General features: G+C 37.0%; 2 protein-coding genes across 2 annotated transcripts; both read left to right on the forward strand.

Moving 5' to 3' along the window:
• Positions 1–2,754: 2,754 nt before the first annotated feature.
• On the forward strand, positions 2,755–61,263 carry LOC129292337 (uncharacterized). Its single transcript, XM_054929907.1, has 2 exons — positions 2,755–3,142; positions 61,049–61,263. Exons 1-2 carry the CDS (start codon positions 2,755–2,757, stop codon positions 61,171–61,173), a joined length of 513 nt encoding a protein of 170 aa, XP_054785882.1. The 3' UTR covers positions 61,174–61,263.
• LOC129292776 (uncharacterized) lies at positions 6,071–10,314 on the forward strand. The gene is made up of 2 exons (XM_054930421.1): positions 6,071–6,981; positions 9,010–10,314. The coding sequence occupies exon 1, from the start codon at positions 6,105–6,107 to the stop codon at positions 6,969–6,971; it is 867 nt and encodes a 288-aa protein (XP_054786396.1). The 5' UTR covers positions 6,071–6,104; the 3' UTR covers positions 6,972–6,981; positions 9,010–10,314.
• Positions 61,264–144,179: the final 82,916 nt, after the last annotated feature.

The raw sequence follows: 144,179 nt of genomic DNA on the forward strand, positions 1-144,179 counted from the left end.
TGGACAGGTATAATTTTCGCTAGACATATCATTTTGAGCTGATTCTTGTTTCATTGTGTTCCTGGTTATCTTAAAAAACATTTTTTCTGTTGAACACAATTCTAATTCGGCCATTAAGTTGGTTGAATTTTTGCTTGACTGAAACCGGGTTCACTGGAATTTCCAGTGCTGCTGACCCTAATCGAAAAAAAACTGGGAAGAATTAACTGCGAATTTTTGCTTGAAAATTGGACTGTATAACCTTCTTGTTTTGAAAGTTTCAGGTAAAATTTAAGCTCAATTTATTCAGGACCAGAGAGTTGTGCACTGAACAAGCACATAAGGTCCACTGCTGACTTCCAGTGACACTCCAGGCAGACAGGGCTAACTTTGGATGAGCATATCTCTTTCCCTGTTTGGAAATTTTGTTTATAAAAATTCCTGCATTTAATTCAGTGTTTTAGCTTTAAATTTTTAGTTTTGAGTTTTTGCTAATTTTGTCTTTTTCACGTTCGAAAAAGTTTTACAAAAATACTGCCTCAGTGTGTTTCAATTCTGCCAGTTTTCAGAATTTTTGCCTACTTTCGAATTTTTGATTTTTCTTTGGTCCAGTGCTATTTCTGTGGTGTTGAGCTTTATATGTCTTGTAGAACTTGCAAAGAACTTGGTGAAAATTATATTGAATTTAGAGATCAATACTTAGAGTTCTTAGCATCTTCTTCTCTTCCAAACACCATAGTTGATAATTCTGTGATTTTGGACAGTATGGGCTGATAGATTGCATGGTAATGAACATGAAATGCCTGCTAGGAGGAGTATTAGAGAGATGGTAGCACCCACTGACACATTTAGACCTAGTGGCTTGTTTTTTGAATTTACAAGAAAAAATGAATATGAAATCAAACCTTCATTGATTAATGCTTTGCCCAAATTCCATGGCCTTGCAGGTGAGGATCCTAATAGGCATCTTCAAATACTTGAGAGGGTTTGTTCAACCATGAAGCCTCCCACAGCAAACTTGGAGAATTTGATGCTCAAGGTCTTCTATTTTACTCTTGAGGACAAAGCAATCACATGGTTCAATACTCTTGCCACAAGGACCATCAATTCTTGGGTGGAGATGCGAAATTGCTTCCTTGAGAAATATTTTCCAGCAACCAAGTATTCTCAACTAAGGAAGCAAATCATGGGGATTCAACAACAACCCTCAAGAATCTCTTTATGAGTATTGGATGAGGTTTCTTGAGTTGCTTGCAAAATGTCCATACCTAAATGTGGGCAAGGAGTTCCTCATTGATTATTTCCATGTGGGGTTGCAAATTCATGATAGAGAGACCATAGATGCTGCTGCAATGGATCTCTTATTAGATTTTCCACCGGATGATGCATGGACCTTGTTGGAAAAGCTTGCAAATAATAACCAACAATATAGCTCAAGAGATGCAAGGGGTGTGTCACCAAGTGGGCCAATCTTCTATTGCTAATTCCCAATTGGGAGGATATCTACTCTCAATTGGATTTTCTCAAGATGTCTATCTCCAATCCTCCACAAGCTCAGATTGCTTCTATTCCAATGCTCTAGTGGCTCCTATTTGTGGTATATGCAATTCAACAAAGCATATCACCTCTAATTGCATGCATGCTCAAGATGTTGGGGCTGTGTATCAACAACAAAGGCCCTACAATTATCAACATAATCAAGGGGCAAGGAACAATTTTGAGGCTAACTATGGGAGCACATATAACCCAAGTTGGAGGCAGCACCCTAACTTCAGCTACAAGGGTAATCAAGAGGTTGTGCAAGCCAAGAATTCTCAAGTGATCCCTATTCAAGATGGTGGAGGTGATAAACAAATGTATTCCTACCTTGAGAGGATGGGTGATGCTATGTTTTCTATGGGCCAAAAGTTTGATTCTCATGTGTCTAGGGCAGAATCGAAAATGGACATGATGCTTAAGAGGCTAGACAATCTTGAATCAAAGCAACAAAGCACTGATTTGGTGGTACAACAATTTGGGAATTCAAATAGCATTAGCCAAGCTCAAGGAAGTGGAAAGCTCCCAACTCAACCTGTCATCAATCCAAAGAGCCTTAGTGCAATTGAGTTGAGGAGTGGAAGAGTTCTTGAAGCCATTCCAAGTGCCTCAAACCATGGTGGCAGCAAGCCTAATGAGGTTATTTCAAGGAATTCTCAAATTTGTGAAGGAAGTCCACTTTCTCTTGCTGATTTCACGTGATTCCACTTGCTGTGAAGCAAGCTAAATGTGCATCCAAGTGCCTCACATAGCCTCAACAACACGACTCCTATTTCTCTAAGTCCTCAAGTGATGATGATGAGGATGACTCTATTGAAGAGATTGTAGTTGAGGATGCAAAGGGGCAAGATCAGCCCTGAATGCTCAAGAAAAAGAGGTGAAATTGAGCTCAAATCAAGGCCAAGATAGTGCTGGAACAGCCACGGTTCATCCATCTTCTAAGGCAAATGAGAATGATTCAAGCAAGCCTAAGGAGAAAAGAGGTGTTGGGAAGAAGAGAGCCTCAAAAGAATATCAAATTGGGGACCCTATTCCAAGGGATATGCCATTCCCTAAGGCCTTGACTAGATTTGCTAAGAAAGGGCAAGAAGAAGATAGGCATGATGTGTTTGATATGTTGAAGAAGGTGGAAGTGAACATACCACTTCTTGAGATGATAAAAAGCATGCCTAAGTGTGCAAAGTTTTTGAAGGAGTTGTGCACTAATAAAAGGGGATTCAAACCATTGGCTACAGTTCAATGAGTCCTAATATTAGTGCTGTCTTCAAGCCACAACTCCCTCTAAAGTGTAGAGATCCGGGGGCATGTACCATTCCTTGTCAAATAGGGAATGTGTTTGTTCAAGAAGCCTTGATTGACCTAGGGGCAGCTATCAATGTGATGCCCACTCACATTTATTCTTCCCTTAATCTTGGTGGTCTTCAAGATTGTAGTGTCATCTTGCAACTAGCCGACCGGAGCACTAGGAAGCCTAAGGGATTCTTGGAAGACATCTTAGTGAAGGTCAAGGACTTGGTTTTTCCAGCAGATTTTTATGTGTTGGACATGCAAGAAGGAGGTCAAGGCACACTCATCCTTGGGAGACCTTTTATGATGACATCAAGTACTATATTGAACATGAAGGAAGGTAAACTTACCATGGAGTTTTTGGACAGCAAGATTGAATTTAACATATTTGATAGCTTGAAAACTCTTATGTTGATTATAGCCTTCATTTTGTGGATTGCATTGATGATACACTTGATGGAATCATTGATGAATTTCTATGCATCCTAGCTTGGATGATGTTGCATCTTTGCCTAGCTTCACTTGTTCATGCACTCATGACTCTATTTGTGTGAATTGCAATAACATAGTGTTAATTTTGTCTAATTTGAAATCTCAAGATGAATGCATTCACTTGAGCATGAGCATTTGAATGGCAGCACACTTGACATGCATCACTCATCTACTTGCACTCCATTTGAAGCACTTGTGTTGTCTAGTTCCTCACATGACCAAACATATGCTTCCTTGAGTGATTTGCTTGCATTAGATGAGTTTGATTTGAGTATCAATTCTGAAATTCTGTTGATTTAGTGATTGAATCAAGTGATGAGAGTGAAATTGCATCTAATGATGGCCCTAGTTCATCTTCCACATGTCATTTTGCATCACATCATTTGATTTCTTCTAGTGAATTTAATTCTGGAATTTTGACAGCTTTGATCCTTTTGTGCCTAATCATTCTCCAAGGTTGGAGGAGTGTTCTACTTGTGATGTTTCAGGTTTAGGGACACTTGAAAGGCATGAACAAAGTGATTTTGGGGCTGTTAATGATCCAAGGGGCGTGCAAATTGGTGCTGAAAGTCCAGAATCAGATCTGCCGAACCTGGAATTAATTCTGGAGCAAGCCAATCAGATCTGGACGTGAGGCACAAGGTTGGAACCAAGCAAGTCATTTGGACGAAATTTTTCACACAGCAGCTGTGAGAAGCTTGGACATGCCACTTGAAGAGGAAGACATGGATCTAGCAAGGCAAATTCAAGTGCAAAAGATCCCTCCAAGCATCATTGAGCCACCCAATCTGGAGTTGAAGCCACTTCCTTCACATCTTAAGTATTCTTACTTAAGAAATGGTAATCAACTTCCTATTATTGTTTCTTCTTCACTAACCCCTATGGAAGAGTCTTTGTTGTGTGACGTAGTGAGGAAGAACATTGAGGCTATTGGGTGGACACTTGGAGACATTCCTGGAATTAGCCCTCAAACTTGCACACATAGGATCATGTTGGAGGAAAATGCCAAGGCAATAAGGCAGCCACAAAGGAGGTTGAATCCTCTCATACTTGATGTGGTAAAGAAGGAGGTCACCAAACTTGAGTGCAGGTATAATCTACCCTATTAGTGATAGTGAATGGGTGTCTCCGGTGCAAGTTGTGCCCAAGAAGAGTGGAATTACTGTGGTAAAGAATGAACATGATGAATTGATTCCTACTAGGGTACAAAATAGTTGGAGGGTATGCATTGATTATAGGAGGTTGAATGAGGCAACCAAGAAAGACCATTTCCCTCTCCCATTTATTGATCAAATGTTAGAAAGATTAGGGGGGAAATCTCATTATTGCTTTCTTGATGGATATAGTGGTTATTTTCAGATTTGCATTGATTCCAGTTGATCACAAAAACCACTTTCACTTGCCCATTTGGTACCTTTGCATATAAAAGAATGCCTTTTGGATTGTGTAATGCTCCAGGGACCTTCCAAAGATGCATGTTTGGTATTTTTAGTGATTTTATTGAAAATTGCATGGAAGTGTTCATGGATGATTTCACAATTCATGGGGATTCTTATTCTTCTTGCTTGAGAAATCTTGATAAAGTCCTTGCTAGATGTGTGGAGAAGAACTTGGTTTTGAACTTTGAGAAGTGCCATTTTATGGTTGAGCAAGGGATTGTCTTGGGCCACTTGGTTTCAAGCCGTGGCATTGAGGTGGATAGGGCCAAAATTGAAGTGATTTCATCTCTTCCCTATCCAACTAATGTCAAGGACTTGAGATCTTTCCTTGGCCATGTGGGTTTTTATAGAAGATTTATTAAAGATTTTTCAAAGATTGCACATCCCTTGTCTCAATTACTTCAAAAAGATGTCAAATTTGAGTTCTCTCCAAGTTGTAGAGATGCATTTGATGCTTTGAAGGCTAAGCTTGTTTCCCCTCCTATTTTGAGGAGTCCTAATTGGTTGAACCCATTTGAGATTTCATGTGATGCCTCTAATTTTGCTGTTGGGGCTATGTTGGGACAAAGGGAAAACAAGCTACCTTATGTCATTGCATATGCATCTAGGACTTTAGACAAAGCACAATGCAATTACACTACAACTGAAAAAAAATTGTATGCATTAGTGTTTGCTCTTGACAAGTTTAGATCTTACTTGTTGCATTCCAAGGTTGTTTGTTTTACAGATCATGCGGCCTTGAAGTACCTTTTAAAGAAGAAGGACACCAAGCCACGTTTGCTTAGATGGATGCTTCTACTTCAAGAGTTCAATTTGAGATCATTGATAGGAGTGGAGCAACAAATCATGTGGCGGATCACTTGAGTCGATTGCATTATGACTCCATTATGGTGAATTCCTCTTTTGATTTCCCTTGTGATGAGTTTAGGGACGAGTCATTATGTGCTATTTCTTTCCCATGATGTTGTTTGGTATTCTGATTTGGTCAATTTGTTGGTGCATAATGTGTTTCCAAATGGGATTACTAGACATGCTAGGGAGAAGCTTGCTAGGGAAAGTAGATACTATGTTTGGGATTCACCTACTCTTTGGAGATTGTGTAGTGATGGTGTCATTAGGAGATGTGTTCCTGATGTTGAGATTGATGATGTGTTGAGGATGTGTCATACTTATGCATGTGGTGGTCATTTTGGGGTTAGGAGGACCGGACAGAAGGTCTTAGATTGTGGTTTATATTGGCCATCTCTTTTTAAAGATGCACATCAATTTTGCAAAGCATGTCATGCATGTCAACATTTTGGGAGTTTGGGAAAGAGACATGAAATGCCACAGGTGCCCATTATATTTTGTGAGATCTTTGATGTTTGGGGTATGGATTTCATGGGTCCTTTTCCCTCTTCCAATGGTTGTGAATATATATTGCTCTGTGTTGATTTTGTTTCTAGGTGGGTTGAGGCTATCCCCACTAGAACTAATGATGTCAAAGTTGTGGCAAAGTTTCTTTTGTCTCATGTGTTTTACAGGTTTGGCATCCCAAGAGCAATCATCACAGACCAAGGGACACACTTTTGCAACAAGACTATCTCCTCTTTGCTTCAGAAATATGGTGTTCTACACAAGGTGGCAACCCCATATCATCCTCAAACAAATGGGTTGGCTGAGTGTTCGAACAAGGAGATCAAGTCTATCCTCCAAAAGATTGTGAGACCGAATAGGAAGGATTGGAGCTCAAGACTTGAGGAGGCTCTTTGGGCACACCTATTGGGATGTCTCCATTTAGGTTGGTCTATGGTAAGCAATGTCAACCTCCCGGTAGAGATTGAGCACAAAGCCTATTGGGCTGTGAAGGCTTGTGCATTTGGTGAGGAGGGTGTAGCTGCCTCTAGGAAGCTCCAACTTCAAGAATTGGAGGAGTTGAGATTGAAAGCATATGAGAGCTCTAAATTGTACAAGGAAAAAGCAAAATTCATTCATGATAAATGTATTTTGAGGAAGCATTTTCAAGTGGGAGATAAAGTGCTTAAGTTCAAGACAAGGCTCAAGCTCATTGGTGGCAAACTTCAATCCAAATGGGAGGGCCCTTACATTGTGGAGGAAATTTTTGACTATGGCACTCTCACCCTCAAAGATCCTCAAAGTGGCTTAACATTCAAGGCAAATGGCCACTTGTGCAAGAAATTTCATGAGGGAGAATCTTCCACATTGCTTGCTGAAATGAGATTCAAAGATCCTCCATGAGTCTTCAAAGGTTGTATCTCTCCTTATTTCTTTTTGATTGATTTGATTGATTCACAAAGCACACAAGTGGAGCACTACTTGGGATATGCTTGCTGTCACATATGCACACATGTGGTACACCATTCTTTGCTTGTGTTTGTGTTTGTGAATATCATTTTGAGTTCAAGTGTGGGGGGAGATGCAACCTGATTCATTAGGTTTAGAAAAACAAAAAAAAAACAAAAAACGAAATTCCTTTTGCATTGTTATGTTAGTTTTTGTTGTTTCTTTGTTTTCCTTTGTTTCCCTTTGCTGTTTAGTTTAGGGTTTTCGAAAGAAAAAAAATTTTTTTGATTTTTTTTCCACACTTGTACATGCTGTACAAATTTGATTTAATTTTTCCCATTATGTGTTTTGCATGCATTAGGGACAATGCATTGTTTAAGTGTGGGGGAAAGTGTGTTTTTGAAAAAAAAAAAACTTTTGTTTTGCGAGCAATCTTGAGTATTGAAGATGATCTTAGTTTTTGCATTTGAAGTTTGAACTTTTGAGATGTTGCTTTCTTTAGCTTAAATCTGTTTTGAAGCAAGAAACCATTTGGTTTAGTGTAATTGATTAAGAGAGGCAATAATAGACTATATGGAAGGGGCCTTCAACCATTGAGAGATCTATGTTCCTTGGTTTTGTTAATCCTCTAGAACTTGTTTTCTCTCTTACTTGAGGCTACATTTGTGCATTGGTTGTAGGGAAAGTGATTATGGCCATCATTAAAGTGCCCAAGGCCTTTTAGCTAATCCTTGATTACTTGATTATCCCTTGCTTAGCCAAATTGAGCCTTCTATTGTTTTGTCATTTTTAAACACTTGACCTATTTTGGATAGATTGCATGTATTTTCATTTGGTATGTTTCAATGTACATTGACTATTTTTAATTTAACTAGTAGATAACATCTATTGGGATCTATTTCATTCATTCATATTGGCCATGCCATTTTATTTTTATGATTAGGAACATTTCTTGAGCTGTACCCAAATGTTAGAAGCTATGCTTGAAAAAAAAAGAAAAAAAAAACGAAATTAAGAAGAAACAGAAAGAGAAAAAAACAAAACAAAGAAAGAAGAAAAAAAAGATTGTAGAAAAAGAAAATATATTTGAGAAAAAAAAGAGATCCAAAGTGGATCAAAGAAAAGCAAAAGAAAGAGTTTGGATAAGCAAGTTTCCTTGGGTTTGCTATTTGATTTAGTTGTTCCTATTTGTAGATTCTCATTTCATCTCATTCTTGGCCAATTATTCATTCCATCCATGATCCCTATTATGTTATATATTGGGTTTAGTTTTAAGTAGTCTTGTATATTGTGCATACCTGCATTGTGGCCAAGACAAGTTTCTTGAGCCAAACCCTACCCCTTTCACATGCAAGTCTAAGTGTACCATTCATTGAGCACATTACATCCTTTGAAAGTCCATATGATTCTTGAGAACCCTTGCATCTTAGTAGTTGAGAGATAGAGGGATTACAAGCCTATGGTAGGATGACTTGTCAAGGAACTTGAGTGATATTTGTACCCTTATACATCGAGTGCTAGAGTGAAACACTAATCAGGTGAGGTTTCTCTTTGAGATTACATTCTTGCAAATGGTTACTTGTGATGTATTCAGGTTTTCTCTAAAGATTGCAACATTGATTTAGTTCTTATTTGAGTGCATTCACTTTGAGATTTAGATTTACTCTTGAGAGTTTGCATCTTTGTGTGGTTTTCTTTTCTAGGTTTTAGAGAGTTTTGCCCAGAGAGCAAAATTCAAGTGTGGGAGAATTGATCTATATCATATTTTACATGTTATACACTTGGTTTTTGACATCAAATTGTGCATAATAGGGTTTAATTTCTAGTTTTGAGTTGTCATTTCTATATTAACTCTATGAACCCTAATAATGCTATTTGATGATTGTTTTGACACTTTCATACCCTAATTGTGATCTTGGGCCTTAATTCTCTTTTCTTTCCCTTTTTAATTGTCTTTTCAGGATTTATTTAGTTTTGTATCTTTTATTTTCAGACTCTTGAGGAAGCAAATTTGGAATCAAGGAGCAATGACTAAAGTCAACCTCATTGGAGAATTCAAGAGCAAGAGAGAGAGGGCTTATTTGGAATTTTAATTCTAGAATTGAAGAGGCTGTGATATTGGCACCTAATTTCAGAAATTAATTGGAGGAATTAATTAAATAAAATATTAGGAGCATGTGCGTGACTTTGTGCGTGACTCAAATCTGATTTCAAGAAGCATTGCATGACATCATCAAGGGAAAACAAGGAAGCATTTGGTGCGTGATATAATGCTGATTCAAAGAAGGCATTGGGTGACATCATCATGAGGATTAACCAAGAATATAAGATGCGTGACTTCATAACTGAATCCCTGAAGAGTTACGTGGCAGCTGGCTGAAGCTTAATTGAAGTCACATGGTCTACACTTCATTCACAATTTCCATGCTTCCTTGTCCAGATCAGATTGGCGCCATTCTTCCTCTGATTTTCCAGAATTATTTGCTCAATTTTTAATTCATTTTCCAGCTCATAATTAGCCACATTCAGATCTGGAACTTTGGTTTCATCACCATTTAGCTTTGGAATTATCAACCATTCACATTATTCACACATACATAAGCCTAGATTTCAGACTAGAGTCTCATTCTACACATTGATCTTCTCTCTCTAGGTCTGATATCTTCCATCTCCAGCCTCCACAATTCACGCCATTCCTCAAGTATTGGGAGTTCCAGATCTGGTTCTCCTCCATTTCCAGCTCCAAGTTCGTTTTTCCAGCATCAATTCCTCATCCAATTTCGTTTTTCTTCCATCCTTAATCCAGATTGTTCATCAAGTGTTCATTATCAATTCCATCATTCCAGATTTGTTCCTTCATTTCCTTCATCATTTTTTCCTTCAATTTTCGTTCATGTTCTTCCATTGCCCAGACTTGTTTCTTATCTTTCCTCTTTGATTCTTCCACCTTGTGTCATTCTCTTCCCCATTCTTCATCAATTTCGTTCCTCATCTTTCCAATTCCAGCATTAATTTCGTCCATATTCAGTCACATATTTTCCAGATTCAAGATGTCTTCTCAAGCTCAAGGTCTGATTCAAGCAAAGAGGAAGAGCATGAGAGGCTGATCATTTAGAGCTCCAAGAAAGATGACTTGACATTATGAGATTTCCAGATTTGTAATTGTTGTTCATTTTCTTGTATACATGTTCTTGTCTTGATTCTTTGAGGATTTCGAATTTTGAACCTGTTTTGGTTGAAGACTTTGTGATTCTAATTCAGATTTGATGAGAATATGAATGTTGAATTTAGATTTTCATGCTATTTTTAGTTCTGGAATTTATGATTTACCTTGATGTTCTAGGGTTATTTCATAAGTTCTTGCTGATTCTTGTTCAAGTTCTTGTGTAGACTTGAGTTAGATCCATATTGGTTATATGAATTTGACTTAAGCTGTTTTTCTTCCACTAGTTTTGGTCTGAAACTTGTGTAGAACAAGGCTGAATATAGTGTTAATTTCTAAGTTCACTTGACCTAGATTCATTAGTGTCCATTGAGTCTAATGGTGCACCACACTTAGAGGTTTCTAAGTGTCTCATTTTAGGTTAATCAAGAAGGTTTATGATGTTATAATTCTGAAAATCAATGATTAATGTTAGGAAATCTGACTTGGGCTCACCATAATCATCATTCATTTTATTCCAACTAAAACAGAATTTTGCAAACATTTATTGTTGCATTATAGAGTTAGTTTAGTCACTTGAAAATTCAGATTAATTTGTAAGCATTTGAACAATGATTTGTATGCTTTGCTCTCTAGGGAAATGACCTAGAATACTCACTTCTACATTCTAGTAAAATTTGATAACCCAAGGTGACTAAAGGGTTCATCACTGATTCACATTATTAATTTACTTTAATTGGCTTAAATTCTTTAATGATTATAGGATTCAATGATTCACAACACTTTGAAAGTTTTAGAGTGTTCTTCATTAAGCTAATTGTTTTTATATGTGTGGTTGCAAATCTGGAATTCAAGGACACAAGGGATTCTAACTTAAGCTTATCATCTCATTCATTTATCTCATCACTTTAAAATCAGAAATTACAAACATCTAATTTTTTTCATTTTAGACTTAGCTGAATCATATCTTCATTCTTTTAATTTATTGGCATTTGAATTAGAAATTTTTATGCATTGCTCTCTTGGGAGATGACCTGGAATGTTCCCAATTGATGGTCTGAAAGTGACTAAGGGTTTCATCAATTGGTGCCGTTGCCAAGGAGAACTAGCCATACAAATTGTTGTTTCAATTGCTATTTTAATTTTTGTTCATTTCTGTTAAGTTTGGAATTTGTGACTGTGGTGGCTAGCATGTGTAATTGAGCATTTGATCTCTTTGTTGATCTTGTTTGCTATTGGATTTAGCCATTAAGTCATTGTTTCTAGATGTGGGTTCTAAATCTGCCAAGTAAGCTCATTGGTTTGCGAGACAGTGAAAGTTACTCTGCCAGCATTTTTGCACGAATTTTGGACAAGTATAATTTTTGCTACACATATCATTTTGAGCTAATTCTTTATTAATTTTATTCTTGGTTATCTTGGAAACATTTTTTCTATTGAACATAGTTGCTAATTCGGCCATTAAGTTGGTTGAATTCTTGCATGACTGAGACAAGGTTCATTAGAATTTTCAGTGCTGTAGACTCTAAAGTGAAAAAATACTAGGAAGAATTGACTGTGAATTTTTGCTTGAAATTTAGGCTGTATAACTGTCTGTGTGTTGACAGTTTCAGGTAAATATTTCAGCTCAATTTGATTTGGGACCAGAGAGTTGTACACTGAACAAGCACACAAGGTCCTCTGCTGACTCCCAGTGATATTCCAATTAGATGGGGCTAAATTTGGATGAGCATATCTCTTTCCCTATTTAGAAATTTTGTTTATAAAAATTCCTACATTTAATTCAGTGGTTTAGCTTCATTTTCTTAGTTTTTAGATTTTTCTAATTTTGTAATTTTCAGCTTCGAAAAATTTCCACAGAAATATTGTTTCAGTGTGTTTCATTTTTTTTGCCAGTTTTTCAGAATTTTGCATATTTTCGCATTTTTTATTTTTCTTCAATCTAGTGCTATTTCTGTGGTGTTTTGAGCTTTATATATGTCTTGTGGGACTTGCAAAGAAGTAAGACAATCTGTGATCTTCAATATTGTAGTGTTATTTTGCAACTAGCCGATCGGAGCACTAGGAAGCCTAAGGGATTCTTAGAAGACATCTTAGTGTCCACTTGACATTGTGGGAATTGTTGGAAGTTTTGAGCAAGCTTGTGGCAAGTGTTGACAACCTAGGACAAGCTCGTGGCAAGTGTTGGTATAGCACGAACGAACATTGACAACTTATGGCAAGATGGTAGTAAGTGTTGACAATTCCCATGGAAGTGTTGGCAGCCTCGAGCAAACTTGTGGCAAGTGTTGGCAAGGCCCATTCAAGCAATGGCAACCTTGAGCAAGCTTTTAGAAAGTATTGCCAAGGCCGATGGAAGCATTCACCACCTCGAGTAAGCTTATGGCAAGTGTTGGCAAGGCTTATGGAAGCATTGGCAATCTTGAGCAAGCTTATGTCAAGAGCCAGCAACCTAGGGCAAGCTTGTGGCAAGTATTCGCATAGCATGAACCAGTATTGATAACCCATGGCAAGCTTGTGAGAAGTGTTTGAAAGGCTCATGGAAGCATTGGTAGCCTCGAGCAAGCTTGTGAAAAGTATTGGCATACCACCAACGAGAATTGGCAACCCATGGTAGGCTTGTAGCAAATGTTGGTACAAAAAAAATTCCAGAATTATCATCCAAATCAAACAATTCATCCAAAGAAATTAAATCACACAAAGAAGCAATAGTATGATAATGAATGGACGTAGAATTGTCATGTGCTTTAATGTAGTCAATATCAGATGAATTGTGCATATCAATTGAGTTTTCATGCTCATGTGAATGTAAACTATCATGCTCTTTCAAATTAGACAGAATTGAAACCATGTTATTGCAATTCACATAAGTAAACTTATGGGTGCAAGAACATGTAGAATCAAGCATGGAATCATTAATCTCACAAATAGGAAGCACGGAGGCCTCATCAACAAGTACATCCTCAATAATCTCAATGAAATGAAGGCTATAAGTCATAAAACAGTTTTTCATGCTATCAAAAATGTTAAATTCAATTTTCTTATCTAAAAACTCCATGGTGAGTTTACCTTCTGTCATATTCAACATAGTACTTGAAGTCATCATGAATGGTCCCCCTAGAATAAGTGTGCTTGCCCTCCCTCTTGCATATCTAACACATAAAAAATCACCGAAAACACTACATCTTTCACTTTTACTAATATGTCCTCATGAATGCCCTTAGATCTCCTTGTGCTTCGATCAGCAAGTTGAAGTATGACTCCACACTCTTTGAGGCCTCCCACATTGAGAGAAGAGTAGATGTGAGTAGGCATGACATTAATGGCTAACCCAAGATCAATGAGAGCTTCTTGCACAACCATACTCCCAATTTGACAAGAAATGGTGTAAGCTCCTGGATCTCTACACTTGATAGGAAGTTGTGGCTTGAAAATGGCACTTACACCATGACTCATTTGCACAGTGGCTAAGGGCTTGAATCCCTTCTTATTTGTGCACAACTCCTTTAAAAATTTGGCACATTTGGGCATGCTTTTGATCATGTCAAGCAATGGTATGTTCACTTCAACTTTCTTCAACATGTCAAATATGTCTTACCTATCATCTTCTTGGCTTTCCTTCTTGACAAATCTTGTCAATGGCTTAGGAAATGGCATGTCCCTAGGGATAGGATCCCCAAGTTGATACTCTTTTGGAGGCTCTCTTCTTTCCAACTCTTCTTTCTCCTTACGCTTACTTGAATCAAGATCATTAGCCTTGGAAGGATGGGAAACTGTGGCTGTTCCATTAATGTTTTTATCTTGTTTTGAGCTCATTTCTTCTTCTTTTGCTTGAGCATTCAGATCTATTCTTGCTTTATTTTCATCATCATCATCAATCGCTTGCGAATTATTAGAGACAAGAGGCTTACTATCACAAGGCAAAAGGAGAGGCATGCTTTCATCAATAGCTTGAGGATTTCTTTAAGAATCAACAAGAGGCATGCCGTTACAGAAGTTAGAAGCACTTGGACTAGCATTTAGAACTTTTTCACTCCTCAATTCAATAGCACAAATATTCTTTAGATTGATAACCGGTTGAGTTGCGAGCTTTCCACTTCCTTGAGATTGACTAATGCTATTTGAATTTCCAAATTGTTGCACCACAAAATCAGTGCTTTGTTGTTTTGATTCAAGATTCTCCAACCTCTTGATCAACATATCCAACTTAGAATCACCATTGAAAATATAAGAATTCATCTTTTGGCTAAAGTTGCTCATGGTGTTCTCAAACTCCTCAAGGTAAGAGTGCATTTGGTTATCACCCCCGCCATCTTGAATAGAAAAGCATTGGATATCCTCTAAGCTGCCTCCATAACTAAAAATAAGGTATTGCATCCAACTTGGATTGTACTTGCCCCCATAATTATCCTCAAATAAATTTCTATCCCATTGATTGTTTTGGAAGCTATAGGGCCTTTGTTGTTGATAAGCAGCCCTAACATTGTGATTTCCATAGGAATGCATGCAAGTAGAAGTGGTATGCATAGTAGAGTTACAAATCCCCCAACTAGGAGCCTCAAAAGCCTTGAACATGAAGGAGCCTTGAGGATGAGATGGGCTAGCAATGGACCTTTGCAGAAAATTAAGTTGAGCATAAATGTCCTCAAGTTGAGCATTAGGCCTGTCAAAATTATTAGCATGAAAGTACCCAACCATGTTATCCAAAAATCAATAAATTTTCAACCAAAATGTTTAAAGAAGAAGAATATTCCCTTGCAAGTTCTACAAGACTTATACAGCTGAGAACACCCAAGAAATGATACTGGAATTAAGAAAAACTAAGACAATGAAATTAAGCAAAAATCTGAAAAACTGGTAGAAATGAAACACACCAAAGCAGTATTTTGTAAATTTCTTTCAAAAGTGAAAAAGACAAAATTAGCAAAAACTAAAAACTTACAAATTAAAGCTAAAACACTGAATTAAATGAAGGAATTTTTCTAAGAAAAATTTCCAACCAAGGAAAGACATGCTTATCCAAAGTTAGCCCTATCTGCCTAGAGTGTCATTGGGAGTTAGCAGTGGACCTTTGGTACTTGTTTAGTACACAACTATATGGTCTTGAATCAAATTGAGCTAAACTTTTTACCTAAAACTATTAACACATAAAAGGTTATGCAACAATTTTAAGCAAAAATTCATATTCAATTCTTCCCAGTATTTTTCAAATTAGGGTCTACAGCACTGGAAATTCCAGTGCACCTTGTTTCAGTCAAGCAAAAATTCAACCAACTTAATGGCTGAATTTGCATTTGTGCTCAACAGAAAAACTGTTTCTAAGATAACTAGGAACATAATGAAAGAAGAATCAGCTCAAAATGATATGTCTATCAAAAATTATACTTGTCCAAATTTCATGCAAAATTTTCGGGCAGAGTAAATTCTCATAGCTTGTTGGCACTTGAGCTCACCTTGAGCTAATAGACCAAACAAGTGATCAAATGCTCAAAAAAACATAATTTAGCCACAACACAAGTTCTAAAATTAAGCCAAAATGTAAAGCAAATTAAAACAGCAATTGAAACCACAATTTGTATGGCTAGTTGCTCCCCGACAATGGCACCAATTGATGAAACCCTAAGTTGCTTCAGGCCATCAATGAAAACTAGAATATAGTTGGGAGCATTCTAGGTCATCTCCCAAGAGAGCAATGCATACAAATTTTTGGTTCAAATGCTACAAATTAAAAGGATTCAAGTAATCAAAACAGAATCTAAGTGCAAAAATTAATGTTTGTGAATTTTCTGTTTAAAATGTGATTAAGTGAATGAATGAGATAATGAGCTCAAATTAGAATTCCTTGTGATAATCCTTGAATTGCATATTTAACATCTACACATGTAAAAATAATTAGCTTAATGAAGAACACTCTAAAACTTCCAAAGTATTGTGAATCATTGAATCCAATGATCACTAAAAAATTTAAGCCGAGTGAAGTAAAATTAATAATGTGATTCAGCCTTGTTCATAGCCACTAAATTCAGACCAAATTAAGTGGTAGAAAAACCTCTCTAACCAAATTCTCATAAACCTATATGGATCTAGCTTGAGATATAAAGAAAATCTGAACAAGAACACCAAGAACATTTAAATGAATTCATAAATTTTAGAACTGAAACACAATCATAAATCTCAATTCAACATCCACAACTTCAATCTAATAAGGAAAACGAAATCAAAAATCACTAACATAACAGCTATTGAAATTTGAATCTATAAAAAGAGTAGAAGAAATTGTAGAATTAAAAATACAAGTGAAAGAAACAAATCTAAAAATCTCAAATCACAAGTTCATCTTCCTTAAAGCTCAATGAAGAATTAGCCACTCCTCTCCATCGATTGATTGAGTTCTTGAGCTTGAGAGGCTTCCATGGATGAATGAAGATGAAGAATAGAATCTGGAAATAATAACGCTGGAACGTGATTCTTGATGCTGGACAGATGAAGAATATGGATGAAAATCTGAATGGAGAATCTGGACAGAATGGACGTGAATTGGAAGGTTATGTGATGCTGGATGTGTGATTCAATGCTGGAGATGAAAGATTAAATGTGAAAAAATGAAGGAATGATGAGGAACGTGAGGTGTGGATGAAGAAGATGAGAGAAATGGATCTGGAAAAATAGAGGGGAAAAAATGGACCAAAATTAAGAGAAAATGTGGCTGAAGAGAGAGAGTGGAATGTGAAGAATAAAGCTGAAATGAAAAATGAAGGATTAAGTATGTGTGGAAAATGTGAAGGTGATCAAAATAATGTGGAAGGTGATAATACCAAAGCAAATCCAGATCTGAAATGGCTAACTTCTAGTTGGAAAATGAGATTAATTTGACTGAATAATAAGCTAAAAGTGGCACCTAAACATCTGAAGAGGGGAGCTGGAATTAGTAGCATGGAACATGTGACTAAGCATGGACAATGTGACTTCATTTGAGTCTCGCTTCAGCTGCCATGTAAATTTTTCATGGATTCAAATATGATTCATGCATATCATGCTCTTGGTTTGCCTCATCATTATGTCATCTTAATGTTTCATTTGGATTAGCTTCCAATTCACGCACAAAATTGCTCTTCATTTCTCATGATGAGTCATGATGATGTCATGCAATGAATTCTTGGATCAAGTTTCAATTGACGCACAGAAATGCTCCTTGCCTTCCTTGCCAATTATTTAGTTAATTCCCTCAATTAATTTCTTCAATTAGGCTTGCTAACTCAGCCAATGTAAATCTGAAATTGTAATGCCACTTAAGCTCCCTTCTTGCTCTTGACTTCTCCAATAATGTTGACTTAAGCAAGCTTTTGGCAAGTGTTGGCAAGGCCCATGAAAAATTTTGCCGCCTCGAGCAAGCTTGTCACAAGTGTTGACAAGGCCCAAGAAAGCGTTGGCATCCTCGAGCAAGCTTGTGACAAGTGTTGGTAAGGCTCATGAAAGTATGGGTAGCCTCAAACAAGCTTATGGCAAGAGTTGGCAACCTAGGATGAGCTTGTGCTAAGTGATGGCATAGCATCAACGACCATTGGCAACCCATGGTAAGCTTGTGGCAAGTATTGGCAAGGCCTACAGAAGGGATTGCCGCCTCAAGCAAGGTTGTGGCAAGCATTGGCAAGGCCCATGGAAGTACTGGCAGCATAAAGCAAGCTTGTGGCAAGAGTTAGCCACTTCGGACAAGTACGTGCCAAGTGATGGAATAGCACCAATGAGCATTGGCAAGCTATGCAAGCTTATGGCAAGGGTTTACAAGGCCTACAGAAGCATTCGCCATCTCAAAAAAGCTTGTGGCAAGTCTTAATAAGGCCCATTGAAGCGTTGATAGCCTTGAACATGCTTGAGGCAAGAGTTAGCAACCTAAGACGAGCTCGTGCCAAGTGATGAAATAGCATCAATAAGCTTGGGCAACCCATGGCAAGCTTATGCAAGGGTTGGCAAGGCCCACAGAAAAGTTCGCCGCCTCGAGCAAGCTTAAGGCAAGTGTTGACAACCTAGGATGAGCTCGTGCCAAGTAGTGACATAGCACCAACAAGCATCGACAAGCTTGTGGCAAGTGTTAGCAAGTCTCATGGAGGCATTCACTACCTTGAGCAAGCTAGGGGCAAGTGTTGGCAAGGCCCATGGAAGCATTAGTAGCCTCTAGTAAGCTTGTGACAAGTGTTGCAAACCTAGGATGAGCTTGTGCCAAGTGATGGCATAGCACTACCGAGCTTTAGAAACCCATGGCAAGCTTATGGCAAGTGTTGGCAAGGCCTGCAGAAGTGTTCATCACATCAAGCAAGCTTATGGCAAGTGTTGGCAAGGACCACGGAAGCGTTGGTAGCCTCGATGAAGCTTATAGCAACTGTTGGCAACTTTAGATGAGCTCATGCCAAGTGATGGCATAGCACCAACGGGTATTGAAAACCCGTGGCAAGCTTGTGGCAAGTATTGGCAAGGCCTACAGAGGCATTCGCAGCCTCAAGCAAGCTTGTGGCAAGTGTTGGCAAGGCCCATGAAAGTACTGGCAGCCCTAAGCAAGCTTGTGGCAAGAGTTGGCAACCTAAGACGAGCTCATATAAAGTGATGGCATAACCAACAAGCATTGACAACCCACAGCAATCATGTGGCAAGTGTTGGCAAGGCTCACGGAAGCATTGGTCGTCTCGAGTAAGCTTGTGGCAAGTATTGGCAAGGCCCTTGGAAGCATTGGTAGCCTCGAGCAAGGTTGAGGCAAGAGTTGGCAACCTAGGATGAGCTTGTGCCAAGTGATGGAATAGTACTAACAAGGATGGATAAGCTGCAGCAAGCTTGTGAAAAGTGTTGGCAAGGCTTATGGAAGCATTTGCTACATCAAGCAAGTGGTGGCAAGTGTTGGCAAGGCCGATGGACGCATTAGCAGCCTCGAGCAAGCCGGTGGCAAGTGTTGGCAAGGCCAGTGGAGGGGTTAGCGGCCTCGATCAAGCTCGTGGTAGGTGTTGGCAAGGTTGCTGGACCCGTTGGTAGCCTCGAGCAAGCTAGTAGCAAGTGTTGGCAAGACTGATGGAAGCGTTGGTAGCCTCGAGCAATTTTCTGGCAAGTGTTGCTAAGGCAGATGGAGGCATTGGGAGCCTCCAGCAAGTTGTGGCAACTATTGGCAAGGCTAATAGACGTATTGGCAGCCTTTAGCAAGCAGGTGGCAAGTATTGCCAAGGCTGATGGACGTGTTGGCAGCCTCGAGCAAGCTGGTGGCAAGTGTTCGCAAGGCCAATAGAAGCATTGGCAACCTTGAGCAATTTTTTAGTGAGTGCTGCTGAGGCAGATGAAGGCGTTGGGAGCCTCCAACAAGTTATGGTAACTATTAGCAAAGCCAATGGATGCATTGGTAGCCTCAAACAAGCTGGTAGCAAGTGTTGGTAAGGCCGATAGAAGCATTAACAGCCTCGAGCAACCTAGTGGCAAGTGTTAGTAAAGCTGATGGATGCGTTGGCAGCCTCGATCAAGCTTGTGGCAAGTGTTGGTAAGGCCAATGAAGGCGTTGGCAGCCTCAAGCAAGCTTATGGCAAGTGGTGCCAAGGCTAATGGAAGGGTTTGCAGACTGGACCATGATTGTGGCAAGTGTTAGCAAGGCTGATGGACGCATTGGCAGCTTCGAGCAAGCTCGTGGCAGGTGTTGGCAAGGCCGATGGACCCGTTGGCAGCCTCGAGCAAGCTGGTAGAAAGTGTTGGCAAGGCCGATGGATGCGTTGGCAGCCTTGACCAAGCTTGTGGCAAGTATTGGCAAGGCCAATGGACGCGTTTTCAGCCTCAAGCAAGCTTGTGGTAGATGTTGGCATGGCTGATGGATGCATTGGTAACCTCGAGCAAGCTCGTGGCAAGGTCGATGGACGTGTTGGCAGCCTCGAGCAAGCTCATGGAAAGTCATGGCAAGGCCGATGGAGGTGTTGGCTGCCTCTAGCAAGCTCTTGGCAAGTGTTGGCAAGGCTGATAGAGGCGTTGGTAGCGTCAAGCAAGCTCGTGGCAAGTGTTGGCAAGGCTGATGGAGGCATTGGCAGCGTCGAGCAAGCTCGTGGCAAGTGTTGGCAAGGCTGATGGAGGCATTGGCAGCATCGAGCAAGTTCGTGGCAAGTGTTGGCAAGGCTGATGGAGGCCTTGGCAACCTTGAGCAAGCTCGTGGAAAGTATCGACAAGGCCATTGAAGGCATTAGCAACCTCGAACAAGCTCGTGGAAAGTGTCAGCAAGGCCGTTAGAGGCATTGGCAGCCTTAAGCAAGCTAGTGGCAACTATTGGCAAGGCCGATAGATGCGTTGGCAACCTCGAGCAAGGTCATTACAAGTGTTGGCAAGGCCGAGGGACGCGTTGGCAACCTCAAGCAAGTAGGTGGCACGAGGTGGCATGGCCCATGGACGTGTTGGCAGCCTCGACCAAGCTTGTGGCAAGGGTTGGCAGGGCTGATAGACGCGTCGACAGCGTCGACCAAGCTCGTGGCAATTGTTGGCAAGGTCATTGGAGGTGTTGGCAGGGTCGACAAAGCTCGTGGTAAGTGTTGGCAAGGCCGATGGACACATTGGCAGCCTTGACCAAGCTTGTGGCAGGTGTTGGCAAGGCTGATGGAGGTATTGGCAGTGTCGAGAAAGCTTGTGGCAAGCGGTGGCATGGCCAATAAAGGCATTGGCAGCATTGAGCAAGCTCGTGGCACGTGTTGGCAAGGCTGATGGATGTGTTGGCAGCCTCGAGCAAGCTCGTGAAAAGTCATGGCAAGGTCGATGGAGGCGTTGGCTGCCTCTAGCAAGCTTTTGGCAAGTGTTGGCAAGGATGATGGAGGCGTTGGTAGCATCGAGCAAGCTCGTGGCAAGTGTTGGCAAGGTTGATGGAGGCATTGGCAGCCTCGAGCAAGCTCGTGGAAAGCATTAGCAAAGACGATGGATGGGTTAGCAGCCTCCACCAAGTAGGTAGCACGGGTTGGCATGGCCAATAGACACATTGGCAGTGTCGACTAAGCTCGTGGCAGGTATTGGCAAGGCTGATGGACACGTTGGCAACCTCAAGCAACCTTGTGGCAAGTGTTGGAAAGGCCGATGGATACGTTGGCAGCTTCGACCAAGCTCGTAGAAAGTATTGGCAAGGTCGATAGACACGTTGGTAGTCTCAAGCAATCTTTTGGGAAGTGTTGGTAAGGCTGGTGGAAGGGTTAGCAACCTCGAGCAAGCTCGTGGTTAGTGTTGACAAGGCCGATGGAGGCGGTGGCAGCCTTGAGCAAGCTTGTGGCAGGTGTTGGCAAGGCCGATGGACGCGTAGGCAAGCTCGAGCAAGCTAGTGGCAAGGGTTGGCAAGGCTGATGGACGCGTAGGCAGGCTCGAGCAAGCTGGTGGCAAGGGTTGGCAGGGTCGACAAAGCTCGTGGTAAGTATTGTCAAGGCTGATAGACACGTTGGCAGCCTCGACCAAGCTTGTGGTAGGTGTTGGCAAGGTCGATGGAGGCGTTGGTAGCATCGAGAAAGCTCATGGCAAGTGGTAGCATGGCCGATGGACTGTTGGCAGCGTCGAGCAAGCTCGTGGGAAGTGTTGACAAGGCCAATGGACGTGTTGGCAACCTCGAGCAAGCTCATGGAAAGTCTTGGCAAGGCCAATGTAGGCATTGGCAGCCTCGAGCAAGCTCGTGACAAGTGTTGGCAAGGCGGATGTAGGCGTTGGCAGCCTCGAGCAAGCTTGTGGCAAGTGTTGGCAAGGCAGATGGAGGTGTTGGCAGCATCGAGCAAGCTCGTGGCAAGTGTTGGCAAGGCAGATGGAGGTGTTGGCAGTATCGAGCAAGCTCGTGGCAAGTGTTGGCAAGGCGGATGGAGGTGTTGGCAGCATCGAGCAAGCTCGTGGCAAGTGTTGGCAAGGTGGATGGAGGTGTTGGCAGCATCGAGCAAGCTCGTGGCAAGTATTGGCAAGGCCGATAGAGGCATTGGCAGCCTCCAGCAAGCTCGTGAAAAGTATTGGCAAGGACGATGGATGGGTTAGCAGCCTCGACTAAGCAAGTAGCTCAGGTTGGCATGGCCAATGGACGCGTTGGCAGCATCGACCAAGCTCGTGGCAGTTATTGGCAAGGCCGATGGACGCGTAGGCAGGCTTGAGCAAGCTTGTGGCACGTCTTGGCAAGTTCGATGGACACGTTGGCAGCCTCGAGCAAGCTCGTGGCAAGTGTTGGAAAGGCCGATGGATGTGTTGGCAGCTTCGAGCAAGCTTGTCGCAAGTGTTAGTAAGGTCGATGGACGCGCTGGCAGTCTCATGCAATCTTTTGGGAAGTGTTACCAAGGCTGATACATAGGTTGGCAACCTCGAACAAGCTCGTGGCTAGTGTTGGCAAGGCCGATAGAGGCGGTGGTAGCCTTGAGCAAGCTCGTCGTAGGTGTTGGCAAGGCCGATGGATGCTTGGCCAGGCTCGAGCAAGCTGGTGGCAAGGGTTGTCAAGGCCGATGGACGTGTTGGCAACCTCGACCAAGCTCGTGGCACATCTTGGCAAGGGCGATGGATATGTTTTCAGCTTTGAGAATGTTGGTTACAAGTGTTGGTAAGGCTAATGGAAATGTGGGCAGGCTTGAGCAATCTGGTGGGAAGTGTTAGGAAGGCTGATGGAGAAGTTGCCAGCATCGAGCAAGCTCATAGCAAGTGTTGGCAAGGCCGATGGAGGCATTGGCAGCATCGAGCAAGCTCATGGCAAGTGTTGGCAAGGCCGATGGAGGCATTGGCAGCGTCAAGCAAGCTCATGGCAAGTGTTGGCAAGGCCGATGGAGGCATTGGCAGCGTCGAGCAAGCTCATGGCAAGTGTTGGCAAGGCCAATAAAGGCGTTGGCAGTGCCGAGTAACCTGGTAGCAAGTGTTGGAAGGCTGATGGATGGGTTGGCAGCCTCAAGCAAGCTCATAACAAGTTTTTACAAGTCTAGTGGGCACATTGGCAGCCTCGAGCAAGCTCGTGGCAAGTGTTGGCAAAGTCGATGGAGGCATTGGCAGCCTCGAGTATGCTAGTGGCACATGTTAGCAAGGCCAATAGGCACATTGGTGGCCTCGAGCTAGCTCATGACAGGTGTTGGCAAGGCCCATGGAGGCATTAGCAGCCTCGAGCAAGGTCGTGGCAGGTGTTGGCAAGGCCGATAGACGCGTTGGTAGCTTCGAACAAGCTCATGGAAAGTGTTGCCAAGGCTGATGGAGGCATTGGCAGCCTCGAGCAAGGTCGTGCCATGTGTTGGCAGTGCCGATGGACGTGTTGGCAGCCTTGAGCAAGGTTATTGCAGGTGTTGGGAAGGCCAATAGACGTGTTGGCAGTGTTGAGCAAGCTTGTGGTAGGTGTTGGTAAGGCCAATAGAAGCGTTAGTAGCGTCGAGAAAGCTCGTGGCAAGTGATGGCATTGTTGATACACGTGTTGGCAAACTTGAGCAAGCTTGTGGCAAGTGTTGGCAAGGCCGATGGATGCATTGGCAGCCTTGAGCAAGCTTGTGGTAGGTATTGGCATGGCCGATGGACACATTGGCAACATCAAGTAAGCTAGCGAAAAGTGTTGGCAAGGCCGATGGAGGGGTTGGTGGCCTTGAGCAAGCTCGTGGTAGGTGTTGGCAAGGCCCATGGACGCGGTTGCAGCCTGAAGCAAGTTTGTGGAACGTCTTGGCAAGGCCAATGGAGGCATTGGCAGCCTTGAGCAAGCTCGTGGCAAGTGTTGGCAAGGCCGATGGAGGGGTTGGCAGCCTCCATCAAGCTCGTGGCAAGTGTTGGCAAGGCCGATGGAGGGGCTGGCATCCTCCATCAAACTTGTGGCAAGTGTTAGTAAGGCCGATGGAGGGGCGGGCAGCCTCCATCAAGCTCATGGCAACTGTTGGCAAGGTTGATGGAGGGGCTGGCAGCCTCCATCAAGCTCCTAGTAAGTATTGGCAAGGCCGATGGAGGGGCTGGCAGCCTCCATCAAGCTCCTAGTAAGTATTGGCAAGGCCGATGGAGGGGCTGGCAGCCTCCATCAAGCTCGTGGCAAGTGTTGGCATGGTCGATGGAGGGGTTGGTTGCCTCAATCAAGGTCGTGGTAGATGTTGGCGGGGCTGATGGACATGATAGCAGCCTCAAGCAATCTGGTGGGAGGTGTTGGCAAGGCCGATGGATGCATTGGCGGCTTCGAGCAAGCTCGTGGAAAGTATTGGCAAGGCCGATGGAGGTATTGGTAGTGTCGAGCAGGCTCGTGGCAATTGTTGGCAAGGCCAATAGATGGGTTGGCAACCTCGAGCAGGCTCATGGCAAGTGTTGGCAAGGTCGATGGAGGCAATTGTAGCCTCGAGCAATCTGGTAGGAGGTGTTGGCAAGGCCGATGGACACGCTGGCTACCTCGAAAAAGCTTATGGCAATTGTTGTCAAGGCGGATGGAAGCGTTGGCACTCGCTTGAAAGTTTTTACCAAGTGTTGGCAAGGCCGATGGAACTGTTGGCAACCTCTTGCAAGCTAATGGCAACTGTTGGCAAGGCCGATTGCAGTGTTGGCAGCCTCTCGCAAGCTTGTGGCAAGTTTTGGAAAGGCCCATGGAAGCAATGGCAGCCTCTTGCAAGCTTGTGGCAAGTGTTGGCAAGGTCGATGGAACCGTTGGTAGCCTCACGCAAGCTTGCTGTAAATGTTCGCATGTCCGATGGCAGCCTTGGTAGCCGCCCGTAAGCTTATGGCAAGTGTAGGCAAGGCCAATGGAAGCATTGATAGCCTCTCCTAAACTTGTGGCAAGTGTTGGAAGGCTGGTTGCAGTGTTGGCAGCCTCTAGCAAGCTTGTCACAAATGTTTGAAAGGCCGATGGAAGCATTGGCAGCCTCTCGCAAGCTTTTGGCAAATGTTACCAAGGCTGATGGAACTGTTGCCAACATCTTGCAAGCTTGTAGCAAATGTTGTCAAGGCGATGGAAGCTTTAGCAACCTCAACCAAGTTTGTGGGAAGTGTTAGCAAGGCTGATGGAATCGTTGGCATCCTCAAACAAGCTTATGATAAGTGTTAGTAAGGCCGATGGAAGTATTTGCACCCTCTCGCAAGCTTGTGGCGAGTGTTGGCAAGGCTGATGGAAGCGTTGCCAGCCTCTCGCAAGCTTTTGGCACGTGTTGGCAAGGCCGCTGGAAGCATTTATAGCCTCTCGCATGCTTATGGCAACTTTTATCAAGGTCGATGGAAGCGATGGTAGCCTCTCATAAGCTTTTGGCAAGTGTTGGCAAGGCCAATGGAATTGTTGGCAGCCTCTCGTAAGTTTGTGGCCTGTGTTGGCAAGGCTGATGGCAGCGTTGGCAGCCTCTTGCAAGCTTGTGGCAAGTATTGGCAAGGCCAATGGCAGCGTTAGTAACCTCTCGCATGCTCGTGGCAAGTGTTGGCATGGTCAACGAAAGCTTGGTCGGCCTCTCGCAAGCTTGTGGCAAGTGTTGGCAAGGCTGATGACAGCGTTGGCAGCCTCTCCCAAGCTTATGGCAAGTGTTGGAAAGGCCAAGGGCAGCGTTAGCAGCCTATCACAAGATTGTGGTAAGTGTTGGCAAGGTTGATGGGAGTATTGGCTGCATCTCGCAAGCTTGTGGTGAGTGTTTGCAAGGCCAATGGCAGCATTGGCAACCTCTCACAAGCTTATGGCAAGTATTGGCAAGGCTGATGGTAGCGTTGGTAGCCTCTCGAAAGCTTGTGGCAAGTGTTGGCAAGGCTGATAGCAGCCTTGGAAACCTTCCGCAAGCTTGTGGCAATTTTTGACAAGACTGATGGAAGAGTTGACAGCCTATCACAGGATTGTGGCAAGTGTTAGCAAGGCCGATAGGAGCATTGGTAGTATCTCGCAAGCATATGGCGAGTGTTTGCAAGGCCGATGGAAGCGTTGGCAGCCTCTCGCAAGCTTGTGGCAAGTGTTTGCATGGCTGATAGAGCTGTTGACAACCTCTTGCAAGCTCGTGGCAAGTATTGGCAAGGCCGATAGCAGCGTTGGCAGCCTCTTGCAAGCTTGTTGTAAGTGTTGGGAAGGCCAACGGAAGAGTTGGTAGCCTCTCGCAAGCTTGTGGCAAGTGTTGGCAAGGCCGATGGCAGCCTTGGAAACCTCCCGCAAGCTTGTGGCAACTTTTTGCAAGATCGATGGAAGCATTGGCAGCTTATCACAAGATTGTGGCAAGTGTTGACAAGGCCGATAGGAGCATTGGCAGCATCTCACAAGCTTGTGGTGAGTGTTTGCAAGCACGATGGAAGCGTTGGCACCTCCTCACAAGCTTGTGGCAAGTGTTGGCAAGGCTGATGGAAGCTTTGGCAGCCTCTCACAAGCTTGTGGCAAGTGTTGGCAAGGCCGATGGAAGCGTTGGCAGCCTCTTACAAGCTTGTGGCAAGTGTTGGCAAGGCCGATGGAAGCATTGGTAGTCTTAAGCATGCTTGTGGCAAGTATTAGCAAGGCCGATGGAAGCATTGATAGCCTCGAACAAGCTTGTGGCAGGTAGTGGAAAGGCTCGTGGAAGCTTTGGTAATATCTCGCAAGCTTGTGGCAAGTGTTGGCAAGGTCGATGGAAGCATTGGCAACCTCAAGCAAAATTTTGGCAAGTGTTGGAAAGGTGATAGAAGCATTGGCAGGCTAGAGCAAGCTTGTGGCAATTGTTGGCAAGGCCTATAGAATTGTTGGCAGCTTCAAGCAAGCTTGTAACAAGAGTTGGCAAGGCCAATGGAGGCATTCACAACATCTCAAAAGGTTGTGACAAGTGCTGGCAAGGTCGATGGCAGCATTGGCAGCCTTAAGCAAACTTGTGGCAAGTGTTGACAAGGCCGATGGAAGCGTTGGCAGCCTCTCGCAAGCTTGTCATATGTGATTGCAAGGCTGATGGAAGCATTAGCAACCTCGAGCAAGCTTGTGACAATTGTTGGAAAGGGTGATGGAAGCATTGGTAGCCTCAAGCAAGATTTTGGCAAGTATTAGAAAGGCCAATGAAAGCAATTGCAGCCTCTCGCAAGCTTTTGCAAAGTGTTGGGAAGGCCAATGGCAGTGTGGGCAACCTCAAGCAAGCTTGTGGGAAGCATTGGTAAGGCTGATGGAAACCTTATGGCAAGTGTTGGCAAGGCCCATGGATGCTTTGGCAGCCTTGAGCAAGCTTGTGACAAGTATTGTAAAGGCTGATAGAAGCATTGGTAGCCTCGAGCAAGGTTTTAACAAGGGTTGGCAAGACCAATGGAGGCGCTGGCAACCTCTCACAAGCTTGTGGCAAGTGTTGGCAAAGCCTATGAAAGTATTGGCAACCTTTTGCAAGCTTGTGGTATCTGTTAGTAAGGCTGATAGAAGCGTTGGCAGCTTCTCACAAGCTTGTGGTTTGTGTTAGTAAGGCTGATGGAAGCATTGGCAGCCTCTCGCAAGCTTTTGGCAAGTGTTGGCATGGCCTATGAAAGTGTTGGCAGCCTCTTGCAAGCTTTTGGCAAGTGTTGGCATGGCCTATGAAAGTGTTGGCAGCCTCTCGCAAGTTTGTGGCAAGTGTTGCAATGGCCTATGGAAGAGTTAGCAGCCTCTCGCAAGCTTAAGCAAGCTTTTGGCAAGTGCTGGGAAGGCTGATGGCATCGTTGGTAGCCTCGAGCTAGGCCGATGGAAGCGCTGGCAGCCTCGAGCAACCTTGTTGTAAGTGTTGGCAAGGCTGATGGAAGCATTGGTAGCCTCAAGCAAGGTTGTGCCAAGTGTTGGCAACACCGATGGAAGCATTGGCAGCATCTCTAAAGCTTGTGACAAGTGTTGGCAAGGCCCATGAAAGCGCCGGCAGCCTCTCCAAGCTTGAGGAAGCTTTTGGCAAGTGTTAAGAAGGTCAATGGCAGCGTTGGCAACCTCAAGCAAATTTGTGGTAAGTATTGGCAAGGATGATGGAAGCCTTGGCAGCTTCGAGAGACCTTGTAGCCAGTGTTGGCAAGGACAATAAAAGTGTTGGCAACCTTGAGCAAGCTTGTGCCATGTTTTGGCAATGCCGATGGAAGCTTTGGCAACCTCTGGCAAGCTTGTGGCAAGTGTTGGCAAGGCTAATGGAAGCTTTAGCAGCCTCTCGCAAGCTTGTGCCAAGCATTGGAAAGGCCGATGGAAGCATTGGCAGCCTCAAGCAAGGTTTTGAAAAGGGTTGGCAAGGCTTTGGAGGCACTGGCAACCTCTCGTAAATTTGTGGCAAGTGTTGGCAAGGCCGAGGCAGCTTTAGCAAGCTCTCACAAGCTTGTGGCAAGTGTTGGCAAGGCTGATGGAAGCATTGGCACCCTTTCGCAGGCTTGTGGCAATTGTTGGAAAGGCCAATAGAAGCATTGATAGCCTTGAGCAAGCTTGTGGCCAGTGTTTGCAAGGCCGATGGTAGTGATCTATCTCATATTTTACATGTTAAAACACTTGGTTTTTGGCATCAAATTGTGCATAATAGGGTTTAATTTTTGGTTTTGAGTTGTCATTTCTATATTGACTTTATGAACCCTAATAATGCTATTTGATGATTGTTTTGACACTTTCATACCCTAATTGTGATCTTGGGCTTTAATTCTCATTTTATTCCTTTTTAATGTCTTTTTAAGATTTATTTAGTTTTGTATCTTTTATTTTTAGATTTTTGAAGAAGCAAATTTGGAACTAAGGGATAAAGACTAAGTCAACTTCATTGAAAAAATTCAAGAGTAAGAAAAGACTTGTTTGGCATTTTAATTTCAGAATTAAAGAGCTGAGTTGGTGCCATTCAGAAATTTATTTGAGGAAGGAATAAAAGTTTTAAAGGAGCATGTTGGGTATGAAATTAGGATCAGACTTGAGGAATCGTAAGATGACACCATCATATGTGAAGTAAGAACCATATATGTGTGAATTAAATCTGATGCAAGAAGGAGCTTAGAATGACATCATCATAAGGCATAAGGAAGCATTTGGTGTGTGATTCAATGCTGATTCAAAGAAGGCATCGGGTGACATCATCATGAGGATTAACAGAGCATTTGCGCGTGAATTTAGATCTAAATCCATGTAGAATTCACGTGGCAGCTGGCTGAAGCTCAATGAAGTCACACTTTTGACACTTTAATCACATGTTCCTTGGTCCATGATCAGCATTTTTGTGCGCCATTCTTCCTCTGATTTTTCAGATTTATTTGCTCAATTTTAATTCATTTTTCCATCTCATAATTAGCCACATTTAGATCTGGAACTTTGGTTTCATCACCATTTAGCTTTAGAATTATCACCACTCACATTTTCCACAATACTTAATCCTTCATTTTTCATTTCAGCATCATTATTTACTTCTCTTCAAATTTTCCAGATTCCCTCTCTTCATTTTCTCTCAATTTTCGTCCATTTTCTTCTCTCATTTTTCCAGATTTGGTTCATCATCTTCCATCCAGCTTTATCACACGTCCAGACTTCTCTTCTCCAGTCCAATTTCGTCCACTTCAAGCTTCATTCCAGCACATAATTTCATCCAGCACACACCAATTCCAGATCTGATCTTCATCTTCATACATTCATGGAGGCTTCTCAAGGTTTGATTCAAGTGAAGAGGAAGAGTATGAGAGGCTGATCATTTAGATCTCCAAGAAAGATGACTTGATATTATGAGATTTTCAGATTTGTAATTGTTGTTTATTTTCTTGATTTCATGTTCTTATTTTGATTCTTTGAGGATTCAATTCTGAACCTATGTTTAGTTAAGGAATTTGTGATTCTAATTCAAATTTGATGAGAATATGAATGTTGAATTTAGATTTTTATGCTATTTTCAGTTATGGAATTCATGATTTACCTTGATGTTCTAGGGTTATTTCATAAGTTCTTGCTGATTCTTATTCAAGTTCTTGTGTAGACTTGAGTTAGATCCATATTGATTATATGAATTTGACTTAAGCTGTTTTTCTTCCACTAGTTTTAGTCTGAAACTTGTGTAGAACAAGGCTGAATATAGTATTAATTTCTAAGTACACTTGACCTAGATTCATTAGTGTCCATTGAGTCTAATGGTGCACCACACTTAGAGAGGTTTCTAAGTGTCTCATTTTAGGTTAATCAAGAAGGTTTATGATGTTATAATTCTAGAAATCAATGATTAATGTTAGAAAATCTGACTTGGGCTCACCATAATCATCATTCATTTCATTACAGCTAAAACAAAATTTTACAAACATTTATTGTTGCAGTATAGAGTTAGTTTAGTCACTTGAAAATTCAGATTAATTTATGGCATTTGAACAATGATTTGTGTGCTTTGCTCTCTAGGAAAATCACATAGAATACTCACTTCTACATTCTAGTAAAATTTGATAACCCAAGGTGATTAAAGGGTTCATCAGGCAGCATTGGCAACCTCGCACAAGCTTGTGCAAGTGTTGGAAAGGCTAATGGAAGCGTTGGCAGCCTTGAGCAGGCTTGTGACAAGTGTTGGCAAGGTTGATGGACACATTGGCAGCCTCTCGTGAGCTTTGAGCAAGTGTTTGCAAGGCCGATGACAGTATTGGCTGCCTTAAGGAAGCTTGTAGGAAGTGTTCGCAAGGCTAATGGAAGCGTTGGCAACCTTTCACAAGCATGTGGCAAGTGTTGGCAAGGCTAACGGAAGCATTGGCAGCGTCTCACAAGCTTGTGGTTTGTGTTAGCAATGCTGATGGAAGCATTGGCAGCCTCTTGTAAGCTTTTGGCAAGTGTTGGCATGGCCCATGAAAGCATTGGCAGCCTCTTGCAAATTTATAGCAAGTGTTAGCATGGCCTATAGAAGCGTTCGCAGCCTCTCACAAGCTTGAGCAAGCTTTTGGCAAGTTCTGGGAAGGCCGATGGCATCGTTAGCAGCCTCAGCTAGGTTATGCCAAGTGTTTCATAAGGCCGATGGAAGCGCTGGTAGCCTCGAGCAACCTTGTTGCAAGTGTTGGCGAGGCTAATAGAAGCGTTGGCAGCCTCGAGCAAGGTTTTGACAAGGGTTCGCAAGGCTGATAGATGTGCTGGCAACCTCTTGTAAACTTGTGGCAATTATTGGTGATGGAAGCTTCGGCAGCCTCTCGCAAGCTTGTGGCAAGTGTCAAAAAGGCCAATGGAAGCGTTGAAAGCCTCGAGCAAGCTTGTGGCTAGTGTTGGCAAGGCCGATAGTAGTGTTTGCAGCCTCTCGCAAGCTTGTGCAAGTGTTAAAAAGGCCAATAGAAACGTTGGCAACCTTAAGCCAACCTGTGACAAGTATTGGCAAGGCCAAGGGAGGCGTAGGCTGCCTCTCGCAAGCTTGTGACAAGTGTCTGCAAGGCTGATGTAAGAATTGGCAGCCTCTCACAAGCTTGTAGTATGTATTAGTGAGGCTGATAGAAGAGTTGGCAGCCTCTTAGAAGCTTGTGGCAAGTATTGGCATGGCCCATGGGAGCGTTGGTAGCCTCTCGCAAGCTTGAGCAAGTTGATAAGTACTGGGAAGGTTAATGGCATCGTTGGCAGCCTCGAGCTAGGTTGTGGCAAGTATTTTGCAAGGCTGATGGAAGTACTGGCAGCCTTTAGCAACTTTATTGCAAGTGTTGGCAAGGCTGAGGGAAGCGTTGGCAGCCTTGAGCAAGGTTTTGACAAGGTTTGGCAAGGTTGATGGAGGTACTATCAACCTCTCGCAAACTTGTAGCAATTGTTGGCAAGGCCAATGAGGCAATATTGATTGAAGCTCATTGTAGTAAGTATACAATCCATCGAAGAACTATGAAGATGTATTAGGATATGAGGCAATATTGGTGGTGGCTTAGTATGAAGATAAAAGTGACTATCTTCATGACTCAGTGTTTGACCTACTAGAAGGTTGAGATAAAACATTAGGGCCAGTAGGAATGTTGCAACCATTGGATATCCCTAAGTAGAAATAGGGCAGTATTTAAATGGATTTCATATCTAGGTTGCCTAAGACTCAATAAGGGCATGATGCCATTTGGGTGATAGTCGATAAGCTTACAAAATTGGCCTACTTTCTAGCAATTTGGATCAGTGATTCTCTAGAAAAACTAGCAGAGATCTATATCCAAGAAGTTATGAGGCTTCATGGAGAGCTGAAGAACATAGTGTCAGATCGAGATCCACAGTTTACCTCAAAGTTTTAGGGAGCTTTACAACGAGCCATAAGTACTGAGTTGAGATTCAATATAGCATATCATCCATAGACAGATGGCAACGAAGCAAACTATATAGAATCTGGAAGACATATTGAGAGCCTGTGTAATAGAGTTAATAGCTAGGATAGCCATCTTTCTTTGGCTAAGTTTTCTTACAACAACAAATACCATTCTAGTATTTCAATGTCACCCAATGAGGTGTTATAAGGAGGAAGTGTAGATCACCTCTTTATTGGACAGAATTAAGTGAGAGGAGTATGTTGGGACCATACATTGTACATCAAACAGCTTAAAAGATTGAGCTGATTAGACAAAGTTTATTAATAGCTTAGAGTAGGCAAAAGAGTTACACGAATAGGTGTAGAAGACTGTTAAAGTTTCTTGTGGGAGATCATGTTTTCTAAGGGTTACTCTAGTAATGGGAATCGGGAGGTCGATTAAAGCTAAGAAGTTTACTCCTCATTCAATGGTCATTTTGAGATTCTAAAAAGAATTAGACTAGTTGTTTGCAGAATTACATTGCCACCACAGTTGTAGGGTGTGCATAATGTGTTCCATGTATCACAACTTAAGAAGTATAATGTGTTCTATGTATCACAACATAACGTGTTCCATTTATCACAACCTAAGTGCTCATTACAAGCCCTTAAGTTATCTCACTAGCTTAGTTTAGAAATTAACCAAGTGTTTAATTGAATGTCACTACCCAAACAACCATGGTTCCAAGGTAACTCAAGCACAAAACTATGCAACTCAAGCATTTATTTGAACATTTACCAAACATGACAAATTCAAGGTTAATGTAAGACTAAAAATCACTTGAAAAATCATATTAACATGAAATTCATCCAAGTGGCCTAGATTTTAGAAGCTAAAGGGAAGGAAAATTAATTCAACAATCATGTTCCACTACAACCAATTACAACTAACCATGACACTAAATTCAAATTGAACTATAATTAACCATAGTCATATTATTCTAATGAAATTGAAACAAGATGAAGAAATACTTGAGCTTAGCTAAAGACTTTAAAACTCCTCTTCCATCAACTCTTCCCTAGAATTCCATGGAAAATTTAGCTAAAACCAAGAACTCCTTGCTCCTCCAAGAACTCCAAGAGGCCATGAGGTTAAAAGTGTCTATTGATGGGTTGAGCTTCAAATCCCTTTGAAATTGAGTAGGTTGAGGTTGGCTAAAAGAAAGAAAAAGAATGGTGGAAGAATTTTTGAAATTTGATGGCTAGATGAAGAGTTATGGGTGCTAGAAAATGGAGAAAGTAGAGAGAAGGTGAAAAAAATAAAGAACACTAAGAACTAGAGAGAAAGAATGGAAGAGATTAGTGAAATGGCTTGTTAATCTCAATATAGGGCTATGGTGTGTGTAATTTTAGTTTCCCTGTAGTTGAAGCTAACTAAACTAAAATGAAATATTGGAGCCTTGTCACACTTACAAAGTGGCACCTTCTTATTAGCTTGTAGATGATTTCAATGTGTGTCCAATTAATCCCATATTTCAGCCACATGTTAGGCTGATCTAAACCACCAAATTGCATCCCATACACGTCCAAACTCATTAGCTTTGACCCCATGGATTTTTGACTTCATTTGCCCAATTGATACACAAGTTACATGTCACCTATGTAAAAAACAAAATCAAAAATTTCAATTAAATAACCTGTGATATCATAAAATCTAATTTAAGCCCAGAATTAAATTCATATTTAAAAGGGAGAATTTATTAAAATAACCAAGTTTTAGGCTATACAAAATCATATAAAAATTTTCACATGAATGTAAATGAAAACTAGGTCAAACTAGTACATTTGAGAAAATGTTGACTTTTTATTTAATTACTCCCAAAATAAAATAAATGTCAAAAATATAATTTGATCACTCTTATTTTGCTCTTAAAATACACTTTGTCAATTTTTCTTGTACCTTTTTTTAGAAGTTCACTTTTAGACCCAAATACCACCAGTGCATAAAACTTAGACACTTAGGTAAATTTATAATTCTAATGCAATGTGTGTACACTTTGGCCAATAAAATTTTAATAAATGGTCCTAATTGACATACATAGGTGTGTGAAAATTGTGGTCTTTCAATTTCCCCATACTTATCTTTTGCACTTCGGGCAAAATCATATGAAAATGGACATCAAAAGAAACACTAAAATAATGAAACTAGAGAAAAAAAAAATTTTCAAAGTCACTAAACTACTAGCTCAATAACTTATACAAATTATCAATCAATGTGGTATCAATTAAGAAAGAATTATACACATCACAAACAAATCTTTACTAAGAATCAATATTAAAGAGTAGGCCTTACTAGGTCAAGCATTTTCTCTCTTTACTCAAAGTGTATAAGGTATTCAATTTTACTCAAGATTCCTTAGGATAAACCCTACCATAAGCTTGTAACCCTTCTACATGTCCACCACTAAAATGGCACTTGTAATATGTAACATCTGGGAAAATTAATCCTAGTTTATTAACCTAATAAGGGTAATTAGTGAGTTAATAAAGTGTGTAATTAAAGAGGCTTAACTTGGCATAATTATCATAATTTTAGCCCTAGAAATAGGTTTGGATTAATGGCAGGCTACTCGGGCAAGGAAAGAGGAAGAAAAAGTGAAGACTTGCTCTCTGTGCCACATGCCGCGGCACGTGGTCAATTCGCCATGGCACATAGAGATGAATTTGAAAGTAAGAAGCTCCTCTGTGCCATGTGTCAAGGCAGAAGGCATCGTGCACCACAGCACATGGCTAAAAATTAGATATATCTAATTCATAGTTGGGAGAGGTTTATGTGCATTAATGATGGTTTGAGGTGTTATTAATGACAATGTGTATTAATAAAACCTAACGAGCCATTGGGTATGAATGGGTAGTGACTATAGGTTGATATAATAGAATGTGTGGAGTTATATGTTGATGAATTCTCAAGATTGAGACAATGATGGTAGTCTTGTGCTATAATTGTAGTGTGGTTCATTTTGTCATCATTCAAGCTCGTTGAAGCTTTGGGAAGTTGGTATAGTGAGGGATAAGCCTTTGACCTCTCAAAGGTTTAAAGTAATAGGGGGAAACCTAATTTTTATAGTTGAATGTTAATTGTGTTTGTGAAATATAATTGATGATTCAAATCAATGATGCATATCAGTAATGTGTTTGATTGTGAAATGATTTTGAAAAGGAAAATTATGCCACCAACTTGTGATTTATAAATTTACCTATAGCATGTGTTTGCAAAAGTGAAGATTTGTTATATGTAATATGTTGAATGCGTGGAGTGATTGATTTTGAGCAAGTGAGATTGTTTAGCATGAATTTATTGTTTGAAATGCATAACATGTGAGAAATGTACATAGCATGATCATTGGCAAGAGTTCGCCTAGGGAAAGGAGTAGATTGGTTGAAATTCATATGGTACTAGTAGTGACCATTGAAATCAGGAACTTGCCTTAGCACCAACCATTGGAATTGAGAGGTAGCAGTTGTCTCATGATTGATTCGAGACTGTCCCACTTGTTCTATGAGGGACTTGAACCTAACTAGTCTCCACCGGTTCATGAGGAGGCTAAATTAGGGATACAACACCCCATGGTTGTTAGTATTGGGAGAAACTGAATTACATAAGTGAGTGAGTTCACCCTGGCCTGGTAGCTACTCACAAGTGAAAGACTAGGTTAGTCTATGAAGGATGTAGCCACGTGATAGCCACTGGTTTTGTGTCAGAGGTAACAGGAGGATATAAGGTTGGCATATGACCATACATATAAGTCCAACCACATGGTTGTTAGTTTTACGGTCTGGCATGTGTTAGGGGCGTATAGTTGTTATTTTTGTGACCCTATGTTGTGCTTTATGAAATATCATGATAAAGTGTGTTGTGGTAAGCTTGATCATGGTTGTTAGTTTTGTGAACTGTGGCTGAGTGTTTATTCATGATATCTGTGTATTTTCCTAATTGGATCTATTTACAATTGATATGCAATTGTATGAGTTTGGTGAAACCTGATTACTGAGTGGTTATAATCACCCCTCAATTTTTAATATTTTCAAGACCTAGCTCATCGAATATGAATCAAGGAAAACACACAAAGGCCTAGGATTGTGGAGTAATCCTCTTTATGCCTCTTTTTATTATTTCCATGTGTATTTGTTGATGTAATTGCCAACTGGGATTTGACATGATTTATGCACTAGTTGCATGATTTTGTGTATAATTTGTGTATTTTGTGTCTTGGGTTAGTGAGTTTTAGTCATAAACCCGTGGATAGGGCCAAAATATTTGTGCAAGTAGAAACATATGTATTTCAAAAGATTTAAGATGAAACTGATGATTTTGTGCAACATTTCCTTCCCTTTTGTGTTTTTTGTAAAAAATGGGGTTGAGAGGTGATTTTAGGATATGAGTGTTTTTGATTGTGTGTGGTGTGTTGTACAGGTTCACGAGAGTCTATTGAGTATGGTTGAGTGGTTGGTGTGAGCTATTGGTACGAGTGGTTGAGTTGAGACACCCATTTACTAAATTTTGTGAAAAAGTAATCAAAATAGTTTTTGGTGTCCAACTTTTTATAGAAAATGAGTTTGAGTGTGAAACTAATGCCATTAGTTAGAGTTAGGAGAAAGCTCTATGTAGACAACTGAAGCCACCTCAATTGGATGTCGAACGGAGAATTGGGACACGTTAGAAGTTCACCCCTTGTATTATCAAATAACAGTGCTGATTATTGTCAAATACATGCAATGTGCTATGGCACATGGCACCTTACACCGTGGCACATGGCATGGAGAAGACGAGCCACAGCATATATGCCGTAAGCCACAGTGCATGTGTCATTTTCTACACGAAATCTATTTTTGAGTTTTAAACTCATTGTTTTGGGTCTCAATTGATTTTCAAGCTTTTGCTTTACTTTCAAAACTCTGATATGGACTTATTAAATAATGTTTGAGATTTGAATTGTTGAAATTAGGATTCCTTTAAAATAATTTGAAAAATTCCCTTTATAAACTTTACAAGTTGGTAATCCTTTGAGGGTTAAACCCTAGATTGCCATGATTTGGAGTTATATGTGATTTAGTAAGGGAGACTTTATAATTTGGTCTCTTGGTTTTTATAGTTTGGTATTAGTTTTTCTGGTTATGAGAATTAGACTGTGGATTTGTGAATTAGGTGTGAGTTTACTTGTGAATTGTGCATTTACACATAAAAAGTTGGCAATTAACATCATACACATTCTTTTCCCCTTTGAGCAAGTGTTAATCATTTTCCTTTTATGGGATAACTTTCATCCGTATGAGGGGAGAATGGTGCAAAAAAGAAATTTGGCCGGCAACATTTTGGCAAAGGTATCAAGAAAAGTACAGGAAATCTTGGTACAAGAAGAGAATATTATCCCTAGTGAGCATATTGAGATGGGATAAGGCTCAAATCAAGCTAGAGAGCAACTGAGACCTACAATGGGCAATGAGAATATATTGCTCGAGCTGAGAAGTATGATGAAAAGAATTGAATAGAGAATATATGAGCATGATGAGATTTTGAAGAAGAGACTGAAAGATTCAATCAAGACCGTAAAAAGAGTTGGCAGTCATGGTGGAGTAAGACTCAAGAGAAAAGTGCTTGGCCATTAAGAGGAAGATTACTATGAAGAGAGTAGACCGAGGAGGCCTAAACCAATGAGGCCTAGAGGAAAAGAGCAAGAGAGCTCTATTAGTTTAGCCTTGAAGAAGTTCGTAAGATTGAATCATCTATCATTTGAGGGATCTATGGAGAACAGAGTGACTGAGAAGTAGATAGATTGGTTAGAGATGATCTTTCTATTATGACCTGCACGTCTGAGCAATGAGTATTACTTGTTACATTCCTGCTTGAGGATGTTGCAAAGTAGTGGTGGGAGAGTGTGAGACTGACAGATGGGTCTCAGTTGATATGGAGTGAGTTTAAGAGGAGATTCTTCTCCTACTATTTTCCTGCCTCTAAAGCTGAGAAAGAGGCTAAGTTTTACTGGCTAAAATTTAAGTGGTTGAAATTTTGTTTAAGTGAAATAGGGTTCATTGGAAACTCCAATGCTATAGACCTAACTTGAAAAAAAATACTAGGAAGGATTTACTTGGATTTTTTAGCTAAAATTTAAACTGTAGTCAGTTTAGGTAAACTTTTCATAGCAATTTGATTCTGGACTAAAGAGGTGTGCACTCAAGAAGCATATAAACTCCTCCGCTTACCTCGGTGCGCATTCCAGGAAGACAAGGGAAAATTTGAATGAGCATGTCTTTTTACTTACTTGCTGGATTTATTCAAAATTTTTCTGTTCATTTCATTTTTTTAGCTTCATTTTTTTTATTTTTTTGCTAATTCTATCATTTTAATTTCAAAAAAAAATCTACAAAAATATTCTTTCAGTATGTTTGTTTACTACCAATTTTTTCTAGATTTTGCTTGATTTCATTTTATTGATTTTTCTACCTTCCAATATCATTTCTATGGTGTTTTAAACTATATATTTCTTGTAGAACTTGCAAAGAACTTGGAGAAAATTTTATTCAATTTAGAGATCAATATCTTGAGTTATTAGCGTCTTCTTCTCTTTCAAACACCATTATTGATAATTCTGTGATTATTAACAACATGGCTGGATGCTTGCATACAAATAATCATGATATTCCTATAAAAAAGTACATTAGAGAGATGGTTGCACCCACCGACACATTTAGAGCTAGTGGCTTGTACTTAAATTTGTAAGAGCACAATGAATATGATATTAAACCTTCCTTGATAAATGCCTTACCTAAATTTCATGGATTTGCAGGAGAGGAAATGTAATATCCTGAATTTCTAATCCTATATTAAAGACTAATGTGGGAATAGGACTCTGAGTAGTGAAGTGTTATTTTGACTTATTAGAATGTTATATGAATAGATATGAGTATAAAAGCAGAGTCCCAAAGCAGAGCATGTGAGCATTGTGAGGATTTTCCTCACTGTACCACGTGCTGCAGCTGGGGATAGATACGCTGCGGCACATGGAGCAGAAATCAAATTAATAGAGACTTGTCCAACTCGTGAGACAGAAGAGAGAAATATGGGAGGAGAGCTCAAACATGGAGAAGAGCAAGGGCTGTGCTAGGGCAAGTTAAATCAGGAGCAAGGATAGTATCTCTGACTTGTTACTTATTAGGTAAGTCACATACTACCTTAACCTCCGAATCTATCCTATTTTCTCTTAGTTTTAACTAGTGAGAAAGTGAATTCAGGAGTTTTAAGGAGTTGATTTCTTACCTTATAGTAATAGAAAAGTTATTCAGAACTAAACTAGTGCTTTGTGATTGGTTGTAGTTGAAACAATAAAGCTTTAGAACTGTAGGCAAGAATTGGACAAATCTAGAGAGAGAGTAGTGAGAGAAAATTGCTAGAAAATGTTAAAGCTTAGAATGATAGGTAATCAGTGGTAATATATGTAATTGAGTATGAAACATGAAATTGATAGTGATTAAGTGTTTAAATGTGATAATTGACATTTTTGCTCAATAGAGGAGTTGACTCTGAATGTCAATTCTGTGTAGATACTAGTGTGTGATGCACGAATTACAAGAAAGGAGTTTAAATAGGGTTGAAGTTACATAGGTAACCCTTCCTATCAAACAAAAGGGTTGAGATAATCATATAGTTTATTATATTTATTAACTATTATAACTTTATAAAAGTAAATACAAATTGATGAACTTGTTGTTTAAGAATTTTATGCATGATTTCATATTGAAAAATGATTTTTAACATGAACATTAGTTTGTGAAATGAAATTTGAAAAGTCATTGATTCCAATGGATATATATATATATGATATGAAAGTAAATGTGGTGGAAATGTGAATAAGCAGTGACAAGTGTGAAAAAGCATGATTATCCCTGTAGGAGTTTACTTGAGATATGTAGGGATATGTGTGTGTGTGAAGATATATGTAACATCATAAGTTTCCTCATTTGTAATTATCAGTGTTTTTAAGAGTAACTTGGTCAATTTAGATTAATTGTTGATTTAGTGAGGGTTATGTAGACTAATATGGTTTTTAGATCCTTGGAAAGCCTTAGAAAGAGCTAGGTCAATGTTCAAGGGGGCCATGGCACGGAAGGAAGTTTAAAATTTTGTGAGATTTTCTTGCCATACGCCGTGACAGGCGCGTTGATGCGCCACGGCACACGTGCTAAATTAGCACTTATCAAATCAGGAATCAGACTTAAAAAATAGAAGAGAGCGACGAAGGAGAGCCTGTGGTCTGCTAGGGCATAATCCCTAGCCTACTTGGAGGTATTTGGAGCTTGATTGTTGGGTAAGTTACACATTCCCCTTCTCTCTCTTTTATGCAAAAATCTGGATTGGTGGGGCAATGGAGCTTTGATTTCAGTTCCTTTGGGATTAGACCGAACCCATTAATTTATTTAAGATCTTGGGGAGTTAAATCAAGCTTTTGACCTTAAGTTTATAAGTTTTGTGAATTTTTGGTAAGGGTTTGGACGAACCTTAAGTATAATTTGAGGATTTTGAGATAATATGAGATATTGATTAGCAAATTTGGTGTGTTGGGATGTTTAATAGAATGGTTAGAGTGTTTGGAAATGGTTGAAGTTGTTAAAAAAGGAATTTGGGTATTTTAGACACTTAAAACCTAGAAAATTCAAAGTTATCTGGAGTGATAATTGATTATTGTCATTTGATTATGTAGATTGAGTATTGCTCAAGCTATGTTATGCGTATGGAATGTGTGGAGCTTATATTAAACCATGGTAACCCTTTTGTGTGTTATAAAGGGTTGAGGTAACGGAATAATTTACACTGATTGATTATATTGCTTAATTGTTTATGAGTACATATGTGGATTTGAACTTGAGATTTGATAATCTTGCATATTGCAAAATGTGGTTTTTGTGCATGAAAAATCTATTTGTAAATTATGAAGTATGATGAAAACTATATATGAATGAGTTGAGAAATTTGTGATGTACATGTGATATATATGTTGACCGTGGGCATGATCATGTTAAGGGGTAGGAGTTCACCCATAGGAAGGAGAACTGGAAGTTCATATAGCATGTATCTCCTTAGTGTCTAGTGAGGCATGGTGTTGGAGATTTTCTCCTTAGTATCCATGCGGGATACAGCATTAGAGAGTAACGCTCCTTAGCATCAATGATACGGTGTTGGGAGTAACGACACCCCAATTTGTGTGCGATAGGGGGAAATCGTAGTCCGAAAGTGGAATAAGAGATCTTTGGCTGGGTGATCTATCTCATATTTTACATGTTAAAACACTTGGTTTTTGGCATCAAATTGTGCATAATAGGGTTTAATTCCCAGTTTTGAGTTGTCATTTCTAGATTGACTTTATGAACCCTAGTAGTGCTATTTGATAATTGTTTTGACACTTTCATATCCTAATTTGAGATCTTGAGCATTAATTCTCTTCTTTTCCTTTTTATTTCTTTTTGTTTAGAATTTATTTAGTCTTGTGTTTTTATTTTCAGATTTTGTGAGGGCAATTTTGGAATCAAAGATCAAAAGCTAGTCCACATGCTTGGAGAAATTCAAGAGATAGCAAATAAATAATGATGAAGAATTTAGGGGCTGTTGGGCGCAAATTCCAGAATTATTTGAGGGATGATGTAGCACCATTATTCAGATTTAATTGGGGAGAATTAATTAAATAAAAAATCAAAGGAGCATGGAAAGCATTGAGGGACACATCATCAAGTGAAGAAGGGGCATGGGAGGTGTGACATGATCAGATCTAATGGGAGGACATGTGGCAGCTGATTGGGAGCCTAAGGAGGAGTCACATTTCCCACATATGTTCACATGTCCCTTGCCACATTTTTCACCTCATTTTTATTCCCATTTTAGCTTATTTTCGTCCATTTTTCCAGCTCATTTCAGATCTGGACCTTCCTTGTTTTTATCACCATCTACTTTGGTTTTATCACCACTCACATTTTCCACACATACATAAGCTGAATTTTCAGATGAGAGCCTCATAATTCAGATCCCACTCTCTCACTTCAGCCATTTTTCTCTCTCTTCTTCTTCATTCATTTTCGTCCAGCACTGTTCATCCGTTTTTCAGATTTCATTTCTTCATCTTCCATCATCAACACTTGGTCCAGATCATCATTCCTTCTCTATTCAGATTTTTGTCCACTTTCTTCTCCATTCCAACTTGCATTTTCGTCCATCTCTTTCCAGATTTCCAGATTGCAACTTCTTCATCTTCATTCATCCATGGAAGCTTCTCAAGCTCAAGGTCTGATTCGAGCAAAGAGGAAGAGCATGAGAGGCTGATCATTTAGAGCTCCAAGAAAGATGACTCGACATTATGAGATTTCCAGATTTGTAATTGTTGTTCATTTTCTTGATTTCATGTTCTTGTCTTGATTCTTTGAGGATTTTGAATTTTGAACCTGTTTTAGTTGAAGACTTTGTGATTCTAATTCAGATTTGATGAGAATATGAATGTTGAATTTAGATTTTCATGCTATTTTCAGTTCTGGAATTTATGATTTAGCTTGATGTTCTAGGGTTATTTCATAAGTTCTTGCTGATTCTTGTTCAAGTTCTTGTGTAGACTTGAGTTAGATCCATATTGGTTATATGAATTTGACTTAAGCTGTTTTTTTCTTCCACTAGTTTTCGTTTGAAACTTGTGTAGAACAAGGCTGAATATAGTGTTAATTTCTAAGTTCACTTGACCTAGATTCATTAGTTCCATTGAGCCTAATGGTGCACCACACTTAGAGGTTTCTAAGTGTCTCATTTTAGGTTAATCAAGAAGGTTTATGATGTTATAATTCTGGAAATCAATGATTAATATTAGGAAATCTGACTTGGGCTCACCATAATCATCATTCATTTCATTCCAACTAAAACAGAATTTTACAAACATTTATTGTTGCATTATAGAATTAGTTTAGTCACTTGAAAATTCAGATTAATTTGTAAGCATTTGAACAATGATTTGTATGCTTTGCTCTCTAGGAAAATGACCTAGAATACTTACTTCTACATTCTAGTAAAATTTGATAACCCAAGGCGACTAAAGGGTTCATCAATTGGCGCTGTTGCCGGGGAGCAACTAGCCATACTAATTGTGGTTTCAATTGCTGTTTTAATTTGTTTTGCTTTTTGGTTTAATTCTGGAATTTGTATTGTGGCGGCTGACTTGTATTTTCTGAGCATTTGATCACTTGTTTGGTCTGTTTGCTACTGGATATAGTCATAATACTGATTCTGGACGTGGGTTCCAAAACTGACAAGTATAGCTCAAGTGCTTGTAAGACAGTGAAGGTTACTTTGCCCAGAAATTTTGCACGAATTTTGGACAGGTATAATTTTCGCTAGACATATCATTTTGAGCTTATTCTTGTTTCATTGTGTTCTTGGTTATCTTAGAAACATTTTTTATGTTGAACACAATTGCTAATTCGGCCATTAAGTTGGTTGAATTTTCGCTTGACTGAAACAGGGTTCACTGGAATTTCCAGTGCTGAAGATACTAATTCGGAAAAATACTGGGAATAATTGAATGCGAATTTTTGCTTGAAAATTGGACTGTATAACCTTATGTGTGTTGAAAGTTTCAGGTAAAAATTTCAGATCAATTTGATTCGGGACCAGAGAGTTGTGCACTGAACAAGTACATAAGGTCTACTGCTGACTCCCAATGACACTCCAGGCAGACAGAGCTGACTTTGGATGAGCATATCTCTCTCCCTGTTTGGAAATTTGGTTTATAAAAATTCCTGAGTTTAATTAAGTGTTTTATCTTTAGTTTTTTAGTTTTGAGTTTTTGCTAATTTTGTCTTCTTCACTTTCAAAAAAAATTTATAAAAATACTGCTTCAGTGTGTTTCAATTCTGCCAGTTTTTCGGAATTTTGCCTATTTTCATATTTTTAATTTTTTTCTTAACTCCAGTATCATTTCTTGGGTGTTTTGAGCTATATAAGTCTTGTAGAACTTGCAAGGTCATATTCTTCTTCTTTAAACACTTTGGTTGAAAATTCATTCATTTTTGGATAACATGGCTGGGTACTTTCATGCTAATAACTATGACAGGCCTAATGCTCAACTTGAGGACATTTTATGCTCAACTTGATTTTCTACACAGATCCATTGCTAGTCCATCTCATCCTCAAGACTCCTTCATGTCCAAGGCTTTTAAGGCTCCTAGTTATGGGATTTGCAACTCTACCATGCACACCACTTCTACTTGCATGCATGCCTATGGAAATCATGATGTTGGGGCTTTTTATCAACAACAAAGGCCCTACAACTTTCAAAACAACCAATGGGGCAGAAATTTAGTTGAGGATAATAATGGGAGCAACAACAATCCAAGTTGGATGCAACACTCTATTTTTAGTTATAAAGGCAACCTGGAGGATATCCAACCCTTCTCTATTCAAGATGGTGGGGGTGATAACCAAATGCACTCTTACCTTGAGAAGTTTGAGAACACCATGAGCAACTTTAGCCAAAAGATGGATTCTTATTTTTCCAATGGTGATTCTAAGTTGGATATGTTGCTAAAGAGGATAGATAATCTTGAATCAAGACAACGAAGCACTGATTTGATGGTGCAACAATTTGAGAATTCACTGGGTGATCCTACCATGAAGGTGAGCTTGGATCATTGTGAATGTGTACTTGGTCTAAGAGCTTATGGTTTCAGTCAGGGTGATATAGAGGCTCGGATGGTAGAATGATCATTTAGTGGTAAAATATTTGTACTGATGAAAAGAGTATGTGGTGATATGCTAAATGTATATTTTGAAAGTTTTATAGTTTTACTCTCCTATGGTTGTGCATGTTAATTACTATTAGTGAATTATTTTGTTCTTGAGATGTTTATCTCACCTTGTGGTTATATTTTATAGGTGAGGGCTCCGGTAGGGGGCAAGGGGAAGGAAGGGGCAATCAAAGAGTAAAGAGCATTATAGTATAGCTCTTTCCTTTCTTTTTTTAGTTTTGTAATGAATATTGTCACTATATATTGCCAACTTAGGAACGTGACATTATTTTGGATATTACTTGTAGGAATTTGTGATAAATGTGTGCATCTTGGTCCAAGATTGATGTTGTGGATTAAATGTGTGTACTTAGCTAAGTTACACTTACATGTGATATATATATATATATATATTAAGTATTTTATGTGCTAAAATGACCAATTGATTTGTGCGTTGAATTTTATATGCCTTGTTGTGTTATTGTCAAATAGGGGTTTAGTGGTCATTTTAGGCATGATAGCTTATTTGTGTGATATGAATGAATTGACATGGTATGTGTGGTCTATTCGAGGTGGTCAAAGTGTCTCGGGGGCTAATGACATTTGGTATTATGAGTTGGACATCATTGTGTGTGTTTTGGGGTGAAAACAAATCATTTAGGGTTCGGGTGTCCATCTTTTAAATGGATAATTATTTGAGTGTAAAATTGGTGCCTAAATCAGATGTCGGATGTCAAATAGAGCAATTTACTGCTTGTACTCTGGATGCATCTTCTCTAGAAATCGTTCTGCCTTCCACCAGGTGTCATTATGGTGTTGCAGATAGGTAGAATAGGCTGATAAATCATTAAATCTCTTTATGAATTCCTCTTCATCTAAATCTCCCTATCTAAACGCATGAAACTTTTCCTCTTTCTCAGTACAAAAAACTGCTGGGAAATAATAGTCGAAGAATATCTTCTTGAATTCTTCCCAAGAATACCTTACACCACCAATTGGCCTCACTGAATCCCACCATCTCTTGGCTGCTCCGACCAACTAAACTGTAGCTAAGGTCACTCTCTACTATGAAGTGCAGGTTACCACCTTGAATATTGTCTTGAGATGCTCAATCTACTGCTTGGCTTCTCCTTCTCTCGTACTGCCATCAAAAGTAGGTGGATTGAACCTCACATATGTCTTCTAGACTCGGTCAATAGATGGATCTGTATCAACTCCAATAGTTTGTCTACTATTCGAAGTTTGAGGCAGCTCAGGTCTGCTATGAACTTCTTTCAGTATTGGCCTTTCTTGAGCTTCTCTTTCCTCTTCTTCATCTCTTCCCCACAATAACACATCATGCTCTCGAACTGTTTGCCAGATATCGATCATCATATCCCTTAATTCTTCTAACAAGACATCTCTTTTATCAGCTTGTTAAGGCATATTCAGTTGAACCTTAGGCACAGGTTCATCCTCAACCGGATGCCTAAACACTCGGGTGCTACGAGTAGCTCGAGTACCTCTTCTTCTCATTTTCTCCCCTCCTAAGGATGAAAGTAGCAAAAAAGTTAAGGAAAAGGGAAAGAATGGTGTAATGAATAATATATAAGTTGTTAGAAGCTAGAACGAATGCAGAAAGAAAGAAAAATTGGATTGATACACCAAACAAACTAGTACCAATAATTTGTAATGCTCTCACTGACATTACCATACGCTCCACTACAAAAATCACTAATTACTTTTAATTCTTGAGTTAAAAATTATTGAAGACATTGGGATCCTAATAAAAGATTTTTAGAAAACATTTTATACTCATTTGGGTTATTCAACACCATACACAATTACATACACAGCGGAACCATACAGATTGGGTACATCAAAAGTCTAAAAAACATGTGCATCACTTAAAAATAAAGTGAAAAATTACACCGTGTGCCGCAGCTTGTGCCACATACACCGCGACATGTGGCACAGAGACCACAATCGCCTGCTCTATGCCGTGCGCTGCGCCATGCGAGTACATGCTCCGCGGTGCACACATTTGCTATCAAATGGCAGTTTCTAATATGAAATTTAGATGCACGCCATTTTCACACGCGAAGTCCGATTGGCATGGCTCAAGCTCCCATAAGAAGCTTATTTCAAAATCTAACTAATAACACTAGTTTCATCCTAATTTGATATTTCTATCAAAAATTGGATACTAAAGTGTACTTTGACCATTTCTTGTCAAAGTTTTGCCACTTAAGTATCTCAATTCGAAACCAAATGTCATTAGCCACTTTTGGGTCTTGACCAAGTTCAAATGGAAAAAATACACCTAATTATCCATACACAAGTACAATATAACTCACATACACAAATTTGGCCTATAATCTGCCCATTTTACACTTTGGGCCAAAACCACATTTTCACATTTCTAGTATTATATATGGCCAAATCACTCCGTTTAATATCCACACATTTCATATACACACATAATTATATCCATTCACTAGCCTTTCCAATCATCTTCTCATTCACACACATATAAGGCTAGGGAGTTCAAAATTACAAAAGCATACCATAATCATAACTAATGCAGATGTACAAAATTCTATGGCAACTTATACATAGTTTTGACTCAAAATTCACAAATCATTACACCATTTCTTACAAAGATTTAGGCAAGAGATGTTAGCTCAACCTATATCCTTTCCTTTTGACTTACTAGTACCAAAACTTGAAAATATAAATAACCACAGGTGAGATAAAAATTTCAGTCACCAGATATAACTCATCAAATGTCTATTACCACAGATAACCATGTCAAAGTAGCTGAAAACATTATATAGCATATATATATACAGTATATCAGCACTAAATTATCTTTTTTGCATATAAATCACATTTCAAACACTTTTACATCACAGCATGATCAACTATCTACCAATCCTCGAATGCTCCCTGATGTGAAACTATAGGCTCTTTTGAATCAATGACTTGTTGACCCGAGCTCACATTCGGTGGTAGAAAGACTCGGCCAAAGGTAATCTTACCTACCTACAGACTATGGTTTCCTTCTTCACACACTTGCGGTAGAGGTTTCATTGACTCCTAACCGCATCTTGACGAGCACTAAGGAGTTGCTAGAGTGCCCGGATGTCCCATGGTAATAGTCCCATAATATGCTGTGCCAGATTACCCATGGTAACAGCCCAAATAATGCTGCACCGAATGTCCCATGGTGCCAGCCCGACCATATGGATTTGTCACTCATAAATCTCCATACACATACAACCCCACATATCTTGGGTGAAATCCCACCCCCTATGATCATGCTCTTTCACATAACTTCCACTACTTATACATCTTTCCACAATATATATATATACTCCTGAAAATCAATAACTTTTCGAATTCATTTCATAGTGCAAAATTCATGCTAAAACTCATAAATTCACAATTTAATATTTGACATTCACTTTTACACAGTTATAATAGTTAATAAATATAATAAACTATATGGTTACCTCAACCTTTCTATTCATGAGAAAGGGTTACCCGTGTGGCTTCAACCCTATTCAAGCTCCTCTCTCATAATTCGTGCATCACACACTAGAATATACACAGAATTGGCATTCAGAGTCAATTTCTCTATTGACCAAAAGTGCCAATTATCACAATTAAACACTTAATTGCTATGAAATCCACATTTCACACTCGATTATGCACATTACCATTGATCACTCCTCATTTCAAGCTTTAACATTTTCTAACAATTTTTCTCTCACTACTCTCTCTAGATTAGGGCAATTCTTGCCTAAAGCTTCATAACTTTATCGTTTCGACTCTAACCAGTTGCAAATCACTAGTTTAACTCCAGAGAACCTTTTTCACACTATCGGGTAAGAAATCAACTCCTTAAAACTTTAGAATTCACTTTCTCCTTGATCAAGACTAAGAGAAAATAGGGTAGATTTAGAGGTTAAGATAGTACGTGACTTTCCCAATAAGTAATGAGTCAAAAACACCATCCTTGCTCCTGATTTAGCTTGCCCTAACACAGCCTTGGCTCTTCTCCACTCTAAAACTCTCCTCCCATGTTTCTCCCTTCTATTTTTCGAGCTGGACATATCCCTATTAAACTGATTTTTGTGCTACTCACCGCAGTGCATCTACCACCTGCTACGGTGTGTGGCACAATGAGAAAAATTCTCACTATGCACACTCGCTCTACTTTAGGACCCCGCTCTTCTAGTCATTTTTGTTCATATAACATCCCAATGAGTCAAGATATCACTTCACTACTCTGAACCCTAATCCCTACATTAAATCACTAACTCATCCCTAATCAATCATTAACACAGGATTAGAAATTTAGGATGTTCCAGTTCTCCCCTCCTTTTTAAGAATTTTATCCCCAAAATTGAAACAACCATTAACTGAGGGTATAGCTGTCTCATCTTAGTTTCTGTCTCCCAAGTCACATCACCAGGAGTCATACCCTTTCAAAATACTTTCACCAGTCGAATAGTCTTATTTCTTAATTGCTTATCTTTCACATCCACTATTCATTCCAGTTCTGTCCTATAGGTCATATTTTCTCGTAATTTTACTTCTTTAGGCTCAATTACATGAGAAGGATCTGGTTGGTACTTCTTGAGTTGAGACACATGGAACACATTATGAAGCCTAGATAACTATGGAGGAAAAGCAATTCAATAAGCAACTGGTCCGATCCTCTCTAGGACTTCGAATGGACCTATGAATCTAAGAGTCAATTTCTTAGCTCTAATTGATCTCCCAATTCCTGTTACGAGCATAACTTTCAGAAACACGTGATCACCTGTCAAAAACTCCAATGGTCTCCTTCGTCGACTAGTATAGCTCTTTTGCCTATTTTGAGCTGTCAATAACTTCTATCGTATCAACTCAATCTTCTGAGTAGTTTAATCCACAATATCTGCCCTAATATGCTTCTTTCACTCAATTTAGTCTAACACAAAGGTGATTGACACTTTCTTCCATATAAAGCTTCATATGGAGCCATATGAATGCTAGAATGATAACTATTATTGTATGCAAATTCAGCCAATGACAAATAGCTATCCCAACTACCACGCAACTCTAACACATAACATTGCATAGAGTCTGAATGGTTCGCTCTGTTTGTCCATCAGTCTGAGGATGATAAGTAGTACTAAACTTTAAAGTAGTATCCATGGCTCTTTGTAATGATCCCCAGAACCTGGATGTAAATTTCGGATCTCGATCAGAGACTATTTCCTTAGGCACTCCATGTAAACATACAACCTCTCAGATATAGGTCTCAGCCAACTTCTCCAAAGAATCATTGATCCTGATGGCTAAAAAGTGGGTTGACTTAGTCAATCGGTCAACAATCACCTAAATAGCATCATGTCCTGATTGAGTTCTTGGCAATCCAGAGATGAAATCTATGGAAATGCTGTCCTATTTTCACTTAGGTATTTCTAATGGCTATAGTATACCAACCAGCCTTTGATATTCAATTTTCACTTTCTGGCACGCCAAACACCGAGCTACAAACTCTGTCACATCTCTTTTCATTCCTAGCCACTACCAATAATGCTTAATGTCCTAATACATCTTTATAGCTCCTAGGTGATTAGTGTATTTGCTGCAATGTGCTTCATTTAGAATCACTCTTCTTAAATCTTTATTGTTAGGCACAAAAATTCTATCCTAATAAACTATGAATCCATCATCATTAAAGCTAAAATCTGTACCTAGATTCGACTCAACCTCTTCTCGAATCTTAAGAAGATACTCATCTTCCAATTGTGCCATTCTCAATTCCTTCTAAAAATCACTACTAATCATAGTGGTATAAGCACTAACTAAAGCTTTTAATGGTGCATCCTGTTGAGAATCAATGAAAGACTCCATTAAGTTGTGTTCTTGGATCATTAGACTGGCTATATGTAGCATCTTTCTGCTCAACACATTAGCTACTACGTTAGCTTTCCTCGAATGGTATTTCAACTCAAAGTTATAGTCTTTAAGCAATTCCATCCATCTTTTTTGTCTCATATTCAATTCCTTCTAGTCCATTAGATACTTTAAACTCTTGTGGTCACTGAATACACTAAACACTGATCCAAACAAATAATGACACCAAATTTCAATGCAAAAACCACTGCTGCTAGTTCTAAATCATGAGTCGGGTAGTTCTCTTCATGTGGCCTGAGTTGTCTTGATGCATATGCCACAACTCTTCCATCCTGCATTAGTACGCAATCCAAACCTCTTAGAGAAGCATCTGTATACACCTCATATGGTAGTCTTGAATTCAAAATTATTAACACAGGTGCAGTAGTTAGTCTCTCTTTCAGCTTCTGAAATGCAGTCTCACACCTATCATCCCAAATAAAAGGATGATCTTTTTAGGTCAATTTCATCAATGGGAAAGCAATTTGAGAGAAACCTTGGATAGACCTTTAGTAATATCCACCTAATCCTAGAAAACTTTAAATTTTTGTAACAAAACTAGGCCATTCCCATTTCAACATAGCATCAACTTTATGAGGATCAATAAAAATCGCATGTTGTTTCTCATCTTCCAAATAAATCAGAATGTTATTGATGAAAATCACAACAAACTGGTCTAAGTATGGTCTAAAGATAAGATTCATATAATCCATGAAAACTGCAGGTGCATTAGTCAAACCAAATGGCATGATAAGGAACTCATAGTGCCCATAACACGTACGAAAGGCTATTTTAGGTACATCTTTCTTAGAAACCTTTAGCTGATGATACCCTGACCTCAAGTCAATCTTGGAAAAGACTGAGGCTCCTGCCAATTGATCTAGTAGATCATCAATCCTGAGTAAAGGGTACTTATTCTTCACTGTCACCTTGTTCAACTGTTGGTAGTCGATGCACAATCACAAATTGCCATCCTTCTTTCTTACAAACAACATTAGCAAACCCTAGGGTGATGCACTTAGCCTGATGAATCCTTTGTGAAGCAAATCCTCAATCTGCTTCTTCAATTCATTCAATTCTAAGGGTGACATCTGATACGGGGCTTTAGAAATTGGTTCTGTACCAGGAACCAAATCTATTGAGAATTCAACTTCTCTTTTCAAAGGTAATCTAGTCATCTCCTCAGAAAATTCACTTACTACTCCAATCTTCTCAATACTAATATCATACACACTACTAGCAACACAAACTATTATGTAGGCATCACAGCCTTGCCTGATTAGCTTTTTAGCTTGCACAACTGATAGGAATGCAAATCAGATCACTCACAGATACTCGATCCTTAAATATAATCTCAACTATCTGACATGCTCTGCTAGTAATACTTTGAGAGTCCATAAGGCGTAGTCACTTTAATTTCATGGGTAACTCTTTCAATTCTAACTTCAATCTATCTACACATTCTTTTGAAATGAATGAATGTGTAGCTCCTGAATCAAATAAAGCTTCAATTCTATTACCACAAATAGAAATAATACCTTTGATCAGGCTCATAAATGCTCTAGCCTCTTCTTGCGTCATAACAAATACTTGTCCTGGAATCATGGTACGTTGCTATGCCATCTCAACTCCACCTTCAGAACAATATTTGGCAATATGGCCTAGCTTCCCACACTTGAAACAGGACCAATATTTTCTCGCATGGAATCTGCCACAAACACTACTACACTGGGGTGACCTTCTAGTGCTAAAAGTAGGGAGCTGATGTGTTCAAGGCTTGTCTTGAAGATTGTTGAGGCCTATTTCTGACCCCAGTACTCCTCTATATAGATTCTCTCTGAAGTGATCGAGTCTGAGAACTTCTACCAAAACTCTTCTTCTCACAAGCTCCAAAACTACTCAAGCTATACACAGGCTTCTTTGATATGCTAACTGACGGACCCAAAGAAGGTGTAAATCTTCCCATACTATCTTTCTTCTTCTCAACCTCTACTTCTATGCCTCTCTTCGTAGCTATTCTTAACTTATGACACATATCCTTATAAGTAGTAATGTCGAATAAAGCAATTTGTTGCCTATACTCTGGACGTATCTTCTCTAGAAATTGTTCTGCCTTCCACCAGGTGTCATTATAGTGTTGCAGATAGGTAGAATAGGTTGATAAATCATTAAATCTCTTTATGAATTCCTCTTCTTCTAAATCTCCCTGTCTGAATGCATGAAACTCTTTCTCTTTCTCAGTATGAAAAGATGTTGGGAAATAATAGTTGAACAATACCTTCTTGAATTTTTTCCAAGAATACCTCACACCACCAGTCAGCCTTACTGAATCCTACCATCTCTTGGCTGCTCTGACCAATTGAATTGTAGCTAAGGTCACTCTCTGCTCTGAAGTACAGGTCACCACCTTGAATATTGTCTCAAGATGCTCAATCCATTGCTCGGCTTCTCCTTCTCTCATACTGCCGTCAAAAGTAGGTACATTGAACCTCACATATGTCTTCCAGGCTCGGTCGATAGATGGATCTGTAAAAACTCTAACAATCTATCTACTATTTAAAGTTTGACGTGGCTCAGGTCTACTATGAACTTCTTCCAGTATTGGCCTCTCTTGAGCTTCTCTTTCCTCTTCTTGATCTCTTCCTCGCAATAAAACATCATGCTCTCTAATTGTTTGTCAGATATCAATCATCATATCCCTTAATTCTTCTAACAAGCCATCTCTTCTATCAACTTGTTGAGGCATATCTGGTTGAACCTTAGGCACAAGTTCATCCTCAATCGGACGCTTAGACACTCGGGTGCTATGAATAGCTTGAGTACCTCTTCTTCTCATTTTCTCCCCTCCTAAGGATGACAGTAGCAAAAAAGTTAAGGAAAAGGGAAAGAATGGTGTAATGAATAGTATATAAGTTGCCAGAAGCTAGAATAAATGCAGAAAGAAAGCAAAATTGGATCGATATATCGGAGAAACTAATACCAATAATTTGTAATGCCCTCACTTACATTACCATATGCTCCACTATAAAAATCACTAATTACTTCTAATCTCGAGTTAAAAATTGTTGAAGACATTGGGATCTCAATAAAAGATTTCTAGAAAACATTTTATACTCATTTGGGTTATTCAACCCCATACACAATTACATACACAGTGGAAGCATACAGATTGGGTACATCAAAAGTCAAGAAGACATGTGCGTCACTTAAAAATAAAGTGAAAAATTGCATTGTGCATCGTGACTTGTGCCACATACACCGTGGCATGTGGCACAATGACCACAATCGGCTGCTCTATGCCGTGTGTTGTAGTATGTGAGTACATGCACTGCAACGCGCACACCTGAATTTGCTATCAAATGGCAGTTTCTGATATGAAATTTAGATGCATGCCATTTCCACATACGAAGTCCGATTGGCATGATTCAAGCACCCATATGAAGCGTATTTTAAAATCTAACTAATGACACTAGTTTCATCCTAATCAGATATTTCTATCAAAAATTGGATACTAAAGTGTACTTTGACCATTTCCTGTCAAAGTTTTGCCACTTAACTATTTCAATTCGAAACCAAATGTCATTAGCCACTTTTTGGGCCTTGACCAAGTTCAAATGGAAAAAATACACCTATTTATCCATACACAAGCACAATATAACTCACATACACAAATTTGGCCTATAATCTGCCCATTTTACACTTTAGGCCAAAACCACATTTTCACATTTCTAGTATTATATATGGCTAAATCACTCATTTCTAGAATTATATATGGCTAAATCTCTACCCATTTCATATACACACATAATTACATCCATTCACTAGCCTTTCCAATCATCTTCTCATTCACACACATACAAGGCTAGGGAGTTCAAAATCACAAAAACATGCCAGAATCATAACTAATGCACATGTACAAATCCTATGGCAACTTATACATAGTTTTGACTTAAAATTCACAAATCATTACACCATTTCTTACAAAGATTTAGATAAGAGATGTCAGCTCAGCATATATCCTTTCCCGTTGACCCACTAGTACCAGAACCTGAAATTGTAAATAACCACGGGTGAGATAAAAATCTCAGTAACCACTTATAGCTCATCAAATGTCTATTACCATAGATAACCATGTCAAAGTAGCTGAAAACATTATATAGCATATATATATACACAAAATATCAATACTAAATTATCTTTTTTGCATATAAATCACATTTCAAACACTTTTACATCACAGCATGATCAACTATCTATCAATTCTCTAAAGCTCCCTGGCGTGAAACCATAGGCTCTTTTGAATCAACAACTTGTTGACCTGAGCTCACTTTCGGTAGTAGAAACACCCGAATAAAGGTAATCTAACCCACCTACAGACTATGGTTTCCTTCTTCACACGCTTGCAATAGAGGTGTCGTTGACTTCTAACTACGTTAGGGCACCAGGGAGTTGCCAGATTGCCCAAATGTCCAATAGTAATAGTCCTATAATATGCTTGAGTGAGAGGTGGAATTTTCTATTGACCTTTATACTTGGAATAAAACTATCAAAAGCTCCGTATTGGATGTCTCCATCAGAGTTGGCAGAGCTAAAGAAACAATTAGAGGAATTACTAGAAAAAGGGTTTATAAGACTGAGTATGCCTCTGTGGGGATCACTGGTGTTATTTGTGAAGAAAAAGGATGGTAGTATGAGACTTTGCATTGACTACAGACAGCTAAACAAAGTGATAGTCAAGAACAAGTATCCTTTGCCAATGATTGATGATTTGTTAGATCAGTTGGTTGGAGCTGCAGTGTTCTCTAAGATTGACCTACGATGAGGCAACCATCAGTTGCGAGTTAGGGTCAAGGATGTACTAAAGACTACCTTTCACACTAGATATGGTCACTATAAGTTTTAATGATGCCGTTGGATTGAAGAATGCTCCGGCAGTGTTTATAGACTACATGAACAGAATCTTCCGTCCTTATTTGGATAAGTTCGTGGTAGTATTCATTAATGATATTCTAATTTAGTCAAGAGACGAGGAAGAGCATGTGAAGCATCTTTGTACTATCCTGCAACTTTTAAAGGATAATAAGTTGTATGCCAAACTAAAAAAATGCGAGTTTTGGCTAAGGGAAGTGAGATTCCTTGATCATGTGGTGTCGACAGAAGGAATTATCGTAGAACCACACAAGGTGGATGCTTTGTTGAAATGGGAATCGCCTATCTTAGTGATAGAGATTAGAAATTTCTTGGGATTGTTAGGCTACTATTGGTGATTCATTTAGGGATTTTCACAAATTACATCTCCTTTAACTAAGTTGACCCGAAAGGATTAGCCGTATATGTAGACCGATAAGTGTGAGTCGGCATTTCAAGAGTTAAAGAAGAAACTAACATCTGCTCCAGTATTCGTTATTCCTAATCCTCAATTACCATATGTGGTTTATACAGATGCATCATTGAAAGGTTTAGGGTGCATTTTAATGCAAGATGAGCGAGTTGTTGCCTATGCCTCAAGAAAATTGTGACGGCATGAGGAGAATTACCTGACTCATGATCTGGAGTTAGTAGCAGTAGTTTTTACCTTGAAAATTTGGCGACACTATCTCTATGGGTCTATGTTTGAAGTATTTAGTGATCACAAAAGTCTGAAGTACTTAGTGGATCAGAAGGAACTGAACATGAGGCAACGTAGATGGATGGAATTTCTCAAGGACTATAACCTTGAGATCAAGTATCATTCGAGTAAGGCCAATGTGGTGGCAGATGTATTAAGTAGGAAAACGGTGCATGTTGCTCATATGATGGTTCAAGAGCATCAATTACTTGAGATTTTCTTAAATACTTAAAGGAAAGCACATCAGATGGCATTGTACAATGTGCAATAGTCATAACCAATGAATTCTGGAAAGAGTTGCAAACTATTCAGTTTGAGGATGAATATCTACTCGAGATTCATGAGGATATTGAAGAGAGGAGACCCACATAATTTAGATTCAATGATGATGAATATGTGACTTATTGGATCAGATTTGTGTGCCAAGTAATGAGGAAATAAGGAAGACAATCCTAGAGGAACCATACCATAATGAGTATACTATTCACCCTTATGTTACCAAGATGTATTAGGATATGAAGCAAATGTGGTAGTGCCCAGGAATGAAGAAAGATGTAATAGAGTTTGTGATTAACTATCTGACGTGTCAAAAGGTTAAGATTGAGTACTGAAGGCCTAGTATTATATTGCAACCACTAGAGATCCTAAAGTAGAAGTGGGATAGCATATCACTAGATTTCATCACTGGATTACCTAGAACTCAAGCAGGCTATGATGCAATATGGGTGATTGTGGATCGGTTGATGAAGTCAATGCATTTCTTGGTAGTGAAGACTACCTATTCACTTGAGAAGTACGTTGAGGTCTATGTTAATGAGATAGTGAGACTTCATAGGGTGCCAAAAGACATTGTCTCTAATCGTGATCTGAGGTTTACATCAAATTTTTTGGAGAACGTTATAGAGAGCAATGGGCACTAAGTTGAGATTTAGCATGGCCTATCATCCACAGACAGATGGCCAGACTGAGAGGACTATCTAAATACTCGAGGATATATTATGAGCTTGTACTTTAGAGTTGAGAGGCAGTTGGGATACACATCTACCGTTAGCAAAATTTGCTTACAATAATAGTTTTCATTCTAGCATTGGAATGGCATCGTATGAGGCATTATATGGAAGAAGATGTCTATCGCCTCTATGTTAGATAGAATTAAGTGAGAGAAGTTTGTTGGGTTTGAATTTGGTAGACCAAACCACCCAAAAGATCTTAACTAATTAAGCAAAAGTTGTTGACAGCCCAGAGTCGATAAAAGAGCTACGCGAATCGGCGTAGAAGATTGTTGGAATTTTTGGTTGGTGATCATGTATTTTTGAGGGTCACACCAATGATTGGTATTAGGAGATTAATAAGGGCTAAGAAATTGATTCCCATTTTTATTGGTCCCTTTGAGATTTTAGAGAAGTTGGGACCTACTGCCTATTAGATTGCCTTGCCATCAAGTTTATTCGGTGTTCACGATGTGTTCCATGTGAGTCAGCTCAAGAAATATCAACCCAATTCTTTTCATATTATTGAGTTGGAAGAGGTGGAACTCCAGGAAAACTTAACTTATCAAGCTGAACTAGAGTGGATTATAGATGTGAAAGATCAACAATTGAGGAACAAGACCAATCAATTGGTTAAGATCTTTTAGAAGGGTATGACTCCTGGTGATGCAACTTGGGAGACCAAGGACAAAATGTGGCAATTATATCACTAATTATTTACACAGGTATGTGTTTGAGTAAGATTTTGAATTTTGAGGGCAAAATTCCTAAAAGGAGGGGAGAATGAATTGGAGTGGTGTGGGACATGCTCAAGTAGTTTGACATCATCTGAACCTAATTAAAACAAAAGAAATAAAATAAAAAAGAATTTTAGGGCCTTGTCATACTTGCAAGATGGCACCATCCAATTAGCTTGTATAATATTCCAATGTATGTCTAATTTCCTATGTGTCATCCACAATTTTTAAGCTGATTTGATCTTTAAGTGAACCATGAAAAATGTCCAAACCATCAGCTTTGACCTTAAGGAGTGTTGACTTCAAAATTGATGTACAAATTACATGCCACTTATATCATAAAAATCACATAATTAAATTAAATAACTTATGAAATAATTAAATCTAACTAAATATAGCATTAAATTCATAATTATAAGGAGGAATTTACTAAAATAAACAAGTTTTAGGTTGCACAAAATTATATAAAAATTTTCACATAAAGGCAAACTGAAAACTAGGTCAAACTAAGACAATAAAGAAAGTGTTGACTTTTTATTTAATTACTCTTAAACTAAAATGAATTTCAAAAATCTAATTTGACCATTCATCTTATGGACATTAAATGCACATTGTCACTTTTTCTCATACGTTTTTCTCAAAATTTTATTTTTAGACCAAAATACCCCTAGTTTGCTAAACCTAGACACTTCAGTTATTTTCCAATTCTAATACAATATGTGTACTTTAAGGTGAAAAAATATTAATAAAATGGTCCTAATTGACATAGATATGTGTGTAATAAATGTGTTTTATCACCAAGACCTTTACAAGATTTGTCAAGGGTCAAGAAGATGATAGGCAAGACATCTTTAATATGTTGAAGAAAATTGAGGTGAACATTATAACATCCTAAATTTCTTAATCATGTAATTAGTGGTTAATTGAGGGTAAAGTGGTAATTAGTGTGGGATTAGAGATTTGGATGACTGCTTGATAAATTGTTTTGTTGGCATGTTGTATGAGTAGGTATGGGTTAGAGGATCACATTTCGGGTTGAAGCAAGTGCACGTGGTGAGAATAAATCTCACTGTACCATGCGCCACAGTTTATACTGCATGCGCCGTGACTTATTGACCAAAAAATGCCTTCATAAGTCATGAAATTTTAGAAATTTCAGAAGATTGAAATTTAGAAACACATGAGAAAAGGAGAGAAGAAGGGTTGAGAAGATAGGGCAAGCTATTTCAGGCCATTGGAAGGTTCTTTTGATTGGTAACTTATCAAGTAAGCTACATATAACTCTTACCTTCCATTCTACACAAATTTCTCTTAAAATGAGTTACAGGAAAATTAAATTGGTGGAATTTAAAGGGTTTGATTCTTGTTCCATAGTAATAAAAAGATTCTTGAGAGTTAAATTAGAGCTTTGCGATTGATTTAAAGTTGAACGGTAGAGCTTTAAACCCATAAGCTTAATTTGGCCCTTAGAGAGAGAAAGTTTAGGGCAGAAATCTGATTTGAGTGAAATAAAACTGGTTAAGATGACGTAAAGTAGTAATCAAGTAGTAATAGACCTAAAATGGATAAAAGAAAAAGATTTTACGGATGAATATAGCCCTAAGTAGTAAATATGAGTTTTTTTGGTCAAAATGGACTAAATGACTAAAAGGTGCCAAATGTGTCCAGATTAGCATATTGGACATGTGAGTAGAGAAATGAAGCTACAAATAAGCTATTATGGTAGTTAAAATCCATGGGTAACCTTTCTAGTGATAGAAGGGTTGAAGTAACTGAATAACTTCATTTCTTTGACTGTTTATTATAACTGTGTGTGAGTTTGCTATGTAATGCATGAAAGTATTTTGAACTAAGCATGTTTACATTATGTGATTGTTGCATGAAATAGCCTTTGATTGAATCCAAACATTGAAACGGGTCAGTTTAAATGATATGTTAATATGTACATGTCATATGCATGAGAACAATTGATGAACCCTTTAGTCGCCTTGGGTTATCAAATTTTACTAGAATGTAGAAGTGAGTATTCTAGGTCATTTTCCTAGAGAGCAAAGCATACAAATCATTGTTCAAATGCTTACAAATTAATCTGAATTTTCAAGTGACTAAACTAATTCTATAATGCAACAATAAATGTTTGTAAAATTCTGTTTTAGTTGGAATGAAATGAATGATGATTATGGTGAGCCCAAGTCAGATTTCCTAATATTAATCATTGATTTCCAGAATTATAACATCATAAACCTTCTTGATTAACCTAAAATGAGACACTTAGAAACCTCTAAGTGTGGTGCACCATTAGGCTCAATGGAACTAATGAATCTAGGTCAAGTGAACTTAGAAATTAACACTATATTTAGCCTTGTTCTACACAAGTTTCAAACGAAAACTAGTGGAAGAAAAAAACAGCTTAAGTCAAATTCATATAACCAATATGGATCTAACTCAAGTCTACACAAGAACTTGAACAAGAATCAGCAAGAACTTATGAAATAACCCTAGAACATCAAGGTAAATCATAAATTCCAGAACTGAAAATAGCATGAAAATCTAAATTCAACATTCATATTCTCATCAAATCTGGATTAGAATCACAAAGTCTTCAACCAAAACAGGTTCAAAATTCAAATCCTCAAAGAATCAAAATAAGAACATGAAATCAAGAAAATGAACAACAATTACAAATCTGGAAATCTCATAATGTCAAGTCATCTTTCTTGGAGCTCTAAATGATCAGCCTCTCATGCTCTTCCTCTTTACTTGAATCAGACCTTGAGCTTGAGAAGCTTCCATGGATGAATGAAGATGAAGAAGTTGCAATCTGGAAATCTGGACAAGAGATGGACGAAAATGCAAGCTGGAATGGAGAAGAAAGTGGACAAAAATCTGAATAGAGAAGGAATGATGATCTGGACCAAGTGTTGATGATGGAAGATGAAGAAATGAAATCTGAAAAACGGATGAACAGTGCTGGACGAAAATGAATGAAGAAGAAGAGAGAGAAATATGGCTGAAGTGAGAGAGTGGGATCTGAATTATGAGGCTCTCATCTGAAAATTCAGCTTATGTATGTGTGGAAAATGTGAGTGGTGATAAAACCAAAGTGGATGGTGATAAAAACAAGAAAGGTCCAGATCTGAAATGAGCTAGAAAAATGGACGAAAATAAGCTAAAATGGGAATAAAAATGAGGTGGAAAATGTGGCAAGGGACATGTGAACATGTGTGGGAAATGTGACTCCTCCTTAGGCTCCCAATCAGCTGCCACATGTCATCCAATTAGATCTGATCATGTCACACCTCCCATGCCCCTTTTTCACTTGATGATGTGTCCCTCAATGCTTTCCATGCTCCTTTGATTTTTTATTTAATTAATTCTCCCCAATTAAATCTGAATAATGGTGCTACATCATCCCTCAAATAATTCTGGAATTTGCGCCCAACAGCCCCTAAATTCTTCATCATTATTTATTTGCTATCTCTTGAATTTCTCCAAGCATGTGGACTAGCCTTTGATCCTTGATTCCAAAATTGCCCTCACAAAATCTGAAAATAAAAACACAAGACTAAATAAATTCTAAACAAAAAGAAATAAAAAGGAAAAGAAGAGAATTAATGCCCAAGATCTCAATTTAGGATATGAAAGTGTCAAAACAATTATCAAATAGCACTACTAGGGTTCATAAAGTCAATCTAGAAATGACAACTCAAAACCGGAAATTAAACCCTATTATGCACAATTTGATGCCAAAAACCAAGTGTTTTAACATGTAAAATATGAGACAGATCAGTGTGTAAGGTGATAATAAGAAACCTTAAATGGTTCAAAAAGCATGATCTTAAGGGTGAGAGTTCATCCAAGTAGAGAGGTGATGATAAGACGATATGGCAAATTCTCCTTAGTGCCCGACAGGGTGCGGTGTTGGAGATATACCTCCTTAGTACCTTTTAAGGTGTGGTATTGGAGAAGATCTCTTTAGTACTTATTGAGGTGTGGTATTTGAGATGTGAGACTCATTAGTGTCTATGTGATACAATGTTAAGTCAACGACACCCCATTATGTGTATTAGGAGAAATCATAATCTGTATGTGTAATAGAACATTTTTGGCTGAGTAATTTTACCATTGTAGGTGAGCTCAAGGCTAATAAGAGTGTACATTGGTCTAAAGTAAGCCTATTGTAAATGCCCCAAAAGGGGGTGAATTGGCTAATTGAAAATTTAAATAAAATGCAGTAATAATAAGTGGATGAAGAGACGAAATCACCAATCACAAGAGTTAAAAGAATAGAGTTTGACATAGATGATTTATTCTAGTTTGGCTCCTACCATTTGAGTTTACATCTAGTCCACAGGAACCTCCTGAGATTTCCAACTATATTACTAAGATTAATCCAGGCTCTTAGCTGCCACAATACGTAAATAAAATTTTCAACAAGTCTGAAACTCTCCCCCTTACAAAGATAATAATAAATCCACTTAAGCTCCTCGAGCTTAAGTCCCTCTATTTTGAAGATGTAAAATGGGGATAAACAGAGTAAGTTCAAGAATAAACTACTACTGCTTTTAAACTCTCTTTTAAAGTAGGTATATAATCAATTAAGCTCTCTATCAATAAAATATACATAGAAGGTAGGTGAACTTTGATACTCAATAAATGCAAAATGTTCTTATTGTTCCTCTTACTTTTGTGTTTCATAAAGAAGGATAAATGATCTGTTAGACTCATAAATGTTTTCGTTGGAGGTTTCTTATCATTTGTTTCCTTCTAGCTTTGAGTTTCCTTAGATATCCTAGCTTCTCTAAGGTTCTCTAGTGGATTAGACAATAGAACAATGCTTTACGACAGAGACTTCCTCTTTTGTACAATAGCAGCTAAAAACATTAAATGCTTCTAATCAAAGCAGTTGAAGCTTACACGTTTTGATATAACAGAAAGCAAGCTTGGTGATCAAAACATATATTAGCAGCTAAACGAATTTCAAGAAAATTGATTTTAGATGAAAAGAAGGATTAAAAGATGAGTTCTAATGACCTTCAAAAGAGATATGAAAAATAGAGTACAAAGATTCATAGTAGCACTAGTGTTACTATGATCTAGCACTAGTGTTACAGTCATGAACAGACACAGAAAGAAAGTTGTAGCACAAGTGTTGTCCTTGTAGTATCGATGTAATCCAATACATAAAAGATGAAGACTCTTGATATTTTTGGAAGAATTAAAATATTTTTAAAAATATTATTTAGCACCGATGTTAACAGAAAATAACATTGAAGTAATATATTAATCAAATCCCTTTATATGATAGAAGAAAGGGTAGTATCGGTGTTAAGATGTTAGCATAGGTATTGCACAAAGTTGAGCAAAACTTAGTATAGGTGCTAACCATGTAACATAGGTGATGACATAACCAAGGATAAGTAAAGAATAAAACTGATGTTGAAAAGATAATACCAGTGCAAGGAAAAAGGTTTGAATAATAGAGAGTTAATTGCACAAGCTTTAAAAGGGTAACACTGGTGTTAGAATGAGTAGGACAGGTGTTATATGAACTATGAATCAATAGAACAATGAAGATAACAAAGGTAACACTAGTATTAAGGCATCTAGTCCTAATGTTATCAACACTTAGAAATATTTTTGAACAAATAACTTTAAGTATAAACGATTATAGTTAAGTCAAATACTTAACTAACATGTTAGCATACTTCTATTCAAATAAGCTCTCACTTAGTCAGTTTTAATGTTAAGCTAATTATTTTAATTAAGAAAGCTTGAAATGCACAAAACTTCTCTTTATTTTATAATCACCAAAACTAGGGTTCAACACCTATGGTTTCATGTCGAGGTGATTTGGAGGTTCGGTCAATAGTGATCATGCTATAAGATGCTATAAAATGTTATGTGAATGGTGAAAAGTTGGGAATGGATATATGATGTAAATCCTATGTTAATGAGATTTAAATCGTATATTATGCTTTACTTCTACATTGTTACTTGTGATAGTCAATAAGAGTGAATTATTTTGTTACTGAGATTTTTATCTCACTCTTATGGTTACATGTTTACAAGACAGGGTAGTGAGTTGGGCAATGGAAGAGAGTCTAGACTGGTTTGAGTTGTTAAAGTAGTGTATACTCTAATTTGTGTAATGAACTAAACTAAGAAGTTGTATGTATATGTGTAGATGAATTGCCACAGGGTTGCATGCATGACTTGAGTAGTCATTTTGTGGAATCTTAGCCTAATTGTATGTATTTGTGATGAAATGAATCAAGGGGTTATGATTTGAGTATGCTTGCATTGAATTATTGTTGATATTGGTTAATCTTAAGCCCAAGTTAGAAATTATGATGAAATGAGTAATTTGTAGCTAAGATTGTAATGTAAATGTAAATATGTATGTTTATGTTGAGAAAAAGGCCTAGTAGCCTATATTATGCCAAGTGTTGGCAATTTATGCAAGCTTGTGAAATGTGAAAATTGGCCAAAAAAGGGTCAAATTTCAATATACGTATATGATTGTGATAGATTTTGGTTAATCAGGTATGTTAGGTCCTTTTGGACTTGATTCAAGGCCTTGTGTGGTCTAATCAGAGAAAGGGATCGATTTGAGCGCTTAAGTGCGTGAATTTTTTAAAAAAAGTGACTTGTTATACCTGAATGTCCAAATTTTGATCAGATCGTTAAATCATATCCAAATTTGTCTCATTAGTTAGCTTATGAGTTAAGCTACATATGGGTGCTTGAACACTCCGATCGGATATCGTATGTGAAAATGGCACATGCCGAAAATTCATCATTTTTACTATCAAAATGATAGCAGAAATTCAAACAGCTGCATCATAGTGCATGGTGAGATATGCTGTGGTGTAAGCACAGAAAGTTTGGGCTTGTGGCTCTGTACCATATGCCACGATGGACGTAACACACTGCGATGCATGGCCTTAATTCCAACCTAATTTTTATGGTTTTAAGGAATGCAACAATGGAGGTGAATGTATATAGGTTATTTTTGCTACGTATTCTAATGTATTATGGTTTTTTATGATTCTGTGGAACAAGTCTTTGGTTGAAGCTTTTTAAACTAAATTTCTTATTACTAATTATGTGTTTAAAGAGTAATTTTGTTAATCTTCTCCTGTATCTAGAGGATATAGGAGGAGGTTACAAACATTCCATTGCTTGACATAATCAAGAGTATGCCTAAGTGTGCCAAATTCTTGAAAAAGTTGTGCACAAATAAGAGAGTTTCAAGCATCTTGCTACTTTCAACTTGGCCATTTTATTAGTGCAATTTTCAAGCCTCAATAGCCTATCAAAGTGCAAGGATCCAAGGACATGTGTAATTCCAATCCAAATTGGAAATGTGGTGATTCAAGAAGCCCTTGTTGACTTAGGAGTTGCCATAAATATGATGTCCAATCATATATACACTTCTTTGAATATGGGAGGATTGAAAGAATTTAGTGTGATCTTGTAACTTGCTCATCAAAGTATAGGGAAACCTAAGGGATTTTTGGAAGATATCTTGGTGAAAGTGCAAGACATAGTATTTCCAATAGATTTTTTTGTGCTAGACATGCAAGAGGGAGGATAAGGCACACTCATTCTCGGATGACCATTCATGATGACCTCAAGTTTCATTTTGAATATAAAGGAAGGTAAACTCACAATTGAGTTTTTAGAAAACAAAATTGAATTTAATATTTTTGATAGCTTTAAAAACTATTATGTGGATTATAGCCTTCACTTTGTTGATTTCATTAAGGATACACTTGATACGATCATTGATGAGGTTTCCATGCCTCTTAGATTTGAAAATGTTGAATCCTTGCTAGTTTTACTTGTTTAGACACTTATGATTCTATTTGTGTGAATTGCAATGAGGTGGTATTAATTTTATCTAATTTGCTAGAGTATGATGAGTTGCATTCACATGAGGATGAACACATGGATAACATACATAATTCATCCACTATCACTCCATTTGAAGCACATGTCATGTCTACTTCTTTCTATAAACATACTTTTGCTTTTTTGAGTGATTTGCTTGCCTTAGATGAATTTGATGACTTAAGCATTAATATTGGAATTTCTTGTAAGTCATTGATTGAATCAAGTAATGATAGTGAAATTGGACACCATGATGGCTCAAGTTCATCTTTTCCAAGTGAAATTGCACAACATCATTTGATTCCTCCTAATTTGTCTAATTCTAGAATTTGTGATAGCTTTAGTTCATTTGTGCCTAATCTTTTTCTAAGGATGGAGGAGGGTTCTTGTAACATCATGGTTTTCTAAACCTATAATTAGCTGTTGATTTGAGAAGGATTAGTAATTAGTAAAGGATTAGAGATTTGGTTGAGTAGTTGATGATTTGTGCCTTTAGGTTGTTGAATGGGTAGATACAGGTGGAAGGACTGTGTTCTGGAGCAAAGCATGTGTGTTTAGTGAGGATTCTCCTCATTGTGCCACACATCGCTGCCCAAGTTGCATGCGTCATACTGCATGGACTAAAAAATGACCCTTTAAGTCGTGATTTAAGGTGAGTTTCAGAAGGGAAGGCAAAGAAAAATGTGAAAGGAAAAAGAGAGGAAGCGAGGGTTAGCTAGGACAAGCACTTCTCAGGCATTGGAAGGTATCTCTTATTAGTAACTTATAAGGTAAGCTTTGTATAACCCTTACCTCAAATTCTACCCTAATTTCTCTTAAGATAAGTTATAAAGAAATTGAATCAAGGAAATTAAAAAGGTTTGTTTCTTACCTCATAGTAATAAAAATATTTTTGAGAGTTAAATTAGAGCTTTGTAACTAGTTTAGAATTGAAGATAGAACTTTGAACCCATAGGCTCAATTTGGGACTAATTCTATAGAAATTTGGGGTGCAAATGAGGAGAAAGAAAAATGGGACCATTAGAAGTACTTAAAAGTAATTGAGCGGTAATAGACTTAAATTGGATAACTGAAAAGATTGAATGGCTAAATACAGCCTTAAGCAACAATTAAGTATTTTTGGCCAATTGGATCAATTGACTAATAATGTCAATTGTGTGTAGATTAGCATATTTTGGGTGTGAGTTAAGAAAGGATGTTTGTAATGCACTGTAATGGTAATTGAAATTCACAGGTAAGCTTTCCTATGACAAAAGGATTGAGGTAACCAAATATCTTCCTCTGTTTAACTGTTTATTATAACTATTTGTGAGTATGCTATCTATTGCATGAAACAGATTTAAATTGATCATGTTTTATGGCATTGCATAGTTGTTTAATGAAAATGAACTTTAATTAAGCAAAATGTGATATTGTGTGAATATAACTTTGATTATATATGTATATATGGTTGTTTAATCATATGTATATATGATTATATATTACTCGAAAAGCATGATCATTATGGGTAGGAGTTCACCCGTGTGTAGATGTAGTGATAAGACTATATGGCATCATTCTCCTTAACACTCGATGGGGTGTGGTGTTGGAGAATTATATCTCTTGAGTGCCTGTTGAGGTGCGATGTTAGAGATTATTTCCTTAGTACCTATTGAGGTACAGTGTTAGAGATTAAGACTCCTTAGCATCAATGCAATGCAGAGTTGGAGTCAATGACACCATAGTCTAAAAGTAAGATAAAACACCTTTGCCCAGGTGATTCTACCACTGAAGGTGAGTTCAAGACCAATGACAGTATTATTAGTCTAAGGCAAGCCCATGGTTTCATATTAGGGTGATTTGGAGGTTCGGTCGGTAGTGATCATACTGTATATGTGAAAAAGTAGTGAAGTAAGTGGTGAAAGAAATGAAATAATTTATATAGATGAACTTTAAAGTGAATGTATGTTTAATTATATATTATGCTATACTTTTTTATAGTTACATGTGATAGTCAATACTAGAGAATTATTATGTTACTGAGATTTTTATCTCACCCTCGTGATTACAATTTTACAGGACATAGCAATAAGCTAACAAAGGAAAAGAGTCCTGGCCAGCTTAGAGTTTTTGAAGCCATATGAACTCAGAGTTTATTTAATGAACTGAATCTTTTGTGGTTAATGTGTAAATGAGTTGCCATAGGAATTTGCATATATGTTTGAATTGTAAATTGTGGGAAAATTATAGTGAATTTATGAATCATAGCCCATGTGTAGAAATATGTGGTGGAATGAATTGTTTGGGCTAAAGGAGTATTTTATGATCAAAAAGACCAAGTGAGCCAAATTGTGCATAATTATGAAAAGTTGCGGTTTATGGAAATTGGCCGTTGAGCAACCAAATTTTGATATGTATATATATGAGAAAATGTGGTCAATTAGGTGTAATAAGTCGTTTTGGACTTGGTTTAATGCCTAGAATGGTCTGATAAGATAATGAGATTCATTTGAGCGCTTGGATGTGCCAATTTTGTGAAAAAATGACTTTTTACACCTATGTGTCTAAATTTTGATTGTACCATTAGATTGTGTCTAAACCTATCTCATTAGATAGCTTATGAATTAAGCTTTATGTGGGTACTTAAATCACTTCAATCGAAAGTCATATATGAAAATGTTGCATGCTGAAAGTTTGTTATTTAAGTTATCAAATCACAACTGCAGAATTAGGCTTGTGTACTGTAGCACATGTCACAAAGAAGGTCAAGGCATATGGCTCTGTATCACATGCTGCGGCACATGTGTTGTCCACCGTAATGCATGGTGTAATGTTTACCTTGACATTACCAAAATTCACCACACAATCACAATAACCAATCATAATTAGGAGCAAAGATTTGCTCCTAATCTCACATTATATATAAAAGGGTTAAAACTAATAATCTTTTAAAAATAATTGAGGAATATTTAGAATCCCATAAAAACCCTTTAAATTGATAGTTTAAGCTCAAACTTAATGTTTTAAATAGGCATTGGAAGCATGGAAAAGTTTTGGGAAGCAAACCACTTCAAAACAAGGGGAAAAATGTCATTTTTGAGTGTTTTGGTTCGTGTGCCATGGCTTGTGGCACAGAATGACAAGTTTCCTTACTGTACTGTGTGCTGCACCTTGCACAAAATGCGCCGCGGTGCACCTGTCTATGACAGCAATGCTGTCATGACTGCCTTTCTGGACGAATTTCAAACACGCACCATTTTCACATACGATGTCCGATTGGAGTGATTCAAGCACCCACGCGAAGCTTATTCAATAAACTAACTAATGGTACAAGTATTGTTACGATCTGACACTGTATGAGAATTTTAGACACTCGGATGCAAAAGTTAATTTTTCAAAGAAATTTTCAACCATCCAAGTACCCAAAACTCATAATTTGTACCATTAGCCCATTGTGAGGCTTGAACCAAGCCCAATAGATCAAAATACACTTGAGTGACCAATCAAATACACAAAAACATACCAAACACAAAATTTGGCCACTCAGTGGCCATTTGCCCAATATGGTCAAAATGCACAATTAGCACTACAAGCACTATTTGGCCTCTATTGCCACATAATACACTACCAATACATTATCACCACTTAGATAAAACATTCCTTGAACTTGTATTAGCATTTTAGCCCATTACCACAAAAATTACCACACATTCACCTCATATACAATATTGGGCTAAAATACACAACATCATAGTATGAAACAAGTGCAATGAATCAAAAAGATATGCATTCCTAGTTGGCAACATATAATATCATATAACAAGTTTATGCACACCACTCAAACCAAAATCGGGCTTTACAAAGAGTGTAGCAGATATGCTAGCCCCTGCCCGATTCCCTCCCTAGCTCAGTCTCACTGGTAGCACCTGTAAAATGATAATCCATGGGGTGAGGTAAAAATCTCAGTAACTAAGATAATCTACATTATTGATTAACAAGCCAAGTTATAAACAAGTATTAAAATGAGTAACATAATCACATCATATAATATCACCACAAATTTGCATGATGATCCCTAATCATCCGATCCTCCAATACTCCCGACCGAACTAGTAGGCTATTTCACAGAACCAAACTACATGTATGGTCCCCAAGCTTACCATCCATGGTAGGACTACCCGGCCAAGGTGTCCTAAACCACTTCTGGAGTATTGTTTCCCCCTATTACAAGTAATTGGGGTGTCGCTACTCCAACACCGCATCCTACGGATGCTAAGGAGCATAGTCTCTAACTCCGCACCCTTTTGGGTACTAAGGAGAGTAAGTCTCCAACACCATACCATTTTCGAGCATTAAGGAGAGTAAATGCTGCACCTGATGTCCTGAGATGCTAGCAATGCCATATGGACTTAATCTTCATATCTTCACTAGGGTGACCTCCCACCATCTAATATGCCACATTTTACTACATATCTCCACTTGAACATGCATAAACAACTTTCTAAACAAATAAATAAAACCTTACCATTTACTTCAAAAATATAGAATTTCACAAAGCAATACTCTACTCATTTTCTAAAATAGATAATCTTTAAGGAATTTATACATATATACTCAGCAATTCATAGAAAAATAACTTGAGAATAACTTATACAAGGTAATAAACAATGTAAATTATCTAGTTACCTCAACCTTTTATATTATATATTATATACATGAAAATACACATATTTATGCACATATATATTTTGAAAATATACATATGCATATATATATATATATATATTATATTTTGAATTTTATATTTCATATAAATATATATATATATATATATCAAATAAATATTCAAATATATATAAATTCATTCACACTATATTACATTTATTGAATACTTGACATTATAACTCGAGTTAGACTATTTTGTGCTCGATCTTGTAGGCCTATATGAAGTTTACAGTTGGCTAATTATGCTACTAGTTTATAAGTATAAGTAGCCTCTAACAAGACATTGTAACTATCCAATTCATATGGGGATCGACAATTCGATGCAACCTATCATATAATAGTACCACATCCCTTTTGTCATATAATATTTCGATCAAGCGTGTGAATATGAAATTGTGATTGTCCTTTACCTGACCATTTCTTTCTTGAACTTTAAGTAGATTGATATAACAATGGAAAAACCTTTCTACTGTAGTATAGTAATACATTTTTTAGTATTACTCATCAAGGGGCCTAATAATATCTTTCAATTAATATGAGGGACAAATTTCATCTTGACTACTCACATTTCTCTGCATGAATATCACTAAACTCAATCATAACCTTTATGAATACCTGATCAAATGTGACTTTTGACCAGGTTAAAGTTCAATGGTCATTATGTAGGAATCCATAATAATTTTAGGTCAAAATATTTAGTGATATGGTTACATATGAGATAAGTTTATGACATGTACCATGTAGCTTTCTCATTTGGGTCGGTCCAGTACCTTGAACCGTTTTAAGTGCTTACGACTTTGATTTTCAAACAAAATATTTGAATGTATAGTTTGGTACATGTGAGTGGTGATTGTGTTAATCCTTTCTTATATCTGGTGGATAGAGGAGAGGGGTACAATTTATCCTAGTTTGACTATGTCTAGATCTTAGGAACATCCCGATATTTCCAACTATATTACCAAGATTAATTCGAGGTCTGATTGCCTCGGTACATCAACAGACTTTTCAATAAGTTTGGATTCCTCCCTATACAAAGGTAATGATAAATCCTCTTAAATTCTTCAAGTTTAAATTCCTCTGTTTTGAAAATGAAAAATAAGAGTAAATAAAGTAAGTTCAAGAATGAACTACTACTGCTATAAAATCTCTGTAAGAGTAGATATATGAACAAGAGGCCCTCAACTAATAAATGATTCACAAAAAGTAGGTAAATTAATACGCAATTAATCACAGAAATTTTCTTGTTGGCTTGCTTTCATTCTATGTTTCAAGTTTCATAAATGAGTCTATTTATAGTTGAGAATCATAAATGATCTGTTAGACTCATAAATATTTTTGTTAAAGATTGCTTGTGTTCTGTCTCCTTCTTTCCTTTGAGTTTTCCTTGGATTTCTGAGCTCAACTAAATTTCTCTGGTAGGTGAGGCAATGGAACAATACTTTTTAGTAGAGACACCCCTTTATGCAAAGTAACCGCTAAAAACATTAAATGCTTTTGATAAAAGTAGGTGAAACTTATATACCAGTGTAGCAGAAGGCATAGGAGATGAACTAAGAAAAGATAGACAAAAGAAATAGCTTCAAGGAAATAATTATGTTTACAAGAAATTCAAAAATGATATAGAGAGAACACAGATGATTGCAGATGAAAAGAAAAGCTGCCTGATGAAATTCATAAACAACATGAATGATAGAGCACAAGAGAGAGCAAGTAGTACTAATGTTAAAGATGACAGTACTGGTGGTATAGTGATGAAAAGGCTTTTTCAGAGAAGCTTAGCATAGGTGTTATTCTAATAGTACTAATGTTGTTCATTTTCATAAATGATAGATTTTCAATAATATTGAACGAACAAAGAGTATTATCAAGGAGATAATTTAGCACAAGTGTTAGAGAAAATAACACCAAAGTTAAATGGTTAACATCTTTTAAGTCCTTGTGAGAAAAGAAAAGAAGCAGTACTGATGTAACATTCTGAATTTTTAATTCTTATAGTAATATTGATTAAGGAATGAATTAGTGATTTAATACGAGATTAGGATTCTGGATAGTGAAATGATATTTTGCCTCATTAGGATGTTATATGAATAGATAAGAGTAGAAGAACAACATCCTGAAGCGAAGCATGTCAGTATAGTAAGGAATTCCCTTACTGTACTATGTGTCGTAGCTAAGGATGGATGCATTGTGGCACATGATGTAGAACTCTGATAAATAAGTTCATATGCCAACTTGTGAAATAGAAGGAGAAAGAAGGAAAAAGGGTTCAGGCATGGAAAAGGTAGAGAAACTCTACTAGGGCAATGAGTTTCAGGAGAAAGGATGACATTTTTGATTTGTTATTTATCAGGTAAGTCTTGTACTACCTTAACCTCCTATTCTACCATATCTTCTCTTACTTTAAATTAGTGAGAAATTGAATTTGAAAGTTTTAAGGAGATGATTTCTTACTCCATAATAATAGAAAGGTCATTTAGGACTAAACTAGTGCTTTGTGATTGGTTTGAGTCAGAATGGTAAAGTTTCAAATCTTTAGGCTCAATTTGACCTAATCTAGAGAGAAAGTGATAAGAGAAAATTTGATTGTCAGAAAGTTAGTGTTGTCGTGATTGGTGATTGGTCATAATTTGTGTATATGAGTATAAGTAAAGGAGATGATAGCGATTAAGTGCTTAATTGCCATAGTTAGCACTTTTTGTCAATGATGAAATTGACTCTGGGTGCCTCAATTATGTAGAATTTCATGTGTGATAGTTGAATAGGAAGAGGAAGTAAGTAAGGTTGAGAAAAACACGAGTAACCTTTCTTGCAAACAAAAAGGTTGAGATAACCATATAGTTAATTATGTTTTTTTAATTATTATAACTATGTAGAAGTAATTGTAAAATTTTGAAATTGTGATTTTGCTAGTTTTTATGCATGATTTTACATTGTAAATGGTTTTAGCATGAAAATAATTTGAAAAATGGAAATTTGATGATCACTGGTTTAAATTGATATCTAAAAATGTACACATATATGAGTGTGGGATAAATTATGGAAAAGCAATGTAATATGTGTGAAAAGCATGATCATAGGAGGTAGGAGTTCACCTAGAATATGTGTGGATGGTATATGTGGAGATGTGAGAGAAAAAATTCATATGGTTTGGCTAGCTCCATGGGATATTTAGTACAGCATTATACGAGCTGGTACCATGGGTAATTTGGTACGACATTATGTTGGGACTATTATTATGGGACATTCAGGCAGTTTGGCAACTCCCTAGTGCTCGTTAGGGTACATTATGTTGGGACTATCATCATGGGACATTTAGGCAATTTGGCAACTCCCTAGTACTCGTTAGGGTACGGCTAAGAGTCAATGACACCTCTATCATGAGTGTGTGACTTGAGGGAAACTATAGTCCATAGGTAGGATAGCTTACCTTTGGTTAAGTGTTTCTACCATAAAAAATGTACTCGATTCAATAAGTGATTGATCTAGTAGAGCCTATGATTTTGTGTCAGGGAGCTTCGGAGGATCGGTGGATAGATGATCATGCTATTGTTCTTGATTGTGTGAAAAAGTTTTAAAAAGGAAATTTTATATTTATTTTCAATATATGAATGATTACTTTGATTTCCCTTACTTTGACATGGTTATTTGTGATAATGGGCATTAATGAGCTATATTGGTTATTGAGATTTTCATTTCACCTATGGCTATTTGTATTTTTTAGGTTCTGGTAGTACGTAAAAGGGGAAAGAATTGGGTTAAGATTTCTCCAAAAAATCTTTGTAAAAATTGGTGTAATAACTAATAATATAAGTTGTATTTGTGTAAATATATAAGTTGTTTCAGGATTTGGAAATATGTGCATACTATTGTGAATGTTTGTGGTGTTTGGTGTTTTGATTCCGTAGCCTATATATATGTGTATACATGATGAAATGATAGTATGGGTGAGTAGATGGATAGTAATATGTGTGGATATGACAAATGTTTGATGTGTATATAAAATTTGGCCTTGGATATGAATGGGAATGAGAAAAAGGAATTTTGCCCAAAAGAGTGTTATTGGGCAATTTACAAGCCAAATTGTGTATGTGAGTCATATTGTTTATATAATTGGCCAATCAAGTGATGTTTGCCTATTAGATGTAGTCAAGGCCCTAGAAGTAGCCAATGACATATGGTTTCATTTGGAGGAACTCAAGTTGCAAATTTTGGCATAAAACAATCAAAATGCACTTAGGTATTCAATTTTTAAACAAAGTATCAAATTAAAATGATACCAGTGTCATTGGTTAGAAAATGAAACAAGCTTTGTGTGGGCACTTGAATCACTCCAATCAAATATCAGACGTGAAAACAATGCACTTTCAAAAATCATATCACAATCTAAAATTTGGCAGCAGATTCTAGTATATGTGTTGTGGTACATGTGTCAACAAAGGACAACATGCAATAGCATGGCACAAAGCATGCTGTCGAGATCCACGGCATGTGGTACAAGCCACGACACATGACTTACTTTTATGAGTTTTGATACTTTAGGTTGTTCTTTATTATGCTTATGAGTAATACTTTCACTGTGTAATGTTTTATAACTTGAGTATTTCAAGAAATAGTTTTTGAACTGCTTTATATTGGGATCCCAACTCTTTAAAAGAAAATGACTTTAAAAGAATTTGAGTAATTGCGTGGAGGGTCATATGATAATGTCATTATGGGCATTATAACTAATGCTATACTACTAGCACAGTTGTTATAGAAATTGTTCACAATTTAGTACAAGTGCTATTGGATAGCACAGGTGTTAACATAACTCCAACAAATACAAAGGTGAGCAACAATATCGATGTTATATGAAAAGTATTAGTAAAAAGAAGAGAAAATAGTTGATAGAAGATCAATTAAACAAACACAAAAGGTAATATCGATGTTAAGAACTAGTAGTACTGCTATTAGATAGAATATAAGACAAGAGAAAGGAAAGAGATGAAGAACAAAAATAGGTAGCACCAATGCTAAAGGCACAATATCGTGAGAGCATATGTCGCTTACACCTCAAAATAACTAAGTTAACACTAATATAGTACTAGTGGCAGCCTAAGTCATTCTTTACTAAGGAGGCTAACTAAGGTTAATTAAGGCTAACTAGTGAACTTAACTAACTAAAGATTGATTATTTTAGCTAATTAAACTAAGTGGATAGATTTAATTAAAAACCTAATTAACTAGTAAAATGGAAATGACAATGTTTAAACCTTCCTAAAGTGGAGTCCTAGGAGTTATGGGATGTTAGATTCCTTGTTTACTCTTTTAAATTAGGCTTAAGTTAACTTCCACTTTCTTGACCCAAATTAAACCTTTTATACAATTTTTGTATAAGTGTGCCTTCCTAACCAATTCAACTAATCAAGTTCTTACACAATTTTAGAAGTCCCTAATTAATTCTTTAGCTAGGTACAAAGTGATCAAAATTTTCTTAGTTTTCCCTTAAGTGTAGCTCGGCTTATGGTATGTCAAATGTATAAATTTTCACACAATATATTTTATCAAACACCAACCAAACATATTTATGCCAAGCTAATATAAGATACATTCAACACACACAAAATATATATTTATATAAATTATAATGTATTAGAGAAAATTTTCAGCAACTACACGATGTGAAACCAAGTTAAAAAAAACTAAACCAATAAATTAAATACTAATTTTGGCCATTAAAAAGAAGATATAACAATGCCCCAATTTTTAACAAGAAGATTACATCAACTTAGGTTTAATGAAGAGTGGCCATAATCTTTGACCTTCCTTGAGACACTTTGAGGCTCCTCTAGCATCCTTCCCTCCTAGCACTCTTATAAATTTAGCATCTATCATCTTTGAACCCATTTAAGCACAATTCTTCCACCATGGTTAAACTATACTCATGACATCTTGAGGATTTTGAAGCCAAACCAAGAAAATGAAGCTTAAGGTTTGAAGAGTGAGGAGGAAGAGGAAGAATGGTGGAGTCGGATTAGGATATTGATGGTTGGATCATAAGATATGGAGGAGAGAAAGTGAGATGGAGATGAAGAACATGAACAATAAAGAGAGAATGGAGAAGATGGATGCAAAAATGAGAGTGAATGGAAGAATAATGCTGAAAATGAAATTAAGGTAGTTTGATTCAAGTCTAAGGTGAATAAGCTCAACTTTAGTGTTAAGAAAATTGGTGAAAAATGAGCTAGGGTAACTTTATTATTTACCATGATAAAATGCACAAAATTTAGAGTAAAATGGTATGGAAATTGAATTAAATAAAGCTAAAGACAATTGGAAATTAAGAGAGAGAGTGGGTGGAATCAAAATGCAGTATGATATATGCAAGACCATGTAAGGCTTGTACTTTCACCCCAAAACTCAAATGTTTTGCCTCATGACTCATCTAGTATTCCAATTCAAGGGTCCTCATGTGCCAAATCTAATGTGTGTAACCCTATATAAATAAATGTGACACACAAGATCAAAACTCAAAGCATATGAATAATATTTCTATTTTCTAATTAAAATTAATTCTCAAATATGTAGTACAAAGTAAATTAAATGGTAAAAATCAATTATAACATCAAAAAGGGGCAAAGGGACGTGCCAAATAGCCCAAAAATTGTAAGGCAGACATGCATAACAATGACCTGAATATAAGAAAATAAGTCAGCCCAAAACTTTAATCTTTTAAAACATTGAACTTATAAAATTAATTATTCTCAATCTAAGATAAATTTGAGAAATCTAATTAGATCATTATTATTCTAGACTAAAAATGCATCTTGAAAATTTTTCTCAAAAATCCAATTTTATGACTAAACTGCTCCTAATGCACAAAATCCTGTACTTAGGCAATTTTTTACAATTAATGCAATGAGTGTGTAATTTGGATAAATATAACATAATTTTTGGTCAATAATAACAAGGAAAAGTGTTTAATAAATGTGACTTATCAATTCCTCTACACTTACCTTTTGCACTCCAGGAAAATTCAAAATTAAAAATAAACTCTCTCAAAATCCTAAAACAAAAACAAAAGTCAAGAAAATTTTCACAAAAAAAGAAGAGATCTTCTTGTCCTAGTTTAGAATACCTCATCAACCACAAGAAAACCATTAAAAGGATGCAATTCTACAAGAATAGTGTATGCACTCAAACACTCAAGTGTTTAGGGTTTAATAATTTTACTCAAAGTCTTTAGCAAAAATGTCCTACCATAAGCTTGTAATTCCTCTACCTCTCCATTACTGATATGCAAAAGTTGTCAAGAATGAAATGGACTTTAATGGGATGTAATGTGGCTGTAAAATGGATTCTTGGATTTGCATGCAAAAGCTAGGATTTGGATCAAGGAATTAAGTCATGGCCACAATGTAAATATGCAACAACATTCAAATCTTTCTAAGACTCCACTAAGTGGATATAAATTGAAAAATGGATGAAAATGTAAGTAGAATGAATGTAGAAAAAGAATAGAATATGTGACTTTTAACGCAAGTATTAATCTTTTTTATTCAAACTCTTTCTTTTCTTTTTTCACTTTTTGGTTTTCTCACTGATCTATCTCATTATTTTACATATCATACACTTGGTTTTTGGCATCAAATCTTATCATGCATATTAGGGTTTGTTTTTGGGTTTTAGTTGTCTTTCACATATTAACTTTATAGACCCTAATAATGCTATTTGATGGTTCCTTTGACACTTACGAATGTTAACTAAGATTTTTATGCTTAAATTCTCTTTTCCTTCCTTTTTAATTGTCTTTTTAGAATTTATTTAGTTTTGTAAACTTTGTTTTCAAATTTTAGAAGATGCAAATTTGGAGCTAAGAGGCAAAGTCAAGTCAAAGAAACCAAGTGCAAAAGAGAGAAGGGCTAATAAGGCGTCCCATTTCCAAAATTAATCAAGGGTGATGTGGCATCATGTTTTCAAAAATGAAGAAGGCTAAAGTGGTGCCTAATTTAGAAATTAATTAGGGCAATTAAATAAATAAATAAGGATAAGCCTTGAGAAGCATGGAAGACACATCATCATAGGTAAAGAGAGCATGGGAGGTATGATCTATGTTGATTCTAAGAGGGACATGTGGTGGCAGCTGAAGCAAGACTTGCATTAAGTCACATGGTCCATGCATTAGTTCACATTTCTGATGCTCCTTCATTTAGCACATGTGTGTCATTTTCCCTTAATTTTCTAGATTTAATTCTTCAATTTTAATCCACATTTCCAGTTGGAAATAACCACTTCAGATTTAAACGTTAGAATAATCACCACTCAACTTTGGAATTATCACCTTGAGTCACATTATTCACACATATTTAAGCCATATATTCATATTCAAGCCTCATTCTTCATTCTTTATTCTCTCTCGTCATCTGATTCCTTTCAATTTTCTCTCAATTCCCTCTCATTTCCAGCAAAACCTCATGCCACATTTATCAAGTCTTGAAGGTTTGGATCCGGTTCTTCTCTATTTTAGCTCCAATTTCATGTTTCTTGCTTCAATTCTTCATCATTTCAACTTCCATTTTACAAGTCTAGCACTTGTTCTTCATCATTGTTCATCCATTTCCAGATTTGTTCACATCTATTCTAATTCTCCATTTTGCCTTCTTCTTCTCCTTCATCCAACTTGAATTCTGTTCAGATTCTATCCATTATAGCACCATATTTTCATCCATTTCATCTCCATAATTCCAGATCCAAGATGCGCTTTCAAGTTCAAGATCTAATTCATTTGAAGAAGAAGAATGTGAGAGGCTAATCATCTAGAGCTCGAAGAAGGATGACTTGACATTATGAGATTTTTAAATTTATAGTTGTCATTCATTTTTTTTATTTCATGTTCTTGTCTTGATTCAATGAGGATTTCAAATTCTAGACCTACTATTTTGGTTAAATATTTTGTGATTCTAATTAGATTTGATGAGAATGCAAATGTTGAATTTAGATTTTTATGCTAGGTCCAGATTTGGAATTTATGATTTAGCTTGATGTTCTAGGGTTATTTCATAAGTTCTTGCTACTTCTTGTTCAAGTTCAGGTTTAAACTTGAGTTAGATTCATATTGATTATATGAATTTAGCTTAAGGTGCTTTTCTTCCACTAGTTTTAGTCTGAAACTTGTGTAAAACAAGGCTGGACATAGTATTAATTCTAAATTCACTTGACCTTGATTTATTAGTGTCCATTAAGTTTAATGGTATGCCACACTTAAAGGCTTTTAAATGTCTTATATTAGGTTAATTAAGAAGGTTTATGACGTTATAATTTTGAAAATCAATTATTAATATTAAAAAATCTGACTTGGGCTCACCATAATCATCATTCATTTGATCACATTCTAAACAAAAATTTCATGAACATTTATTGTGCATTTTAGACTAGCTTAGTCACTTGAAAATTCATATAAACTTGTGGCAATTGAACCAATAATTGTATGCTTACTCTCTAGGGAAATGACCTAGAATATTCACTTCTACATTCTAGTAAAAAATTTGATAACCCAAGGCAATTAAGGGTTAAACCCAAGAAAGATGAGAGTGTTAAAACACACTTTGAAACGAAAACATGGAATCCATGATAAAATAGGGATGATGTTTAAGAAAAGAAGAAAATAAACAAAAGCCTTAGAGGAGAATATGAGTCATCAAGATGAAATTTGCCCCTCATGTTAATTGAGATATATTACTGGGCTCATCAAAGAGTAAGACTAAGAAAATGTATGACCATACTACAATGGAAAGGGTTTTTCTATTGCTATAGTCAGTCTACTCAAAGATCGAGAAAGTAATGGTCTGGTAAAGGAGAATTAAAATTTCATATCTCACACTTGATCAGAATATCACATGACAAAAGGAATATGATATGATTATATGATAGGTTGTATTAGATCATCGATCCTCATATGAGTTAGGTAGTTGCAATGTCTTGTTAGAGACCACTTGTAACTTGTGGACTAGTAGTATAATTAGCCTAGTGCCAACTTCATGTGGACCCAACTCGAGCTATAATGTCCAAGTTCATTGAATATGGAATATATCTAGATTTAATGAATGTAACGCTTTATCTAGGGTGATTAAATTATATATATATATATATATATTTAAATATTTATTTGATAAATATTTATATGTTTATATGAAATATAAAATTCAAAATATAATTTATATATATAAATATGTATATATATATCATATATATATATAATATAATATGTATATGTGATATATATAATGTTATATTATGTTAGTTTTAAATTTAATTTCATATGATAGATTAAATTTAATAACTAACATGATATGAGAGAATATCCTATCAATTCTATAGTTGAAATTTATAGGATAAATTCAAATTAGATATAATATTATAGATTTTATTTATGAGATAAATTTAATCTAAATTTTGGTTGTCTCTTCAAGAGGAAGGAAAAAAAATCTAATCTATATATAATAGATAGAAGGGAACGTGCAAAGATAAGAGGAAAATAGAGAAAGTCTCTTGACAGCAAAAACATTTGAGAGCCACAAAAAATCCCTAGTAAACAAAAGGATGTCTAAATTGATGGATGGATGAACATTAGATACAAAGATTGTTAGCACATTGTTCTTGTTGGCAAGCTATTCTTGTCAATAGAGGGAGTGTAACATTCTAAATTTCTTAATCCTAAATTTAGAAGTTAATCAAGAGTGAAGTGAAAATTAAAGTGGGATTAGAGATTCGGATGATTAATTGGTATTTTAACTTGTTTGTGTATTGTATAAATAGATATGGGTGATAGGAGTGTGTTTTAGGTCGAAGCAAGTGCGCGTGGTGATAATAAATTTCACTATGCCAGGTGCCATGGCGCATGAACCAAAATTTCACTTCATAAGTTGTGAAATTTCAGAGGAGAGAATTTGAGAATCATATGAGACAGTGAGAGGAAAAGGGCTGAGGAGCTAGGTTAAGTCATTTTAGAGCAGTAGAAGGTGATTCGGATCGATAACTTGCCAAGTAAGCTACGTATAACTCTTACCTTTCATTCTACACAAATTTCTCTAAAATGAGTTTACGAAAATTGAATCGATAGAATTTAAGGGTTTTGATTCTTGCCCAATAGTAATAAAAAAGCTGAGAAGTTAAATTAAAGCTTTGTGACTAGTTTAGAGCTGAATGGTAGAGCTTTGAACCTGAAGGCTCAATTTTGGCCTTTACAGAGAGAAAGTTAGGGCAAAAATCTATCTTGAGTGAAATAAGACCAGTTGGAGTGATGTAAAGTAGTAATTAGATAGTTATGGACTTAGAATAGATCAATAGAAAAGAGTTTATGGATGAATATAGCCCTAAATAGTAAAAATGAGTTTTTGGTCAAAATGGACTAAATGACTAGAATGTGCCAAATGTGTTTAGATTGGCATATTGGGCGAGTAAGCAGAGAAATGAAGCTTGAGATAAGCTTGTACGATAGTGAAAATCCACGGGTAACCTTTCTAGTGACAGAAGAGTTGAGGTAACCGGATAACTTCCTTTGTTTGACTGTTTATTGTAATTGTATGTTAGTATGCTATGTAATGCATGAACTGATTTTGAATTGAGCATGTTTTGTGGAAGTTAGTGATTGTGTGTGTAAAATGACTTTTGATTGAAATGAGCATTGAAATTGTGTTTTGTAATGTAAAGTGCTATATATATGTTATGTATAAGAAAAAGTAAATTGTGAAAAGGGAACCTTAAATGGTTCAAGAAAGCATGATCTGAGTGGTGGGAGTTCACCGAGTATAGGAGATGATAAAGACTATATGGCAAGGTTTCCTTAGTACATATTAGGGTACGGTGTTGGAAACAAGTCTCCTTAGTGCCTTGAAAGGTGTTATGTTGGAGAAGATCTCTTGGGTGCCTATTAAGATACTGTGTTAGAGATGAGAGACTCCTTAATATCTTTGTTATATGAGTTGGAGTCAATGATGCCCTATTGTGTGTATTGGGAAAAACCATAGTCCATATTGTGTATAGAATATCTTTGGCCGGTTGATTCTACCACTGCAGGTGAGCTCAAGACTAATGAGAGTATACATTGGTCTGAGATGAGCCTATGGTTTCATGTCAGGGTGATTTAGAGGTTTAGTTAGTAGAGATCATGCTAGTATTTTATGTGATATGATGAAATATTTTGAGATAGCACAGAATCCTTTGGGATTAATGAAAAGTGAAAAATGAAATGTGATATGATGTAAAAACTACTTTATGAGGTTTTAATGGTATACTATATTTACTTTCATATTGTTACATGTGATAGTCAATAGGAGTGAGATATTCTGTTACTAAGATTTTTATCTCACCCCCGTGGTTACATGTTTACAAGATCGAGAAGTGATCAAGCTAAGGGAAGAGAGTCTAGACTGGCTTGAGTTGTGAAGCCGTGTACTTTGAGGTTGTGTAATGAACTAAACTGAAAGATTGTATATATAAGTGTATATGAGTTGCAATAAGATTGCATGCATGTATCGAATTGTGTTTTTGTGAAATCAAGCCCGATTATGTGTATATGTGTTGTTTGATACAAAGGGGCTTTGATTTGAGTATGTTTGTGTTGCAATGGTTATATGTTGGCGAATCTTAAGCCAAGGGACAAATTATGATGAAATAAGTAATTTGGGGGATTAGATGGTATTATGAATATGATTTCATATGTATAAGTTGAGAAATAGCCGAGTGGGCTAAGTTATGCTGAGAAATGACATAGTATGTTAAGTTAGTGAATTGTGAAAATTGGCCATAGAAGGGTCAAATTTTGATATATGAGCATGATTGTGATTAATTATGGTCAATCAGGTATATTAGATCCTTTTGGACTTGGTTCAAGGCCTAATATGGTCTAATGAGAGAAAGGGATTAAACTGAGCGCTTGGGTACACACATTTTTTAAAAAAGTGACTTTTTTTACCTGGGTATCCAAATTTTGATCAGATCATTAGATTGTGTTCAAACCTGTCTCATTAGTTAATGTACGAGCTAAGTTTTGTGTGGGTACTTCAATCACTTTGATTGGATGCCGTATGCGAAAATGGTGCGCGCCAGAAATTCATCATTTTTGCTATCAAAATGATAGCAGAAATCCAGATAGGTGCACCGCAGCGCATGAAGGCACATGCCATGGTGCACAACATAGACAGGGTGAGTGTGTTGCTCTGTGCCACATGTTGCGGTGCACTGATTGCCCGTCGCGACATACGTACCAAGTTCCAGTTTTTAATTTGTGTTGAAATACATACATTTGAGATAGGAATGCTGGTGGGTTATTTCCATTATGTAATCAAGGAGTGCATGAATTGTTTCCATTGTGTTTTCTCTGATTATATTATGATTTAATGGATTTTATAAAGTAAGTCTTCGGCTGAAGCTTTTAAAATGAATTTAATTATTGTGAATGATGTGAGTTAATGGTAACACCGTAGTCTTCTCTTATATTAAGTAGATATATGAGAGGAGGTTATAGGGAGAAAATCTATGTATTAAGTAGATATATGAGAGGAGGTTATAGGGAGAAAATCTATGGTATCAGCTCTTGAAATCCAATTACTTGAAGACAACACGTGAGGAGTTCAGAATTAAAAGGTAATTCTTTTAGCCACCTTGACTTAAACAATTTCATTCGGTCCATCTCAGGATAGGGATTTAAATTTTTTAATTTTTCACTATACCTCCTTATCCAATAACTTTGGTATCATTAATCCTAGTAGGGATAGCCTCAATCCACCTAGATACAAAATCAACACAGAGTGAGATATAAACCATAAATAGGTATCTGTGGCATTTCATATCTCTTTTCTAAACTACCAAAATGTTGGCACTCATGACATGCTTTGCGAAATTCATATACATCTTTAAAAAGAGGTGGCCAATATAAACTAGATTCTAAAACTTTTTGACCAGTTCTCCTAACCCCAAAATGACCACCACATGCATAAGTATGACACATATTAAGATCATCATCAAACTTAACATTAGGCACACTTCTTCTAATGACACCATCACTGCACAATCTCCAAAGAGTAGGTGAATCCCAAACATAATATCTTCTTTCCCTAGTAAGCATCTCTTTAGCATGTCTAGTAAGCCCATTTAGATAAACATTATGAACTAATAAATTGACCAAATCAAAATACCAAATGACATCATGAGAAGAAACAACACATAATGATTCATTTTTAAACTCATCACAAGGGAAATCAAAAGAGGAATATACCACAATGGAACCATATGGCTTGTTCCTCTACTTCTATCAATTATCTTCAAATTAAGCTCTTGAAGTAGAAGCATCCATCTAAGTAATCGTGGCTTAGTGTCTTGCTTCTTCAAAAGATACTTCAAGGCCACACGATCTGTGTAACAAACAACCTTAGAATGCAACAAGTAAGATTTAAATTTATCAAGAGCAAACACTAATGCATACAATTCATTTTTAGTTATAGTATAATTGCATTGTGCTGTAACTAAAGTATTAGATGCATATGCAATGCATAAGGAAGCTTGTTTTCCCTTTGTCCTAACATTGTCTAACAGCAAAATAAGAGGCATCATATCAAATCTCAAAAGGAATCAACCAATTAAGACTACTTAAAATAAGAGGGGAAACAAGCTTAGCTTTCAAAACATCAAATGCATCTTTGTAATTTGAAGAGAACTCAAACTTGACATCTTTTTGAAGTAATTGAGGCAAGGGATATGCAATTTTTGAAAAATTGTCAATGAATCTTCTATAAAGACCCACATAGCCAAGGAAAGATCTTAAGTCCTTGACATTAGTTGATAGGAAAGAGATGAAATCACTTTAATTTTAGCCCTATCCGCCTCAATGCCATGGCTTGAGATAAGGTGGCCCAATATAATCCCTTACTTTACCATGAACTGACACTTCTTAAAATTCAAAACCAAGTTCTTCTCCATACATCTAGCAAGAAATTTATCAAGATTTATCAAACAGGCTGAATAAGAATCACCATGACTTGTGAAATCATCTATGAACACTTCTATGCAATTTTCAATAAAATCACTAAAAATACAAAACATGCATCTTTTGAAGGTCCTTGGAGCATGTCACAATTTAAAAGGCATTCTTTTATATGCAAAAGTGCTAAATGGACAAGTGAAAGTAGTTTTATGTTAATTCACCGGATCAATGCAAATCTAAAAATAACCACTATGTCCATCAAGAAAGCAATAATGTGACTTTCTCCCTAATATTTCTAACATTTGATCAACAAATGGAGGGAAATGATCTTTCTTTGTTGCCTCATCTAATCTTCTATAGCCAATGCAAACTCTCTAACTATTTTGCACCTTAGTTGGAATCAATTCATCATTTTCATTCTTCACAACAATAATTCTAGATTTCTTGGGAATAACTTGCACCAAAGACACCCATTCAGTATCGTTAATTGGAAGATTATATCTACACTCAAAAGCTTGGTGACCTCTTTCTTTACCACATCAAGAATAAGAGGATTCAACATCCTTTGTGGTTACCTTATTGCCTTAGCATTCTCCTCCAATATGATCTCATGTATGAAAGTTTAAGGGCTAATTCCAGGTATGTCTCCAAGTGTCCACCCTATGGCCTTGATGTTCTTTCCACTGCATCATACAACAAAGATTCCTTTATAGAAGTTAGAGAAGAAGAAACAATAATGGGAAGTTGATTACCATCTCTTATGTAATAATACTTAAGATGTGAAGGAAGTGGCTTCAACTCTAACTTGGGTAGCTCAATGATGCTTAGAGGGATCTTTTGCACTTGAATTTTCCTAGCCAAATCCATCTCCTCATCCATATGTGGCATGCCTAAAGCAGTAATAGAAACCTTCTTGATTTTGGCTAGGGGTGTTTCTTTTCTTCCAGCATTAGTTTTCACATCCAAGGGGGTTATGATAGCCTTAAAGACACATTTTTCTCCCTTCTTTGGTGCCTTACTACCTGAAACATCAAAGGAAGAACTGTAATCTTTCCTAATACCTACTTGATATAAGGAAGGATTAACTTAATCATAACATTAAAAACACCAAATAGTAATCAAATACTTTGTTTGAAAAGCTTGAGCCTAAGACTTATTTTATAAAACTATCAAAATCATAGCACATTAGAGCAATATGCAGTGAAAAACAAACAGTTGCATTCACATGTCATTGTTAAGATTAGATTAGATATAACATCCTAAAACTTCAAATCTGAAAAAATAGAGGGATAAATTAATTAAAAATATGATTAATTTATTTAATTATGTTTTTGGGCGGCTAATTAGATTTTTGGGTCATATTTGGCTCTAAATTGAGATAGGATGAAACTATCATTCATGTGAGCCGTGGTTTGCGTGGCATGCGCTGTGGCGCACAGCACAGTAGGCAACTTAAATTTTCGGGAATTAGCAGAAAAACTCAGATTTTGGGGTAGAAAACCTAGAGCACGAAGGAGGCAACTTTGGGCACTGTTAGGGCATCAATTTGGAAGGATTTTGAAGATCATTTGAGCCTCCAAACTCTTGGGTAAGTTTCCTACCCTTCTCCTCTACCTTTTCATCTCATTTTCCATGGGATTTGGAAGAGTGAGAATTTGGTTTGATGGAATTAAGCCACGAGTCAATGTTTTGAAGGTTTCTATTAACTCTAAAAGTTTAATTTAGATTTATTGATCTTGGATATGTGGTAATATGAAGCTACTTTATTGTTTAGTACGAGTTGGATTAAGCTTTATCTTGATCATAGGGTGTTGAAGTGTGATAAGTTGAGATATTGAGTTTTATGTTGTGATAGAGTTAGAAAGAGACTTGAAGGGATGATGTGAATAAATTTTAATCTTGACAAGTCTATTTGTTGAGAATATGAGTGAGAAGTGGGAGAATTAGGAGGTTAATATTAGCTAATGGTGCTTGTGTTAATTAAAAATCAACATATTGTACTCATTGTTGTAGATTGTGGTGTGGGAAGACTTACCTTGACACAGGAAGAAATTTAGTACCGCGAGTAACCCTTTTAGTAATAAAAGGGTTGAGGTAACTAAATAATTTGCATTGTTTATTACCTTGTATAAGTTATTCTCAAGTTGTTTTTCTATGAATTGCTGAGTATATATGTATAAATTCCTTAAAGATTATCTATTTTAGAAAATGAGTAGAATATTGCTTTGTGAAATTCTATATTTTTGAAGTAAATGGTAAGGTTTTATTATATTTGTTTAGAAAGTTGTTTATGCATGTTCAAGTGAAGATATGTAGTGAAATGTGGCATATTAGATGGTGGGAGGTCACCCTAGTGAAGATAGTGAAGATTAAGTCCATATGGCATTGCTAGCATCTCAGGACATCAGGTGCAGCATTTACTCTCCTTAATGCTCGAAAATGGGTGTGGTGTTGGAGACTTACTCTCCTGAGTACCTAAAAGGGTATGGAGTTAGAGACTATGCTCCTTAGCATCCATAGGATGCGGTGTTCGAGTAGCGACACCCCAATTACTTGTAATAGGGGGAAACAATAGTCCAAAAGTGGTTTAGGACATCTTGGCCAGGTAGTCCTACCATGGATGGTAAGCTTGGGGACCATACATGTGGTTTGGTTCTGTGAAATAGCCTACTGGTTCGGTCAGGAGTAGTGGAGGATCGAATGATTAGGGATCATCATGCAAATTTGTGGTGATATTATATGATGTGATTATGTTACTCATTTTAATACTTGTTTATAACTTGGCTTGTTAATCAATAATGTAGATTATCTTAGTTACTGAGATTTTTATCTCACCCCATAGATTATCATTTTACAGGTGCTACCAGTGAGACTGAGCCAGGGAGGGAATCGGGCAGGGGCTAGCATATCTGCTACACTCTTTGTAAAGCCCGATTTTGGTTTGAGTGGTGTGCATAAACTTATTATATGATATTATATATTGCCAACTAGGAATGCATATCTTTTTGATTGGTTACACTTGTTTCATACTATGTTGTTGTGTATTTTAGCCCAATATTATATATGAGGTGAATTTTTATGGTGATAGGCTAAAATGCTAATACAAGTGCAAGGAATATTTTATCTAAGTGGTGATAATGTATTGGTAGTGTATTATGTGGCAATGGAGGCCAAATAGTGCTTGTAGTGCTAATTGTGCATTTTGACCATATTGGGCAAATGGCCATTGAGTGGCCAAATTTTGTGTTTGGTATGTTTTTGTGTGTTTGATTGGTCACTCAAGTGTATTTTAGTTTATTGGACTTGGTTCAAGCCTCACAATGGGTTAATGGTATAAGTTATGAGTTTTGGGTACTTGGATGGTTGAAAATTTCTTTGAAAAATTGACTTTTGTATCCGAGTATCTAAAATTCTCATACAGTGTCAGATCATAATAATACTTATACCATTAGTTAGCTTATTGAATAAGCTTTGCGTGGGTGCTTGAATCACTCCAATCGGACATCGTATGTGAAAATGGCACGTGTTTGAAGTTCGTCCAGAAAGGCAGTCATGACAGCATTGCTGTCATAGACAGGTGCACCGCGGCGCATTTTGTGCAAGGCGCAGCGCACGGTACATCAAGGAAACTTGTCATTCTGTGCCACAAGCCATGGCACACGAACCAAAACACTCAAAAATGACATTTTTCCCCTGTTTTGAAGTGGTTTGCTTCCCAAAATTTTTTCATGCTTCCAATGCCTATTTAAAACATTAAGTTTGAGCTTAAACTATCAATTTAAAGGATTTTTATGGGATTCTAAATATTCCTCAATTATTTTTAAAAGATTATTAGTTTTAACCCTTTTATATATAATGTGAGATTAGGAACAAATCTTTGCTCCTAATTATGATTGGTTATTGTGATTGTGTGGTGAATTTTGGTAATGTCAAGGTAAACATTACACCATGCATTACGGTGGACAACACATGTGCCGCAGCATGTGATACAGAGCCATATGCCTTGACCTTCTTTGTGACATGTGCTACAGTACACAAGCCTAATTCTGCAGTTGTGATTTGATAACTTAAATAACAAACTTTCAGCATGCAACATTTTCATATATGACTTTCGATTGGAGTGATTCAAGTACCCCACATAAAGCTTAATTCATAAGCTAGCTAATGAGATAGGTTCAGACACAATCTAATGGTACAATCAAAATTTAGACACATAGGTGTAAAAAGTCATTTTTTTCACAAAATTGGCGCATCCAAGCGCTCAAGTGAATCTCATTATCTCATCAGACCATTCTAGGCATTGAACCAAGTCCAAAACGACTTATTACACCTAATTGACCACATTTTCTCATATATATACATATCAAAATTTGGTTGCTCAACGGCCAATTTCCATAAACCGCAACTTTTCATAATTATGCACAATTTGGCTCACTTGGTCTTTTTGATCATAAAATCACTCCTTTAGCCCAAACAATTCATTCCACCACATATTTCTACACATGGGCTATGATTCATAAATTCACTATAATTTTCCCACAATTTACAATTCAAACATATATGCAAATTCCTATGGCAACTCATTTACACATTAACCACAAAAGATTCAGTTCATTAAATAAACTCTAAGTTCACATGGCTTCAAAAACCCTAAGCTAGTCAGGACTCTTTTCCCTTGTTAGCTTATTGCTATGTCCTGTAAAATTATAATCACGAGGGTGAGATAAAAATCTCAGTAACATAATAATTCTCTAGTATTGACTATCACATGTAACTATAAAAAAGTATAGCATAATATATAATTAAACATACATTCACTTTAAAGTTCATCTATATAAATTATTTCATTTCTTTCACCACTTACTTCACTACTTTTTCACATATACAGTATGATCACTACCAACCGAATCTCCAAATCACCCTAATATGAAACCATGGGCTTGCCTTAGACTAATAATACTGTCATTGGTCTTGAACTCACCTTCACTGGTAGAATCACCTGGCCAAAGGTGTTTTATCTTACTTTTAAACTATGGTGTCATTGACTCCAACTCTGCATTGCATTGATGCTAAGGAGTCTTAATCTCTAACACTGCATCTCAATAGGTACTAAGGAGATAATCTCTAACATCGCACCTCAAGAGGCACTCAAGAGATATAATTCTCCAACACCACACCCCATCAGGCATTAAGGAGAATGATGCTATATAGTCTTATCACTACATCTACACACAGGTGAACTCCTACCCATAATGATCATGTTTTTTGAGTAATATATAATCATATATACATATGATTAAACAACCATATATACATATATAATCAAAGTTATATTCACACAATATCACATTTTGCTTAATTAAAGTTCATTTTCATTAAACAACTATGCAATGCCATAAAACATGATCAATTTAAATCCGTTTCATGCAATAGATAGCATACTCACAAATAGTTACAATAAATAGTTAAACAGAGGAAGATATTTGGTTACCTCAACCCTTATATCATAGGAAAGGTTACCTATGAATTTCAATTACCATTACAGTGCATTACAAACATCCTTTCTTAACTCACACCCAAAATATGCTAATCTACACACAATTGACATTATTAGTCAATTGATCCAATTGGCCAAAAATACTTAATTGTTGCTTAAGGCTGTATTTAGCCATTCAATCTTTTCAGTTATCCAATTTAAGTCTATCACCGCTCAATTGCTTTTAAGTACTTCTAATGGTCCCATTTTTCTTTCTCCTCATTTGCACCCCAAATTTCTATAGAATTAGTGCCAAATTGAGCCTATGGGTTCAAAGTTCTATCTTCAATTCTAAACCAGTTACAAAGCTCTAATTTAACTCTTAAAAATATTTTTATTACTATGAGGTAAGAAACAAACCCTTTTAATTTCCCTAATTCAATTTCTTTATAACTTATCTTAAGAGAAATTAGGATATAATTTGAGGTAAGGGTTATACAAAGCTTACCTAATAAGTTACTAATAAGATATACCTTCCAATGCCTTAGAAGTGCTTGTCCTAGCTAACCCTCACTTCCTCTCTTTTTCCTTTCACATTTTTCTTTACCTTCCCTTCTGAAACTCAGCTTAAATCATGACTTAAGGGGTCATTTTTTAGTCCATGCACTATGACGCACGCAACTTGGGCAGCGATGTATGGCACAATGAGAAGAATCCTCACTAAACACACATGCTTTGCTCCAGAACACAGTCCTTCCACCTGTATCTACCCATTCAACAACCCAAAGCCACAAATCATCAACTACTCAACCAAATCTCTAATCCTTTACTAATTACTAATCCTTCTCAAATCAACAGCTAATTATAGGTTTAGAAAACCATGATGTTACAAGAACCCTCCTCCATCCTTAGAAAAAGGTTAGGCACAAATGAACTAAAGCTATCACAAATTCTAGAATTAGACAAATTAGGAGGAATCAAATGATGTTGTGCAATTTCACTTGGAAAAGATGAACTTGAGCCATCATGGTATCCAATTTCACTATCATCACTTGATTCAATCAATGACTTACAAGAAATTCCAATATTAATGCTTAAGTCATCAAATTCATCTAAGGCAAGCAAATCACTCAAAAAAGCAAATGTTTATAGAAAGAAGTAGACATGACATGTGCTTCAAATGGAGTGATAGTGGATGAATTATGTATGTTATCCATGTGTTCATCCTCATGTGAATGCAACTCATCATACTCTAGCAAATTAGATAAAATTAATACCACCTCATTGCAATTCACACAAATAGAATCATAAGTGTCTAAACAAGTAAAACTAGCAAGGATTCAACATTTTCAAATCTAAGAGGCATGGAAACCTCATCAATGATCGTATCAAGTGTATCCTCAATGAAATCAACAAAGTGAAGCCTATAATCCACATAATAGTTTTTATAGCTATCAAAAATATTAAATTCAATTTTGTTCTCTAAAAACTCAATTGTGAGTTTTCCTTCCTTTACATTCAAAATGAAACTTGAGGTCATCATGAATGGTCACCTAAGAGTTAGTGTGCCTTATCCTCCCTCTTGCATTCAGGTATAACAAGTCACTTTTTCTAAAAAATTCATGCACTTAAGCGCTCAAATCAATCCCTTTCTCTGATTAGACTACACAAGACCTTGAATCAAGTCCAAAAGGACCTAACATACCTGATTAACCAAAATCTATCACAATCATATACGTATATTGAAATTTGACCCTTTTTTGGCCAATTTTCACATTTCACAAGCTTGCATAAATTGCCAACACTTGGCATAATATAGGTTACTAGGCCTTTTTCTCAACATAAACATACATATTTACATTTACATTACAATCTTAGCTACAAATTACTCATTTCATCATAATTTCTCACTTGGGCTTAAGATTAACCAATATCAACAATAATTCAATGCAAGCATACTCAAATCATAACCCCTTGATTCATTTCATCACAAATACATACAATTAGGCTAAGATTCCACAAAATGACAGTCATGCATGCAACCCTGTGGCAATTCATCTACACATATACATACAACTTCTTAGTTTAGTTCATTACACAAATCAGAGTATACACTACTTTAACAACTTAAACCAATCTAGACTCTCTTCCATTGCCCAACTCACTACCCTGTCTTGTAAACATGTAACCATAAGAGTGAGATAAAAATCTCAGTAACAAAATAATTCACTCTTATTGACTATCACAAGTAACAATGTAGAAGTAAAGCATAATATACGATTTAAATCTCATTAACAAAGGATTTATATCACATATACATTCCCAACTTTTCACCATTCACATAACATTTTATAGCATCTTATAGCATGATCACTATTGACTGAACCTCCAAATTACCTCAACATGAAACCATAGGTGTTGAACCCTAGTTTTGGTGATTACAAAATAAAGAGAAGTTTTGTGCATTTCAAGCTTTCTTAATTAAAATAATTAGCTTAACATTAAAACTGACTAAGTGAGAGCCTATTTGAATAGAAGTATGCTAGCTTGTTAGTTAAGTATTTGACTTAACTATAATCCTTTATACTTAAAGTTATTTGTTCAAAAATATTTCTAAGTGTTGATAACATTAGGACTAGATGCCTTAATACTAGTGTTACCTTTGTTATCTTCATTGTTCCATTGATTCATAGTTCATATAACACCTGTCCTACTCATTCTAACACCAGTGTTACCCTTTTAAAGCTTGTGCAATTAACTCTCTATTATTCAAACCTTTTTCCTTGCACTGGTATTATCTTTTCAACATCGGTCTTATTCTTTACTTATCCTTGGTTATGTCATACTAAGTTTTGCTCAACTTTGTGCAATACCTATGCTAACATCTTAACACCGATACTACCCTTTCTTCTATCATATAAAGGGATTTGATTAATATATTACTTCAATGTTATTTTCTGTTAACACCGGTGCTAAATAATATTTTTAAAAATATTTTAATTCTTCCAAAAATATCAAGAGTCTTCATCTTTTATGTATTAGATTACATCGATACTACAAGGACAATACTTGTGCTACAACTTTCTTTCTGTGTCTGTTCATGACTGTAACACTAGTGCTACTATGAATCTTTGTACTCTATTTTTCATATCTCTTTTGAAGGTCATCATAACTTATCTTTTAATCCTTCTTTTCATCTAAAATCAATTTCCTTGAAATTCTTTTAGCTGCTAATATATGTTTTGATCACCAAGCTTGCTTTCTGTTATATCAAAACGTGTAAGCTTCAACTGCTTTGATTAGAAGCATTTAATGTTGTTAGCTGCTATTGTACAAAAGAGGAAGTCTCTGTCGTAAAGCATTGTTCTATTGTCTAGTCCACTGGAGAACCTTAGAGAAGCTAGGATATCTAAGGAAACTCAAAGCTAGAAGGAAACAAATGATAAGAAACCTCCAACGAAAACATTTATGAGTCTAACAGATCATTTATCCTTCTTAACTATAGGCTTATTTATGAAACACAAAAGTAAGAGGAACAACAAGAACATTTTGCATTTATTGAGTATCAAAGTTCACCTACCTTCTATGTATATTTTATTGATAGAGAGCTTAATTGATTATATACCTACTTTAAAAGAGAGTTTAAAAGCAGTAGTAGTTTATTCTTGAATCCCCATTTTACATCTTCAAAATAGAGGGACTTAAGCTCGAGGAGCTTAAGTGGATTTATTATTATCTTTGTAAGGGGGAGAGTTTCAGATTTATTGAAAATTTTATTTACGTATTGTGGCAGCTAAGAGCCTGGATTAATCTTAGTAATATAGTTGGAAATCTCAAGAGGTTCCTGTGGACTAGATGTAAACTCAAATGGTAGGAGCCAAACTAGAATAAATCATCTATGTCAAACTCTATTCTTTTAACTCTTGTGATTGGTGATTTCGTCTCTTCATCCACTTATTATTACTGCATTTTATTTAAATTTTCAATTAGCCAATTCACCCCCTTTTGGGGCATTTACAATAGGCTTACTTTAGACCAATGTACACTCTTATTAGCCTTGAGCTCACCTACAATGGTAAAATTACTCAGCCAAAAATGTTCTATTACACATACAGATTATGATTTCTCCTAATACACATAATGGGGTGTCGTTGACTTAACATTGTATCACATAGACACTAATGAGTCTCACATCTCAAATACCACACCTCAATAAGTACTAAGGAGATCTTCTCCAATACCACACACCTTAAAAGGTACTAAGGAGGTATATCTCCAACACCGCACCCTGTCGGGCACTAAGGAGAATTTGCCATATCGTCTTATCATCACCTCTCTACTTGGATGAACTCTCATCCTTAAGATCATGCTTTTTGAACCATCTAAGGTTTCTTATTATCACCTTACACATGTTCTCATACATATGACATGTACATATTAACATATCATTTAAACTAACCTGTTTCAATGTTTCGATTCAATAAAAGGCTATTTCATGCAACAATCACACAATGTTATAAAACATGCTTAGTTCAAAATACTTTCATGCATTACATCGCAAACTCACACACAGTTACGATAAACAGTCAAAGAAAGAATGTTATTCAGTTACTTCAACCTTTCTATCACTAGAAACGTTACCCATGGATTTCAACTACCATAATAGCTTATCTGTAGCTTCCTTTCTCTACTCACATGTCCAATATGCTAATCTAGACACATTTGGCACTTTTTAGTCATTTAGTCCATTTTGACCAAAAAAACTCATATTTACTACTTAGGGCTTTATTCATCCCTAAAATCTTTTTCTTTTATCCATTTTAGGTCTACTACTACTTGATTACTACTTTACGTCACCTTAACCAGTCTTATTTCACTCAAATCAGATTTCAGCCCTAAACTTTCTCTCTCTAAGGGCCAAATTAAGCATATGGGTTTAAAGCTCTACCGTTCAACTTTAACTCAATCGCAAAGCTCTAATTTAACTCTCAAGAATCTTTTTATTACTATTGGACAAGAATCAAATCCTTTAAATTCCACCGATTCAATTTTCCTGTAACTCATTTTAAGAGAAATTTGTGTAGAATGGAACGTAAGAGTTATTTGTAGCTTACCTGATAAGTTACCAATCAAAAGAACCTTCTAATGGCCTGAAATAGCTTGCCCTAGCTTCTCAACCCTTCTTCTCTTCTTTTCTCGTGTGTTTCTAAATTTCAATCTTCTAAAATTTCTAAAATTTCACGACTTATTAAGGCATTTTTTGGTCAATGAGCCACGGCGCATGCAGTATAAACTGTGGCGCATGGTACAGTGAGATTTATTCTCACCACGTGCAGTTGCTTCAACCCGAAATGTGATCCTCTAACCTATACCTACTCATACAACATGCCAACAAAACAATTCATCAAGCAGTCATCCAAATCTCTAATCCCATACTAATTACCACTTTACCCTCAATTAACCACTAATTACATGATTAACAAATTTAGGATGTTATAATGTTCACCTCAACTTTCTTCAACATATTAAAGATGTCTTGCCTATCATCTTCTTGACCCTTGACAAATCTTGTAAAGGTCTTGGTGATAAAACACATTTATTACACACATATCTATGTCAATTAGGACCATTTTATTAATATTTTTTCACCTTAAAGTACACATATTGTATTAGAATTGAAAAATAACTGAACTGTCTAGGTTTAGCACACTAGGGGTATTTTGGTCCAAAAATAAAATTTTGAGAAAACGTATGAGAAAAAGTGACAATGTGCATTTAATGTCCATAAGATGAATGGTCAAATTAGATTTTTGAAATTCATTTTAGTTTAAGAGTAATAAAATAAAAAGTCAACACTTTTTTTGTGTCTTAGTTTGACCTAATTTTCAGTTTGCCTTTATGAGAAAATTTTTATATAATTTTATGCAACCTAAAACTTGTTTATTTTAGTAAATTCCTCCTTATAATTATCAATTTAATGCTATATTTAGTTAGATTTAATTATTTCATAAGTTATATTTAATTGAATTATGTGATTTTTATGATATAAGTGGCATGTAATTTGTACATCAATTTTGAAGTCAACACTCCTTAAGGTCAAAGCTGATGGTTTGGACATTTTTCATGGTTCACTTAAAGATCAAATCAGCTTAAAAATTGTGGATGACACATAGGAAATTAGACATACATTGGAATATTATACAAGCTAATTGGATGGTGCCACCTTGCAAGTATGACAAGGCCCTAAAATTCCTTTTTATTTTGTTTCTTTTGTTTTAATTAGGTTCAGATGATGTCAAACCTCTTGAGCACGTCCCACACCACTCCAATTCATTCTCCCCTCCTTTTAGGAATTTTGCCCTCAAAATTCAAAATCTTACTCAAACACATACCTGTGTAAATAATTAGTGATATAATTGCCGCATTTTGTCCTCAGTCTCCCAAGTTGCATCACCAGGAGTCATACCCTTCTAAAAGACCTTAACCAATTGAATGGTCTTGTTCCTCAATTGTTGATCTTTCACATCTATAATCCACTCTAGTTCAACTCGATAAGTTAAGTTTTCTTGGAGTTCCACCTCTCCCAACTCAATAACATGAAAAGGATTGGGTTGATATTTCTTGAGCTGACTCACATGGAACACATCGTGAACACTGGATAAACTCGACGGCAAGGCAATCCAATAGGCAGTAGGTCCTAACTTCTCTAAAATCTCAAAGGGACCAATAAAACTGGGAATCAATTTCTTAGCCCTTATTAATCTCCTAATACCAATCATTGGTGTGACCCTCAAAAATACATGATCACCAACCAAAAATTCCAACAATCTTCTACGCCGATCCGCGTAGCTCTGTTATCGACTCTGGGCTGTCAACAACTTTTGCTTAATTAGTTAGATCTTTTGGGTGGTTTGGTCTACCAAATTCGAACCCAACAAACTTCTCTCACTTAATTCTATCTAACATAGAGGCGATAGACATCTTCTTCCATATAATGCCTCATACGATGCCATTCCAATGCTAGAATGAAAACTATTATTGTAAGCAAATTTTGCTAACGGTAAATGTGTATCCCAACTGCCTCTCAACTCTAAAGTACAAGCTCACAATATATCCTTGAGCATTTAGATAGTCCTCTTAGTTTGGCCGTCTGTCTGTGGATGATAGGCCATGCTAAATCTCAACTTAGTGCCCATTGCTCTCTATAATGCTCTCCAGAAATTTGATGTAAACCTGAGATCACGATTAGAGACAATGTCTTTTGGCACCCCATGAAGTCTCACTATCTCATTAACATAGAACTCAACGTACTTCTCAAGTGAATAGGTAGTCTTCACTGCCAAGAAATGCACTGACTTCATCAACCAATCCACAATCACCCATATTGCATCATATCCCGCTTGAGTTCTAGGTAATCCAGTGATGAAATCTAATGATATGCTATCCCACTTCTACTTTAGGATCTCTAGTGGTTGCAATACAGTACTAGGCCTTCAGTACTCAATCTTAACCTTTTGACACGTCAGACAGTTAATCACAAACTCTATTACATCTTTCTTCATTCCTGGGCACTACCACATTTGCTTCATATCCTAATACATCTTGGTAACATAAGGGTGAATAGTATACTCATTATGGTATGCTTCCTTTAGGATTATCTTCCTTATTTCCTCATTACTTGGCACACAAATCTGATCCAATAAGTCACATATTCATCATCATTGAATCTAAATTCTGTGGGTCTCCTCTCTTTAATATCCTCATGAATCCCGAGTAGATACTCATCCTCAAACTGAACAGTTTGCAACTCTTTCCAGAATTCATTAGTTATGACTGTTGCACATTGTACAATGCCATCTAATGTGCTTTCCTTTAAGTATTTAAGAAAATCTCAAGTAATTGATGCTCTTGAACCATCATATGAGCAACATGCACCATTTTTCTACTTAATACATCTGCCACCACATTGGCCTTACTCGAATGATACTTGATCTCAAGGTTATAGTCCTTGAGAAATTCCATCCATCTGCATTGCCTTATGTTCAGTTCCTTCTAATCCACTAAGTACTTCAGACTTTTGTGATCACTGAATACTTCAAATATAGACCCATAGAGATAGTGTTGCCGAATTTTCAAGGTAAAAACTACTGCTACTAACTCCAAATCATGAGTCAGGTAATTCTCCTCATGTGGTCACAATTTTCTTGAGGCATAGGCAACAACTCGCTCATCTTGCATTAAAATGCACCCTAAAACTTTCAATAATGCATCTGTATAAACCACATATGGTAATTGAGGATTAGGAATAACGAATACTGGAGCAGATGTTAGTTTCTTCTTCAACTCTTGAAATGCCGACTCACACTTATCAGTCTACACATACGGCTAATCCTTTCAGGTCAACTTAGTTAGAGGAGATGTAATTTGTGAAAATCCCTGAATGAATCACCAATAATAGCCTAGCAATCCCAAGAAACTTCTAATCTCTATCACTAAGATAGGCGATTCCCATTTCAACAAAGCATCCACCTTGTGTGGATCCACGATAATTCCTTCTGTCGACACCACATGATCAAGGAATCTCACTTCCCTTAGCCAAAACTCACATTTTTTTAGTTTGGCATACAACTTATTATCCTTTAAAAGTTGCAGGATAGTACAAAGATGCTTCACATGCTCTTCCTCATCTCTTGACTAAATTAGAATATCAGTAATGAATACTACCACGAACTTATCCAAATAAGGACGGAAGATTCTGTTCATGTAGTCTATAAACACTGCCGGAGCATTCTTCAATCCGACGGCATCATTAGAAACTCATAGTGACTATATCTAGTATGAAAGGTAGTCTTTAGTACATCCTTGACCCTAACTCACAACTGATGGTAGCCTTATCGTAGGTCAATCTTAGAGAACACTACAGCTCTAACAAACTGATCTAACAAATCATCGATCCTTAGTAAAGGATACTTGTTCTTGACTATCACTTTGTTCAGCTGTCTGTAGTCAATGCTAAGTCTTATACTACCATCCTTTTTCTTCACAAATAACACCAGTGATCCCCACAGAGACATACTCAGTCTTATGAACCCTTTTTCTAGTAATTCCTCTAATTGTTTCTTTAGCTCTGCCAACGCTGATGGAGACATCCAATACGGAGATTTTGATATAGGTTCTATTCCAGGTATAAGGTTAATAGAAAATTCCACCTCTCGCTCAAGTAGTAATCCAGACACTTCTTCTAAAAATACTTCAGGAAATTTATTCACCACTTCAATTCTCTCAATTCCTCCATCATAAGCAGCATGAATGGAAAAGAACACCATATATGCTTGACAACCCTGTTGAATGCACTTTTCTGCTTGCATTACAGACAAGAATCTTGACTGACGAAGTTTCACTATAGGTGTAGTGTATACTAGCAAGGATATTATCTTTCTTGCACAATCTAATGTTGCATTGTTTGCCGACAACCAGTCCATACCACTACTACATCAATCCCAATCATGGGCAAACAGATCAAATTGATGGTAGTTGATATATTCTCAAATCTCAAATCAACACCCAAACAAACACAGTCGGTTCTTAGAATTTTCTGCCAGCGTGGACACATTAATTACATATGGCAAGGTATGCACAGACAATTTCAACCTCAACACACAGTCATCAAAAATGCAAGAATGGGTAGTAACTAAATCAAACAAAGCATCTATATCACAGTTGTGCAGAGAGATTTTACCTCTAATTAAATTTGGAGACACACCTGCCTCCTCCTGGGACAACGCGAATACTCTCACAGGAACAGTCGATCTCTGCTCTATGGTACCCACTCTACCCTCTTCACAATATTTGGCTATGTGCCCTGTCTTGCCATACTTGAAGTAAACCCAACACTTTTCCACATGATATCTCCCACACTTCGAACACTGAGGGGTTTTGGTTATATGAAGAGTAGGCACAGGCATTGTGGAAGCCTACTGATATGGCTGTACACCACTATTACTATTCTTCAGTCCACTGCTCATTTGGAAGGAACCTCGAGACTGTGATCCCCTTTGGAAAGTCTTCCTCTTCCTAAAACTCCAAAAACTACCAGAGATAAAACTGAATCTCTTGCTAACTTCACCGGTAGGGCCAAGCAACTATGAGAATCTACCCTGACTATCCCTTCTCTTATTAATCTCTGCCTCTTTGCCCCTTTTCATAGCTATTCTCAGCTTATTGCACATCTCATCATAAGAATTGATCTCAAATAAGGCCAATTGTTATCGGTACTCAAGCCTTATCTTCTCAAGTAGCCTTTCAGCCTTCCATTTTGAGTAATCATTCCTTATAAGATAGGTAGAGTACTTTGACAATTGATTGAACTTGGCAATAAAAGCTTCTTCATCAAGATTTACTTGCTTAAATTCATGAAACTTCGCCTCTTTTTCTGCTCTAAAGGCCACTGGGAAGTAAAAGTTAAAAAACCTCACTTTGAACTCATCCCATGTCTACTTGACTCCACCTATCGGTCTCACCAACTTTCACTAATGTTTAGCCTCTTTTACAAGCAACACTAAGACCAAAGTCACCTTCTGCTCCTTTGAGCAGGCATCACTTCAAATATTGTCTCAATTCTCTCAATCCACTCTTCAGCTTTGCCCTCCTTCATTGTTCCATCAAAGGTAAGTAGATGAAGCCGTGAGAAATTCCTCCATGCTCGATTCATGGAATTCTATGAACCACTACCACACATAGCTCCAGATTGCTTGGGTGTGCTCTTCATAAACTTCATCTTCTTGCTCATACATCTCTTCTTCATTCTCAATTATTCTACTATCTCTTCTTGCCCTATCATTCCTTGATGCACCTTGTCCCCACACTGAATTACATATTTCTTGCATCAAACTCCTCATCTCTAATAGTAAGGCCTCATTACCCTACGGTTCATTCCTTAATTGTTCCAAGTTCTGACCAACCAAAATGTGATTCTCTGGTGGTAGCTCATTAGTCTCTAGTACCATATCTGTATTAGATGGGTTATCACCCGTAAAAGTTCTAGTGATTCTTCTTCTCGCCATCCTCTCTCCCCTCTTAAAGATGGAAGTAACTAGATAAAGAGTAAGCATTAAATGAAATAACTATGTAAAGGAAAGGTAAGTGTAATGAATATATATGCCAACTTCTAGACATGAATGCAACAAGCAAAACCATCCAACACAATAACCACACATACTAGTCTCGAAACACTTGAAACTGATACCAAATTGTAATGTCTACCTTGACATTACCAAGATAACACTCACATACTATTGTGATAACTACGATTAAATAAAATCCCATAAAAAAAGTTACCATAACCCAAGGGTTTAAAAGATAATTAGTTTTAAAACAATGGGCTCTCAAGAAACCCTTTTTAAATATTATTCTTTGAGCTTGACCATGGTTAAAAATCAATTAAGAATAAATACAGAAGCATGGGAAACAAACCACGTCATGTAATATCCTGAATTTCTAATCCTGTGTTAATAATTGATTAGGGATGAGTTAGTAATTTAATGTAGGGATTAGAGTTCTGGGTAATGAAGTAATATCTTGACTCATTGGGATGTTATATGAACAGATATGAGTAGAAGAGCGGGGTCCTAAAGCAGAGCAGGTGTGCATAGTAAGGATTTTCCTTACTGTGCCACGTGCCGCAATGCATAGACCAAAAATCAGTTTAATAGGGACGTGTCCAACTCGAAAAATAAAAGGGAGAAAGGTGGGAGGAGAGTTTTGGAGTAGAGAAGAGCCATGGCTATGTTAGGGCAAGCTAAATCAGGAGCAAGGATAGTATTTTTGACTCATTACTTATTGGGTAAGTCACGTACTATCTTAACCTCCGAATCTACCTTATTTTCTCTTAGCCTTAATCAAGGAGAAAGTGAATTCAGGAGTTTTAAGAAGTTGATTTCTTACCCGATAGTAGGAAAAAGGTTCTCTGGTGTTAAACTAGTGATTTGTAACTGGTTAAAATACAGTTTTAAAGTTTTAGGCAAGAATTGCCCTAATCTAAAGAGAGTAGTAAGAGAAAAAATTGTCAGAAAATGTTAAAATTTTAAATAAGGGGTGATCAATGGTAATGTGCATAATCGAGTGTGAAATATGGATTTGATAGCAATTAAGTGTTTAATTGCGATAATTGATACTTTTAGTCAATAGAGAAATTGACTCTGAATACCAATTCTGTATAAATTCTAGTGTGTGATGCACGAATTATGAGAAAGGATCTTGAATAGGGTTGAAGCCACACGGGTAATCGTTTCTCATAAAAAAAATGTTAAGGTAACCATATAGTTTATTATGTTTATTAACTATTATAACTGTGTAAAAGTGAATGCCACACGAGTAACCCTTTCTCATGAATTTTGCATTGTGAAATGAATTTGAAAGGTTATTGATTTTTAGGAGTATATATATATATATATATTGTGAAAAGATGTATAAGTAGTGGAAGTTGTGAAAGAGCATGATCATAGGGGTGAGAGTTCACCCAGGATATGTGGGGTTGCGTGTGGAGATTTGTGAGTGACAAATCTATATTGTTGGGTTAGCACCATGGGACATCCGGTGTAGCATTATTCAGCTGTTACCATGGGTAATCCAGTACAGCATATTATAGGACTATTACTATTGGACATTTGGGCAATCTGAAAACTCCCTAGTGCCCGTCAGGGCGTGGTTAGGAGTCAACGACACCTCTATTGGAAGCGTGTGAAGAAAAAAACCATAATCTATAGGTGGGTTAGATTACCTTTAGTCCTATGTTTCTACTACAGAAAGTGAGCTCGGGTCAACAAGTCTTGGTTCAAAAGAGCCTATGGTTTCACGTCAGGGAGCTTTAGAGAATTGATAGATAGTTGATCATGCTGTGATGTAAAAGTTTTTAAAATGTGATTTATATGCGAAAAAGATAATTTAGTATTGATATTTTGTGTATATATATATGCTATATAATGTTTTCAGCTACTTTGACATGGTTATCTGTGGTAATAGACATTTGATGAGCTATATGTGGTTACTGCGATTTTTATCTCACCTGTGGTTATTTACAATTTTAGGTTCTGGTACTAGTGGGTCAACAGGAAAGGATATATGCTGAGTTGACATCTCTTATCTAAATCTTTGTAAGAAATGGTGTAATGATTTGTGAATTTTAAGTCAAAACTATGTATAAGTTGCCATAGGATTTGTACATATGCATTAGTTATGATTATGGCATGTTTTTGTGATTTTGAACTCCCTAGCCTTGTATGTGTGTGAATGAGAAGATGGCTGGAAAGGCTAGTGAATGGATGTAATTATGTGTGTATATGAAATAGGTAGAGATTAAAAATGAGTGATTTAGCCATATATAATACAAGAAATGTGAAAATGTGGTTTTGGCCTAACGTGTAAAATGGGCAGATTATAGGCCAAATTTGTGTATGTGTGTTATATTATGCTTGTGTATGGATAATTAGGTGTATTTTTTCTATTTGAACTTGGTCAAGGCCCAAAAAGTGGCTAATGACATTTAGTTTCGAATTAAGATACTTAAGTGGCAAAACTTTGACAGGAAATGGTCAAAGTACACTTTAGTATTCAATTTCATATCAGAAACTGCCATTTGATAACAAATTTAGGTGTGTGCGTTGCGGTGCATGTACTCACATACTACAGCGCACGGCATAGACCAGGCGATTGTGGTCTCTGTGCCACATCCACGGTGCATGTGGCACAAGTCGCGATGCACGGTGCAATTTTTCACTTTATTTTTAAGTGACGCACATGTTTTCATGACTTTTGATGTACCCAATCTGTATGCTTCCACTGTGTATGTAATTGTGTATGGGGTTGAATAACCCAAATGAGTATAAAATGTTTTCTAGAAATCTTTAATTGGGATCCCAATGTCTTCAACAATTTTTAACTCAAGATTAGAAGTAATTAGTGATTTTTATAGTGGAGCGTATGGTAATGTAAGTGAGGGCATTACAAATTATTGGTATTAGTTTCTCCGATGTATTGATCCAATTTTGCTTTCTTTCTGCATTCATTCTAGCTTCTGGCAACTTAGTATATATTATTCACTACACCATTCTTTCCCTTTTCCTTAACTTTTCTGCTACTTTCATCCTTAGGAGGGGAGAAAATGAGAAGAAGAGGTACTCAAGCTACTCATAGCACCCGAGTGTCTAAGCGTCCGATTGAGGATGAACTTGTGCCTAAGGTTCAACCAGATATGCCTCAACAAGTTGATAGAAGAGATGGCTTGTTAGAAGAATTAAGGGATATGATGATTGATATCCGGCAAACAATTAGAGAGCATGATGTTTTATTGCAAGGGAGAGATCAAGAAGAGGAAAGAGAAGCTTAAGAGAGGCCAATACTGGAAGAAGTTCATAGTAGACCTGAGCCACGTCAAACTTTCAATAGTAGATAGATTGTTAGAGTTGCTACAGATCCATCTATCGACAGAGCCTTGAAGACATATGTGAGGTTCAATCTACCTACTTTTGACGGCAGTATGAGAGAAGGAGAAGCCGAGCAATGGATTGAGCATCTTGAGACAATATTCAAGGTCGTGACCTGTACTTCAAAGCAGAGAGTGACCTTATCTACAATTCAATTGGTCAGAGCAGCCAATAGATGGTAGGATTCAGTAAGGCCGACTGGTGGTGTGAGGTATTCTTGGAAAAAATTCAAGAAGGTATTCTTCAACTATTATTTCCCAACATCTTTTCATACTAAGAAAGAGGAAGAGTTTCATGCATTCAGACAGGGAGATTTAGAAGAAGAGGAATTCATAAAGAGATTTAATGATTTATCAACCTATTCTACCTATCTGCAACACTATAATGACACCTGGTGGAAGGCAGAACAATTTCTAGAGAAGACACGTCCAGAGTATAGGCAGCAAATTGCTCTATTCGACATTACTACTTATAAGGATATGTGTCACAAGTTAAGAATAGCTATGAAGAGAGGCATAGAAGTAGAGGTTGAGAAGAAGAAGGATAGTATGGGAAGATTTACACCTTCTTTGGGTCCGTCAGTTGGCATATCAAAGAAGCCCGTGTATATAGTTTGAGCAGTTCTGGAGCTTGTGAGAAGAAGAGTTTTGGTAGAAGTTCTCAGACTCAATCAATTCAGAGAGAATCTATATAGAGGAGTACTGGGGTCAGAAATAGGCCTCAACAACCTTCAAGACAAGCCTCAAACACATCAGCTCCCTACTTTTAGCACTAGAAGGTCACCCCAGTACAGTGTTTGTGGCACATTCCATGCGAGAAAATGTTGGTCCTGTTTCAAGTGTGGGAAGCCAGGTCATATTGCCAAATATTGTTCTGAAGGTGGAGTTGAGATGGCAGAGCAACGTACCATGATTCCAGGACAAGTATTTGTATAGCAAATACTTGTCTTGGAATCATGATTTCTATTACCGAAGAAGAGGCTAGAGCATTTATGAACCTGATCAAAGGTATTATTTCTATTTGTGGTAATAGAATTGAAGCTTTATTTGATTCAGGAGCTACACGTTCATTCATTTCAAAAGAATGTGTAGATAGATTGAAGTTAGAATTGAAAGAGTTACCTATGAAAGTTAAAGTGACTATGCCTTATGGACTCTCAAGTATTACTAGTAGAGCATGTCAGAGAGTTGAGATTGTATTTGAGGATTGAGTATTTGTGATTGATTTGATTTGCCTTCCTATCAGTTGTGCAAGCTAAAAAGCTAATCAGGCAAGGGTGTGATGCCTACATAGTAGTTTGTGCTGCCAGTAGTGTGTATGATAGTAGTATTGAGAAAATTGGAGTAGTAAGTGAATTTCTTGAGGTGTTTTCTGAGGAGATGTCTAGATTACCTTCGGAAAGAGAAGTTGAATTCTCAATAGATTTAGTTCCTAGTACAGAACCAATTTCTAAAGCCCCGTACCAATTTCACAAAGGATTCATCAGGCTGAGTGCATCACCCTAGGGTTTGCTAATGTTGTTTGTAAGAAAGAAGGATGGCAATGTGTGATTGTGCATCGACTACCAACAGTTGAACAAGGTGACAGTGAAGAATAAGTATCCTTTACCCAGGATTAATGATCTATTAGATCAATTGGTAGGAGCCTTAGTCTTTTTCAAGATTGACTTGAGGTCAGGGTATCATCAGCTAAAGGTTTCTGAAAAAGATGTACCTAAAATAGCCTTTCGTATGTGTTATAGGCACTATGAGTTCCTTGTCATGCCATTTGGTTTGACTAATGCACTTGCAGTTTTCATGGATTATATGAATCGTATCTTTAGACCATACTTAGACCAGTTTGTTGTGATTTTCATCGATGACATTCTGATTTATTTGGAAGATGAGGAACAACATGACACATCTTCGAATTGTTCTTCAGATTCTTAAGGAGAATAAAATCTATGCCAAGCTCAGTAAGTACAAGTTTTGGCTAAGAAAAGTTAGAGTTTTGGGTCATGTGGTATCAGCAGATGAGATTTTTATTGATCCTCATAAAGTTGATGCTATGTTGAAATGGGAATGGCCTAGTTTTGTTACAAAAATTTAAAGTTTTCTAGGATTAGCTGGATATTACTGAAGGTCTATCCAAGGTTTCTCTCAAATTGCTTTCCCATTGATGAAATTGACCCGAAAAGATCATCCTTTTATTTGGGATGACAGGTGTGAGATTGCATTTCAGAAGCTGAAAGAGAGACTAACTACTGCACCTGTGTTAATAATTTTGAATACCATATGAGGTGTATACAGATGCTTCTCTAAGAGGTTTGGATTGCGTACTAATGCAGGATGGAAGAGTTGTGGCATATGCATCAAGACAACTCAGGCCACATGAAGAGAACTACCCAACTCATGATTTAGAACTAGCAGCAGTGGTTTTTGCATTGAAATTTGGTGTCATTATTTGTTTGGATCAGTGTTTAGTGTATTCAGTAACCACAAGAGTTTAAAGTATCTAATGGACTAGAAGGAATTGAATATGAAACAAAAAAGATGGATGGAATTGCTTAAAGACTATAACTTTGAGTTGAAATACCATTCAGGGAAAGCTAACGTACTGCTAAGGTATTGAGCAGAAAGATGCTACATATAGCCAGTCTAATGATCCAAGAACACAACTTAATGGAGTCTTTCATTGATTCTCAACAAGATGCACCATTAAAAGCTTTAGTTAGTGCTTATACTACCATGATTAGTAGTGATTTTTAAAAGGAATTGAGAATAGCACAATTGGAAGATGAGTATCTTCTTAAGATTCAAGAAGAGGTTGAGTCGAATCTAGCTACAGATTTTAGTTTTTAATGATGATGGATTTGTATTTTATTAGGATAGAATTTTGGGGCCTAACAATAAAGATTTAAGAAGAGTGATTCTAAATGAAGCACATTACAGCAAGTACACTAATCACCTAGGAGCTACAAAGATGTATCAGGATATTAAGCATTATTGGTAGTGGCTAGGAATGAAAAGAGATGCGACAGAGTTTGTTGCTCGGTGTTTGACTTGCCAGAAAGTGAAAATTGAACATCAAAGGCTAGTTGGGACACTATAGCCATTAGAAATACCTAAGTGAAAATAGGATAGCATTTCCATAGATTTCATCTCTGGATTGCCAAGAACTCAATCAGGACATGATGCTATTTAGGTGATTGTTGACCGATTGACTAAGTCAACCCACTTTTAAGCCATCAGGATCAATAATTCTCTGGAGAAGTTGGCTAAGACCTATATCTGAGAGGCTGTACATTTACATGGACTCCTAGATTCATAGGTCCATTCGAAGTCCTAGAGAGGATCGAACCAGTTGCTTATTGAATTGCTTTTCCTCCATAGTTATCTAGGCTTCATAATGTGTTCCATGTGTCTCAACTCAAGAAGTACCAACCAGATCCTTCTCATGTAATTGAGCCTAAAGAAGTAAAATTACGAGAAAATATGACCTATAGGACAGAACTGGAATGAATAGTGGATGTGAAAGATAAGCAATTAAGAAATAAGACTATTCGATTGGTGAAAGTACTTTGGAAGGGTATGACTCCTGGTGATGTGACTTGGGAGACAAAAACTAAGATGAGACAACTATACCCTTAGTTATTCCCTTAGGTAAGTGTGAGTTAATGGTTGTTTCAATTTTGGGGATAAAATTCTTAAAAAGGAGGGGAGAACTGGAACATCTTGAATTTCTAATCCTGTGTTAATGATTGATTAGGGATGAGTTAGTGATTTAATGTAGGGATTAGAGTTCAGAGTAGTGAAGTGATATCTTGACTCATTGGGATGTTATATGAACAGAAATGACTAAAAGAGCGGGGTCCTAAAGTAGAGCGAGTGTGCATAGTGAGAATTTTTCTCATTGTGCCACGCGCTGTAAGCAGGTGGTAGATGCACCGCGGTGAGTAGCACAAAAATCAATTTAATAGGGATATGTCCAGCTCAAAAAATAGAAGGGAGAAACATGGGAGGAGAGTTTTGGAGTGGAGAAGAGCCAAGGCTGTGTTAGGGCAAGCTAAATCAGGAGCAAGGATGGTGTTTTTGACTCATTACTTATTAGGCAAGTCACGTACTGTCTTAACCTCCAAATTTACCCTATTTTCTCTTAGTCTTAATCAAGGAGAAAGTGAATTCCAAAGTTTTAAGGAGTTGATTTCTTACCCGATAGTAGGAAAAAGGTTCTCTGGAGTTAAACTAGTGATTTGCAACTGGTTAGAGTCGAAACGATAAAGTTATGAAGCTTTAGGCAAGAATTGCCTTAATCTAGAGAGAGTAGTGAGAGAAAAATTGCTAGAAAATGTTAAAGCTTGAAATGAGGAGTGATTAATGGTAATGTGCATAATCGAGTGTGAAATGTGGATTTGATAGCAGTTAAGTGTTTAATTGCGATAATTGGCACTTTTGGTCAATAGAGAAATTGACTCTGAATGCCAATTCTGTGTAGATTCTAATGTGCGACGCACGAATTATGAGAGAGGAGCTTGAATAGGGTTGAAGCCACACGGGTAACCCTTTCTCACGAATAGAAAGGTTAAGGTAACCATATAGTTTATTATGTTTATTAACTATTATAACTGTGTAAAAGTGAATGTCAAATATCAAATTGTGAATTTATGAGTTTTAGCATGGATTTTGCATTGTGAAATAAATTTGAAAAGTTATTGATTTTCAGGAGTATATATATATATTGTGGAAAGATGTATAAGTAGTGGAAGTTATGTGAAAGAGCATGATCATAGGGGGTGGGATTTCACCCAGGATATGTGGGGTTGTGTGTGTGTGGAGATTTATGAGTGACAAATCCATATGGTCGGGCTGGCACCATGGGACATCCGGTGTAGCATTATTCGGGCTGTTACCATGGGTAATCTGGTACAACATATTATGGGAATATGGGACTATTACCATGGGACATTCGGGCACTCTAGCAACTCCTTAGTGCTCGTCAAGATATGGTTAGGAGTCAACGAAACCTCTATCACAAGTGTGTGAAGAAGGAAACCATAGTCTGAAGGTGGGTAAGATTACCTTTGGCCAGGTGTTTCTACCACTAAATGTGAGCTCGGGTTAACAAGTCATTGATTCAAAAGAGCCTATGGTTTCACGTCGGGGAGCATTCGAGGATTGGTAGATAGTTAATCATGCTGTGATGTAAAAGTGTTTGGAATGTGATTTATATGCAAAAAAGATAATTTAGTACTGATATGTTGTGTATATATATATATGCTATATAATGTTTTCAGCTACTTTGACATGGTTATCTGTGGTAATAGATATTTGATGAGTTATATCTGGTGACTGAAATTTTTATTTCACTCGTGGTTATTTATATTTTCAGGTTTTGGTACTAGTAGGTCAAAAGGAAAGGATATAGGTTAAGCTGACATCTCTTGCCTAAATCTTTGTAAGAAATGGTGTAATGATTTGTGAATTTTGAGTCAAAACTATGTATAAGTTGCCATAGGATTTTGTACATCTGCATTAGTTATGATTATGGTATGCTTTTGTAATTTTGAACTCCCTAGCCTTATATGTGTGTGAATGAGAAGATGATTGGAAAGGCTAGTGAATGGATATAATTATGTGTGTATATGAAATGTGTGGATATTAAACGGAGTGATTTAGCCATATATAATACTAGAAATGTGAAAATGTGGTTTTGGCCCAAAGTGTAAAATGGGCAGATTATAGGCCAAATTTGTGTATGTGAGTTATATTATGCTTGTGTATGGATAATTAGGTGTATTTTTTCATTTGAACTTGGTCAAGGCCTAAAAAGTGGCTAATGACATTTGGTTTCGAATTGAGATACTTAAGTAGCAAAACTTTGACAAGAAATGGTCAAAGTGCATTTTAGTATCCAATTTTTGATAGAAAAATCAGATTAGGATGAAACCAGTGTCAGTAGTTAGATTTCGAAATAAGCTTCGTATGGGCGCTTGAGCCATGCCAATTGGACTTCGTGTGTGGAAATGGCGTGCATCTGAATTTCATATTAGAAACTGCCATTTGACAACAAATTCAGGTGTGTGTGCCGCGGTGCATATACTCGCATGCCGCAGCGCACGGCATAGAGCAGGCAATTGTGGTCTCTGTGCCACATGTCGCAGTGCATGTGGCACAAGCTGTGGCGCACGGTGCAATTTTTCACTTTATTTTTAAGTGATGCACATGTTTTTTGGACTTTTGATGTACCCAATCTGTATGGTTCCGCTGTGTATGTAATAATTGTGTATGGTGTTGAATAACCCAAATGAGTATAAAATGTTTTCTAAAAATCTTTTATTAGGATCCCAATGTCTTCAATAATTTTTAACTCAAGAATTAGAAGTAATTAGTGATTTTTGTAGTGGAGCGTTTGGTAATGTTAGTGAGGGCATTACAAATTATTAGTACCAGTTTATTCAGTGTATCAATCCAGTTTTGCTTTCTTTCTGCATTCGTTCTAGCTTCTAGCAACTTATATATTATTCATTACACCATTCTTTCCCTTTTCCTTAACTTTTTTGCTACTTTCATCCTTAGGAGGGGAGAAAATGAGAAGAAGAGCTACTCGAGCTACTCGTAGCACCCGAGTGTTTAGGCATCTGGTTGAGGATGAACCTGTGCTTAAGGTTTAATTGAATATGCCTCAATAAGCTGATAGAAGAGATGTCTTGTTAGAAGAATTAAGGGATATGATGATCGATATCTGGCAAACAGTTAGAGAGCATGATGTGTTATTGTAGGGAAGAGATGAAGAAGAGGAAAGAGAAGCTCAAGAAAGGCCAATACTGGAAGAAGTTCATAGCAGACCTGAGCTGCCTCAAACTTTGAATAGTAGACAAACTGTTGGAGTTGATACAGATCCATCTATTGACCGAGTCTAGAAGACATATGTGAGGTTCAATCCACCTACTTTTGATGGCAGTATGAGAGAAGGAGAAGCCAAGCAGTAGATTGAGCATCTCAAGACAATATTCGAGGTAGTGACCTGCACTTCATAGTAGAGAGTGACCTTAGCTACAGTTTAGTTGGTCGGAGCAGCCAAGAGATGGTGGGATTCAGTGAGGCCAATTGGTGGTGTGAGGTATTCTTGGGAAGAATTCAAGAAGATATTCTTCGACTATTATTTCCCAGCAGCTTTTTGTATTGAGAAAGAGGAAGAGTTTCATGCGTTTAGATAGGGAGATTTAGATGAAGAGGAATTCATAAAGAGATTTAATGATTTATCAGCCTATTCTACCTATCTGCAACATCATAATGACACTTGGTGGAAGGCAGAATGATTTCTAGAGAAGATGCATCCAGACTACAAGCAGTAAATTGCTCTATTCGACATCCGACATCCGATTTGGGTGATTCAAGTGTCCACAAGAAGCTCTTTGAGCCTTTCTAACTAATGGCACCAATTTTACACTCAAATAATTATCCATTTAAAAGATGGACACCTGAACCCTAAATGATTTGTTTTCACCTCAAAACACACACAATGGTGTCCAACTCACAATACCAAATGTCATTACCCCAGAGACACTTTGACCACCTCGAATGGACCATACACACCATGTCAATTCATTCATATCACACAAATAAGCTATCATGCCTAAAATGACCACTAAACCACTATTTGACAATAACACAACAAGGCATATAAAATTCAATGCACTAATCAATTGGTCATTTTGGCATATAAAATACTTAATATATATATATATATATATCAAATGTAAGTGTAACTTAGCTAAGTACACACACTTAATCCACAACATCAATCTTGGACCAAGATGCACACATTTATCACAAATTCCTATAAGTAATATCCAAAATAAAGTCACGTTCCTAAGTTGGCAATATATAGTGACAATATTCATTACAAAACTAAAAAGAGAAAGGAAAGAGCTATACTATAATGCTCTTTACTCTTCCCTTGCCCCTTACCGGAGCCCTCACCTATAAAATATAACCACAAGGTGAGATAAACATCTCAAGAACAAAATAATTCACTATTAGTAATTAACATGCACAACCATAAGAGAGTAAAACTATAAAACTTTCAAAATATATATTTAGCATATCACCACATACTCTTTTCATCAGTACAAATATTTTACCACTAGCATGATCATTCTACCATCCGAGCCTCCATATCACCCCGACTGAAACCATAAGCTCTTAGACCAAGTACACATTTACAATGATCCAAGCTCACCTTCAGTGGTAGGATCACCCAGCCAAAGATGTCTTATCCTACTTTTGGACTATGGTTTCCCCCTATCGCACACAAATTGGGGTGTCGTTACTCCCAGCACTGTATCATTGATGCTAAGGAGCGTTACTCTCTAATGCTGTATCCTGCATGGATACTAAGGAGAAAATCTCCAACACCGTACCTCACTAGACACTAAGGAGATACGTGCTATATGAACTTCCAGTTCTCCTTCCTATGGGTGAACTCCTACCCCTTAACATGATCATGCCCACGCTCAACATATATATCACATGTACATTACAAATTTTTCAACTCATTCATATATAGTTTTCATCATACTTCATAATTTGCAAATAGATTTTTCATGCACAAAAACCACATTTTGCATATATGCAAAAAACCACATTTTGCAATATGCAAGATTATCAAATTTCAAGTTCAAATTCACATATGTACTCACAAACAATTAAGCAATATAATCAATCAGTGTATTTTATTCCGTTACCTCAACCCTTTATAACACACAAAAGGGTTACCATGGTTTAACATAAACTCCATACATTCCATACGCACAACGTAGCTCGAGCAATGCTCAATCTACATAATCAAATGACAATAATCAATTATCACTCTGGATAACTTTGAATTTTTTAGGTTCTAATTGTCTAAAATACCCAAATTCCTTTTCTAACAACTTCAACCATTCTATTAAATATCCTAACACACCAAATTCGCTAACCAATATCCCATATTGTTTCAAAATCCTCAAATTATACTTAAGGTTCGTCCAAACCCTTACCAAAAAATCACAATCACCACAAAACTCATAAACTTAAGGTCAGAGGCTTGATTTAACTCCCCAAGATCTTAAATAAATTAATGGGTTTGGTCTAATCCCAAAGGAACTGAAATCAAAGCCCCATTGCCCCACCAATCCAGATTTTTGCATAAAAGAGAGAGAAGGGGAATGTGTAACTTACCCAATAGTCAAGCTCCAAATACCTCCAAAGTAGGCTAGGGATCATGCCCTAGTAGACCACAGGCTCTCCTTTGTCGCTCTCTTCTTATCTTTCTTTCTCTCTTCTATTTTTCGAGTTTGATTCCTAATTTGATAAGTGCTAATTTAGCATGTGTGTGGCGGCGGATCAACGTGCCTGTCATGGCGTATGGCAAGAAAATTCCACAAAATTTTAAACTTCCTTCCATGCCATGGCCCCCTTGAACATCGACCTAGCCCTTTCTAAGGCTTTCCAAGGATCTAAAAACCATATTAGTCTACATAACCCTCACTAAATCAACAATTTATCTAAATTCACCAAATTACCCTTGAACACACTGATAATTACAAATGAGGAAACTTATGATGTTACATATATCTTCACACACACACATATCCCTACATATCTCAAGTAAACTCCTATAGGGATAATCATGCTTTTTCATACTTGTCACTGCTTATTCCCATTTCCACCACATTTACTTTCATATCATATATATATATATATATATCCATTGGAATCAATGACTTTTCAAATTTCATTTTACAAACTAATGTTCATATTAAAAATCATTTTTCAATATGAAATCATGCACAAAATTCTTAAACAACAAGTTCATCAATTTGTATTTACTTTTATAAAGTTATAATAGTTAATAAATATAATAAACTATATGATTATCTCAATCCTTCTGTTCGATAAGAAGGGTTACCTATGTAACTTCAACCTATTTAAACTCCTTTCTTGTAATTCGTGCATCACACACTAGTATCTACACAGAATTGACATTCAGAGTCAATTCCTCTATTGACCAAAAATGCCAATTATTACATTTAAACACTTAATCACTATCAATTTCATGTTTCATACTCAATTACATATATTACCACTGATTACCTATCATTCTAAGCTTTAACATTTTCTAGCAATTTTCTCTCACTACTCTCTCTCCAGATTTGTCCAATTCTTGCCTACAGTTCTAAAGCTTTATTGTTTCAACTACAACCAATCACAAAGCACTAGTTTAGTTCCGAATAATCTTTTTATTACTATAGGGTAAGAGAAATCAACTCCTTAAAACTCCTGAATTCACTTTTTCACTAGTTAAAACTAAGAGAAAATAGGATAGATTCAGAGGTTAAGGTAGTATGTGACTTACCTAATAAATAACAAGTCAGAGATACTATCCTTGCTCCTGATTTAACTTGCCCTAGCATAGCCCTTGCTCTTCTCCATGTTTGAGCTCTCCTCCCATGTTTCTCTCTTCTGTTTAACGAGTTGGACAAGTCTCTATTAATTTGATTTCTGCTCCATGTGCCGCAGCGCATCTATCCCCAGCTGCGGCACGTGGTACAGTGAGGAAAATCCTCACAATGCTCACATGCTCTGCTTTGGGACTCTGCTTTTCTACTCATATCTGTTCATATAACATTCTAATAAGTCAAAATAACACTTCACTACTCAGAGTCCTATTCCCACATTAGTCTTTAATACAGGATTAGAAATTCAGGATGTTACATTTCCTCACCTGCAAATCCATGAAATTTAGGTAAGGCATTTATCAAGGAAGGTTTAACAAATTTAAGTACAAGCCACTAGCTCTAAATGTGTCGGTAGGTGCAACCATCTCTCTAATGTACTTTTTTATAGGAATATCATGATTATTTTGTATGCAAGCATCCAGCCATGTTGTTAATAATCACAGAATTATCAATAATGGTGTTTGAAAGAGAAGAAGACACTAATAACTCAAGATATTGATCTCTAAATTGAATAAAATTTTCTCCAAGTTCTTTACAAGTTCTACAAGAAATATATAGTTTAAAACACCATAGAAATGATATTGGAAGGTAGAAAAATCAATAAAATGAAATCAAGCAAAATCTAGAAAAAATTGGTAGTAAACAAACATACTGGAAGAATATTTTTGTAGATTTTTTTTTGAAATTAAAATGATAGAATTAGCAAAAAAATAAAAAAAATGAAGCTAAAAAAATGAAATGAACAGAAAAATTTTGAACAAATCCAGCAAGTAAGTAAAAAGACATGCTCATTCAAATTTTCCCTTGTCTTCCTGGAATGCGCACCGGGGTAAGCGGAGGAGTTTATATGCTTCTTGAGTGCACACCTCTTTAGTCCAGAATCAAATTGCTATGAAAAGTTTACCTAAACTGACTAACAAACTAAAGGTCATACAGTTTAAATTTTAGCTAAAAAATCCAAGTAAATCCTTCCTAGTATTTTTTTTCAAGTTAGGTCTATAGCACTGGAGTTTCCAATGAACCCTATTTCACTTAAACAAAATTTCAACCACTTAAATTTTAGCCAGTGAAACTTAGCCTCTTTCTTAGCTTTAAAGGAGGCTGGAAAATAGTAGGAGAAGAATCTCCTCTTGAACTCACTCCATATCAACTGAGACCCATCTGTCGGTCTCACACTCTCCTACCACTACTTTGCAACATCCTCAAGCAGGAATGTAGCAAGTAATACTCACTTCTTAGACGTGCAGGTCATAACAGAAAGATCATCTCTAACCAATCTATCTACTTCTCAGTCCCTCTGTTCTCCATAGATCCCTCAAATGATAGATGATTCAATCTTATGAACTTCTTCAAGGCTAAACCAATAGAGCTCTCTTGCTCTTTTCCTCTAGGCCTCATTGGTTTAGGCCTCCTCGGTCTACTCTCTTCATAGTAATCTTCCTCTTAATGGCCAAGCACTTTTCTCTTGAGTCTTACTCCATCATAACTGCCAACTCTTTCTATGGTCTTGCTTGAATCTTTTAGTCTCTTCTTCAAAATCTCATCATGCTCATATATTCTCTATTCAATTCTTTCCATCATACTTCTTAGCTCGAGCAATATATTCTCATTGCCCATTGTAGGTCTCGATTGCTCTCTAGCTTGATTTGAGCCTTATCCCATCTCAACATGCTCACTAGGGATAATATTTTCTTCTTGTACCAAGATTTCCCGCACTTGTCTTGATACCTTTGCCAAAATGTTGCCGGCCAAATTTCTTTTTTGCACCATTCTCCCCTTATACGGATGGAAGTTATCCCATAGAAGGAAAATGATTAACACTTGCCAACTTTCTATGTGTAAATGCACAATTCAAAAGCAAACTCACACCTAATTCATAAATCCACAATCTAATTCTTATAACCAGAAAAACTAATACCAAACTATAAAAACCAAGAGACCAAATTATAAAGTCTCCCTTACTAAATCACATATAACTCCAAATCATGGCAATCTAGGGTTTAACCCTCAAAGGATTACTAACTTGTAAAGTTTATAAAGGGAATTTCTCAAATTCTTTCAAAGAAATCCCAATTTCAAGAATTCAAATCACAAACATTATTTAATAAGTCCATATCAGAGTTTTGAAAGTAAAGCAAAAGCTTGAAAATCAATTGAGACCCAAAACAATGAGTTTAAAACTCAAAAATAGATTTTGTATAGAAAATGACACATGCACCGTGGCTTATGGCATAACTGAGAATTTGAGCCTGAAAATCCAATCAGGCATCTTCAAGCCTCAAAACGACCGCCGAGTAGTATTATTAGGGTCTGATGGAACCCTAGGTCGCTTTAGGCCGTCAAGTAAAACTAGAATGCAGTTGCGGGCATTTTAGGTCATCATGGCCACATATTCGGGCCCAATTGCCTACACATTAAAAGAGCGGCGACATGATTCTGCCACGACCCAGATTGCTAAGGATTCGGTGCTTATAATTTTCTGATTTGAATGTGTTGATGCAAGTGAATGGGATGACGGGCTCAAGTTAGGGCTCCCCTATGATAATCCCTGAGTTCCAGATTTGCAACCACGCACGTAACGGCAATTAGCTTAACGAAAGACGCTCCACAGGCCTTTAAAGTTGCATCCGATGATCATCGGGAAATCTAAGCCAAGTGGAGTTAGTCCGGCCTTGTTCTTAACCATTCAATTCAGACCAAATTGAGTGGCAAAAAAGCTTCTCAACCCAAATTTCATATAAACGCATGTGGATCTGGCTTGAGGTATGAGGAAATCTGAACGAGAACATATAGACGCATTCAAGAACGCTCTGTTGAATTCATAGATCCCAGAACTGAAAACGCAATGTAAAAAATTCAATCCGACATCCACTACTTCAATCTAGCATGTAATTGGAATCAAAGGTCATACCCCAGCCTAAACTAGAATTTCAAATCCTTGAAGAAACTAGATGAAGTTGCAGAATTGACATTACATGTTGAGAAGGCAAATCTGAAGTGCTCAAGTCACAGGTTCACCTTCCCTGAGGCTCAAAGGAGAGTCAGCCGCTCATGCTCTTGCTCTTCACTTGAACCGGAGCTTGAGAGAAGCCTTCGTGAATGTATGAAGATGAAGATGAAATCTGGAAATGGATGTGTGCCGGACGCATTCATAGAGAGGAGGATGCGACGGACAAAAATCCGAAGGGGAATGAATGGCTGAAGACTTAGACGTGAATGAAGGAAGAAGGAGAAGGAATGGATCTCTGGACTTGGGGGGATGAAGGAGATGGCATGCAAAGATGAGAGAAAATTGAGCTGCAGAGAGAGAGTGGGATCTAAACTGCGAGGCTCCGGTCGGGAAACTAGGCTGATGCATGTGTGAGCGATGTGGAGGAGGTGAAACCGAAGTGAGTGGTGCTGAAGAACAAGGGCAGTCCAGGCATAGAGTCAGTTCATTTCCGGCTGGAAGGTGGAGTTGAAATTGAGCAGCCAATTCCAGAAAATGCAAGGTGAGTTGGTGCACAGAATGCTGATCATGAGCACGGGAAACGTGACTTTCATGATGCCCAGAAACGTGACTCTCCCGGCCTGCTCTGTTCCACATGAATTCTCATGCATTTCAGATTGAAGTCGCGCCTCTCTTGCTCTTGGCTTGCCCCATGATGATGTCAGCTATTGCTTCCTGTTGAATCAGCCTCAATTCACGCCCGAATTGCTCCCGTTTCTCATGATGAGCCGTGATGATGTCGTCCAATGTATCCCTTGGATCGGATTGTGCATGTGCCCTTGACTTCCCTAGAGTTGTTGGCCATGTCGCTGCTCCTTGGTTCCAAAGCTGCCCTCACAGAAACCTGAAAATAAAAACCCAGGGCTAAGAAAATCCTAGAAAGGGAAAGCTGAAAAGGAAGGAACTCAGAATTTGAGCCGAAAAATCCAATCGGCCATCTTCAAGCCTCAAAACGACCGCCGAGTAGTATTATTAGGGTCTGATGGATCCTTAGGTCGCTTTAGGCCATCAAGTAAAACTAGAATGCAGTTGCGGGCATTCTAGGTCATCATGGCCGCAGATTCAGGCCCAATTGCCTGCACATTAAAAGAGCGGCGACATGGTTCTGCCACGATCTACATTGCTAAGGATTCGGTGCTTATAATTTTCTGATTTGAATGTGTTGATGCAAGTGAATGGGATGATGGGGTCAAGCTAGGGCCCCCCTATGATAATCCCTTAGTTCCAGATTTGCAACCACACACGTAACGGCAATTAGCTTAACAAAAGATGCTCCACAGGCCTTTAAAGTTGCATCCGATGATCACCGGGAAATCTAAGCCAAGTGGAGTTAGTCCGGCCTTGTTCTTAACCATTCAATTCAGACCAAATTGAGTGGCAAAAAAGCTTCTCAACCTAAATTTCATATAAACGCATGTGGATCTGGCTTGAGGTATGATGAAATCTGAACGAGAACATATAGATGCATTCAAGAACGCTCCGTTGAATTCGTAGATCCTAGAACTGAAAACGCAATGTAAAAAATTCAATCCGACATCTACGACTTCAATCTAGCATGTAATTGGAATCAAAGGTCGTACCCAGCCCGAACTAGAATTTCGAATCCTTAAAGAAACTAGATGAAGTTGCAGAATTGACATTACACGTTGAGAAGGCAAATCTGAAGTGCTCAAGTCACAGGTTCACCTTCCCTAAGGCTCAAAGGAGAATCAGCCGCTCATGCTCTTGCTCTTCACTTGAACCGGAGCTTGAGAGAAGCCTCCGTGAATGTATAAAGACGAAGATGAAATCTGGAAATGGATGTGTGCCAGACGCATTCATAGAGAGGAGGATGCGACGGACAAAAATCCGGAGGGGAATGAATGGCTGAAGACCTAGACGTGAATGAAGGAAGAAGGAGAAGGAATGGATCTATGGACTTGGGGGGATGAAGGAGATGGCGTGCAAAGATGAGAGAAAATTGATCTGCAGAGAGAGAGTGGGATCTGAACTGCGAGGCTCCGGTCGGGAAACTAGGCTGATGCATGTATGAGCGATGTGGAGGAGGTGAAACCGAAGTGAGTGGTGCGGAAGAACAAGGGCAGTCCAGGCATGGAGTCGGTTCATTTCCGACTGGAAAGTAGAGTTGAAATTGAGCAGCCAATTCCGAAAAATGCAAGGCGAGTTGGTGCACAGAATGCTGATCACGAGCACGGGAAACGTGACTTTCATGATGCCCAGAAACATGACTCTCCCAGCCTGCTTCGTTCCACGTGAATTCTCACGCATTTTAGATTGAAGTCGCGCCTCCCTTGCCCTTGGCTTGCCCCATGATGATGTCAGCTATTGCTTCCCACTGAATCAGCCTCAATTCATGCCCGAATTGCTCCCGTTTCTCATAATGAGCCATGATGATGTCATCTAATGTATCCCTTGGATCAGATTGTGCATGTGCCCATGACTTCCCCAAAGTTGTTGGCCATGTCGCTGCTGCTTGGTTCCAAAGCTGCCTTCACAAAATCCAATCGGGCATCTTCAAGCCTCAAAACGACCGCCGAGTAGTATTATTAGGGTCTGATGAAACCCTAGGTTGCTTTAGGCCGTCAAGTAAAACTAGAATGCAGTTGTGGGCATTCTAGGTTATCATGGCCGCAGATTAGGGCCCAATTGCCTGCACATTAAAAGAGCGGCGACATGGTTCTGCCACGATCTACATTGCTAAGGATTCGATGCTTATAATTTTCTGATTTCAATGTGTTGAAGTAAGTGAATGGGATGACGGGCTCGAGTTAGGGTCCCCTATGATAATCCTTAGGTTCCAAATTTGCAACCACGCACGTAACAGCAATTAGCTTAACGAAAGACGCTCTACAGGCCTTTAAAGTTGCATCCAATGATCGCTGTAAAATCTAAGCCAAGTGGAGTTAGGCCGGCCTTGTTCTTAACCATTCAGTTCAGACCAAATTGAGTGGCAGAAAAGCTCCTCGACCCAAATTTCATATAAACGCATATGGATCTGTCTTGAGGTATGAGGAAATCTGAACGAGAACATATGGACGCATTCAAGAACGCTCCATTGAATTCGTAGATGCCAGAACTGAAAACGCAACGTGAAATTCAATCCGACATCCACAACTTCAATCTAGCATGTAATTGGAATCAAAGATCCTACCCCAGCCTGAACTAGAATTCAGAATCCTTGAAGAAACTAGATGAAGTTGCAGAATTGAGATTACACGTTGAGAAGGCAAATCTGAAGTGCTCAAGTCACAGGTTCATCTTCCTTGAGGCTCAAAGGAGAGTCAGCCGCTCATGGTCTTCCTCTTCACTTGAACCAGAGCTTGAGAGAAGCCTCCGTGGATGTATGAAGACGAAGACGAGATCTGGAAATGGATGTGTGCCGGACAGATTCATGGAGAGGAGGATGCGATGGACGAATGAATGGTTGAAGACCTAGACGTGAACAAAGGAAGAAGGAGAAGGAATGGATCTCTGGACTTGAGGGGATGAAGGAGATAGCGTGCAAAGATGAGAGAAAATTGAGCTGCAGAGAAAAGATCAAAGTGGATTAAAGAAAAAAAAGAAAGAGTTAAGTTTGAATAAGCAAGCTTCATTGAGTTTGTATTTGTAGATTTTCACTTCATCCAATTACACTTTACTCTTGGCCATTTTATTCATTCCATCCATGATCCTTATATGTTATCTACTTGGTTTAGTTTTTAATAGTCTTGTATATTGTGCATGCTTACATTGTGGCCAAGACAAGTTTCTTGAGCCAATCCTCACCCTTTCATATGCAAATTTAAGTTTACTCTTCATTAAGCACATTACATCCTTGTAAAAGTCCATATGATTCTTGAGAACCTTACATCTTAGTGGTAGAGAGATGGGGAATTACAAGCCTATGGTAGGATGGCTAACTAAGGTACTTGAGTAATATAAATGTGCCTTTATATATTGGTTGATAGAGTGCAAATATTATTCTAGTGAGGTTTCTCTTTGAGATTATATTCTTACAAATGGTTGATTTGGATGTATTAAGGTTTTATCTAAAGATTGCAACATTGATTTAGTTCTTGTGTGGATGCATTTACTTTGAGAATTGGATTTACACTTAAGAGATTGAATCTTTGTATTTTTTTTTCTTTTCTAGGTTTTTTGAGAGTTTTTGCCCAGAGAGCAAAATCCAAGTGTGGGAGAATTGATCAGTCACATTTTACATACTAAAACACTTGGTTTTGGCATAAATTATGCATATTAGGATTTTATTCTCGGTTTTGAGTTGTCTTTTCTATATTGACTATGTAAACCCAAATGTTGCTTTTTTGATAATTGATTTGTCACTTCTAAACTCTTAAGTGACATCTTTTCTTTACTTTGGATTCACATCTTCATCTCTTCTCATTCATTTCTTCATTTCGTCCATCCATCTCTATAACATCCCAAAAATTAACCTAAGGTTAATTAAGTTAATTTAGAGCAAATGAGTAATTTTTGGAGGAATATTTAGATATAAATAATTTTAGTTAGAAGATTATTATTGGATTTAATTTAGATTAAATCCTAAGTTATGATTTTATAGTAAATAGAAATAGTAATAATAATATTATTAAAAAAAAGAAAGAAGAAAGAAAAGGAACATAAAATAAATTGAAAATTGAAGAGGGGGGAGAGAAGTAACTTTTGCTTTGGGTGTTTAGGTGTAAATAATGCCAAAAAAAAGAGAAAAAGTGGAGGTGGAAGAAGACATTCACGTGTGTGCATTGAAGAAGACAAAAGAAAGAGAGTAAAGGCCGTGAGACCCACGCTTGTTTTAAAAAAAATGCTTTGCCTTATTTCATCTATTTCTCTTCCTTCTTTCTTCATTTGCGTCTGGTGCGAACAGAGAGTGAGCGAGAGAACACGAGCGACACTGTGGCTAGAAGAGCTGGTTTAGAAGGTGAAGCTCCATAATAGGATATTTCAGATGAGATTTTAAGTATTCTAAGACTAGGTAAGTGTTCTAAATATTTTCTTAGTCATTTTTTTTCCTGAGAATGTAGATTTTGAGATTTTAAAAATCTAGGGTTTGAAAGAGGGATGAATTTTTGATGAGAAAATCTAGTTGTTGAGGTTGTTGGTAGTGTTATAAATATTCTAGAGTATTATTTTATTGATAGAATTGAAATTTGAGGCATTTGAATTTATCCATAGATCCCTATGGGTAGATTTTTTATTAAATTCAAAAATATAAATTAATTTGTTGATATTTAGATGATTATTTGAGATGAGAAATAAATTATTATAGCTATAGAATAATGATTCTAGGCTTGAAATCAAGTTTTTAATTTTTGGGTATTTTTATGTGCGAATTTTGGAATAAAAAGGGAAATTTTAATATTAGAAAATTATTTGAATGAAATTATTGTGAATGAGACTATTGAACCAAGTAGATAGGTTCAAATACATGAAATTAAATTTTAGAATTCAAGAGGCTAAGACTAAGGTCATAAAAATAAAATAAAATAAAATAAAATAAATACTTAGGTGTTAGAGTATGAGTAAAAATTGTGTTAATAATATTATTGATACATTGGGATATGATCAATTGTAGATTGATTTCCTTTTGACACCATTCAAGCTTTGGAAAGCTTTGGAAGTGTTGTAACTTGAGGGGTAACCTTTGACCTCTCAAAGGTTAAGGTAACTGAGGGAAATCTATTTTATGTATTTGTATGTTAATTAATTATGTTGGTGAAATAAAAGAATATATATATATATATATATGTCTAAATTTTGAAATGGTTATTTGTAATGTATGTGTCTTTGTTGAGACTCTATGACTTGTGACCAAGTTAATTATGACTTGGTGTAAGTAATGAGATTGATGGTTGATGATTATGTGTACACTCTTAGTTATAAATTGTGGATTATGCACAGTGACGAATTGTATGAGCATGTTGAGTTTTATATGATGCTAATGTGGTTTTGTATGATAATATAAAAATTGATGCAAGAGGCATGATTGAAATATGATGATTCTTGATGTTTGTTCAGCAAGAAAGTTGATGAGCATGTGGGATAATTTTGAATTATATATATGAGTTTTTTGAAATGCATTTTTCTCATAAGCATGGTCATATGGCGGGAGTTCACCTTAGTAAAGGAGTTAGCAGTTATACAAAATCCATATGGTACTTGACTATTAACCAATAATCCTAGGGATTATAGTCGTTACTTACCTTGTAAGGTACTGTAGCATTGTTCCTATTAAGGGACTTGACCCTACTGGCCTACCTAGGGTTTTGGGTAGAGCTAGTTTTGGGTATAACACCCCATAGTGTGTGATTTGGGAGAAACTGTGTTCATAAGTGAGTAAGGTAACCCTGGCCCGGTAGCCCCTCATGATATGATTAAGGCCTTGGGTAGTCTTACCACATGGACGATCCCTTTCGATTGTTGGCCCACGGATTTCATGTCAAAGGAAATAAGGGAAGATATAAGGAAGAGATCGATCATGCATATTATTACTATCATGCCATTTGAGTAATTGATGGTTATGTTGAGAATATGATTATACCACAGCACATGGCCAAAAATTAGATATATCTAATTCGTATTTGTGAGAGGAAATAAAAGGAGGAAAGGAAGAAAATAAAGAGAACATTGGAGCTTTGCTAGGGCACACTTATTGGCTTTCATTGTTGATGTTTTAAAGCTCCTAAACACCGAAGGTATGTAATCTAAGCTTTCTTCTTCCTTTCCCTTATTTATGATGATTTGTGGTAGGGTTTGAGTTAAAAGATGGATTCTCAGTCCATAGGATTATGGGTCTAATTTCATTAGTTAAAATGAGTATAATAGGAGTTGTTTAAAGTATTGGAACACCATATTAATGATTTTAGAAGTGGTTGGTCTATGGAAGCATTTAATATCTAAAAATTAATATTTATGAGGTAGTTGGGAGAGGTTTATGTGCATTAATGATGGTTTGAGGTGTTATTAATGATAATGTGTATTAATGGAACCTAACGAGCCATTAGGTATGAATGGGTAGTGACTATAGGTTGATATAATAGAATGTGTGGAGTTATATGTTGATGAATTCTCAAGATTGAGACAATGATGGTAGTCTTGTGCTATAATTGTAGTGTAGTTCATTTTGTCATCATTAAAGCTTGTTGAAGCTTTGGGAAGTTGGTATAGTGAGGGATAAGCCTTTGACCTCTCAAAGGTTTAAGGTAATAGGGGGAAACCTAATTTTTATAGTTGAATGTTAATTGTGTTTGTGAAATATAATTGATGATTCAAATCAATGATGCATATCAGTAATATGTTTGATTGTGAAATGATTTTGGAAAGGAAAATTATGCCACCTACTTGTAATTTATAAATTTACCTATGGCATGTGTTTGCAAAAGTGAAGATTTGTGATATGTGATATGTTGAATGCGTGGAGTGATTGATTATGAGCAAGTGAGATTGTTTGGCATGAATTTATTGTTTGAAATGCATAACATGTGAGAAATGTGCATATCATGATCATTGGCAAGAGTTCGCCTAGGGAAAGGAGTAGATTGGTTGAAATTCATATGGTACTAGTAGTGACCATTGAAATCAGGAACTTGCCTTAGCACCAACCATTGGAATTGAGAGGTAGCAGTTGTCTCATGGTTGATTCGAGACTGTCCCACTTGTTCTATGTGGGACTTGAATCTAACTAGTCTCCACCGGTTTATGAGGAGGCTAAATTAGGGGTACGATACCCCATGGTTGTTAGTATTGGGGGAAACTGAATTACATAAGTGAGTGAGTTTACCCTGGCCTGGTAGCTACTCATAAGTGAAAGACTAGGTTAGTCTATGAAGGATGTAGCCACGTGATAGCCACTGGTTTCGTATCAGAGGTAACAGGAGGATATAAGTTTGGCATATGACCATGCATATAAGTCCAACCACATGGTTGTTAGTTTTATGGTCTAGCATGTGTTAGGGGCGCATAGTTGTTATTTTTGTGACCCTATGTTGTGCTTTATGAAATATCATGATAAAGTGTGTTGTGGTAAGCTTGATCATATCGTTGTTAGTTTTGTGAACTGTGGCTGAGTGTTTATTCATGATATTTGTGTATTTTCCTAATTGGATCTATTTACAATTGATATGCAATTGTATGAGTTAGGTAAAACTTGATTACTGAGTGGTTGTACTCACCCCTTAATTTTTAATATTTTCAAGACCTAGCTCATCAAATATGAATCAAGAAAAACACACAAAAGGCCTAGGATTGTGGAGTAATCCTCTTTATGCCTCTTTTTATTATTTCCATGTGTATTTGTTGATGTAATTGTCAACTGGGATTTGACATGATTTATGCACTACTTGCATGATTTTGTGTATAATTTGTGTATTTTGTGTCTTGGGTTAGTGAGTTTTTGTTGTAAACCCGTAGATAGGGCCAAAATACTTGTGCAAGTAGAAACATATGTATTTCAAAAGATTTAAGATGAAACTAATGATTTTGTGCAACATTTCCTCCCCTTTTGTGTTTTGTGAAAAATGGGGTTGAGAGGTGATTTTAGGATATGAGTGTTTTTAATTGTGTGTGGTGTGTTGTACAGGTTCACGAGAGTCTATTGAGTATGATCGAGTGGTTGGTATGAGCTATTGGCACGAGTGGTTGAGTTGAGACACCCATTTACGAAATTTTGTGAAAAAGTGATTAAAATGGGTTTTGGTGTCCAACTTTTTATAGAAAATGAGTTTGAGTGTGAAACCAATGCCATTAGTTAGAGCTAGGAGAAAGCTCTATGTAGACAACTGAAGCCACCTCAATTAGATGTTGGATGGAGAATTGGGACATGTTAGAAGTTCACCTCTTGTATTATCAAATAACAACGTTGATTATTGTCAAATACATGCAATGTGCTATGGCACATAGCACCTTACACCGTGGCACATGGCACAGAAAAGATGAGCCACATCATATATGTCATAAGCCACAGTGCATGTGTCATTTTCTACACAAAATTTATTTTTGAGTTTTAAACTCATTGTTTTGGATCTCAATTAATTTTCAAGCTTTTGCTTTACTTTCAAAACTCTGATATGGACTTATTAAATAATGTTTGAGATTTGAATTGTTGAAATTAGGATTCCTTTGAAAGAATTTGAGAAATTCCCTTTATAAACTTTACAAGTTGGTAATTCTTTGAGGGTTAAACCCTTGATTGCCATGATTTGGAGTTATATGTGATTTAGTAAGGGAGACTTTATTGTTTGGTCTCTTGGTTTTTATAGTTTGGTATTAGTTTTTTTGGTTATGAGAATTAGACTGTGGATTTGTGAATTAGGTGTGAGTTTGCTTGTGAATTGTGCATTTACACATAAAAAGTTGGCAATTAACATTATACACATTCTTTTTCCCTTTGAGCAAGTGTTAATCATTTTCCTTTTATGGGATAACTTCCATCCGTATGAGGGGAGAATGATGCAAAAAAGAAATTTGGCCAGCAACATTTTGGCAAATGTATCAAGACAAGTGCGGGAAATCTTGGTACAAGAAGAGAATATTATCCCTAGTGAGCATGTTGAGATTTTGAAGAAGAGACTGAAAGATTCAAGCAAGACCATAGAAAGAGTTGGCAATCACGGTGGAGTAAGACTCAAGAGAAAAGTGCTTGGCCATTAAGAGGAAGATTACTATGAAGAGAGTAGACTGAGGAGGCCTAAACCAATGAGGCCTAGAGGAAAAGAGCAAGAGAGTTCTATTGGTTTAGCCTTGAAGAAGTTCATAAGACTGAATCATCTATCATTTGAGGGATCTATGGAGAACAGAGCGACTGAGAAGTAGATAGATTGGTTAGAGATGATCTTTCTGTTATGACCTGCACGTCTGAGCAGTGAGTATTACTTGCTACATTCCTGCTTGAGGATGTTGCAAAGTAGTGGTGGGAGAGTGTGAGACCGACAGATGGGTCTCAGTTGATATGGAGTGAGTTCAAGAGGAGATTCTTCTCCTACTATTTTCCTGCCTCCTTTAAAGCTGAGAAAGAGGCTAAATTTCATTGGCTAAAATTTAAGTGGTTGAAATTTTGTTTAAGTGAAATAGGGTTCATTGGAAACTCCAATGCTATAGACCTAACTTGAAAAAAAAATACTAGGAAGGATTTACTTGGATTTTTTAGCTAAAATTTAAACTGTATGACCTTTAGTTTGTTAGTCAGTTTAGGTAAACTTTTCATAGCAATTTGATTCTGGACTAAAGAGGTGTGCACTCAAGAAGCATATAAACTCCTCCGCTTACCTCGGTGCACATTCCAGGAAGACAAGGGAAAATTTGAATGAGCATGTCTTTTTACTTACTTGCTGGATTTGTTCAAAATTTTTCTGTTCATTTCATTTTTTTTAGCTTCATTTTTTTATTTTTTTTGCTAATTCTATCATTTTAATTTCAAAAAAAAATCTACAAAAATATTCTTCCAGTATGTTTGTTTACTACCAATTTTTTTCTAGATTTTGCTTGATTTCATTTTATTGATTTTTCTACCTTCCAATATCATTTCTATGGTGTTTTAAACTATATATTTCTTTTAGAACTTGAAAGAACCTGGAGAAAATTTTATTCAATTTAGAGATCAATATCTTGAGTTATTATCGTCCTCTTCTCTTTCAAACACCATTATTGATAATTCTGTGATTATTAACAACATGGCTGGATGCTTGCATACAAATAATCATGATATTCCTATAAAAAAGTATATTAGAGAGATGGTTGCACCCACCGACACATTTAGAGCTAGTGGCTTGTACTTAAATTTAAAAGAGCACAATGAATATGATATTAAACCTTCCTTGATAAATGCCTTACCTAAATTTCATAGATTTGCAGGTGAGAAAATGTAACATCCTGAATTTCTAATCCTGTATTAAAGACTAATGTGGGAATAGGACTTTGAGTAGTGAAGTGTTATTTTGACTTATTAGAATGTTATATGAACAGATATGAGTAGAAAAGCAGAGTCCCAAAGCAGAACATGTGAGCATTGTGAGGATTTTCCTCACTATACCACGTGCTGCAACTAGGGATAGATGCGCTGCTGCACATGGAGCAGAAATCAAATTAATAGAGACTTGTCTAACTCGTGAAACAGAAGAGAGAAACATGGGAGGAGAGCTCAAACATGGAGAAGAGCAAGGGCTGTGCTAGGGCAAGTTAAATCAGGAGCAAGGATAGTATCTCTGACTTGTTACTTATTAGGTAAGTCACATACTACCTTAACCTCCGAATTTATCCTATTTTCTCTTAGTTTTAACTAATGAGAAAGTGAATTCAGGAGTTTTAAGGAGTTGATTTCTTACCCTATAGTAATAGAAAGGTTATTCAGAACTAAACTAGTGCTTTGTGATTGGTTGTAGTTGAAACAATAAAGCTTTAGAACTGTAGGCAAGAATTGGACAAATCTAGAGAGAGAGTAGTGAGAGAAAATTGCTAGAAAATGTTAAAACTTAGAATGATAGGTAATCAGTGGTAATATATGTAATTGAGTATGAAGCATGGAATTGATAGTGATTAAGTGTTTAAATGTGATAATTGGCATTTTTGGTCAATAGAGGAATTGACTCTAAATGTCAATTTTGTGTAGATACTAGTGTGTGATGCACGAATTACAAGAAAGAAGCTTAAATAGGGTTGAAGTTACATAGGTAACCCTTCCTATCGAATAGAAGGGTTGAGATAATCATATAGTTTATTATATTTATTAACTATTATAACTTTATAAAAGTAAATACAAATTGATGAACTTGTTGTTTAAGAATTTTGTGCATGATTTCATATTGAAAAATGATTTTTAACATGAACAATAGTTTTTGAAATGGAATTTGAAAAGTCATTGATTCCAATGGATATATATATATATATACATACATATGATATGAAAGTAAATGTGGTGGAAATGTGAATAAGTAGTGACAAGTGTGAAAAAGCATGATTATCCCTATAGGAGTTTACTTGAGATATGTAGGGATATGTGTGTGTGTGAAGATATATGTAACATCATAAGTTTCCTCATTTGTAATTATCAATGTGTTCAAGGGTAATTTGGTCAATTTAGATAAATTGTTGATTTAGTGAGGGTTATGTAGACTAATATGGTTTTTAGATCCTTGAAAAGCCTTAGAAAGGGCTAGGTCGATGTTCAAGGGGGCCATGACAAGGAAGAAAGTTTAAAATTTTGTGGGATTTTCTTGCCATATGCCGCGACAGGCGCATTGATGCACCGCGACACACGTGCTAAACTAGCACTTATCAAATCAGGAATCAGACTTGAAAAATAGAAGAGAGAAAGAAAGATAAGAAGAGAGCGACGAAGGAGAGCTTGTGGTCTGGTAGGGCATGATCCCTAGCCTACTTTGGAGGTATTTGGAGCTTGACTGTTGGGTAAGTTACACATTCCCCTTCTCTCTCTTTTATGCAAAAATCTGGATTGGTGGGGCAATAGGGCTTTGATTTCAGTTCCTTTGGGATTAGACCGAATGCATTAATTTATTTAAAATCTTGGGGAGTTAAATCAAGCCTTTGACCTTAAGTTTATGAGTTTTGTGGTGATTGTGAATTTTTGGTAAGGGTTTCGACGAACCTTAAGTATAATTTAAGGATTTTGAGACAATATGGGATATTGGTTAGCGAATTTGGTGTTGGGATGTTTAATAGAATGGTTAGAGTGTTTGGGAATGGTTGAAGTTGTTAGAAAAGGAATTTGGGTATTTTAGACACTTAGAACCTAGAAAATTCAAAGTTATCCAGAGTGATAATTGATTATTGTCATTTGATTATGTAGATTGAGCATTGCTCGAGCTATGTTGTGCGTATGGAATGTGTGGAGCTTATGTTAATCCATGGTAACCCTTTTGTGTATTATAAAGGGTTGAGGTAACAGAATAAAATACACGGATTGATTATATTGCTTAATTGTTTGTGAGTACATATGTGGATTTGAACTTGAGATTTGATAATCTTGCATATTGCAAAATGTGGTTTTTGTGCATGAAAAATCTATTTGAAAATTATGAAGTATGATGAAAACTATATATGAATGAGGAGAAATTTGTAATGTACATGTGATATATATGTTGAGCGTGGGCATGATCATGTTAAGAGGTAGGAGTTCACCCATAGGAAGGAGAACTGGAAGTTCATATAGCATGTATCTCCTTAGTGTCTAGTGAGGCACGGTGTTGGAAATTTTCTCCTTAGTATCCATGCGGGATACAGCATTAGAGAGTAACGCTCCTTAGCATCAATGATACGGTGTTGGGAGTAACGATACCCCAATTTGTGTGCAATAGGGGGAAACCGTAGTTCGAAAGTGGGATAAGACATCTTTGGTTGGGTGATCCTACCACTGAAGGTGAGCTTGGATCATTGTGAATGTGTACTTGGTTTAAGAGCTTATGGTTTCAGTCGAGGTGATATGGAGGCTCGGATGGTAGAATGATCATGCTAGTGGTAAAATATTTGTACTGATGAAAAGAGTATGTGGTGATATGCTGAATGTATATTTTGAAAGTTTTATAGCTTTACTCTCTTATGGTTGTACATGTTAATTACTAATAATGAATTATTTTATTCTCGAGATGTTTATCTCAGCTTGTGGTTATATTTTATAAGTGAGGGCTCCGGTAGGGAGCAAGGGGAAGGAAGGGGCAATCGAAGAGTAAAGAGCATTATAGTATAGCTCTTTCCTTTCTCTTTTTAGTTTTGTAATGAATATTGTCACTATATATTGCCAACTTAGGAACGTGACATTATTTTGGATATTACTTGTAGGAATTTGTGATAAATGTGTGCATCTTGGTCTAAGATTGATGTTGTGGATTAAGTGTGTGTACTTAGCTAAGTTACACTTACATGTGATATATATATATATATATCAAGTATTTTATGTGCCAAAATGACCAATTGATTTGTGCGTTGAATTTTATATGCCTTGTTGTGTTATTGTCAAATAGGGGTTTAGTGGTCATTTTAGGCATGATAGCTTATTTGTGTGATATGAATGAATTGACATGGTGTGTGTGGTCCATTCGAGGTGGTCAAGGTGTCTTGGGGGCTAATGACATTTGGTATTATGAGTTGGACACCATTGTGTGTGTTTTGGGGTGAAAACAAATCATTTAGGGTTCGGGTGTCCATCTTTTAAATGGATAATTATTTGAGTGTAAAATTGGTGCCATTAGTTAGAAAGGCTTAAAGAGCTTTTTGTGGACACTTGAATCGCCTAAATAGGATGTCGGATGTCGAATAGAGCAATTTACTGCTTGTACTCTAGATGCATCTTCTCTAGAAATCATTCTGCCTTCCACCAGGTGTCATTATGCTCTTGCAGATAGGTAGAATAGGCTGATAAATCATTAAATCTCTTCATCTAAATCTCCCTATCTAAACGCATGAAACTCTTCCTCTTTCTCAGTACAAAAAGCTGCTGGGAAATAATAGTCGAAGAATATCTTCTTGAATTCTTCCCAAGAATACCTCACACCACCAATTGGCCTCACTGAATCGCACCATCTCTTGGCTGCTCCGACCAACTAAACTGTAGCTAAGGTTACTCTCTACTATGAAGTGCAGGTCACCACCTCGAATATTGTCTTAAGATGCTCAATCTACTACTCGGCTTCTCCTTCTCTCATACTGCCATCAAAAGTAGGTGGATTGAACCTCACATATGTCTTCTAGACTCGGTCAATAGATGGATCTGTATCAACTCCAACAGTTTGTCTACTATTCGAAGTTCGAGGCAGCTCAGGTCTGCTATGAACTTCTTCCAGTATTGGCCTTTCTTGAGCTTCTCTTTCCTCTTCTTGATCTCTTCCCCACAATAACACATCATGCTCTCTAACTGTTTGTCAGATATCGATCATCATATCCCTTAATTCTTCTAACAAGACATCTCTTCTATCAGCTTGTTGAGGCATATTCAGTTGAACCTTAGGCACAGGTTCATCTTCAACCGGATGCCTAAACACTCGGGTGCTACGAGTAGCTCAAGTACCTTCTTCTCATTTTCTCCCCTCGTAAGGATGAAAGTAGCAAAAAAGTTAAGGAAAAGGGAAAGAATGGTGTAATGAATAATATATAAGTTGCTAGAAGCTAGAACGAATGCAGAAAGAAAGCAAAACTGGATTGATACACCGAAGAAACTGGTACTAATAATTTGTAATGCCCTCACTGACATTACCATACGCTCCACTACAAAAATCACTAATTACTTCTAATTCTTGAGTTAAAAATTATTGAAGACATTGGGATCCTAATAAAAGATTTTTAGAAAACATTTTATACTCATTTGGGTTATTCAATGCCATACACAATTACATACACAGCGGAACCATATAGATTGGGTATGTCAAAAGTCCAAAAAACATGTGCATCACTTAAAAATAAAGTGAAAAATTACACCATGCGTCGCAGCTTGTGCCACATGCATTACGACATGTGGCACAGAGACCACAATCGCCTGCTCTATGCCATGCGCTGCAGCATGCGAGTACATGCATCGTGGCGCACACACCTGAATTTGCTATCAAATGGCAGTTTCTAATATGAAATTCAGATGCACGCCATTTCCACACGCGAAGTCCGATTGGCATGGCTTAAGCGCCTATATGAAGCTTATTTTAAAATCTAACTAATGACACTGGTTTCATCCTAATTTGATATTTCTATCAAAAATTGGATACTAAAGTGCACTTTGACCATTTCTTGTCAAAGTTTTGCCACTTAAGTATCTCAATTCAAAACCAAATGTCATTAGCCACTTTTTAGGCCTTGACCAAGTTCAAACGGAAAAAATACACCTAATTATCCATACACAAGCACAATATAACTCACATACACAAATTTGGCCTATAATCTGCCCATTTTACACTTTGGGCCAAAACCACATTTTCACGTTTCTAGTATTATATATGGCCAAATCACTCCGTTTAATATCCACTCATTTCATATACACACATAATTATATCCATTCACTAGCCTTTCCAATCATCTTCTCATTCACATACATATAAGGCTAGGGAATTCAAAATTACAAAAGCATACCATAATCATAACTAATGCAGATGTACAAAATCATATGGCAACTTATACATAGTTTTGACTCAAAATTCACAAATCATTACACCATTTCTTACAAAGATTTAGGCAAGAGATGTCAGCTCAACCTATATCCTTTCCTTTTGACCTACTAGTACCAAAACCTGAAAATATAAATAACCACGAGTGAGATAAAAATTTCAGTCACCAGATATAACTCATCAAATATCTATTACCACAGATAACCATGTCAAAGTAGCTGAAAACATTATATAGCATATATATATACACACAACATATCAGTACTAAATTATCTTTTTTGCATATAAATCACATTTCAAACACTTTTACATCACAGCATGATTAACTATCTACCAATCCTCGAATGCTCCCCGACGTGAAACCATAGGCTCTTTTGAATCAATGACTTGTTAACCCGAGCTCACATTTAGTGGTAGAAACACCTGGCCAAAGGTAATCTTACCCACCTTCAGACTATGGTTTCCTTCTTCACACACTTGTGATAGAGGTTTCGTTGACTCCTAACCACATCTTGACGAGTACTAAGGAGTTGCTAGAGTGCCCGGATGTCCCATGGTAATAGTCCCATATTCCCATAATATGTTGTACCAGATTAGCCATGGTAACAGCCCGAATAATGCTACACTGGATGTCCCATGGTGCCAGCCCGACCATATGGATTTGTCACTCATAAATCTCCAGACACACAACCCCACATATCCTGGGTGAAATCCCACCCCCTATGATCATGCTCTTTCACATAACTTCCACTACTTATACATTTTTCCACAATATATATATATATACTCCTGAAAATCAATAACTTTTTGAATTTATTTCACAATGCAAAATCCATGCTAAAACTCATAAATTCACAATTTGATATTTGACATTCACTTCTACACAATTATAATAGTTAATAAACATAATAAACTATATAGTTACCTCAACCTTTCTATTCCTGAGAAAGGGTTACCCGTGTGGCTTCAACCCTATTCAAGCTCCTCTCTCATAATTCGTGCGTCACACATTAGAATCTACACAGAATTGGCATTCAGAGTCAATTTCTCTATTGACCAAAAGTGCCAATTATCGCAATTAAACACTTAACTGCTATCAAATCCACATTTCACACTCGATTATGCACATTACCATTAATCACTCCTCATTTCAAGTTTTAACATTTTCTAGCAATTTTAATTTTTCTCTCACTACTCTCTAGATTAGGGCAATTCTTGCCTAAAGCTTCATAACTTTATCGTTTCAACTCTAACCAGTTGCAAATCACTAGTTTAACTCCAGAGAACCTTTTTCCTACTATCGGGTAAGAAATCAACTCCTTAAAACTTTGGAATTCACTTTCTCCTTGATCAAGACTAAGAGAAAATAGGGTAGATTTGGAGGTTATGATAGTACGTGACTTGCCTAATAAGTAATGAGTCAAAAACACCATCCTTGCTCCTGATTTAGCTTGCCCTAATACAGCCTTGGCTCTTCTCCACTCCAAAACTCTCCTCCCATGTTTCTCCCTTCTATTTTTTGAGGTGGACATATCCCTATTAAACTGATTTTTGCGCTACTCACCGTGATGCATCTACCACCTGCTACGGCGCGTGGCACAATGAGAAAAATTCTCACTATGCACACTCACTCTACTTTAGGACCCCGCTCTTCTAGTCATTTCTGTTCATATAACATCCCAATGAGTCAAGATATCACTTCACTACTCTGAACTCTAATCCCTACATTAAATCACTAACTCATCCCTAATCAATCATTAACACAGGATTAGAAATTCAGGATGTTTCAGTTCTCCCCTCCTTTTTAAGAATTTTATCCCCAAAATTGAAATAACCATTAACTCACACTTACCTAAGGGAATAAATGAGGGTATAGCTATCTCATCTTAGTTTCTGTCTCCCAGGTCACATCACCAGAAGTCATACCCTTCCAAAATACTTTCACCAGTCGAATAGTCTTATTTCTTAATTGCTTATCTTTCACATCCACTATTCATTCCAGTTCCGTCCTATAGGTCATATTTTCTCGTAATTTTACTTCTTTAGGCTCAATTACATGAGAAGGATCTGGTTGGTACTTCTTGAGTTGAGACACATGGAACACATTATGAAGCCTAGATAACTATGGAGGAAAAGCAATTCAATAAGCAATTGGTCCGATCCTCTCTAGGACTTCGAATGGACCTATGAATCTAGGAGTCAATTTCTTAGCTCTAATTGATCTCCCAATTCCTGTTACGGGCATAACTTTCAGAAACACGTGATCACCTGTCAAAAACTCCAATGGTCTCCTTCTTCAACTAGTATAGCTCTTTTGCCTATTTTGAGCTGTCAATAACTTCTATCGTATCAACTCAATCTTCTGAGTAGTTTAATCCACAATATCTACCCTAATATGCTTCTTTCACTCAATTTAGTCTAACACAAAGGTGATTGACACTTTCTTTCATATAAAGCTTCATATAGAGCCATTTGAATGCCAGAATGATAATTATTATTGTATGCAAATTCAGCCAATGGCAAATAGCTATCCCAACTACCACGCAACTCTAACACACAATATTGCATAGAGTCTGAATGGTTCGCTCTGTTTGTCCATCAGTCTGAGGATGATAAGTTACTAAACTTTAAAGTAGTATCCATGGCTCTTTGTAACGATCCCCAGAACTTGGATGTAAATTTCAGATCTCGATCAGAGACTATTTCCTTAGGCACTCCATGTAAACATACAACCTCTCAGATATAGGTCTCAGTCAACTTCTCCAGAGAATCATTGATCCTGATGGCTAAAAAGTGGGTTGACTTAGTCAATCGATCAACAATCACCTAAATAGCATCATGTCCTGATTGAGTTCTTGGCAACCGAGAGATGAAATCCATGGAAATGCTGTCCTATTTTCACTTAGGTATTTCTAATGGCTATAGTGTCTCAACCAGCCTTTGATGTTCAATTTTCACTTTCTAGCAAGTCAAACACCGAGCTACAAACTCTGTCACATCTCTTTTCATTCCTAGCCACTACCAATAATGCTTAATGTCCTGATACATCTTTGTAGCTCCTAGGTGATTAGTGTACTTGCTGCAATGTGCTTCATTTAGAATCCCTCTTCTTAAATCTTTATTGTTAGGCATAAAAATTCTATCCTAATAAACTACGAATCCATCATCATTAAAGCTAAAATCTGTAGCTAGATTCGACTCAACCTCTTCTCGAATCTTAAGAAGATACTCATATTCCAATTGTGTCATTCTCAATTCCTTCTAAAAATCACTACTAATCATAGTAGTATAAGCACTAACTAAAGCTTTTAATGGTGCATCCTATGGAGAATCAATGAAAGACTCCATTAAGTTGTGTTCTTGGATCATTAGACTGGCTATATGTAGCATCTTTCTGCTCAACACATTAGCTACTACGTTAGCTTTCCCCGAATGGTATTTCAACTCAAAGTTATAGTCTTTAAGCAATTCCATCCATCTTTTTTGTCTCATATTCAATTCCTTCTAGTCCATTAGATACTTTAAACTCTTGTGGTCACTGAATACACAAAACACTGATCCAAACAAATAATGACACCAAATTTCAATGCAAAAACCACTGCTGCTAGTTCTAAATCATGAGTCGGGTAGTTCTCTTCATGTGGCCTGAGTTGTCTTGATGGATATGCCACAACTCTTCCATCCTGCATTAGTAAGCAATCCAAACCTCTTAGAGAAGCATCTGTATACACCTCATATGGTAGTCTTGAATTTAAAATTATTAACACAGGTGCAGTAGTTAGTCTCTCTTTCAGCTTTTGAAATATAGTCTCACACCTGTCATCCCAAATAGAAGGATGATCTTTTTGGGTCAATTTCATCAATGCGAAAGCAATTTGAGAGAAACCTTGGATTGACCTTCAGTAATATCTAGCTAATCCTAAAAAACTTTAAATTTTTGTAATAAAACTAGGCCATTTCCATTTCAACATAGCATCAAATTTATGAGGATCAATAAAAATCTCATCTGCTGATACCACATAACCCAAAACTCTAACTTTTCTTAGCCAAAACTTGCACTTACTGAGCTTAGCATAGAGTTTATTCTCCTTAAGAATCTGAAGAAGATTGGCATGTTGTTCCTCATCTTCCAAATAAATTAAAATGTCATCGATGAAAATCACAACAAACTGGTCTAAGTATGGTCTAAAAATACGATTCATATAATCCATGAAAACTGCAGGTGTATTGGTCAAACCAAATGGCATGACAAGGAACTCATAGTGCCCATAACACGTATGAAAGGCTATTTTAGGTACATCTTTCTCAGAAACCTTTAGCTGATGATACCCTGACCTCAAGTCAATCTTGGAAAAGACTAAGGCTCCTGCCAATTGATCTAATAGATCATCAATCCTGGGTAAAGGGTACTTATTCTTCACTGTCACCTTGTTCAACTGTTGGTAGTCGATGCACAATCATAAATTGCCATCCTTCTTTCTTACAAACAACATTAGCAAACCCTAGGGTGATGCACTCGGCCTGATGAATCCTTTGTGAAATTGGTACGGGGCTTTAGAAATTGGTTCTGTACTAGGAACCAAATCTATTGAGAATTCAACTTCCCTTTCCGGAGCTAATCTAGTAGACATCTCCTTAGAAAACACCTCAAGAAATTCACTTACTACTCCAATCTTCTCAATACTACTATCATACACACTACTGGCAGCACACCCTTGCCTGATTAGCTTTTTAGCTTGCACAACTGATAGGAAGGCAAATTAGATCAATCACAAATACTCAATCCTCAAATGCAATCTCAACTCTCTGACATGCTCTGCTACTAATACTTGAGAGTCCATAAGGCATAGTCACTTTAATTTTCATAGGTAACTCTTTCAATTCTAACTTCAATCTATCTACACATTCTTTTGAAATGAATGAATGTGTAGCTCCTGAATCAAATAAAGCTTCAATTCTATTACCACAAATAGAAATAATTCCTTTGATCAGGTTCATAAATGCTCTAGCCTCTTCTTGGGTCATAGCAAATACTTATCCTGGAATCATGGTACGTTGCTTTGCCATCTCAACTCCACCTTCAGAACAATATTTGGCAATATGACCTGGCTTCCCACACTTGAAACAAGACCAACATTTTCTCGCATGGAATCTACCACAAACATTGCACTGGGGTGACCTTCTAGTGCTAAAAGTAGGGAGCTGATGTGTTCGAGGCTTGTCTTGAAGGCTGTTGAGGCCTATTTCTGACCCCAGTACTCCTCTATATAGATTCTCTCTGAACTAATCGAGTCTGAGAACTTCTACCAAAACTCTTCTTCTCACAAGCTCCAGAACTGCTCAAGCTATACACGGGCTTCTTTGATACGCCAACCGACGGACCCAAAGAAGGTGTAAATCTTCCCATACTATCCTTCTTCTTCTCAACCTCTACTTCTATGCCTCTCTTCGTAGCTATTCTTAACTTATGACACATATCCTTATAAGTAGTAATGTCGAATAAGCAATTTGCTGCCTATATTCTGGACATATCTTCTCTAGAAATTGTTCTGCCTTCCACCAGGTGTCATTATAGTGTTGCAGATAGGTAGAATAGGTTGATAAATCATTAAATCTCTTTATGAATTCCTCTTCTTCTAAATCTGGGTCTGGATGTATGAAACTCTTCCTCTTTCTCAGTATGAAAAGATGTTGGGAAATAATAGTTGAAGAATACCTTCTTGAATTTTTTCCAAGAATACCTCACACCACCAGTCGGCCTTACTGAATCCAACCATCTCTTGGCTGCTCTGACCAATTGAATTGTAGCTAAGGTCACTCTCTGCTCTAAAGTACAGGTCACCACCTTGAATATTGTCTCAAGATGCTCAATCCATTGCTCGGTTTCTCCTTCTCTCATACTGCCATCAAAAGTAGGTAGATTGAACCTCACATATGTCTTCCAGGCTCGGTCGACAGATGGATCTGTAGCAACTCTAACAATTTATCTACTATTCAAAGTTTGACGTGGCTCAGGTCTACTATGAACTTCTTCTAGTATTGGCCTCTCTTGAGCTTCTCTTTCCTCTTCTTGATCTCTTCCCCGCAATAAAACATCATGCTCTCTAATTGTTTGCTGGATATCAATCATCATATCCCTTAATTCTTTTAACAAGCCATCTCTTCTACCAACTTGTTGAGGCATATCTGGTTGAACCTTAGGCACAAGTTCATCCTCAATCGAATGCTTAGACACTCGGGTGCTACGAGTAGCTTGAGTACCTCTTCTTCTCATTTTCTCGCCTCCTAAGGATAAAAGTAGCAGAAAAGTTAAGGAAAAGGGAAAGAATGGTGTAATGAATAATATATAAGTTGCTAGAAGCTAGAATGAATGCAGAAAGAAAGCAAAATTGGATCGATACATTAGAGAAACTAATACCAATAATTTGTAATGCCCTCACTTACATTACCATACGCTCTACTATAAAAATCACTAATTACTTCTAATCTTGAGTTAAAAATTATTGAAGACATTGGGATCCCAATAAAAGATTTCTAGAAAACATTTTATACTCATTTGGGTTATTCAATCCCATACACGATTACATACACAGTGGAAGCATACAGATTGGGTACATCAAAAGTCAAGAAAACATGTGCGTCACTTAAAAATAAAGTGAAAAATTGCACCGTGCATCGTGACTTGTGCCACATGCACCGTGGATGTGGCACAGAGACCACAATCGCCTGGTCTATGCCGTGCGCTGTAGTATGTGAGTACATGCACCGCAACGCACACACCTAAATTTGTTATCAAATGGCAGTTTCTGATATGAAATTCAGATGCATGCCATTTCCACATATGAAGTCGGATTGGCATGATTCAAGCACCCATATGAAGATTATTTTGAAATCTAACTAATGACACTGGTTTCATCTTAATCAGATATTTCTATCAAAAATTGGATACTAAAGTGTACTTTTGACCATTTCCTGTCAAAGTTTTGCCACTTAAGTATCTTAATTTGAAACCAAATGTCATTAACCACTTTTTAGGCCTTGACCAAGTTCAAATGGAAAAAATACACCTAATTATCCATACACAAGCACAATATACACACATACACAAATTTGGCTTATAATCTGCCCATTTTACACTTTAGGCCAAAACCACATTTTCACATTTCTAGTATTATATATGGCTAAATCACTCATTTTTAATCTCTACCCATTTCATATACACATATAATTACATCCATTCACTAGCCTTTCCAGTCATCTTCTCATTCACATACATACAAGGCTAGGGAGTTTAAAATCACAAAAACATGCCATAATCATATCTAATGCACATGTACAAATCCTATGGCAACTTATACATAGTTTTGACTTAAAATTCACAAATCATTACACCATTTCTTACAAAGATTTAGATAAGAGATGTCAACTCAGCATATATCCTTTCTCGTTGACCCACTAGTACCAGAACCTAAAATTGTAAATAACCATGGGTGAAATAAAAATCTCAGTAACCACATATAGCTCATCAAATGTCTAATACCACAGATAACCATGTCAAAGTAGCTGAAAACATTATATAGCATATATATATACACAAAATATCAATACTAAATTATCTTTTTCGCATATAAATCACATTTCAAACACTTTTACATCACAGCATGATCAACTATCTATCAATTCTCTAAAGCTCCCTGGCGTGAAACCATAGGCTCTTTTTAATCAACGACTTGTTGACCTGAGCTCACTTTCAGTAGTAGAAACACCCGACCAAAGGTAATCTAACCCACCTACAGATTATGGTTTCATTCTTCACACGCTTGCAATAAAGGTGTCGTTGACTTCTAACCACGCCCTGACGGGCACTAGGGAGTTGCCAGATTGCCCAATTGTCCAATAATAATAGTCCTATAATATGCTGTACTGGATTACCCATAGTAACAACTGAATAATGCTGCACTGGATGTCCCATGGTGCCAACCCAACCATATAGATTTGTCACTCACAAATTTCCACACATAACCCCACATATCCTGAGTGAACTCTCACCCCTATGATCATGCTCTTTCACAACTTCCACTACTTATACATCTTTTCACAATATATATATATACACTCCTAAAAATCAATAACCTTTTGAATTCATTTCACAATGCAAAATTCATGAGAAAGGGTTACCCGTGTGGCATTCACTTTTACACAGTTATAATAGTTAATAAATATAATAAACTATATGGTTACCTTAATCTTTTTGTTTGTGAGAAAGGGTTTACCCGTGTGGCTTCAACCCTATTCAAGCTCCTTTCTCGTAATTCGTACATCACACACTAGAATTTCTATAGAATTGGTATTCAAAGTCAATTTCTCTATTGACCAAAAGTATCAATTATTGTAATTAAACACTTAATTGCTATCAAATCTATATTTCACACTCAATTATGCACATTACTATTGATCACCCCTCATTTCAAGTTTAAACATTTTCTAACAATTTTTCTCTTACTACTCTCTCTAGATTAGGGCAATTCTTGCCTAAAACTTTAAAACTATATTTTAACCAGTTACAAATCACTAGTTTAACTCTAGAGAACCTTTTTCCTACTATCGGGTAAGAAATCAACTCCTTAAAACTCCTGAATTCACTTTCTCCTTAATTAAGGCTAAGAGAAAATAAGGTAGATTCGGAGGTTAAGACAGTACGTGATTTACCCAATAAGTAATGAGTCAAAAATACCGTCCTTGCTCCTGATTTAGCTTGCCCTAACATAGCCTTGGCTCTTCTCTACTCCAAACTCTCCTCCCACCTTTCTCCCTTTTATTTT

The sequence above is a fragment of the Prosopis cineraria genome, unplaced genomic scaffold (assembly GCF_029017545.1).
Source record: "Prosopis cineraria cultivar Desert tree isolate PC_DT_omini unplaced genomic scaffold, ASM2901754v1 PC14, whole genome shotgun sequence".
In the NCBI taxonomy this organism is placed as follows: domain Eukaryota; kingdom Viridiplantae; phylum Streptophyta; class Magnoliopsida; order Fabales; family Fabaceae; genus Prosopis; species Prosopis cineraria.

What these genes read in the sequence shown, in the direction of transcription:
- LOC129292776 (XM_054930421.1), top strand. Translation starts at nt 6,105, where the DNA reads ATGGATTTCATGGGTCCTTTTCCCTCTTCCAATGGTTGTGAATATATA.
- LOC129292337 (XM_054929907.1), top strand. Translation starts at nt 2,755, where the DNA reads ATGAGTCCTAATATTAGTGCTGTCTTCAAGCCACAACTCCCTCTAAAG. An exon ending in TATATTGAACATGAAGGAAG is followed by an intron (nt 3,143 to 61,048) that starts GTAAACTTACCA and finishes TACTTGAATCAG; the next exon opens with ACCTTGAGCTTGAGAAGCTT.